Raw genomic sequence first — 124,776 nt, forward strand, 5'->3', positions numbered from 1 at the left:
CACTGAGCTGAGGTCCAGCAGGTGTGCAGTAAATGCAGCCAAACCAGCCAGCTCCAGAGGTCAATAATGGGGAAAAAAGTGGAGGCAATGAGATTTTGGGGTAATGCAGGAGGACTCGTTCCCTCCAGGGACTTGCTCCAGCTGACCTGGGTACATCCTCACAGGCAGGGATCAAAACACTGACCAGAACCCATGGAGAACAGCAGAGCCGGGCAGATGACAGCCCCATCACCGAACAGTGACTAATCGATGAGGAAAGCGGTGCTGCCGGCCGGGTGCGGCGTGAGCCAGCCCGGAGGAATGCGAGGCAGACAAACAGCGAGAGGGAAGGGCCGTGCCCAGGTATGGGGTGGGCGCCGCCAGCACCCAGCAAAGTGCTTCCAGCTGCAAAGCTGGGGCCACGCACCAGGATGTGCTTCCAGCTGGCGACGGGGACGTGGTGGGGGACTCTCCCCAAATGACATTTATGGGGGTCTTTCGAGCGGGGTTGGGCGAAGGCTGGGAGGGGAGCTGGTACAGGAGCGCTGCTGGTGCCCCAGGCAGTGACGAGATGGGCTGCGGTGGCAGCCGTGTCCCCTCGAGCTGTGTCTCCCCCCACGCCGTGTCCCTCCCCAGCCGTGTCCCTCCCCAGCCGTGTCTCCAGCGCTCAGCTCAGACCCCGTCCCAGCACACCCAGCAGCTTCCTCACTCCCACTTCAGCTTCGAGGGGGTTTTGGCAATGCAGGTGTGTAACACTAAGCCCAGCTGCAGCCATGCTAGACCTGGCATTAGACAAAGAACAGTAAAACCCCATTAACGGCACCTCCCGCCCCTCCCACGCGGTTGCTGGGGGGGTCTGGGGACTGCAGCCCCGGGACAGGCAGATGCAGGGGAGAGCGGCGGCCTGTGCCCCGGCCCCCCAGCACAGCCTGATCCATCTCCTGCCTTGGCTTCTGCTTGCGTGGGCTCACAACGCTCGTTCCCCGCCTGAACGGCTGAATAAAGCCCAGCAACAATGGGCCATCGATTATCCCATTATATTTCCATCGGGCCTGACTTCCAGCCGCTCCCGGAGGGGCAGGGGCTCGGCGGGGCTGGGTGCATCAGCCCGTCGCTCGGTTCTGCTCTCCAGAGCCCTGAGCCCCCCGTGCCGGACACCCCGGTAGCGCCGGCTCCACACCAGCGGCTGCCCCTTCCCCAGCAGAGCCCGTGTATGGGAGTGATGCACCTGCAAGGGCAATGGCCCCTGTTTCAGGGACCCCCCAATCTCTGGAGGGCTCTTGGGGCCCATCCCACCTCTGGCAAGCTTGGGGCTGGCTCCAGCCCCTCACATGAGCCTGGGCGCTGCCTTGTCTCTGCTCCCCACTTCTTGCAGGGCTGTATCCCTCCCAGGTCCCTCTCCTCCCCCTGGGCAGCCCTGGCAGAAGCACCACCAGCCTCTTCCTCTCACGTGTGCTGCCCGTGGAGCCCAAGGAGAAGCCAAGCGCCAGGGGCCCGTGGGCGCCCCCTCCCCTCCCATCCCATCCCGTCCCGTTCTGTGCAGGGGAACAGCCCCAAGAGCACCAGATCTCTGGCGGCTGCTTCTTCCTGTGTCACCAATATCAGCCCTGCTTGTTCTGAGTATTTTTATTACCCAAACTGCTGACGAGTGATTTTTCAAGGACAGCAAGGTCAGCACCTGCAGACCCTCCCCAGTGCCCGCGGTGCCCGCGCTCCCGGCGGGCTTGGCTCGGTGCTGCGCCGCACTGTGTGACACCGTCAGCACCGAGTGCCGCGGATCAGCCTGCGGCGGCCGCGGTGGGAAGGGCTGGCTCGGGCCGTGGTCGTGGGCTGGTCCTGGTGACCCGGGCAGCGCCGCGTGGGGTGGCAGCCCAGGAGGGCCCCGGTCTGCCCCACACGTGGACCCCGGACGGTCGCCCGCTCCCCGTGTGCTGCTCCTGCTCACGGCGGGAGCTCCGAGGCGGCGCAGGGGAGCGGTGACGGTGACGCTGCTGTGTCTGCTCAGGGATGCTTCGCCTGCAAATCTCCTACCTGCGTCAGCAGCTGAATTCCCTGGTCTCATTCCCCGCTCTGGCAGCTCCTTTAACCCTTTCGTCCCGGCAGCTGTGCTGTGAGAGGCACCGCCGAGCACACGAGTCACCGGGGGCACTGCCGGTGCCTGGTGTCACGGTGGCTGTGCTGTGACCGTCTGGCTGTGGTGGCCAGACCTGACCCTGTTCCCACGTGTCTGCAGGAGGGGACGCAGCATTTTCCAGCTTGGTGAAGCCGTTCTGCACCCTTCTCGGTGTCCCCAGCTCTCCTGCAACCTGTGCCTGGAGTCCCTTCCCAGCCACAGCTGCACCGCGTCCCCGTGCACCCCTTGGCCAGCAGAGCTGGGCCTGGGCTCTGCCGTGGTGGGGGCTGCTCTGGGGGCCGGGGCTGCTGTGGGCAGGGACACACTCGCCCCGCTGGCCCCGATCCCCGGGGAGAGCCGGCGGCACCTTCCCAGCGCCCGCGGCTGCGGTGCCGGCATGGGGCAGATCTCCCACCTTGGCAGAGGGCCCGCAGGCCGGCTGCTGTTTGGGCTGTTTCCAGGGTTTCCAGTCACCGCTGGAAGTTTTTCAGTGCTCACCCTCCCATGCCATGTGTGGGAATTTGGTTCCTATAGCCCACACCTGTCTGCCGGAGCCGATTTCTGCTGGGCAGCCCCTGGGGCGGGTCCCCCCGCTCCCGGCACAGCGGTACCAAAGTGCTCCCCAGCTCCGTCTGCAGCACAGGCTCTGCTGGCGCCGAGGGCTCGTGGCCACGCAGCGGGCTGGGGTCGCTCTGCTGGGGTGTTTGACGAGTCCCCACAACGCCCGGGCTGTGGCAGGGACCCCCACACGTCCCCTCAGCCGGGGGGCGAGGGCGGCTGGTGCTCCCGCAGGCTGCTGGGCTTGGGGACGGCGGCCGCCTGCCAGCGCCTGTGCCACCGCCAGGGTTAGTCAAGCACCAGACGCGGACAGAAGCAGCTGAACTTGTTTGTGGTTCACGAAAGACAAACCCACGCCAAACAAAATGGAAAATGGCAGGAAGAATCTTTATGCTGCTGCTCCTCCGGTCCGTTCTGCCACCGCGCCGCACGCAGCTGGAGCTTCGGCACGGGCCGGACCCGCAGCCGGCTCAGTTTGGAAGGACCTGGAGTGCCCGGGCACGGTGGAGGGGTGGGGGTGGCTGGAGAACATCTTCCACTCAGCAAAAAGCACCACTAGGAGTGCCAGCTGACTCAGGGCCCTTCTGCTGGGTTCCCTGAGCGGTCACCGTGCTCGCTGCGGTGTTTTCGGAGCACGCCTGCCCTGGGTGTCACAGACCGCAGGACACACGGACACCCCGCATGTCCAGCCAGGCTGGATGGCCCAGGGACTTTAACAGGTGGCTGCATTTTGACTGTGCTTGTTTTCCTGCTTTTTGTACACTGCACTGGCAGTGGCTCTGTTTATTGAGGTGCAGCCTGCTGACCAGCAGAGAGCGAGCCTGCAAGGGAAACAGAGGAAAAGCCCAACCCCTCTGCCAGCCCGTTCCCGTGGGACCGGCTGGCGCTTTGTTTCACAGGTGAGCTGCAGAACAGCAGTTTAGTCACAGCAGCTTGGAGACAGCGATGGGTTGGAGAAAACCACCGAAGCCATGAGGGTGGGCAGGGATCTCCGCATCAGCTGCGTTTCCTTTCTCAGTTTCAAGCACAACGTTTGTTTTAACCACCCCAGGGCTGAGGCACAAGGGTGGCGAGGGATGTCACCGCTGGTCCCGGCCGCTGTCCCCGCTCTGACGCGGCAGCTCTGCACGTCGCCTGCAGCAGGTGACCCAGCCGAGAGCTCGCTGCGGTCCAGCATCCCGCCCCAGAACCAAACCAGCCTGCTGGGTTCATTACCGAGACTCGCTTCATGACACCATCACCCAAGTATTTCTCACCAAACCTGGCAGCGCCCAACGCGCAGCGCTCTGCGCCTGCCCGGCGATCGCGCTCTTACACAACCGCGCTGGAGACGCCTCTCCAGACCACGGGATCTGCAGGTGGGTCTTTGAACGGCAAACGGTGCCCAGCTCACTGGCGGGTGGTGGAGGACACCAGAGTTCAACAGCTGAGGCATCACGTCACCTCTGAGCACTGCAGTTTCCAGACTACTGCATTGAAATTGCCTAGAAATTGCTTTTTGAAGGCAGAAACCCTATGAAAAGCGAGGAAGAACCCGATTCCCTGGCTCAACAGCTCAGAGGATCATCCTTGCACCTTGCTCGGCTTCCTCCTGCCCCAGCAGGGACCAGCAGCGCAGCGGCCAGGAGCAGCGGTGATGGCACCAGGAGCGGCAGCGATGGCACCAGGAGCGGCAGCGATGGCACCAGGAGCGGCAGCAACGGCACCAGGAGTGGTGGCGATGGCACCAGGAGCGGCAGCGATGGCACCAGGAGCGGCGGCGATGGCACCAGGAGTGGCAGCGATGGCACCAGGAGCGGTGGTGATGGCGGCGGTGGCACCGGCTGTGGCGCGGGCAGAACACAAGCTTGGAAAAGATCCTGGGTTTTAAACAAAACCACAGTCTGGGGAGGAGGGAAGTGAACCGGGAGCTGATGCAGCCACCGCGGGGGCAGCGGGACACGGCACAAAGCCCAGCTCAGCAGCAGGCCTGGCCCAAAGGGAGGCAGAGCTCAGCTCTGTGACCTGGAGTGGTTTTGAACTGAAGGAGCCCAAACCTTCAAAGCAGAACTGTTCTTCAAAGCCCTTTCTAAGCTCGAACTAAGAGAGAGTTGCCTTTCACAACTGGAAGAAGAAATGAACTCCATTCAAAGAGCAGCAATTTTTGGGTACTTGGATGATGTTGAAGCACTTGGCTGAAGCACAGATTGCAATAAAATCAGCCGCAAAAATATTTAAGGAGCTTCCTCTAAATTTGCAGCCTCACAGTTAGAGCAACCTGGTTCTGGAGCAGCCTCTGGAGAGGGGAACGGGGAGACCCGGCAGCTTTGGGGTGCGATCGGTCTGGGGAGGGCTGAGCTCACCACGGAGCTCCCCCAGCCTCGGCTCCTCTTCTCAGGTGGTGCCTTTTGCTTCTGTTTAAATGAGGGATAAAGGGCGTGCGGAGCCATCCCCAAAATGCTGAGCACAGGCCGGGCAGGGCTGGGATGTGACCATGAACTACAGCCGGCCAGACTGGTCTGGTTTTATGACCCAAGCGGAGACCTGGGGATTAACCAGCCAGCCCACGGGGGACAAGCCAAGCGGGGTTTTAAGTTCTTTGGTGCCTGTAATAACTCAGGTGAGTCTCTTTGTTCTGGTGAACGGTAGCGTTCCTTGGGCAGACACGTCCCTCGGACGCAACAGCCCGCCAGCCGTGTCCTGACACAGCCCGGCCGCGCGGCCCAGCTGCCCCGGGTCACAAACGCCACCGTCCCCGGCGCAGGGGACTCGGCAGCAGTGCGGCCGCTGTGTGGCCAGCGCTCAAATCCAGGGACAAACGAAGCCACTTCATGGATCCAGCTGCCTCCTCCATCCCGGGACGATGCGGGACAGAGCTCCCTGCTGCCCCAGGGACACTGAGGGGACACGGAGGGGACATGGAGGGGACACGGGAGGTGCCGGGCTGCGTGGGGCACTCTGGGCTCCTCGGCTTCCCAGATGCTGCCGATCGGGTTCCGCGCTGGGATTATGAAGCAGCGAGGACTCAGTTTTCTTCTTTCCCTGCTCCCCTTCCCCCCGGCACCAGGAGGCAAAAGGATGTGTCAGCTCAGGGCTGAGTCTAAAGAGGCTTATGCTGACTATTTACCTTTGCAAGGGTCTATTTTTGGCTGCTCAGCTGCAGCTAATTCAATGAACAGGGCAGCGATTCAGCAGAGAAGCCACATGAGGGTCATTGTTTCTAGGATGCACTTCTCTGCCCTGCAGGGACCACGAGCCCTGATTCTTTCTTGTTCCTCCCTTTCTTACAGATGGCAAAGAGTGTCACAAAGGAAAAGGGGATCCTGGGGACAGGTCAGAAGGACTTTGGCAACCTGGTGCTCTGTCCAGCACTTGCCTTGTTGCCTTTCACTACAGAGCGATCCCGAGGCTGCTCCTGACCCGGCCGCAGCCGCTGCCGAGGGCTCCAGGGCGGCTCCACACACCCTCCTGTCCCGCACCTCCCACCCAGAACAAGCTCGGAAGCTTGGGGATGTCCAGTGTGAATTCACCAGTGGCATCAGGGTTAATGGACAGGAAGCAAGTCACCCGGGACGTGACTGCTGCTGGTTCTCGGGGACCAGGTGGGTGATCGGCTCTGACTCTACCTCCCCAACCATTGCAAAGTGGGTTCAGCGGGTGAGGGGCTCGGGGGGCTCCCCGTGCTGAGCACAAGGGCCGCGGCTGCAGGGAGACACCCGGCACGTCCTGCTGGACCCGACGTGCTGAGCACCGCTTCAAACACAACAAACGGCCTTCCCGCGTGCTGGAGAACTGCGGAGTCCTTAACTAAACAGATCCTGAGCCATTTCCACATTGCTGAGTGACATTTTAATAGTGGAAAAATAATGCTAAAAATTATCTACTTCATCTCTTCCCATTGTCTTCTCCTGGCTGGGAACGGCTGCTGCAGCGAGACCAGCTCCGATCCGCTGGTCACTGTGTGCGGTGCCCCAGCCCGGGCTGCCCGTCCCCTGCATGGGTGCCGGAGCTGCGCTGGTGCTGGAGCTGTGCTGGTGCTGGAGCTGCGCTGGTGCTGGAGCTGCGCTGGTGCTGGAGCTGCGCTGGTGCTGGAGCTGTGCTGGAGCTGCGCTGGTGCTGGAGCTGCGCCGTGGGGGGACTGTGGCCTTGCAGCAACGCCCGGCTGGCACCGGGCAGGTGGCAGCGCCGGCTCCTGCTGTCCCACAGGGCGCTGGCTCCTGCCCGCTGCCACCGAGCTGCTGGGCGGGAAGATGCTTCTGGCATTTACCAAAGTGTGTTTTTTCTGACCCTAGCTCAGCCACCGTCACTTAGAGCTTGCATCGGGATGAACACATTGAGAGCTGCTGCATGTCCCCAGGCTGAAGTCAGTGGAACCTGGGGCCAGAAACGCAGACCCAGCACCCAACGCGCCTCCTCGTGTGGCTGCAAAGAGCGGCTCAACCTGCAGGGACGGCGTCCGGCCAAGCGCTGTCCCCTGGCCATACAGTACAGCACCCAGACCGTACAGCAATGTACCACGCAAACGCCTCACACAGACTTTTATTGTTCACTGAAAGCACGCAAACCCCTCTGCACCGCAGAGCTGGCAGCCGCCCTCGAACCTCCGAACTGCCGCACGCGCCCGCAGCCCCGGGGCCGCGGAGCCGGGCTGGTCCGGAGCCACGCGGGACGGCAGGAGGATTCACCACCGCTCACGCCCAGGGGAAGGTTTTCATCCGCTGAATTAAAGGCACACAGATCAGGAGCCAAACCGTCCTTGTGCCGCGCAGCAGCCGGTCTTTGGTGCGGTGCCTGCACGGGGTGTTTTCCCCCATCCGGGGCAGGGTGCGCTCGGCCGGCGCTGGTTCCGCACGGCGCATCCCCGTGGCAGCCTCGACCTGCGGGCACTGGGCATGGGCTCCATTTCGGGTGCGGGGGAGGCCTCGCAGAAAGATTTTCAGCCAAATCTGCGGATCTGGTGCTGGTACGGCGGCAGCACCAGGACAGAGGGGCCGCCACGTGCGCTGCTGAAAGGACAAAGAACCCTGCAAAGTGCGCGTGGGCGCAGGACGGGGCCGTGCAGGAGCGGTGCCGCGGCCGGACGGGGGGAGCAGGACGAGCGGGCCGGGCTGCGAGACTCGCACGCCGGGCGTGGGACAGCAGAGCCGGCACAGCCCCCCCACCTCATCTCCTTCTCCACTCCTACAAGGAAACTATTCCCCGGCTCTGTTTGGCACAAACGCTGGCTCAGGACGCACCTTTGGATGCCACTGCATTTGGTAAGGACATTCGGCAACACGGCTGTGCTCAAGGCCCCAGCTCCACTTCCCGTTGGCGAATTTTGTAGAAGACGAGAGGAGAAACAAGCTGTCCTTTCAACAATACCTCAAGGGAAACCTTCCCTGGAGACAGAGCTCAGCAAAAATGTCTGCGACAAACCCCGCTCCATTTTCACTTTGGGATGGGGAAGGGTGCGCTACTGACCCCGCCTGAAGAGCGCGACGCCCACGTGTGCCACAGCCCACGGCAACGGCCGGCCGGACCGCGAGTGTTCCGCAACCGAGAGCAGCCAAAGGAAACACACCGGGAAACACACCGGGAACAACAGATTTCCATGAACAAATGTCTAAAGTCTACGGTTGTCAGCATAAAGAAAACAGCTTTGCTGTAATGTCATGAAGAAGTAAACTTGGAAAGGTGTCCAGGAAAGGCCCTGGCTGCAGGAAAGCAGCGCGTAAAGACCCTGGGCTGCACTTCGTATGAATGCAAAATAATCATGGCAGCCAGTGCACCACGTAGAAAACGAAAAGGCGAGAGACGAGACCTTTGGGTGACCAGTTCTTCCTCGCCAACCAAGTAGACACTTCCCTGCGATCCCAATAGTCTGCAGTGTTATTTTTGGCAGATTATCATTAAAATGGTTGTTATGGCTTTAGAGAGAAGCCTCTGAGCTGCAGGTTTGGCTGAAGCAGAAGGTGCACGTGGTGCGCGCTGGCGGGGGGACGTCGCAGAGCTCTGCCCCGGCGCTGCTGGTTGTCCTTGGCTCCCCACCCTGTCCCCACTCCTCACCAGCAGCTAACGAAGTTCTGGTTGCTAACCCGTCCAATCCCAGAGGTGGAATAAAAAGTCCTTGTTAAGACCTAGAAAAGCTTCATATTTCTAACAAAATCAAATCCAAATGCATGCAAACGCTGCTCCTGGTTCGATGCATTTTGTTCTGGTTCCACCACCAGCGCACTGGAATTTGCTTTCCCCGTAGAGGAATTTCATTCCTCGTCCATTCTCCACCATTCAGTCTTCTCAGAAGTCTTGACAAGCTATCCCTCCATTTTTGTCTTGAGCATTTTTTCCTATGCACATCCTTCCTGCCCTTCCCTCTTCCGCCGTCACACCCTGTTCCTCCACAGCTATTTTCGGAAAGCAAAGACGTCCCGTGTTTTCAAGCCTCTCTTGCCTTCGCTTCCTGGCTGAGGAGCAGCCGGTTCCGCCAGCCCCCCGTAGGGGCAGCTCTCGGACTCGGGGTGCTGGCCAGAGCACTCCACGGCGGGGATGAAGCCGCTGTCCCACATGCCGGTCCCGCACAGCTTGCACAGGTCGTGCAGGCTGCAGGGGATGCGGGGCAGGAGGTGGAACTGGTACAGCAGACTCCGCGCCTGGAGGGGAGACAGAGACAGCGTCAGCCGCTCCTCCGCAGGGCCGGACACGGAGAGCAGGGGACGGACACGGAGACAACAGCTGTGTCTGCATTCCCCTGAGCGTGCAGTGTGATCCCACCCACCCCGCTGCCTCCCGAGCTCTACAGCCACCTCTTGTTTCTGCAAAACTTGTTTCCAGGCCAACAGCAGCATCCTGGCCCCAGGCTCCGGACACGCGGGGATGCAGGAGGTGCGGAAGATGGAGCATCGGTCCCTGATTTTCTCAACGCTCTGAGCCATGTCTCGGACCTGAAGCTCAGCCCACATCAGCACACAGGCATTTACCTTCCTGAGTACCAGCTCTCCGTTCATGTGCATGGCCAGGTTGCCGAAATGCAGCAGCATCTGGTCCGTGGCCAGCTGCTGTTCAATGACGTCGTCCCCATAGATCACCACGATGGCCACGCAGATGAAGAGGTGGAAATAGTCAGTCTGCAAGGAGAAAGCAGGGGCTGGAGCACAGCGGGTGGGGGCGCAGGTCCGCCCCAGCCTCCCGCCCTCCACGAGCGTGTCCCCAGGGACACCCTTTGCTCCTTCCAGATTGCCTGGTGGTCACGGAGCGTGAGCTGCTGGTGAATTCTGACCCACAGCTGAGCCCACATCTCTCCCCTTTGCAGCGCGGCAGCAAGGTTTGCACCACAGCCTGCAAACAGACTAGTGATTCTTGGGAAGGCATTTTCCAGCTGTGTAAGAGAAGTCGGAACTTCAGAATGGACTGTTCAGTACTTTCTGAAAAAAGCTCCTTTTGAAGCCCAGACATCCTCAAGAAGGAGAGGCAGGCCTCCATCCTCTTGCTGCACAGATAAACCTCTTCGATAATTACAGATTATTACTTATTTTGGACACTTTGCTCCTGAGAGCCCTTATGGAAATTCTGCAGCACTCGCGGGGACGGGGGGGTCGGGACAGGCCGCGCGCTGCCATCGCCCCCTCTCCCACCTGGTAGTGAGCCCAGCACGCCTCCCACATGCGCAGCGCCTCGGCCTCTGGGAATTCACGTTTGAAGCAGAGGAGGATCCAGCGGTGACAGAAAAGCATCTGCAGGCCGTCCTCTCCCAAGCAGGAAAGGTGCTGGTAGAAGCGCGGGTGCATGAGCCGCAGCAGCTCTCGCAGGTACATCTGGAAAAGACGCGCTGGGCTGAGCCGCCCGGGCACAGGGACGTGTCCCCCGCACCCCCCCGGCTCCGCAGAGCTGCCCACAGCTCTCTCCTCTCGCTACAGGCTCCGGATTTGCGGTGTTTGCTCCAGCGCGCCTGGACCCGCCGTCACAGCCAGAGCCCACAGACCGCGGCTGCTGTTCCACCAGGCAGGGCTGGGGGTGGAAGGAAAAATCCCATGGCAGCTACATTGTGAAAGAAAGAAAGAAAGGGAGAGATCCAGCCTGAGGAAAGTGGCTAGAACCTTAAAAACCAGAGAAGATAAAGGACACAGCTATTTCTGGCCACATTTCATTTGGGCAGAGGCTGAGCAATGTGGAGGCCTGACACAGGCACTCTGGGGGGCACGAGCCTGCACCTCAGCCACCAGCACCTCGCCAGCAGCCTCCCGTGGGCCTCACCACAGTGTCACCACTCTCAATTGTCACTGTGATCCAGGCAGGATTGTTCAGGTTTCGAACGCATTTTTCAGGATCTTATCCAGAAAACAACTGACATTCATGTTAAAACCTAAAAAGTTCCCATTTTTAAGCGAGCTCACCTCATTTTAAGAAACTCTGTGAGATCTATAAGGCTTTTCATTTGGAGATAATTTGAAAAATCTATTAAAAATACCAAGACCTTAAAAAGAATCCACAAAGAAGAGGGCTGCAGCTCAGTCAGCTCCTCTGCCTCGTTCACACCAAGTGCCCCAGAATCGGGACAAAAACGAAGCAGCGAATCTTCACTGCTGAGAGAAGAGCAAAGAAAAGCAAGCCCTGGATCGGCACCCTTCACCACAGCCAAGGTGACTTTACTCTGACAATGTATTGGCTATAGTGCCTCTGGAGGGCCCAAATCCCCCAGGATCAATTTGATCCCCCAGGTATTTGGTGGCCTTGGAGTGTGACTCGTGCTGGAAGCCCAGGTCACAGCTCTGGCGTTCTCTGCTCTGATGGGCGGGGAGCAGCTCCCGCCAGCGCTGCGGGGCTCAGCATCGGCCTCACCAGCTGCTTCTCCATGTCCTCGTCCCGGGGTGAGCTGAAGAAGATCGTGTTCTGCATCAGTCCTACGAAGCACCAGAAAGTATCCGACTCGTCTAGGATCTCTGCCAGGAGCGGGGCGACCAGGTCGGACATGCCCTGGGAGTATCCGATCGCTGGGTTAAATACTGCATAGTTCAGCAGGATCCTCCTGGGGAAGAGAAGCCGGTGGGAGGCGAGACCCGGAGGGGCACGTCCAGCCCGGCGCAGCCCCGGCCCCGCCGCCCCGCCTCCCACCGCACACGCTGAGACCGGCCGGGTGTTCCCGCATCGCGCGGCACCGGTCACCGTCCGCACGGAGCCGAGCTGGAGACACAAACAGACCCTCACCTCATAGTCTCCACATTCGGGTTGTCCTCCCCTCGAAAGAACTGGTTGCTGCGGTCAGTCCTCACCACGTCCTTATCTACTGTGAACTGCACGTTACGCCAGAACTCCTTCTGCTCGTCTGGAGTCATCGAAAGCCTGAAAATCGAGCAGCAACAGGAGTACATTGCCAAGAGAGGAATACAACTGCCACAGGAACAAAAAGCCTTATTTCAGCCTGAGTTTGCAGAGAAAAGCTATTCCTGTACGGAGTTTTCTCATCACCTGAAAAACAGACCAGCAGGTCTGTCCAGAGCAGCAGTTTTTCTGTCCAAGCGGATTACAAGGAGCCTCCTGGGTTGATGTGTTTTCTGTGATAAACTGCCCTTCGGAAGCAGTTGGACTCTGTTCCCCACCGCTCCTTGAGGGTCGCACGCCAGGACCCACCACGCTGATGTGTCTCCCAACTAATGATACTGCTGTCCCTCTCCAGCGTGACTGGACCCACAACTGGTATACAACACACAGCTCTTGCAGTAGTAACTTCCTTGAATGAGATATCCCATCTTCTCCCCTACTGTTATATCCAGATATATTTATAAAGGAATATAAGCCCATTTCCACCTCCAGTGTTCTAAGCCAAGCACGCTATGCTGTAGCCTTGCGTATGAAATAAGCTTCCCCACGTGGTACTAACAAGCCTGTTTCAAGACGCCAAGTACGACAGTATTTGAGCTCCATGGTACGAGCTGTGCCTCTTCCACCCCTCCAGCATCCCGCTCACCTCTCTGCTCCAACCAGCCCCTCCGGGAAGGAGGAGGCACAGACGCGGCCGTCGCCAGCGCCATCGCTGCCGCGTCAGGCCCAAGGAGAGCGGGGCAGGGAGGATGAGGTCGCTCCGGTACCTTTTCTCCTGGATCTCGAAGTATTCCTTCCTCTTCCGCAGCCTCAGGGCCTCCCTCTCCTCTGAGGTGGACTCGTAGCTGTAGTAGCGCAGCAGAAAGGGCCACACCTCCCCGCGGATGGAAATATCAATCCCGCCAAAGAAAATGGCCTGGAAGAAGGAGCAAAAGTTATGGCTGGTACAGTTTTAACATTCCCAAAAACAGCAACAAGAAGCTGCCCGCTACTATGCTTTGGTGGCTTTGCAGTTCTTTCCTGACAAGTGACGCCTTGATTCAAGCTCCTGCAATTTGCACATGTTTAGAGGGAAAGTGCTGGCCTTCTATTCCCAGACCAGACACAAATCGGGCTCATTTCAATGTCAATAACCCCCCCTGGAGAGGCTCTATGATTAACGTGTCGTTCTCATGTCACGGCTTAATCCCCAATCTTGGAGACACTGCATTTCACTGCAAACTTCTCTCCCAGGACCTGCACCCAGCGCTCCCCCACAAGCCCCGCATTATTTCATACAGCACTCGCCGTTTTTCCTTCTTTGATTTGCTCACACTGCATTTTGCAGACACATCTAGCACTTGGCTTTACTAATTGCACCGGGCAGCAGGAGCCGGGCGGCTCGTCCTCCTTGGGCAGGGAGATGCTCAAGCGTGGCAGCCCCAGCCGCAGCCCCAGCCGAGCGCTCTGCGCCCGTCTGTACGCTCCCAAACGCCCAGTTCTTACCCCCAGCACCAAAGCGAACTCCTGCAGCCCCCTGGGCTCAGGGGCAGGACAGAAGGCCGGCCACGAGCAGGCAGCGCTCACCTTCTGCAGCTTGTACTCCTCCTCCACCTGGCCACTGTGGTTGAGGTGCCGGAGCCAGCCCGACACGTCCAGCCGCTTGTGCGCGTTCTCCTCCGGGTGGGTCTCCGAGGACGGCAGCTTGGGCCGGCGGATGGAGAACTGCATACACGTTTTCTCGTCGGCGAGCTGCTCAACGGGGGAAAACACACAAAACACCGGAGGCAGCGGCCGGAGGCAGCAGCGGAGTGTGAAACGCAGCAATGTGCAGAGCAGGGAAGCCTTTCTGCGTGCTTCGCGGGGGATTAAGCACCGAGGCGCTGCACTTGGGGAGGGTTTTTTTAAATCCCAACCATTACAATAGCAAGAGTGATTAGAATAATTAAAAATCTGAGTACCACAAAACAGCTTCATCTTAAAAAAAAATGGTTTCCACTCCTCCCCCCGTCTTATCCCTGACCTGAAACTGAATTAATGCTGCTTACAGCAAAACTTCACCCTGCCAGGAATGCCTGCAATAAATTACATATGATTGGCCATATACAAAGGGATTGCTGTTAGGCGAGCGGGGAACCGCGCTGCCAGGCTCTCTGAGGGCACTCATGATCCCGGTGCAAGACTGCAGCTGACATTTAATTTAAAAATCAAAGGTTGTTCAATGCAAAAAGTGAGCCCATGCGACCATAATAAGAAAAGCAGCAGGGGGCTCTGTGGAAGGATGGAAATTTAAAAATCACTGTTTCTAATAAGCACATACAGTATCTTAAACAGATAATTAAAGAGCTCTTATCACATTTGTATGTAGATTGAACAAAATATGGCAAGATGCCTTGTCAAAACATTTTCCGGTGCAGTGTGTTACGCTTCACAAAATGGATGAAAGGCTCCGACGGGATTTCAGACCCACGGCCGCAGATTCCCAGCCTGAAGGACCGCGCCGACCCGGCAGAACCACCACGGCGAGGCCCCCGGGCCGTCCCCGCGCAGGCAGACCGGGAACACGAGGGTAACACAGCACAAGAGAGACCTCGTGTCCGGCTCGCGGTTGTGTCCTACGCGACACCAACGCAGCGCAGCCTTCTGCCTGCCGTGGTGACACGAACTCACCGCTCCACTTCCCCAACACGCTTCCCTGCCTAAAAACATCCGGTGTGAAACGTCGCTGGCAAACCCCCCTGTGCCGCGCGGAGCGCGCGCGGGTACCTGGTCCTTGAGGCGCGTCTCCGTGCAGTACTTCCACTGCTGGAACACCTCGGACAGCTTGTCCAGGCCACCGTGGTGAAAATGGAAGATCTTGTACTGGCTCTCCCGGCTCGCGACGACCAGCTGTCCGCAGGTGCAGGCCTCGTCGCTGCGGGTGAACAGCGGGAACAGGCTGCCATGTGCCATGGCCGCCGCGACAGCCAGGGCCGGCGCGGGGGGCGTCGAGGCGGGAGAGGGGAAAGGCCATCGCAAAGACGTGCAGCACCAAGTAACCCCCCAGAACAGGGCACAGCAGTAATTCTACAGCTCTGGGATTTATGGGTCCCTTCCAACTTATATTCTATGACTCTATGCCGTGGCCAGTGAGCATTTTCCCCAAGGTCCACAGCCTGCAGAAACCATCTGCCCCAGCGCCCGGCACACACTGACCCAGGGCACACACACGTGTCACACACAACAATATGTCACCTGAAGAAGAGGCGAAGGGATCTCATTTGTCCCAGGTCCACTCTGAAGACACCACAGACCTGCTCGAGGGCGAAGACTCGCTGCTGCTCGTCCCACCTGGCGCCGGGCGCCTGCGCGCGGTTCTCCGGGAGCGCGGCGCCGGCGTCCAGGCTGGAGGCAGAGCTGGTGGAGCAGGTCAGGCCATTGGCACACGAGTCCCTGCAGACACGAGCGGGGAGAAAGCAGCGCCAGCCGTCAGCAGAGAGCTCCGCAGTGACCGCAACAACCGCAGCCGCTCCGCGTTCAAAACCCTTTGTCAGAGCCCTGAAACTGGAACTCAGCGCAGGCCTAAGGAGTCAACTGACAGCCCACAGAAGAGACTAAACTATTTTATTGAAATTAATTCCCTACTGTCCCAACGAATTATCCTGATTTTTGGTCTGTTGCTAAATTGCACACAGAACCGGCGAGAGCAAAAACCATTGCTCAAAACGCTGACTTTTGTGGAGGCCAAATGAAGCAGCGCAACGTGGGAAGAGCGCGGGCGGCCCCGAGGAGCCGCTGCTTTGGGCCCTCGGCGTGGGACCCCGCGAACCGCGACATGTGCGGGACCGGCGACCCCTCGGGATGGAAAAGGCCAGGCCGTTGGAACGCAGGGCTGCAGGAGCCCCGGGCCAGGCAGGCAGCTCCGGCAGCTCCAGAACTCCCAAAGGAACAGACTTCTCGTCCTGCAGCTCGAGCAGCCTCCTCAGCTGCTCCGCGCCCGCCGGGACAGCGAGTGCGTTCACGGGGCTGCACGGGCTGCGGACTCAACTGGCAGATTCCTTTGGGACCAGTAAGATCCGAAGATATTTCCCCTGAACTCGAGTTTCCCGTTATGCCTCTGCAAGTGGACCTGACAACCAGGACTCACGTGTATGAACTTCAGACAAATGGTTTCCGTTTGCAAACTCGAAACTTCGGGGAGTTGAGGAGTGGGAATTACACGAGCTCTTTAACCCACCGCAAGGTAGAGAAGGTGAACCCAAGTGTTTTCCAGCACGCTCGGAGCCCAGTGCAGCCCAGATAGTGATCTTAAAGAGTAAACTGAGTTTAGATGAAAAACCCACATGCCTGCCACCAGCCCTGATCCCAAAAGAAAAATATCACTGCTTTGAGAATTAAGCAAATCTGAAACTGTGACCCCTTGATTCTTAAAAAGGCCAATACATGTGAACAATCTCAGCGCAAGCTCTGAATGGGTTCCGCTGTGAAATCAGCGTTTGCAAAACAAGGCAAGTAGCAGGTATAAAGACAGCCCCCTGCAATGCCACTTTATGCAATGTTTTCTAATCCGCTTATCTAACAATGTAGGCACTGAACGCTGAAAATCACACACTCAGCATGCATCTGCAGCACAGCACATCAGTATGCTCGCCGAGCCCCCTCCGCAGGGACAAGCCCTATTTGCAGCACCTCCTCGTGGTTCAGGTCACTGCATTCCAATGGACAGGTCTCCGGACATCCCGGTTAGTTGTGGGTTAAACTTTTAACCGAGCCCCCGCGAGCCGCCCAGCTCAACCGTAGGACTCAAAGCCTTGGTGCCCACACACATGGGAAACAGACCCCCAGGCCCCCTTCTCCAGTTCTGCAGTGTTGTGTACTGGTTTACTTTCAGCTAAAAGTACTTCACTGCTCTGCTCATGCAGTTCTGCTGCTCCAGTGTTTGGAAAGAGTATTAAAGCAAAGCTCACATTTGGCCTTTGTGAAAGATCAAGCGTCACTTTCTAATGAAGATACAGAATATAACACTTTCTAAAACATTCAGTATCTCATGCTAGTGCAGAAGTAAGAGGAGTCCCAGCACAAGACACTTGCGCTGGACTGCTTGCCATAGGGGGCTGGTATTTATGGAGCAACACTTCACAACAGCCACGGCTGGTTACTCAGGATTTTCCTGGAAGAGATGACTCAAAGCAGCTCCAAGACCAAGCAGAGGCAACCCCTGCTCTCGGACTCGTGCAGGGATGGGCTGGTCGGTGCGATGGGCTGGCTGTGCGGCCGCCGTCCCGCGGTTCCGTGGCACTGAGCCCGACGCGCCCGCTCCTCGGGAGCAGCATCTCAAGGGCCCGAGCACCGTCCCAAGGGCCCGAGCACCGTCCCAAGGGCCCGAGCACCGTCCAAAGGACCCGAGCACCATCTCAAGGGCCCGAGCACCGTCCGAAGGGCCCGAGCACCATCCCAAGGGCCCAAGCCCCGTCCCAAGGGCCCGAGCACCATCTCAAGGGCCCGAGCACGGCCCAAAGCTGCTGCCAGCGCTCTGTTTTCTGGAAACACTTCCTCAAGACCAAAGTTTGCCGTTCACATTTGGCCAGCGCTGCCAGGCTCGCAGACGCGGGCAGCCTGCGCGGAGCGAGCTGAAGCACGGCGTGCAAGCGGATTTACCCTCTCTGGACAGCAAAAAGCAGCGAGTGTCAGCACGGAGCCTGCGAGTGCGCAGCCCCGGGAGTTCCAGTGCTCCCATTGGGGCAGAAGATGGAACCTGAAAGAGACATCTGTGCAGCCCATGGCCTCTGGAACGGCTGATGAACACTCATGTCACACAGAGCATCCCTCATACAGCGCTGCATGCTTGGGCACTGCGGAAATCAAGAAAAACCACCTCACTGAGCTTAAAATTACTTTTTCCTGTATGTATTGATCGAAAAAAAAAGGAAAAGATTCTAATATTTTGGACTAGTTTTAAAAATAATTTAAATATTGAGATCATTCTGTGCTTAAGTAACAACAAGTAGTATGATCGATGCTGGTTTTGTGGATTTTTGGTAGTCCTCTAAATATGCACACAAGATGCACAGACGCAAGGGAAGAATTCTCTAACTTACCATCGAAGTCAGCCCATTACATGTGTCAGATGGGGATTCATGCCCTGCAGGAGCTGGGAGCCCGAGCACTGCAGGGAAATAGCTGAGGAACGTTCCAGAGAGACTCTGGGTTGTGGGATCCAGGAAAAGCAAAGCGCCGGGGGCACCCAGCTCTGCTCAGCCAAACGAGCACAAGTGCCACGGTCCACGGGAATAAAAGCGAAAACCAAGGACTGAGCAAAACCTGGGGCAGGAATCCCACAGACGTGCTCACGATGCCACTTGAGCCTTTTCCCCTTCCTGAAGTCCCACTGCTCTTTTGTCTCAAAATACATCTTGCTCTTGCTGGGGAGCAAGCCCGGGGGATGTGTCTTCTCCAGCCCACAGCCCCCGGCTCTGCCCCTGGAGCTCCTGAGCTACCGCTTGGACAAGGCACTTCCACACACCTACAGCACAAAGAAGCCAAACCCAGGTATTGTTTCTGTTTGAGAGCCAGGGCAGAGACTTGCAGCAATTACACGGCAAGATTATTTCAGCAGCCAAGACCTAATAACTCATTTTACGACATGATGTGACAAATGTAATTGCTGTGGCAGGTACCCGAGCGGCCAGCGGTGCCCAGAGAGCCCCGGCCGACCCCGGCGCCGCACACCAGGCACCCCCGCTCCCAGCAGCTGCTCCCGCGCGCGCCTCGCGAAGCATCGTTTACGGACAATAAGTATCATCATAATGTATGAGCATCCATGTAATGGGAATTACATGGCCCTTTTCCTCCCCAGGGGCTGGCGTTCCTCTGCTCCGCCGCTGCTCCCCACAGGCACTGACCTTCTGGGTCCCGCGTCTTTCCAGCAAGGTGAAACAGCTCATGGCGGCATCAGCTGCCTCAACGGCTGACAGATATAGCTTCAAATAAATAACCCACCAGCACAAGTTCAAAGCTACCCCGAAATGCCTAAAAATTTAGTGTAGTGACTGTACAAAGTGAGGCGACATCGGGCGGCCGGAACGCAAATCTATTGTTGTGACAAAAAAAAGTGTCCTTGACAACATACATACATTATGAATTGTGAAACACGCTGACTTCAGTAACATATAAAAGATGTGCAGAAGAAAACAGATTGGTAATTTGGGATTTTAAAAAGTGCTGAAATATTTCCGGTTGCTCCGAGCGGCGCTGCAGGGAAGGACGGAAGGACAGAGGGACACCCGCGGGCCCGCACCGGCTTCCCGGGCGACAGGAAGCGCTGTGGTCGCACCAGCTCCTCCCGTCCGACCAGCACAGACCAGTAACCGGGGTAAGAATCACGTTACGTTCACCCTTTGGCTGAAAATATTTGGAACTTGAAGTTCCTCTGCTGCAGAGAACCCCAAAAGAACCACCTTACACTGCCCCTGGTGAACAGGGACAAAGGTGTTAGATGGTCTGGGTGAAAGCCGAACCAGAATCCGTGACATTAAACGTGAAACAGCCTCATGTGGAAGCGAATCTACACGTCTGCAAACACGCATGGAAACCAATCCAACAATCCTTGCTGTTTGTAAGGAAAGCCTGTGAAAAACTGCCCAGGACGTTACAGTACAAAGTACACGGATGTCAACGTGGACTTTCCAAAAGCTCGTTCCACAGGCTTTCCATTGATCTGTTTGCTTTCAAAACATAAATTTCCCCACGTTGAACTGCACTAAATGCTGTTTAGTAGCTAATTAACTTTCTGTGCTGAAAACCTCCTGTAATTGCACTTGTTTCACCTTTCCGAGCCCGCGTCCCCCGGGGAGCCGGAGCTGTCCTGCGGCATTTGTTCTGCTCGTTTCTGTCTCGCGGGCACAGTCCGTCCTGACACCAGCTGCCAATCACGGCTCCGGGGTCACTGGAGACCAAATTAGGAGCACTCTGCCTCTGACAAACTTGCTTTGCTTAGCTCACCGTAAAGGGAAAATAAATGCTTATGAGAAATAATTGTACCCTTTCATGCTCGGCGCCAGGAAGCAGATCCAACAGCGCTTCTAGAAGTCCGTGTATTATTGTTAGTCACCCTTCTCATTGTTAATGTTATTAACAACATTCAAAGAACAAGCTGTTTACACCTCCGCAGTGCTGGGATCCCTCCCGGCACAGGACAGGAGCAGCAGGGCCGCGGTTACGGCGCTTCTGTGTCCACCCTCCGACCTTGGGCTGTACCAGCAAGTTCACGGCCAGGGACGGGGCCCTGGACCCACGGCAGCTCCGCCAACACACGCCTGGCCAATAAAACAGTTGAACACAACGGAACGAGCGACTCGAGGAAACCCGATTATGCAGCTTTGCATTCTGATAGGCATAATTGGTTTGTCCTTGAGAAATAAAGATCAAAACGATTTGCTGTGCTTCAGGGGCTCCAGCGACCCGCAGCGCCCAGCCCGCCCTGCCGAGCTCACGCAGCACCGGGCGGCAGCGCGCGGCTCCAGCGCCCCAGATCCCGCAGAACGTGCCGCCGCCACCGGGCTGTGTCGCTCCATGCTCGTTCCTCCAAGTCCAAGCTCATTCCTCCGGGTCCTCGTGGCCCAAGAGATCTGGGGGGCGTTAGAAAAACAGCCCCGCTCACCTCCAAAGGGTTCCCCAACTGCTGTGAACTAAACCAAAGGAAAGCAAAATAAACCGAGAATACTTGAGGCCATTATTTTGAATGTAAATGGGACGGGGAAAAAAAAATCAGAAGTTTGTAGGGAATTAATGTGCGTTTTGATGTGTTTTACCCAACCCAAGCCCGGCCGCGAGTCCCTCAGTTCAGCGCCCAGCGATGTGTTCTTCGGGGCCGGAGCTGCAGGCCGGTGGGGCCGCGCGGGTCACAGCCCCCCCAGGCTTTTCGCTGGCACCTCTTGTCGCAGGGGGCAGCGGGGGCAGAACGAGCTGTTCGACGCTTCTGAATCAAACACACAGAGCTCCCGAGAAGCCAAACACAACAAATCATTTAGAGCCGAGTGTACGCTGCTCAATGATGCAAATGTTACCTTCGTCTTAAGGAAGGAAAATATTCCAAAAGCTGAATGGCAGGTTTTTGCAGGCCATACAGAGAAGGGGCACTTCATGCCCAGGCTTCAGCTCATTAATAAATCAATCGAAATGCAACACTTAAAGAAAAAAATTCCTTAGATGGAAAAAGTGATTTCTCAGCAAAGCTTGGAAAAGAATGTTTGCTTTTCAGCCGATTCCAGCCTGGAAAAGGGGACCTTTCTTACCACTGTTTATTTTATATTTCAAATCAATGGATTATTTTGCCTTTTTCTTTCAGTGCTATCCATGCAAAAATAAAATTCTAGACTAATTATGCTAATTACAATCAAGCCTTCAAAACCCTGGTCGCTTGAAACCCCTGAAGATTACCTTTGTTCTTATATTCTTGGCTCTCAGCAATGAATTGGGAATTTCAGGGGGACTTTTTCGTGACAGCCCAAGGGAAGCGAGGCCCGGGCGGCGCTGGAGCCACCGCCGCCCCGCGGGAATGGCACTGCTCGCAGACAATGCGGCTCCCGGGGGACGGCTCGCTCGAGCGGGGAGGAGAGGGAGCGCAGAGCTGCCCCAGAGCGGCTTTCAGAGTTATTGTAAATGCCTAATGCTGTTATAATTGCAAGGACCGAGCCAAGACGACAGGGACTATGCAGATTTATTTGCATATACTGTTGCACTTTGAGAGGGGACATGCTCTTTATTTTGATCCAGTTAACGCGATTCTTCCCTCACAAAGCTGTGGATACCTGCCAGCCACCATTTATCTCCACTCTTCATTGGGATTTCTGGGCGTTACAATCGTATAAATAAGTAACAGAAGAAAGGCAAGAATATCCCGGGGAAAAGCGCTTTATTGCTCTGGCTCCCAGGGAACGCGGCCACGGGCGGGTCGGAGCCGCTCCGCCACCAACGCCGCCGCCTCCGGCAGTTAAGCCGGGCTCTAACACCGGCCTCTGAGCCGGGCCCAGCGGAGCCCCGCGCTCCCTCGGAAATTCTGTCTTTCTCTCGGACGAGCCCAGGCTGTAATTTTCTGTGAGTAATTCAGACACCAGCGAAGGACACCGGGACAGAGCCCCCCGCCCGGCCGCACGGCGGCACTGCCCCAGGGCAACGCGCTCCGCGGGGCGGCTCTGCCGGGGGGCGGCGGGCCGGGGGCGGCGGGCCGGGGGGCGGCTCTGCCGAGGGGCGGCGGGCCGGGGGGCGGCTCTGCCGGGGGGCGGCGGGCCGGGGGCGGCCGGGCCCAGCTCTGCCCCCGGCCCGAGCGGGAGGGCGGGCGGGGGGACCCGGGGCGGCCCCGGGAGCGCGCGGCCCCGCCGCTGGGCACAGCCCGCCCCCTGGCGGCCGCGCCGCGCCTCCGCCCGGCCCCGCTCCGTCCCGGTTCCGCGGGAGTTCAGCGCGTCCCGCAGAACGGGGCTCCCCCCGCAGAGCCGGGGCTCCCCCCGCAGAGCCGGGGCTGCCCCCGCCGCCGTCCCCTCCTCGGGCACCACCCGCGCTGCTCCCCCGGGCTCCCGGCGCGGCGGCCCCGCCAGCTCCCGCGAGCTGTCACCGCGCTCCCTCTCAGCAACCTGGCAGCGAACCAGCGGAGGGAAAAAACAAACCTGCTGTAATTAATGTTCTTGCTGCTCAAATATTTATATAAAGCAAGATAGAGCCGTATGCCTCCGCAATCTCTTGGATCTGTCCAATCTTCCCAGCTTTGCAGCCGGTAACAACGTTAAGGGGTGACACGGCAGCGCCGGCGGCAAACGCCCCGCGCCAGCTCCCCGTCCCGGCACAGCACCCCAAGTGCTTCCTTGGACGGCGGGTACACCGACCCCTCCGCTCCAAGAGATGGGGTAAATACCCTCCTTCTGCTGGAAGATGGTTTGGGGGGATGTTTCTTCCCGGGCACAGGTTTGGGGGCAAGTGGAATCAGGTGCTTCCATGTCTTATATCATAAATCATACTAGTTCAGGCAAGGCCCTGCGGAACTGGAGCCCGAACCACAGCGGGGCCCCCCATGCGCTCCTCCCCAAGGCTGAAATCATCCAAAGGAAGACAGCATGACACAAGATGCTGCAAGAAGTTACAGGAGATTTCGAAGTCTGTGACCAATTCCCCTGGTTCTAGGAATATAATCACTTCTGTTCCAACAGCAATGAATTCCCAGCCTCTTGCTGACTCCAGAGCTCGTGCCAGATCACACTAATTTCAGCTCATTTCCCCCCTAATTTTGCCTCCTGTTTATCCTGCAGAGGGCTGAACAGCGCTGAGCCGTCCAGGTGAGCTGCCAAAACAACATGATGCAACACGGCCCGCGCTGTTGCACCCGCTCCCGTCCCCTGCGCCTCCGCGCCCTCCGGAGACCGTCACTGACTGATGAGCTCCCTGCGACGAGGCTCAACAACAGGATGTGCAACACGTCTCTAAAAATTGCATCAACCGCGACCCCAGCGGAGTTTTCCTTGCGCTGTGTGCTTTGCCGGGACTGCAATAGTTCTGTTATGTGAACTCATGTCTGCTGAAGAACATGAGAACTGTACCATCCTTTAGCTCCATTATGAAATGTTTCATTATTTTTATTTCTGGCTGCTAAAATGATCACCTTCTTATTAAAGATGTTACCTTCTTATCAAAGATGTTTCCTTCTTGCACCGATACCCGGGACCACACTGGTCACGTTGCTCCTGCCTGTCCCTTAAAGCCAGCGCGTCTGTTCCGTCCCCTGCGGGACCGTTTGCGCGGCTCCAGCCTCTGGCCAGATGTTGCCTCAAGCTCCACTCGTATGATTCCGCCACCGAGGCTTCTTGGTCCAAATTCTCACTGTATGGACCAACGTCCCAGGCTGAAGTTAGTGAAGGAACCAATGCCAGCGTTTATTCGTCCTCTGGCATTTTTGTATGGCGTTCGTCAGGTAACAGAGCTGCAGTTAATTACCGAAGTGAAAAGCCTTTAGCAGCCCTACCAGCCACTGCCAGGGAAAGCTCCTGTTAACCTGGCACAGAATAAAACAACCCCAAACAAACCCCACTTACAGAGCACTAAGTGCTTCCGCAGCTGATGGGTATAGATCTGATGTCACAGTCAGTTAAAATAACTTCAGAAGCATCAGTTGAAAGACATTATATAGGTGTCAGATGCTATTTGGTTGCCAGCGGGTAACAAAAGGCTTTTAGTTTCACTTTACTGATGGGGAAAATGGAAGCGGAGTAATTTAGCAGGGCGGCAGCAAGCCAAAGCCGGGCTTAGAGTACAGCTGTCCTGAATTAGTGCCCTTCAGACCACAGGGCAAATGTTTCCTGACAGACAGCAAACAACAGTGACAGGGGACGAAAAGAACAGAACGGGACAATTTCATTTCCAGCGTCCCTCCCTTCCTACAGAAACGCAGTCAATGCCAAAGCCTCTATCGCCACAGATGCTCCCCACGTGGTTCCTCCCCGCGGGAACCGGCGCTGTGAGCAGCAAGAGGTCCCCGCAGTCAACAAGGACACCAAAGCCAAGAGGGCAAAGCCACCTTTCCACGAGAGACCAGCCGCTATGCAGAAGTGCCGGGCTGGTCTGAAAAGAGAAGCGAGAATGTGTGCGCTGGTGCGGGGACACTCCCAGAGCCGAGCAGTTGTGTGGACGGGCAAGCACGGATCGCCGCGTGGGACCTCCAGCAGCCTCGCCACCGAGGAGCAAAACCAAAAACCATAAAACAATGGATACATTTTTATTTCCTTATGTTCTACAAGATGAGCTGTTGACTTAAAACGACCGACTGGTTGTGCAACTCAGACGCTTCCAAGCCCGTCTCCCTCCGCTGCCCGTCCTGGGCTGCACGCAGCGGCACCGACGGCGGGTCCCTCCCGCCCCCGGCCCGGCCGCCTCCTGGGGACGCGCCACGAGGGGGACGGGACCCGGGACTCCCGGCCATAGGGGTATTTTGGCAAGCAGCTCGCCGAGCCCCTGATCCCATCGACCCGAGTCCACACGTACTCCCCGTTCTTCCACAACGTCACTGTTTCCCGTTTCTGACCATACGGAACCGCAAGGGCAGCAAGCTGGCCGCGCTGGAACCCCTGCGACGCGCTGCTGTGGCTCCTGCGGCAGCCCTGGGGAGCACAGAGCTGTCCTCACAACGGCTCCAGCGCACGGGCAACGCAGAGCTGTCCTCACAACGGCTCCAGCGCACGGGCAGCGCAGAGCTGTCCTCACAACGGCTCCAGCGCACGGGCAGCGCAGAGCTGTCCTCACAACGGCTCCAGCGCACGGGGAGTGCAGAGCTGTCCTCACAACGGCTCCCAGCACACAGGAAGCGCAGAGCTGTCCTCACAACGGCTCCAGCGCAGAGGGAAATAACCAGAACCATGCGTTCCGCGGTGCGGGGAGGAGGCGCTGACCGGAGGGCAGGGAGGGAAGAGCCCAAACAATCTGCCAGCAGCGCAGACTTTGTTCACACTCCAATTCTGGCTCAGATGGGAACCAGCCAGCAGAAAAAAAACCAACAAACGTTCAGAAATGAGGAAGCTGTTCTCATGCTTGTAGTGACTTCTGCAACAGCACCTCCCACCCCCAAATGCTGGGATGAACGCGGGAAGACTTTTGCAAAGTATTCTATGCAAAACCTCTGACACAAACAGTTTGTAGGATCCTGCAGATATCACGCGAGGAGGCTCTATGGGGAAGAACAAGTTGGCATAAAAAATGGACACATGGGATAAAAGCCCTTCAAGTCTGAGGTCCCAAACAATGAAAGGTCTGTTTTATTAATCTGCTGCAAATTAGGAGTGCAGCACACACTGTACGAGGCTTCGAGACTGGTGCCACCGGAGTTAAACAGCCTGCCAGGCCCAGGAGCAGCGCTCGCAAAGCCAGGCCCAGCGTCGCTGGGACCGCCAGCAAAGCCGGCAGAGGGCTTGCTCAAGCTGGGCTGCGGAACAGCAGGGAAACATCGCAGGAATTCAGAAACACGGTAGTGAAGATGCAACAACCGGTATTTCCTTCCTTCCCTGGCACTATCAGCAGCTCAGAGCCCAAGTGTTGCAAAACAGTTAAACCACAAAGCTGCTGGCCCACTTGCAGAGCCCCAAACACGTTCATTAGGAATGATGTTTTTATAACGAAAAGGCCTCTCTCTAAAACTTTTTCAAGGTATGTTTCATTATATTTCTGTAGTTTCCAAAGCTGTCTACATTCCTATTAAAAGTTCTCAGAAAAGACTGTCAGACATCATATTTAGAAAGCTAAAAGGGACACTGTTGAACTGACGCTGAACACAATCTGGAAACCAAAGGCCCATCCTGGGCAGCTGCGCAATGTCCTTGTGCAACCAGAGGAGAGATGCAGTGGGACGGGATGGGACGGTCTCAGCCTCCCCCAGGCCGAACAAACCAAGTGACCGTAGCCGCTCCTCGTACGGCTTCCTCTCCAAACCCTTCACCAGCTCCGCAGCCTCTTCTGGACACGCTGCTCACAGTGCCACGGGGGGAACGTCTGTGGCGACAGCGGCTTTGTCATGGGATGGGATGGGATGGGATGGGATGGGATGGAACAGCCACGCTGGCCTGGCCGAGGGGCTGCTCAAAGCTCTGCCCACGCGGCCGCTGCTCTGCCCTCTCCCGTCCCACCTTGTCTGAGAACACTGCACTGAAATGTTTTAAAATATCCAGAGAGAGCTGAATCAGTGCGAATACTTCTTTTGTAAACCTTAGTCTTACTGGCATTCTCTGGGCTTGAGATGAGCCCATAAAAAAAGAAGTAAAATCTCCTGAAATACCAAGTCTTACTGCAGTCTGTGCATCACGGACATGCACAAAGCACAACCCGTTTTTCCTAACGTCAGGCGTAGCTGAGCCATATCCTTAAGACCAGCCCATGGTGCTTGATGAGCACAGCACCCCTGTCCTGCCCCATGGGAGCGAGTGACCCAGCGCACGGAGCAGAAAGCCAGGGACACCGCGAATCCACAGAGAGCGATGCAGGTACCCCGGTCTCCATCGCTCCGCCAAGGCGCCCTCCTTCCCCCGGCACTGCCATCGACATTGGTACTAAATCTCCAGGTTGGATACGCAATTGTTAATATTTCTGTGTTTTAAGTGGGACCCCGCTCTGAGCACCAGCAAAACCAGCTGATCCAAGCAGACTTCACGTCCCCAGGTGGGGGCAGAGGGGACCCGCGGCTCGGGGACGCCAGACACACTTTGCTGTGCTCTCCACAAGGAGTAACTGGCACAGCTCCTCAGAGCCAACGACACCAACCAGGGACCTTTTAAATCTAGTCATGCTGCTTCCAGGGCTCACGACAGCTCACCTGGAAGACTAAATACAACAGGCCTGAAGGTTTGGGGCCAGGGTTCACTGAGCAGAAGCAGGACTGGCCAGCAAACAATTTCCTGTAAGATATACAGGTGTCTGAAGCAAGACAGGATTTTCAGCTCAATGCCACTGTGATGCTTCCCAATTTCCTTGAGCATCTCCAAGTTCAGTAACCAGCACCCCCAGTTATTCGCCCAGTGACTAGAGCAGAGGCTGCACTCACCTGCCTTCATTATCCAGAAACACGGAGCTGCTGCTCTTCCCGAGGGCTTCGCTAATGGGGGAGAGGCAGAAGGGGGAAGAGAAGGCATCGGAATCGGAGTCCAGGGTGCTGTCCCTGCTCACGTCGTCGGCAGACAGCTCCAGGGAGCCCTCGTCCTCCCCCGGCTCCGGCCGGCAGTCCAGAGCGTCCTCCGGCCCCTCCGCCGACAGCTCCGACCTGTTCTGCTCCTCCTGGGAGCTGATTGTCGAGAGGATCCCTGAGTCGCTGCGGGCGGGCTGGGGGGAGCGCCGGGGGCCGTCTGCCGCGGGGCAGCCCTGCGGCAGCGTCTCCCCTTCCCAGGAGGGCGAGCTGACGTACGCCGCGTCTTTCACGGGCTGTGACGCGGCCGGGATGTCTTGTCCCTTCTGCTCGGGGGGGGAGGGCTGGCGGCCGGAGCCCTGAGCGTGGCGCCCGCGCTTGCGGGGAGCTTTGCGCACCGGGGAGCTCTCGGGGGTGACGTAGCGCAGGGCTTCTTCATCCTGCCGCTGAATGCGGGAGTTGGGCACCCAGGCCAGGATGAGCGTGGCTCCGAGCAGCTCGTCCTTCTCCATGTACAAGCACAAATAGCCTTCGGGAGAGCAAAGGAGCAACCGGTTACGACACAGATTTATTCTCAGGAGACTGCATGAGCCTCAAACTTGCCCTTCCCCGTCTCGCTCTGCTTCGCCACCACTACACATGGGCAAAACAAACACATTTACCAGGAGAGGATTCTGCAAAATGAATTGTGGAGTGCTCAACATCATTCAGTATTTATAATTTCAAATCTGCATATGGCATTTGAATAGTGTAAAACTCCCTCTGGCCTGAGCGGACACAGAAAGGACATGCAAATACTTCAGCTTCCTGGATGGATTACTAACCAGGAGTAAATTCTGAAATATGCTGCCACATGAAAAACTTCTATTGTTTGTTAGTTAAACAGTTTCAAGTGCCAGCTACACATTTCTTTCTCAAGAATATTTACCTTAGTGTAGCTAAAGGGCTGCAATTCTCATACAAAGCCAAGAGAAAAGCAAGTGTTGTGCACACATGGAGGGGAGCGTGGGTCACGTCCACACAGCACCGAGGTTTGTGAAGCTGCGCCAGTGGCCACAGCTCTTTGATGAAAACATGAAAGAGCGCAGTAACAGATGAGAATAAAGGGACAGGGCAGTATTTATCTTCATTTACTCCAGTGCACGCAACCACAATCAGGTTTTCTTTCTTTTCCCTGTACCGATGGTGGTTGAGGCAACTCTAGCAATGGCAGTTACAAGGTGACACTTGGCTCTCCCAAACAACACACGTATTTGAAAGAGCAATGGAAGTTCATGTTCTCAAACAACAAATGTCTATCTTCTGGCAATACAAAGGGACTTAGCTAGACCAGAAGAGAGATATCATCAATTTTCCCACTAAAAGAAGAGCTGATGGATCAGTCTGTGGTGGTTTTCCTTAGTCCCGCCCTCCACCGGCCCCTCTTCATTCCATACAGCCCAAGCCGTAGAATCTGATCCAAAGGGACACCCCAGCAGAGAGAAAAGGAGCGAGCGGTGTCTGCGACACCCCGTCACCTGGGTGATGCTCCCCGGCGGGCGGCAGCAGCGCGGGGGGGTGCACGCACACATTGTTCTTGGAGTAGAGGATCTCCCCGTCCAGCGCGGGGGGCGAGCTGCCGGGGGCCAGGGTCAGCAGGTCGGAAGCTTTTGAAGAGGCGCGTCGGAGGAGTCGCCCCAGAGACATCGCCGAGGAAGTGTGTCCATTATCTGTCAGCTTTAATCAGGAGCCAAATTCAGAAGAGCTGCCAAGCAGGAGGAGAGGACAGTGTTAGAAGAGCACTAGAGCAGCGCACGGCCCTCCCCAGCTGAGGGGGAAGAGCTCAGCAGCTCCCACATCCCACACCCACCCCGCAGCTCCAGCGAGAGCCCCCACGCGCTCTGGATCCGTAACGGCACCTCTGCATTTCAAAGACGCTGAGGTACAGGATCCCAGGACATTTTTCTCTGCAACAAGGAAATACAAAGGCAGCAAAACCCCCACATTTTAATAGTAGCTGTGGGGAGGAAACAGAAAAGTAATCCTTGTCACTGAAATTGCCCATTAAGGGAATAGCTCAGCGATGCAGAGCTGCCTGATGTATCGCTGTCCTGGGATGTCAAAGAGAGTCAGAGCGGAGCCGGGAGGATTCCTTCGGCACAGAAAACTGCTGAGACCCTGACATTAAACAAGGAGCTGCTGCTTCATCCGCAGTAACCACTGATCTTCAAAAAAACCCGCTCTACCCGCGCCGCCCGCTGGGCAGCAGCCCAAGCACGGCAGCTCCTGTTCTGCCAAAAGCACACGGGGACAGGACACGTCTTTTGTTCCTCCGTATTTACACGCCCTTGCTTGCAGCGAGCAGGCCGGCCTGACCTGGCACGCAGCACACGCACCGCGGAGCCGGCTCAGGGACAGCACGGAGGGCCCAGCGCGGTGCGTTCCTGGCGCCCATCCCGCACCGTGGAGCCGGCTCGGGGACCGCACGGAGCGCCCAGCGCGGCGCGTTCCCGGCGCCCATCCCGCAGAGCGGAGCGCGCGGCGGGGACAGCACGGAGCGCCCAGCGCGGCGCGTTCCTGGCGCCCGTCCCGCAGAGCGGAGCGCGCGGCGGGGCAGGAACCCAGCGCCAAGCAGACGGGCCCGACTCGTACTGTGGGGGCACCGCATGCGGGAAACACCGAGAGGCCTAAGCAAGCACCGCGAAACATCGGAGAGCTCCGATCTCCTCAAACGCAGTTTAGCGGTGTCTGCAGGCAGAGGGCAGACAGAAACCGGCGCTTCCCAAGAGCGGAGAGAAACCTGCTGTCCTGCTTCTGACAGATTGGTACATACACAAGACTGCCTATGAGACTGCCAAGGAGCTGACAGAGCCTTCATTAAAGGACAAGCTATTGGTTTAACTGGCAATCGCTAGATTTGCCAGCTTGAATCACAGCACAAGCCGTTTCTGCGTTTCAGTCTGTGCTGGAACTCGATGGAGAGGCCTCAGCCCTGCTATGGGCTGTGCCCAACACGGCTTTAGGGGAAGAGAATTCCTCTGCAAGCCCTTCGCACCCAGGTCTCCTTCTAGCACCAAACACAGCACCTATCTTCACATCTCAGCCCCAAAAAACAAACACTAATGGAGCCATAAGTTCATTCCTGTCTGGATCGTCAAAAGCCCGGTACTGTTTCAGGCTCTGGGTGACATCTTGGAGAAAGTCACATTTAAAGAGCAAGTCACCTTTCCTGTCATTGCACCCTGCAAGAACACAGTGACCTCTGCTGCGATCCTCCTCCCTGTCCCCAAGCTCCAGCACAGCGTTTCACCGCGGCGCTGCAGGAGCGCGAAGCGGCGACATGGAGCCACCTCTACGGCAGCAGAGCCCCTGGGCCCCGGCGCCCGCGGGAGCGACCCCGGCGCCCGCGGGAGGGACCCCGGCGCCCGCGGGCTGCTGAGCTGTGCCCGACACCGGCCGGAGGGGGGATGGCCGGGCTGCAGCAGCTTTTCCTCAGAACTCCAAAACCCTGAACCTGCACACGCAAAGGGGGACGGTGGCACCGAGTGGCTGTTGAGCAGCGATTGCTTCCTCAGCCAACAGCAGTGAGCCTTCCCCGCCGAGGACAGCAGACGGGGATGCGCGTATTGAACAAGAGCTGGCGTGCTGTCCCACCGCAGCTCCGCGGGGCTCTCAGGAACGCGGGCGAGGTGCGGGGCTTCTCTGCCAACAGAGGCAGCGTTTAATTAGCTTTTAGCTAGCACAGAAAGAACAAAGCAACAGGTGAAACATCAAAAGCTGCTCCCTGGAAAGCAGGAGGAATTTAAAGGGAAATATCACTTTGATGGTGCAGAACACCTGCTGCCGCCGCGCCGCTGTGCAGGTGGACGGCGCTGCAGGGACGCACGCGTGAAACAGCAGCCAAGGGAGGAGGTGAGGAATACCACGTCCTGCCAGCACAGAAACGCGGTCTGTTGCATTTGTCTTGCGGAAGAACTATGCATCAGAAATCAGGGTTCACTACGACGCAGCAAACAAACAGCCACATATACTGGAATATATAAAAATCATCGGCAAGCCTCAAATGGGTTTCACTGTTACCACAGGCTGGGGAATTCTGTGTAGCTTTGTCTGCAGCATTAAAGAACAGATGCAAATTACTGGACAGTTTCAGTGAGAGGACAAGAGTGATCTGGGGAAAGGAAAGAGATTGCCAAGAGAAAGTCTTCACACGTGTGATCGCCGCTGCCAGAAGGAAGAGCTCGTGCGCAGGACCGGAGCAGCAGCAGGGCCACGGGCCGGGGGAGGACCAGCCGGGCCGGCCCTTCAGCAGGTACCGGAACAGGCGCCGGAGCGGCCGCTGCCATCGCCAGGGGTTCAGAAACAGGCAGTCGGGCCTGGCTGGGAGCAGACGATGGACTGGAGCTCTGAGGGTCATCCAGCCTACTCATACCACCCAAACCCCCCGAAACGCAGCTTGTGACTGTGCCGCTCCCTCCCAGAATAGAGTCGTCCATGCAACGCAAAGCCATGAACAACAAAAGGAGCAGGTCTGCAGGGTTTGCTCTGTTCTCAACCCTGTTCTGCGCAGTCCCGGCCGCCGGGACAGGGAGGCATCGCTGCTGCCCCCCGCGCGGGCTCCGGAGGGCACGCCGAACCGCCCCACAGCTAAGGCAGCGTGAAATTAGCACCATTCAAAAAACCCTGTATTTTTCATATTAATTTTCTATTTATCCCTGATCTGAAGGGCTTCTTTTCAATGTGGCAGAGACAACCCAGCTCTCCAGAAGCTGAAGCACTGAATTAGCTGATAAGCTCTCAGTGAGTGCCAGTATTTATTAAGCACACATACATTTTCTTCTCTCACACATCAACTGTCGCCACTGAAAATCTTTGCCACAGCTACCGAGCGTGTCCGCGCAGCCCCTGGCTGCTCTCCAGTCCACGCCAGCGCCTCTCGGCTACACGAGGCTCAGAAACGCGCCGGGGAGCCAACTCCTGCGCTCCCCCAGGAGCCTCCGCACGGAGCCCGGCCAGTTCCAGCCAGCGGCATCTCAGATAACCCCGGCCGCTCGCTTCCCTTCCAAACGCCCGTCCCCTTCTCACCAACCCGTAAACAACTGAATCCTGTTTGGCTTGGCAGATCGTGCCCTCACCTTGGCAGGCGCTGCTGGACCAAATGGCGCTGCCTCCGGTCGCTCAGATCCCCGTGTTCCGCGGGAGGGAGCCCAGGCCCCGGCACACACGACACCGGGCGGCTTGGGAACACACAGGGCAACGAGGCGCCTCTCACAGATCAGCTGAGCCCACAGAGGCGTCCGACAGCTTTGGGGAGGGCTGCAGGTGACCAGTGACACCACGGGGCACTCAGAGCCCGGCACTGGGCCTTGGGGCTCCAGGGGAAAATTTGCTGTGCAAGAGTTTAACCGCTTTACAAGCAAAATAAGCTAAGCTACAGGGCTCTTGGTGCGAAACGCGAGACCTACGGCATGTCTAGGCACAGAGGAGAAACAAGAGCTGTCAAACATCGGCACCAAATTTAAGCATGAAACGCCTTAAGTATGAAAAAAGCAACAGACTTTCTTCTATTTTGCTGTTAATGACTCAAATCTGATTCTACGTATTCCCAGAGTCACAGCACTGGGGAGGTCTGGACGCTGCAGGAGTCCCTGTGTCCTCCTCCCCCGGGGAAGAGCAAGTGCCGGGTTTGCAGCGCTGGGAGCTCCAGCACCGGGACGCAGAGCGATGGAGACGGAGGACAGGAGCCCGGCTCGCAGGACGCGCAGCTCTTCCAGTCCTGTGCTGGGATCCGCTGGGCCCCTTCAGCTGGGCACTCACTTGACCTACACTCCTCTAGGTACACGTGAGAAACCTGGTAACCAACAGCCTTCCTTTTGTGCTACAGCAGCTCTGCGTTAGGGGGAAAATAAAAAGCGCTTTCAGAACGACCAGCTATTAGCTGGAGCTGTTGAAGATGAACTAGCCAAACCAAGGAAAAGAGTTTACCGTAGGGAGCCATTCTGAAGTCTTCCCATTCCATGGGGAGAATTATGTAGGTCACCAAAAGCCTTTCATCACTGACCCACCCGTGTGGCAGCGGCACAGGAACCAGGAGCCACCGCAACGCTGAAACCCCAACACCCGCACAGCTCCAGCGCCCAGCCGCACAGCTCCAGCGCCAGCTGGGGAACAGATTTCACCCAGACGCATCTCAGCTGAGAAGGTAAAAGAGGGACAGCAGACTAAATACTGCAGGTTTGTGACTCAGAGATAAAAAGGGGAATGAAATGCTGCTCCCGGCCACACCTGCTTAGGCATGAAAAGCAAACAAAACGCTTCCCACCCCTCAGCACTAGAAGTCACATCGCAACACACACTTTGGTGCCGAGAATTTATTTGTGCCATATGTCGCTCCATCCCAAGATTATACATCATTTCATGTTACCGAACTGCAGTGCTCGTGCGGTAGGTAACGCTTTCACGGCTTTTTATTTCCAGCGTGCTGTAGCTGTGGCCTGATAACACTCCCAGTACCAGATCCCCAAATAGCAGCAGTTAAAAAATCCCAGGAGCCTGGTTTCACAGCTGAACTGATGAACTAACGGCAAAGCCTTTTCCGAATACAACAGACAGCAGATTACTTCCTATTTAGAGTAGCGACCAAGAACATAACACCTTTGCAAAGCAAGCTACCAGTCCAAGAGCAGCAAACACGGGCGGCCCTCGGAGGGGAAGACGCAGAGTTATTTTACAGTGTCAGCAACACAGCGAGCAATACATCAACGCAGAACCCTGCCCCGAGCGCCCCAAGGCCACACATCAAATAATCGCCGGGGATCCCGACCATCCATCTTCACGTCTCCGCTCACAACACAACTCGGCAAACTACGAGGTAGATATTGGGGTGATTTGAGAAACCACCTTCCCCAAAGTGAGGAAAATCCTGAAATACCCCACGCGGCACCAGACCAGCAGAGCACGGAGTTTCACAATGACTTCTCCGAGCCGGCCCCGCACCGACCGCGCGGGGCTCCGGGGGCACCGGCAGCGCCGCGCCCGCCCCCGGCCCCTCCGGGCAGCGGCGGGAGGGAAGACAAAGAGCGGGATACAAACATGGACGCGGCACCGGGAGGAAGAACCGGGGACCTCAGCCCCGAACCCGTGTGACAGTCACGCGAGTGACCCGTGGACGCGGGTGGGCTGGGACAGCCGCTGCCGCCCACCGCAGCCCCGAGCACGGCCCCGGCCCGGCCGCACGGAGCCGGCGGTACCGCTCAACACGCCCCGCGCGGCCCCGCCGCTTTTACCGGCAACGACGAGCCCGGGGAAACTTCTGGCAGCTCCCGCGGCTGGACGGCCCGACCCGGCCCCGGGCGGGACACGAACCGGTGACCCCCGCGCCCCCACCGGGCCCTGCGCGGGACCGCCGCTCCGCTCCGCCCGGGGGCGTGTCCCTCCGGCGGACCCGCCCACCCCGCCCGCGTGACCCGGGGGAGCCCGGCAACCTCCTCAGGCGGGGCCGCCTCCGCGAAGGACGGGCAAAGAGGGGTTCCCCCAGCACGCCGTGCCCCGCCCGGCTCCCGCCGCCGGTACCTGCTGCCCAGCACCGGGGCCATGGCGGTCGAGACGCCGCGGGCCTCGCCCGGGCCCGGCGGGCAGCGGCGGGCTGAGGTAGAGTGGCCCGAGGTAGCGCGGCTCGAGCGGCCCCCCTCACGGGCTGAGGTGGTGCGGCCCGAGTACCCCCTCGCGGGCTGAGGTGGTGCGGCCCGCAGCGCTCACGTGACCTGGTGTTGACGCGTCGCCTGGCAACGGGAAGATGGTGCGGCCGGCGGCGGGTGAGTGCGGGGCTGGGCCGCGGCCCGGAACCGCCCGGGATGGGCTCCCGGTACCGCCCCCGGTACCGCCCGGCCTCCCCGGGCCGCGTGTGCCCGTGCCCAGCCCCACGGCGGGGCCGGCCTGCAGCCGGCGGGGCGAGGGGCCCGGGACGGGGCGCGGGGCCGCTCGGCCACTCACTCGCTCGCTCTCTCTCCCGCGGGCCGCTCCGGTGCAGGCAGAGCCCAACCGCAGCCCCAGCACCATGGAGGAGGCCCCCGGTGCCGCAGCAGAGGGATCTGGAGTGGAATTCGGCTCCGCTGAGCAGAATATAGTCCGAGTTCCGTCACGTCTGGCTATGGAGGTGATTGATTTGGAATGCTCACAGGGCAGCGTGTTCCCATCTGTTCCTTACACAGTGGACACAGTTTCAATAGGCAGAAGTGAAACAAGCGAGCAGTTATTGCAGAAAGTAAATTTAGTTGCAGTCCTGTGTATCAGCAACAATTTGGTGTTTCTCACTCAGCTCTTAGCACGTTTCTGCTGTAGACACTTCAAAAAGGACGTTATCCCCATTTCCCTCATGCACATATTCGGGCTCTTTTTTTGAGGTTTGCTGGTGATAAGTTTTCTTCTGCAGTTGGTATTTGAATTTGGCAAATGATGATATGACATAAACCAGTGTCTCTCTAAAAAGAAAGAAAGAATAATTTGGCTACTTGTAGTGCAAGCTGGAAGACTTTCTTTAATAAATTCCCAAAGGCCTTTTTAAATAGACGTGAGCTAGAAACACTTGTGAAATTTAAAGTGGTATGTAGAATTTCTGTCAGGATCTTTACTATCTTAATGTTGCCTGGGTGACTGTTTTTGTGAATGAGACTGAACTCCTAAATTAAACCTTCTGTGCCCTGTGACAAAAAGCCGTTGTTGCAGTACCGCAGCATTACCATGGAACAAAGTACCCAGCCCGCTGTGATGCTGCTGTTGTGCTTTTCCCTGGGTTGTGTGCCAGGCGGCAGAGATGGAGAGCGGGAGGGGCAATGAAGAGCCTGTTCCTCCGGAGTGCCGGGGAGAGACGTTTCCCCCAGCAGAAGCAGGACGTGCTGGAGCTACGGAGCCGTTCGTTAGTTCTGCACAAGTGAGACCCTATGATAATATATATGATCTTATTCACAGAATGCATGACCCATAGTTGTAACTTCAGATTCTCCTGGTGCAGTTTTATTGCTGCAAGCACAAACCAATCGGAATTGGAGCAGAGAGAAGTTAATTGGGCAAGCACAAACTATGCAAAACCTCTGACAGAACTGGAGATGTTCCCGTGTTGAGCTATGCATGTGTAAAGTTTTATTTTATTGGGAGTGACACAGCTTTGCCAGTTTATCTGTATGCTGGTTTTAGAACAAGGCCCTCCTGTTGATTCTTGGTCTGCATTGTTCATGTCTCATGATGACAAAAATAAGCAGATTTTTAGGGGCAAATAGAGTTAGAATTGAAAAGCTGTTTCAAGTAATGGATTTTATGTTTCAGGAAAAATCTCCTGAGACTTTCTCGGACAAAGTGGAATTAGACAGTTGTCCTCCTGAGCTGGGTGCCATGGAGCAGGCAGCAGCAGACAGAGGAAGCGCCATCTGTGCGGCTGAGGAACCTGAAACAAGCGGAAGAAGTGAAGAAACTGTAGAAGAAACAGAACTGGTTGTCTTGGATCCAGAACATGTGAGGAGTCCTCAAATCTTGTCGTTCTTGTTTGCAGACTTGCTATTTTTCTTTGTATAAAATGTGTGAGGTAAATTGCAAGCAGTGGCTTAGCTGTATGCTAAAACTACATGTTTAGAAATGGCTTTTGCAAAAGAATAGTAACTCCAGAACATGTCAACTCCCTCAATATTACCTCAAAGTTCCGGAGTGAGTGATGTAGTGGGCAAGTCTGATACTCTTCAGTACTCCTGAAAGAGAAGTACGTGCAGCAAGAGCCAGCAGACGGGTCCTCAGATCCTCTTCCAATATGTTTCTGACTTGCAAATATTCTCCACAGTCATTTTCTGATATCAACAAATTCCTACTATATAATTCTTCTCACTTGTTGCAGTGAGTGTAGCTAAAATAAGAATGCAAGTGCCTATGGCTGAAAACATTGACGTTTTATTTAATAGTGGGAGGAGCAGTAAGGTTTCTTCATGATTTATTTACACAAGTATGTTAAAGTTTATCAACATCATACTTCTTTACAGCCTCTGATGAGAAGATTCCAGGCTGCCCTGAAGGATTACCTCACTAAGCAGATGGAAGAAGTGAACCTGGATCTCCGTGAGCTGGTATGCGGCATTCTTTCCTTGCCTTCCGCAGCAGCCCATCCCTGTGCACGCTGCCAGCGATGTCCTGCTGTGTTTGCAGAGGACAGCCGCCAAGCGGGGCAGCGCGCAGAGGGAGGAGCTGGGGGTGGTTCTGTACGGCGCGCAGCAGCAGCTGGCGCAGCTGCAGACGGACCTGCACCAGAGCCACGAGCGCTGCGCCCGGGCGGCCGCGGCGCGGCGGCGCCTGGAGGAGGAGCTGGAGGGCGTCAGGCTCACCTACAAGAAAACGCGGCAGGACACAGATGATGAACGCAAGAAAGGTGACTGAGGCAGTGCTTGCAGTATTTCCCAATTCTAGTACTATGTGGAGAAGTGAATTAGAATCGAGTCAAGCATTGGATTGAAAAATACAGTAAAATTAATCAGGAATAATGCACTCATTGGAAAGCTTGACAGATATTCCTGGTTGACATAATTTCACTGTTTGAAGTGCAGCTTACAAACATTCCTCTCTGTAAATAATTTTCCTCCTGCCTCCCCAGTTTCTGCGATGCAGACGCAGGTTGAAAAGCTGGCCTTGCATCTCTTCTACGCGCAGAACATGGACGAGGAGATGCGTCATAATATCTTACTGATGAAACTGTCGGCAAGGAAGGCCGAGGCGGAGAAGGCCCAGGCTGAGGTGGAAAAGAAAAAACAGGTATCCAGTAAAACCGTTGTCTTTAAAGTAAATAAACAAATACAGATGAGAGTTGGTGGTGAGGCCTGGAGGATGTGGAAGGTGCGTGGGGATGTTTTTTCCCAATAAGTGAAATATACCCACATGCTTTTCTGAAACTGAGAAGCATCCACACCCCCAAGCTGGTGGCACATACTGCCCAAAGGTTTTGGCCAAGCCTTGTAACAGAGATCCCTCTTCACTCGAGCAAAGGGGGTGTGGGGACAGAAAGTTATTTAGTGAAGAAGGATCATATGTTCGAGTCTCGAGAAATAATCTGAGTCAGAACGAGTTTCACAATGAAAAGCCAACTTTGGAGACGGAGCCGCTTTTGTGCTGGAGCTCCCTCTGCTGCCTTCTGCCCGCAGCAGGACGTGCTTGTTAACCAGGAGCTGCAGCCAGGGAAATCAAATGCATTTAGGTAATTTTTAACAAAAGATTTAAAACCATGAAGTATTAAGATTGCCAGCTGCTGGAGGGGTGGCGCAAATAATCCACGCTGACAGGGACAAATGCTGCTTCCGATCTGACATATTAACTACTGCAAATGTAATAATAAGAAATCAGCAAAGAAGGTCTCATTCTCTTGAATGTTGTCATGTTGAGGAGTCACTTGTGTATGGATGGAAGGGTTTCAATAAGAATCAAATCTAATCCAGTTTCTAATTTAATCCTTTTTCTAGCCTATGTTGTTCTTGTAGAGTATAGTTGATTAAGACTGAGATTGTATTGCTCATCCTGGTCTTTGGCGTGACTCTTTAGGATCTTCTAGTAGACCTCTTAACAAGAAGAGCCTACGAGCTCCAAGAGCAGATTGCCCTGGTTGAAGCTCAGTGTGTGGCCCAGGCAGAGGACACAAAAGTAACTCGGCAGGCGGTCAGTGAGGTAGGAGGCTGCTTTTTTTGCTTCTGGTTAACATTTCCCTCTGAAGGACTGACCGCTTTGGCTCATGCTCACTGGTGGGTACAGTCTAGGCCACAGTTGTGCAGTTTGTTCCTGTTTGCAGGAATTAAGACTGTTTTTTTCTTTAAGAATTGCCTGCAAATAATTTCGTCCCCCTCCTTCTCAGCACTTTTTTTCAGACTTATGCTCTGTGGTCTGGTGTGACAATAAACATATTAATTGAAGCTGTTCCTGCCCAGCATATTATGAACAGAAGACAGAATATTGCATTGTAACATCAGTTTGGTTTTACAGCCTGGTGTAGATTCATCCTGGCTCCCAATTCTCTCTTCCTCAGGCATGTATGGAGATGCAGGCTATTAACGTGGAGAAAAAGCGACTGATGAACAACTGGAGCAGCAGCTTGGTTGGAATGAAGCAAAGGGACGAGGCCTATATTGCCACCCAGGAGCTGCTGAGGTGTGAGATGGGAAGGCAGCCCCGGGAGAGAGCTCAGAGGGTTTGCACAGGAGGGTTCCAGAGGGGGCAGCGTGGCTTTCGGCATGTTTATTACTCGATGTGCAGCATACGTCAGGCAGAACAAGTTTGCTGCTCTAAAGCACATAATAAGGTTAAAGGATAAGAAGCACCATTCTTTGTTACTATTTTCTTTATCCAAACCACACCTCTCCCCTGAAATGCGTGGGGTTTTAAAAGCTGTTTAGAGTTATTCTCTTCATATTTTATTCCTTTAAAAGAGTTCCTTCACCTTTGCAACATCTCCCAATGCAAAGACCTAGGCAGCACGAAGGATTTCTCTGTTGCTTTCGGTCAGGATTTTGTGATGCCTTTAGAAATCTTCAGGAGAACCTTCCTATTGTTGCCAAAGGAAGTTTTTGTTTGGTGCGCAGTCTTAAAGCTTGACGGATTCCCTGAGAACACACAGTGTGCTTTTGTACGGTGGCATCCTGGGAAGAATGGGGGGCGGGGACAGGGCTGAAAGAAGGAATTAATTTCCCTACATACATTTCCTTTTAAATCTTAATGTCTCCATCCATCTTGTGATGACTCTGCACTGTCACAGCAGACTGGCCTTTACAAAGATCTTCCTTCACATTTGAAAAGAAGGATTTGTAGATGACCGTTAAGCACGTGAATCAATCCCTGTGATGATTTTCCATCCTATTTGCCTCTCCAGCAAGTACAGAGATGAGCTGAAGACCCTAGAAATGGACATCAATGGCTGTAGAAAGTCAATCAGGAAGGAGGAGGAGAAGAACGAGCTGCTTGTCACCATGCTGAGCCGTTCACAGAACAATGCCAAGACGAGCACGAAGCTGATTGCCCGGTGCCTCTCAAGGCAGGAGGCCCTGAAGGTTGAATTGAGCACCTACACCCGTGTTCTCCATGAGACAGAGCAGGCTCTCAGCAGGACCAAGATGGTGAGAGGAGTCACGGGGAAGAAGAATCCTTTGGAACTGCACACAGGTGTTTACTCCCCTTTCCCAAACAGCTGTACTGATCCTCTCTCTATCTTCCCTACCATTTAGGATCAAGCTACTCGTCTGCGTGAGTTGCTGTTCATCCGCAAGGATATAGAGAGAGCAATGGATGCCAAAGAGCTGCTGGAGAATGAAATCATGGAGAAGGTTCAGGAACAGATGATGTCCAGCAAAGCCGCAAACCACTTCTCGCAGCTGGCTGCAAAACTTCGCAGGAGAAGAGCGGATCTGGTATGGTGTCTGTTCCGCCGGCAGGGGAAGGAGCCAGGCTGCGCCTTCTCTCTGGTTTGTCCGTCTGCAGTTGAGGGTCTGCTGAGTCTGCAACTCCAGTTTAGTTCTTCAGTGATCTTATTGCAGGCGTCTGGTTTATATGAGGGACTTGGGGCCAAAAAGGCCTGACACGTAGCATACTATTCTTTACTTAAAAAAAAAGTGGCAAAATGATGAATTCTGGGCTTATTTACTGTAAAGTATTAACAGTTCTTACGTTCTGGAGGAAGACAGTGGCTATGTGGTAGCTCTGTACTCCACGTTAGACTAACGTATCTCAGTACTACCTCACGGAAGGTGGTACGGGCGTGCTCTGCTCTCAGTTTCTAAGTACGGAACGGTCAGACCAGTCCCCAGGTTCTTCATGGCATGACAAGCTCTTCTCTTTGGGAGTGTATAACTGGTGCAGATAGAAAAACGAGGAGATTCAGCCTAGTATCGACCGCTCCTTAGTGCTTTTCAGAGCCTTATGGCAGAGGTAAATCCTGCTGTCTCCTGTCACCAGAGGGAGAAGCAAAGGTCCAGAGAGGCTAAGTAGCTTGTTTATGGCTTGTGGGGCAGACCTGGGGGTAGAATCTAAAGCCCCTGATTCCTGTGCTTTGATGAGTGGGTATTACAAATCACTGAGTTGCTGCTGGTGTCACTCATCTGCTTTCTGTCTGTTTATTTCCAAGGAGCTGGAGTTTTGCAAGGTTGAGAATGATATCGCCCAGGTTGTTCTGAATGCAACTCATACCACCGGCAGGCTGACAATTCTGCAAAAAACGCTTGGTGAGCTGGACAAGGAAATAAAAACCGTCCATGATCTGATCAGCCGCAGTGAGAGCGAGATTGCAAAGTGCCATCTCCTGAGTGAGAACAAGCAGGCGGTCATGATCCAGTGCAACAAGAGGCTGGAGATGCTTCTTTCCCAGCTGGGGGTATGCACCTTTACATTTCAGTCCCAAACTTGACGTAATTCTTAGTGGTGGTGACTGCAGATGCTCATGATAAATGTAACTGCACAAGTGCTGGATAGTTAAAACCTTCAGACGTCAGTATTGCAATTTAAAAGCTGCACTAGTTACTGTAGATGTTTGTGTTTGTCAGACAGTTGTTAATGCACGTGAAGAGGAGCTGGCAGTCGGGAGTTGTGAAACGCGGGTGTGCCTAGCACAGGTTCTGCAGGGAGTTGTCTCCCCCTGATGAAATGTTCAATGACCTCAATACTCCAGGAGTAAATAGGGTCTCATTATAAAATAGGCAGAGACCGACCCGGGGAGAATGGAACAGGCAGAGTGACTTACGGCACCTGGTGGTTGGTGCCACCGGATGGTTCCCAGATCGGTCCCTAACGCGGTGGGCTGTAAGGCCTTCGTGGATACCCACGCGGAATGAGGACTGTGACACCCCCTGCACAGACTCTGCAGTGCCCAGATGTACCTGTTGTGAGACCTCAGGAGACCCTTTTGCCACGGAGCCTGAGAAAGTTTGGGGCTTCTGTTGCATTTGTTCCCGGAAGGTCAGGAATGCTTAGTCTCATTCAGCCCATGGGAAATAGAGGCAGAAGGCAACTAGCTGACAAAATAACAGTATTGTTGGAGTGTTTAGTAGGTGTCTCAGCAGCTGGACTGGCCTTCTGCCATGATGCTTGAAAAACGTGCTCCAGCAGCTTCCGCCTGACTCATCCCAAACCTTGTCCGCATGCAGGGGAAAGAACTGGGACCCCTGGAGATTGAGATCAACAAGCTGACCAAGGAGATAGACGAATGTAATTCTGAGCTGCTGATGCTGCAGAAGTACTGGCTCAATCTGCAGAAAGAGCTGGTGAAGTTAACGCAGGAACGGGAAGAGCAATTAGCCTCTTTGGACTTGTTGAAGAAGCGGCTTACAATAATGCAGCAGAAGAAAGTGCGCACTGAAAGTAAGTAATTCCCTAATTCTTACTTAAAACGTTCATCCGTGAATGGACAAAAAAGGAGCGAAGGCTCACAGACAGGTAGCGCCTGCCCTTCGCCGGAGAACGCCCTCGGGGCTGTGCGCCTGAGCAACAACACAAGCGAGGCCAGTGCTGCTCTCGGGGCTGCCAGCCAGGCACCTCCTGCGGGTTTGCATTTGTTATTTCCTATAATGATCGACTCTGCCGTCTTAACTGACACAGTCGATCCCTTAGTGATCACGCCATGTGCTGCACTTCATAATTAAAGTTTGCAAGTAGTTGGTGGGTAAATGATAGTTCTTTCCTTGGCCAAAACCACCTCCTTTCCACAATAGCCTCCTTTAAAGCCTTATTCGATATTTGGAGTTGTGGAAGGATGGCTGGGTACGCGGGACACGGCGGCTCCCGTGCGGTGCTGCCCGTGTGCCACACGGCCTGAGCTCAGCCCGGCTCCTGGGAACTCGAGACTTTCTTCTGTTCGCCTCTAGATGAAATTCAGCAGGAAACAAAGGAACAGAAAGACCTGGAACGTCACATGAGGCACATGTCAAATGACTTGATAAAGTTGAATGTGCTGATCCACAAGAACAGCAACAGCTTTGAGGAGCTGCAAAGCGGCAACATTATCACAGAGAACGAGTTCCTACGCTCTCTCAAGGTACAGAGGCTGGACATCTCATTTCCAGGTCTCAACCTCCCCTGCAGCTCGGAGGCAAATAGCGATCCTGTAAATCTTCCTCAGTCTGACGATGTTGTATTGATTTGCGCTTCTCAAACCTAGGCAGCAGAAAAAGAATCGCTCGAGCTGCAGGAGAAGCACAGTCAACTGAGTGAGGAGAAGGAAAGGCTCCTCAACAGCCTGCTGGAAGCAGAGTAGGTACCAGAGAGATTCTCGCTTTGTGCCACAGCCTTCGGACTTGAATATGTGCCCATGTTACCTTTCTGCTCCAGGCAGCAAACTCGCTGTTGCTCTCAGTCTTTCCCTTTCTGTCGTTGAAGGCACCAAATCATGCTGTGGGAGAAAAAGATCCAGCTGACAAAGGAGATGCGTGCGGCGATGGATTCTGAGGCAGGAGAAGGCGAAATCCAGGCCATGAGAAGAGAGATTCACAGGATGCAAGTAAGTCACTGGGAAAGAAGACTGAGGAGGGGAAGCTGCACACAACGTATTGGGCTTTGGAGTTGCTGAAACATAAGGCAGGAGAAGAGAAACGGGCTGCAGAAGTGGCGCCTTCGAGGCCGTGGCAGTGCTGGGCATCTGCAGATCGAGTGAAATACCCCCAGCACACACGCACCGTGCGTTCCCTGTGCCTGCTGCGGAACTGGCTGCAGCAGAATCCAGAGCTACCCGAGAAATCTGTTTAAAATGTATTATGTCTGCCACCTTGTTTTGTGATCCAAATGTATAAGCAAAGAAATGTTGATTGCTAAATGTTGCATCATCTTAACCATGGGTCAGGGAAATCTTCTGTCTTCTGGCGAAGCAACTTCTCCCTTCATTCTCGGGTTACTTCTGTTCTTCTGCTTTTGCTGTTGCCCGTGAGTTCCAGTGCAGCATTTTGAAGATTACGTTGGACAAGTAGCTAGTCCAGCCCCCTGCCTTCCACGTCCACACAGGGCACCGGGGTTGGGACTGGAGCAAACCGGGCCAGGGCTCACGTGTATGTGGTTCATGTTGATGGGGAGTGTCACACAGAATACTTTGGTTAGATGCCATTCATAACCATTCATTATTTTCAGCCTGTTTTGTATGTTGACGAACGGCAGGTCCGCTATGGCCAGCTGATGAAGCAGCAGGAGAAGGTGATTCGTGATATGGAGGCGTCTGTTTCTCGTAGAGAGACCATAGCGATTCGTGGAGAGGCTCAGAACAAAATGGACAAGAAACGCATCTCCAAGAGCGACTTCCACCGCAAGAAACAGGAGCTGAGAAAGAAGATCAGCGAAACCCAGCAGGTGAGTAAGTGCAGCAGGGCTGCGAGCGTTCGCGGAGCCGTGTCTGCCTCATCGTCTGTTGTGTCAGGACACAGGCCCTGCGCCTGCACACGTGCAACATTGCACAGGGGACACGCTTTGGAAAAATAATAGTTAAACAAAAAGGTTCAGGGAAGCTGGGAGTGCAGTTGAACTAAAGAACCGGAATCTGCCATTTTCTTCTCTTCCATTTCCCAGAACACTGAAGACTGCAACAGAGCCATCGTGGAGCTGGAGAGCGCCCACGCGGCGCTCAGCGCCCTCCTGCTGGCCAAGCAGCAAGAGCTGTGCAGGCTGCAGGCGGAGTCCGACGGGCTCGACTGGGACACAGAATGTCTTCGGAACACGAAGCGATGGGTGAGCGCGTCTCCTCCCCGCAGCAGGCGAGCGGTGCAGCCTGTGCTGGCCAGGCCTGCCTCGTGCGCGTGGTGTTTCCCTGACCTGTGGAACTGTGTGACGTGGGGATGCTGTTTTGCTGTTAGAATGGGGGCTTCAGAGCAGCATCCTTCGTAAGGAGCCCTTCCCTCTCACACCGCGACGGTTACAGTCCCTGTGACACGAATCCTGTTTTTTCTGTGCTCAGTCTGCTGTCGCAGCAATTTCCGTTGTTCCTTTTCTCAGAACCTTTTGGAGATTGTGGCCTACCAGTCCCGCCAGAAGCACCTGCAGGCGCTGAAGGAGGGGAAGTACAGTCCCCTGTGCCGCACGGAACAGGCCTGGAGGGGCGAGCAGCAGAAGCTGCAGGACCGGCTCCGCACCATTGACACCATTGTCCAGCGGGTCCAGCAGGAGCATCCTCAGCACCACAGGGCTCTGCAGTGGCTCCGACAGTGCCTGGGCTCCAGGCTCAGCTCGCAGGAAGCCTGAGAGGCACAGAAAAATACATATATAAAATTACTATATAAAATACATACATATATATATATATTCTTGTTCTGCTGGAGACTGCGGGCCTTGCCCATGAATAAATATTTAAAGATAAGCGGTGTCATATTTGTTAAACATTTAGGATTGCAACTTTTTGGTGTTAGTTTCTGCTGGTGTTCACAGCCCCGTTCCCGCGCTGCGCCGGCCGCGGGGGGGCGGGGCTGGCGCAGCCTTGACCTTGAGGCCGGCGCGGCTTGTGCGCGAGCTCCGGCCGCAGAACGCTCCGCGGGGCGGCTCCGCGCCGGGGGGGGCGCCGCTCGGTGCCGCGGCGAGTCCCGCCCCGCGGGCGGGGTGACGTGACCGGGCCCGCCGCGCCTGCTGGGAGCCCGGGCCGGGGGGGCCATGCCGGGGCCGGGGTCAGGGCGGGGAGCGGGGCCGGGGGTCGCTGCGGCCGCCGCGCTGCTGGCGCTGCTGGTCCCCGCCGCGGCGCGCAGCCCCGGGCCCGCCGCCTGCGACCTGCCCCCGGGCGGCCGCTTCGACTGCGGCCCCGAGCGGCTGCTGGCGCGGGCGGGCTGCGAGGCGCGGGGCTGCTGCTACGCGCCCGCCGGCCCCGGCCCGCCCTGGTGCTTCTTCCCGCGCGGGTACCGCAGCTACCGGGCGGAGAACCTGACGGCCACCGCCACCGGCTTCACCGCCCGGCTCCGCCGCGTCGCCGCCAGCTTCCTGCCGGGGGACGTGGGCATCCTCCGGCTGGACGTGGCGCTGGAGACCCCCACCCGCCTGCGCTTCTCGGTGCGGCCCGGCCCCCGCCCCGGCCCCGGCGCCCCGGGCCGGCGCCGCCGACCGGCCGTCTCTGCCCCCGCAGCTGCGGGACCCGGCCCGGCAGCGCTACGAGGTGCCCCTGGCCACGCCGCGGGTGAGCGGCCGAGCCGCCGCCACGCTCTACGGGCTGCGGATCAACCCGGACCCCTTCGGCATCGTCGTTTACCGGCAGCGCGGCGGCCGCGTCCTGTAAGTGCCCGGAGAAGGGACCCGGTCTGAGGGACCTGGCACCGGCCCCGGTGCCGTGCGGGAGGGCAGCCGGGGCAGCGGGGGACACGGGTGACCGCAGCAGGGTGGCAGGCAGCGCCTGCGGGGCTTTGCTTTGGCCCCTCTGCAGTTCGGTGGCTGAGAAGGGGAATTGAATCCCGGAGCTTGGCTGAAACCTGGTTTTGTTTCACACGGGGACAAGTATCCGTGTGTCCCCGCAGGACTGGTGGCCCTGCTCCCGGTGCCTCGTCCTCCCGGCTGCTGGGCACTGTCGGGGCTGTTGCTGGAGCCTCCCTTTCTGTCTGGCAGGCTGAACACCACCGTCGCACCGCTCTTCTTCGCAGACCAGTTCCTGCAGATCTCCACCTCCTTGCCCTCCTGTTTCATTTCTGGGCTGGGGGAGCACCTGACGCCGCTGGTCCTCAACATGACGTGGACCAGGATCACCCTCTGGAATCGGGACGTGGCACCTGTGGTACGGAGTGGGGCTGAGGGAAGGGAGATGCTCGTCTGCACTGCAAGGACAGCCCCACTGCCTCTGATGTCTTGTTCGGGGCTGGCGAAGGCTGTTTGTGCCAGCTGAGCTCTGGGACCTGGCTCCAGCCCCGGGCAAGCCCGTGGGGCTGTTGTCCCCAGGTTGGGCTCTGTGTCCCCTGGAGCTCTGCTCAGTGCCGCTCAGGAGCTGTTCTCCACCCGGTGATCCAGGGCTCTTGCTCAGGGCAGAGCTCTGCTGTCTGGGGTGGTGTCTGGGCCCGCAAGCCCAGGGTTTGCTCCCCGAGCTGTGATGGTGCTTTGGGCCGGTGGGGGGGGGTGGGTGCTGTGTCAGGGTCTCCGGCGGAGCCTCCCCAGCACCGCACTGTGCTCTGCTCCAGCCCCACGTCAACCTCTACGGCTCCCACCCTTTCTACCTGGGGATGGAGGACGGCGGTTTGGCCCACGGTGTCTTTCTGCTGAACAGCAACGCGATGGGTGAGTCCTGTGAAGGCGCCGGGCGCGGGCCTGGCCCCCGTCCCCATCCTCAGCTTGTTCCGCCGGCGCTTGTGCTTCCCCAGACGTGCTCCTGCAGCCCAGCCCGGCCCTGACCTGGCGCACGACGGGCGGGATCCTGGACTTCTACGTGTTCCTGGGCCCCGACCCCAAGAGCGTGGTGCGGCAGTACCTGGACGTCGTCGGTAGGGCGGGTGGCGGGCGGGGAGGGTGCTGGCGGGATGGCTTTGCCGCGATGCCGCCGGTGGCGCGGCGGAGCGGGGCTGCGGGGAGCGCGGTGCTGGGCTGTCCCTGCGCCCGCCTGGCCACCACCCGCCCTCCCGCTTCCAGGGTTCCCCTTCATGCCCCCGTACTGGGGCCTGGGCTTCCACCTCTGCCGCTGGGGCTACTCCTCCACTGATGTCACCCGGCAGGTCGTGGCCAACATGACGGCCGCCCGCTTCCCGCTGGTGGGTCTCGGCTGCTCCCGGAGCCTCTGCCCAGAAATGGGCTGCTGGGGACCCCCGTGGCTCGGGGGCCCGGCAGGGGCGTGCGGGGGTCCCTGCTGCTCCCGAGCGCCGGTGCTGCTGTCCGCAGGACGTGCAGTGGAACGACCTGGATTACATGGATGCCAAGAGAGATTTCACCTTCAGCAAGACAAGCTTTAGGGACTACCCGGAGATGGTGCGGGACTTCCACCAGCGCGGCCTGAGGTACATCATGATCGTGGTGAGTGACCCCACTGCGCCGGCGTGCCTGGCTGCCCCACGGATGGTGATGGAGGGGGGGGTGTTCCCTGCCCCGGCTGGTGAACCCCCGGCTCTGTGCCCCACAGGATCCCGGGATCAGCAGTTCGGGGCCTCCCGGCACCTACAGGCCATACGACGAGGGACTGAGGCGAGGGGTGTTCATCCGAAATGCCACGGGGCAGCCTCTGATCGGGAAGGTGCGTGTGGGGAGCAGCCCCGGTCCCGTGCGAGGGAGCTCGAGTGGGGCCGCACGAGCTGGCAGGAGACGCCCGGGAATGGGCACGGTGGCAAACGGGTGGCACGGGCGGCTGTGGGTGCAGCGGGGCTGGGTGCAGCGGGGCTGGGTGCAGCGGGGCTGGGGACAGCGGGGCTGGGTGCAGCGGGGCTGGGTGCAGCGGGGCTGGGTGCAGCGGGGCTGGGTGCAGCAGGGCTGGGGACAGCGGCACTTTGCCCGTTGCTGCCGCCCTCCTGCAGGTCTGGCCGGGCCCAACAGCCTTCCCGGACTTCACCAACCCGGAGACTCACGAGTGGTGGCACGACATGGTGAAGGACTTCCATGACCAAGTGCCCTTCGATGGCATGTGGATTGTGAGTGGCTCGGCAGAGCTGCCAGCTGCAGCTCCCCAGCTCCTGCCCTGGTTCTCTGCTGGTTCCTGGCACGGCAGTGAGAGCATCTCGTCCTTTCCCCCGCTTCCCTCCGCAGGACATGAACGAGCCATCGAACTTTGTGGAGGGCTCCCAGGACGGCTGCCCCAACAGCAGCCTGGAGCAGCCGCCCTACGTGCCAGGTGTGGGGAGCGGGTACCAGGCTGTGCCCACGCTGGGGGGAGCCCCGGCGGAGCCAGGGGATGCTCCGGACCTGGCCGGGCGGGCTCTGAACTCGCCCTTGTCACCACCTCCCGTGCAGGTGTGTTCGGGGGCCGGCTCCGGGCCGGGACCATCTGTGCGTCCAGCCAGCAGTACCTGTCCTCCCACTACAACCTGCACAGCCTGTACGGGCTGACCGAGGCCATCGCCTCTCACGAGTAAGCCCGGGGCTCCTGCCGCGGCCGCTGCTGTCCCGGAGGGCGCACATCCCACGGGATGCCAGAGCTGGGAGAGAGAGCTCTCCCCACGCTGTGCCGTGGGCGTCATTCGGTGGGCGGGTGAGGGTTTGGTGCTGCAGCCTGCTGGAGGGGGCTGGAGCTGGTGCAGTGCGGCTGTGCCGGCTCCAGGGCTGGGAGATTGTGTCCCAAGCACTGTCCTGTGTCACCTGCCCTATGGGCGAGACGGCTCTGGGTGTCCGCCGGGGGGTGCCAGCCTGTGCCGCTGCGGCGCTGCCGGCGCAGTCTGAGCTGCCCGTGCTGCCCGCAGCGCGCTGCTGAGGGTCCGGGGCACGCGGCCCTTTGTCATTTCGCGCTCCACGTTCGCTGGGCACGGGCGCTACGCGGGGCACTGGACAGGGGACGTCGGCAGCGACTGGGAGCAGCTCTATTACTCCATTCCAGGTAGGCTGCGGGGTGCTGGAGCCACATCTGCCCCCGCTTCCCCCCTGCACTGTGGGCTCTGTTCCCCCGGCGCCATGGAGCCCTGCTGCCCTCTGCACCCCCTCCGCAGAGATCCTGCTCTTCAACCTCTTCGGGGTGCCACTGGTGGGTGCCGACATCTGCGGCTTCGTGGGTGACACGTCCGAGGAGCTGTGTGTGCGCTGGACCCAGCTGGGCGCCTTCTACCCCTTCATGAGGAACCACAACGCCCACGGCGCCCGGGTGAGCGCCGGGAGCTGCCGGGGTGCGGGCGGGCAGGGGTGGGTGCTCCGGGCGGTGCGGGGGCTGCCGTGCCTGCGGGGAGAGCCGTTACCGTGGGTGCTGGGCTCATGCTGGAAGGGCTCCATCCCACATCGCCAAAAGGCGCCCACCGTTCCTCCCCGCGCGGTCCGAGCATCCCTCTCCGGCCTCTCCGCTGCAGCCGCAGGAGCCGTACGTCTTCAGCCCGGCTGCCCAGGTCGCCATGCGCAACGCCCTGCGCCTCCGCTACTCCCTCCTGCCCTTCCTCTACACCCTGTTCCACCGCGCTCACGCTGCCGGGGACACGGTGGCGCGGCCCCTCTTCCTCGAGTGAGTGCTCCGGGCGCGGGACGCGCCGGGCGCGGTGGGACGTGGGCGTGGGGTCTCCTGGTGCTGCACTGTCCCCGCTGTCCCCCCCAGGTTCCCCGAGGACCCCAACACCTGGGCCGTGGACCGGCAGCTGCTGTGGGGCGGGGGGCTGCTCGTCACCCCCGTGCTGGAGGCCGGACGGACCAAAGTCAGCGGCTACTTCCCGGCGGGGACGTGGTACAGCCTCGCGGGGGTGCGTGTCCCTGCCGCGGGGCTCTGGGATTGCTGCACGGGCGCTTTGCCGTGGGACCCCACGTGTGTTCCTGCCCCCACGGCTGGTGCCAGCCCCCCAGGGCAGCACTCAGGACTTGTGCCTTGCCCGCCTTTGTTCGAGGGCTGCGGCGCTGGGCTGGGACCCTCTTGGGCACGCAGTGCCCTGCACCTGCTCCTCTCTGTGGTTATTTAGGACTCCACCATCCACAGCAAAGGGCAGTGGATCCTCTTGCCAGCTCCCCTGGACACCATTAACGTCCACGTCCGTGCAGGGCACATCCTGCCCCTGCAGGTGAGGCCACCCGTGCCGCGGTGACACCGCGGTGATGCGGCAGTGACCTGCCTGGCCAGCCCTGCGACGTGTGGCAGGACGGAGGCTGCAGTGCGGTCACTGGATGCTCGGGCAGCACCTGGAGCTGTGCCTGACCCCCCGCCCCAGGAACCCGCGTTCAGCACCGCCCAGTCCCGCGGGAAGGGGATGGCCTTGGTGGTGGCGCTGACACCGGACGGCTTTGCCAGGGGAGACCTGTTCTGGGACGACGGGGAGAGCTGGCAGAGCTTTGAGAAGGGGGACTACACCGAGATCCTCTTCCTGGCCACGCACGTGAGCAGGGGGTGCTGGCGGGGGCATTGGGACATGGGGCACGTCCTGGTGGTCGCGGGCAGCACCATGCCCTGGTGCAGCCAGATGTGTTGTGACAAATCTGCCGGGCTGAGCCGCGGCCCTGCAGCAGCTGCTCTGAGCCTTGGTGACAGCTCTGTGAGGTGGGGGGTCCCATGGGGGCTGCACCTCTGCAAGAGCCCCTCCAGACAGGGAGAGGCTGCCCCAGGGAGCTGGGTGCTCCCCCTGCCCCGCTGCGGGGCTCGGCAGCCCCGTCCCTCTGATAAACGGCTCTGTCACTCTGGTGCCAGCAGAGCTCCCGGCCCGGGCGCTCGGTGCCCCACGCGTTGGAAGCCCTGGGTGTGTGGGGTGGCCGGGACCCGGGGTGACGTCCCCCCTGTCCCGCAGGGCGCCGTGCTGAGCCAGCTCCTGCGGGCGGGCACCCACCTCGACGGGGTCCTGCTGGAGGCCGTGACCGTGCTGGGGGTCCCCAGCCCTCCCCGGCAGGTCCTGGCCAACGGTGCCCTCGTGAGCGACTTCTCCTACCGCAGCGACACCCAGGCGAGTGCTTTGCGAGCACCCCGGGGGGCAGGACCCCCCGCTCCGTCCTGGCCGCTTCTCATGTGCCGACCCTTCCTTTCCCCTCAGGTGCTGAGAGTCCCCGTGTCGCTGCCCATGTGGGAGCAGTTTGTGATCGCGTGGTCCTGACCGACGCCGACCCGCCGTGCTGGGCAGGGAGGCCCGTCCGTCCTGTTCTTCGTAAGACCAGAGCCCACACGGCTCTTCCCACCCGCGGTGGCTCCTGGGCTGTGTTTTCTCTTCGTGCTGACAGGAGTGAACTGGAGATGTGTGCACTGGACTTTCATCAGGGGCGCTTGAACAGCCCCCGGGACAGGGAAACCCTCATCTCCTTCAAAATGAGGAAAGACAGACCCAAGTGCCTTGTGAGACAGCAAACCCATTAATGGGAGGAACTGGTAACCTGACGGGGGGCTGCGGGGAGTCTGCTGGCTGTGATTTTGGGGAGGGGGATCTGCACAGGGGGCGAGGGAGCAGAGCTATGAATAAAGTCGCTGTGTGCTGGGAGCGCCTCAGGGACTCTGGGCACTTTGTACGTTTGGTAAGTCACACCGTGCCCCTGCCGCCTGCCCGCTGGTACCGCTGGCCCGTTCCCCGGGGCGGGCAGCCCCCGAGCGGGCAGGGCTGCGCGGGGCCGCGGCGCCGGGGGCCGGCGGGGACGCGCTGAGCTCCGTGTGAAAACGGAGACCTCTCCTCCAGAGGCTTTATTGAGGAGCAGCGCGGCCCTGCGCCCCGCTGGCCGAGGACAAAGGCACGAGGATCCTGAATGCGCCAGGGCCAGGCGGTGTGAGCGCTGGGGTGGCGCAGGGAGAGCGGCTGGCAGCGCGTGGCTGTCCCGCGGCGCAGGGGGACAGCGGCACAGGTGACGATGCTCACAGCTCGTTGTGCAGTGGCCGGCACTGGGGGCTGAGTTTGTTCTCCAGGACAGCGTCGGGGGCGCACACCCAGGGGTCCCCCGTGTCCCACTGCCACTTCAAGAGCTGCGCGCGGAGCAGCTGGAAGACGGTGCCGTAGCGGGGGTCGGCAGCCAGGTTCTGGCTCTCGGTGGGGTCGCGGCTGCAGTCGAAGAGCTCCCAGCGGTCCCTGTAGTAGTACTGGTGCAGGCTCTTGTTCCAGTGGGTCGGCTGCCCGGCCCTGGTGCGGTTGAGCAGGTCTTGGAAAGTGGGCGAGACGTAGAAGTCCTGGTCGATGGGAAAGGGCATCTTGTAGTTGAGGTTGTGAATGAGGCGGAACTGCTGGTGCTGGACGGCTCGCATGGGGTAGTACATGGTGACCTCGTGGTGGCTCTGGCTGCTGAAGGCGGTGGCCCAGGGCTGCTCCGACTCCAGCGCTGGCAGGAGGGACTTGCCGGTGAGCTGCACCGGCTTCGTGCCAAAGATGCTGTAAGATGGGTAGGGGATGGAGAACCAGTCCAAAATGGTCGGCGTCAGATCTGGAAGGGAAAAGAAGGGTGAGAGGAGGGGCTGGTGCCCATGGGAGGAAATTCGACCTCTGAGAGGGGCAGAAACTTCCCCCGGGTCTGCAAGGGCTGCGGGTGCTCCTGGGATGAGCTGCGGGGCTGAGCCCTGGGGTGACATCCCTGGGGGACTCTGCTGCTCCATCCTCCCTCCTCGCTGTTCCCAGGACTGGCTGTGCCGACACCAAGGGCTGCAGCTGTCCCCCTGCTCCCTGGGGGACGGGCTCTCACCCAGGAGGCTGGCGAAGGCCCGGCTGACCTGTCCCCAGCGCCCCGTGTGCTCGGGGGACGAGACCAGCAGGGGCTCGGCAGTGCCCGACCGGTAGAGGTTGGTCCTGCCGCTGGGGAAGGGGATGCCGTTGTCGGAGGTGTAGATGACCAGCGTGCTGTTGTGGAAGCCGGCGTGCCGCAGCTCCTCCAGGACCAGCCCGATCCCTGCGGACAGACAGGCAGAGCTGGGGGCACGAGGGGCCGCAGCGCTCGCTGGCACCAGCCTGGCCCCCGCGCCTCCTACCTTGGTCCATGCGCCCGATGGTCGTGTACTGGGCGGCCAGGTCTGCCCGGGCAGCCGGTGTGTCCGGAACGAAGTGGGGGACCTGGGCGGGGAAAGGGAGACGGGCACGTGGCAGCCGTGGGAAGGAGGTGGCGGGTACGGCATGGTGGCCTTCGCCAGCTCTCGCCCATAACGCCGATGGCAGTGACCGAGGCAGGGGACAGCCTGGAGCCACCCACACTCCGGCAGAGGCTGCTGGCGCCTGCCGCCCCCATACGACCCCGCGCAGCCCCATATGGCCCCACACAGCCCCATATGGCCCCACACAGCCCCATACAGCTCCACACTGCCCCATATTGCCCCACAGGCTCCCACCTGCACTTGCTCTGGGTGGTAGAGCTGTGGCTTCCAGTCAGGGATCCAGCCCATGCCACTCTCTCCGTTGCCGAATTTCTCACAAAAGGCCCCGTATTGGGGCTGGGAGTGCCCGCAGCGGTGGGGGTCGTGGAAGGCGACGTAGAGGAAGAAAGGCCTGGAGATGGAAGGGTGGAGATGGTGCAGCCCAGCGCTGCCCACACCCCTGAGACCTTCCCTGGGTGAGCCGGGCTCGGTGGGAGGACCCCACCTCATCTGGGCTTTTGGGCACGGGGTAACCCAGAGACAGGTGTCCCTTCCTACTTGTGACTGACTGAGACACGGAGACACGTCTTCAGGGAGGGTGGTTTCCCCGCCGCAGAGCTCAGGCTCCCTGGCCAGACCCCCTCTCCTCCCCGGGCCCCTCGCGGCCGCCCCAGGGCCGCAGGGTCTGTCTCACCTCTCGTCCTGGCTCTGCAGGAACCGCCGCACGAGCGCTCTGATTCGAGTGATGTTTCTCCCAACCTGCAAGACCGAGCTGTTCTCTTCTGTGTAGGCGAAGTCGAAGGGGTAGACAGCCTCGGGCCCAACATGCTTCTTCCCGATGATCCCTGCGGGAACGCAGCCGGGTGTGCCAGGAGCAGGGGCGCGCGGGGGACGCTGGCAGCTGCTGTCTCCTCCCGGGGGTGCTGCCGTTCGGCTGCTCCAGCACCGGCTGCGCTCAGCAAACACTGCTGGGAATGGAAGATGCTGCCGGCTTCCCCAGTCAGCTCTGCTGGTTGCAGAGGCACTTCCACCTCTGCTCAGAAAACGGGACCCACCGGAGACAGCACTGCCCCAGCTCACGGGCGAGGGGAAGCACTAGAGCAGCTGAGAGGTCTGAGTGGAAGTTCGGGTCAAGCGTGAGCTTTGTGTGAACCTGGGCACCAGGAAAGAGCGGGATGAGGAACAGGAGTGAAAGTGGGTGTAAGGAGGATGGGGGGGAGCAGTGGTGGGAGAAAGCAAAGTGAAATCTGGTGTGAGCACAGAGCACGGGCACGGGTCCGGTCGGTGCTGTTCAGCTGGCAGGCAGGTTACCTGCCAGGGTCTCTCACCCCGGGGGTTTGGTGCACAGAGTGGGGTGTTTTCCCTGCTCTGGGCTCCCTACCTGTCCGGACGTGTGCCTGGCGGAGCAGCCGGGGCAGGCTCCGCACGCTGTCGAAGGAGTTGAAGTGGTGCACGTCCTGGTGCAGCCCGTACATCCCATTCTGGTGCTGCAGGCGGGGACACACAACGTGGTGGGGCGATGCCTGCCCACCGGGCCCCCAAGCAAGCCCAGCTGTGCAGGAGTGTGTGTGCACGGGCAGCAGGTCCCAGGGAGGGGGCAGAGAGTGGGCATGGGGGGATTGCCAGGTCCTGTGATGATGCTGTCAGCGTGGCCATCGCACACCAGCAGCCCCCAGCCGGTGCGTGCGGGTGCCCCTACCTGCGGTAAGCCGGTCAGGATGCTGGCGCGGCTCGGGGAGCAGCTGCTGACGGAGGTGAAGGCGTTTTGGAAGATCACGCTGCGCCGAGCCAGCGCATCCAGGTTGGGTGTCTGGATGGCTGAGTTGTTGTAGGCGCCACTCTCAAAACCGCCATCGTCCGCTGCAGCGGGAGGGGTGCGGGGTGAGCCCTGCAGCACCGGGCCCGACCCCGGCATGGCCCGAACCGTGCGGGGGGGCAAAGCCCAGGGGACGCTAGTGACGCCAGGAGCATCCCTGGGCTGAGGATGCTCCGGGCTGGGGCCGGCGCTGCGGTGACCGTCCCAGCAGAGGGGATGCGGCGAGACCCCCGGGGCCGTCCCCCCCGCGCCCGCGGGACGCCCCGAGCGCCGAGCCCGGGACAGGGGGACCCGCCGCGGGGCCGGTCCCGGGGCTGGGGGCGGCGGGCGCGGACCCGTGACCGGTCCCGGGTCCCCTCCGCGCCGGCGGCCGCACTCACCCAGGAGGAGCAGCACGTTGCGGGCCGGGGCCGCGGCTCCGATGGTCCGGAGTGCGCCCAGCAGCAGCGCCAGCGCCCAGGGCCGCATGGCACCGGCAGCGGCACCGGCAGCGGCAGCGGCGATGGCACCGGCAGCGGCACCGGCAATGGCACCGGCACCGGCGGTGCTCGGCAGCTCCTCCGGCCGCCCCGGCTCCTCCTCTGTCCCGGTCACATGAGGCAGCCCCGGCTGCTCAGATCCGGCCCGGGCGGAGCCACCGGATGCGCCGGGAGCCGCCGGCCCCGGGCAGGGAACGGGGTCGCCCCGGGGACTCCCGCGCAGCCCCGGCGGAGCCGCCCCGGCCCGCCTGGCCCCGGGCCGCTCTGCCCGCGGCCCCTCTTGTCCCCCGGCGAGCGGGGAGCTCCGGCCCCCGCGGCGTGCGCGGGAGAGCGGCGGGAGGCACCGGGCGGCACCGGGCTGGGGCGGCTGCCCGGCCATGGCGGCGCCGGGTCCCCGGCGGGGCTGCCCGTGGCCGGCGCTGCGGCCGGCGCTGCCCGTCCTGCGCTGGCTGCCGCGCTACTCGCTGGGCTGGCTGCAGCTGGACCTGATGGCCGGGCTGAGCGTGGGACTCACGGTGGTGCCGCAGGCGCTGGCGTACGCCGAGCTGGCCGGGCTGCCGCTGCAGGTGGGTGGCACTGCCCCGCGCCGCGGGGACGGCGACACCCGCTCCCCGGCCGGTGCGCTGGGCAGGGCGGGCAGGGCTGGGTGGCCGGCGGCCGAGGGCTCATCCTGTGCGCTCACCCATTTTCCGTGTCATCCATTTCCCGGATCGCCCATTTTGCGGGGCAGGGCGCTGCAGACGCTGTGTGTTTGCGAAGGGCTGGCTGCGGGCTCTGGAAGGACCCGAGGGCAGCCCAGCCCTCCTCATCCTGGGGCTGTTCCAGCCTTTCCCAGCTCCCAGTGTTGTGCCAGTGCTCCCTTTGTTCCCGTGCAGTACGGCCTGTATTCTTCCTTCATGGGCTGCTTTGTCTACTGCATCCTGGGCACCGCCAAGGACGTGACGCTGGGTCCCACAGCCATCATGTCACTGCTTGTCTCCTCTTACGCGTTCCACGAGCCTGTCTATGCCATCCTGCTCGCCTTCCTCTCCGGCTGCATCCAGCTGGCCATGGGGCTTCTGCACCTCGGTGAGATGCTCTTGCCATGCGTGGTTGCATTTTTAGGATCTCGCTGTACATACTGTACTTCTTGCCCCCTTCCTCTGTGCTCTTTGAGACACTGGGGTTGTCCTGCTAACACCCGTGACAGCTCTGTGCATGCAAACAGGCTGTGATCCCCACGGGGGCCAGCAACGTGCTTACTGCCACCTGTCCCACGCAGGTTTCCTTCTGGACTTCATTTCCTGCCCAGTCATTAAAGGGTTTACGTCAGCTGCTTCCATCACCATTAGCTTCAACCAGGTCAAGGTAGGGTCGGCGGGTTTGCTCTGGACGCCTCGCCTGCTCTGTCCTGCAGCCGCTGTGCTGGGGACCTGCGACATTTAGCACTGGGCTGGGCAACGTGCCTGGAGCCAGAGGAAGGAGCCGCAGAGGGGCACAGGTCCTGCCAGCGGTTCTGGTGGGTCCCCGAGCGCTCTGCCCTGAGCAGACCGAGCTGAACGCACCCTCTACCTGTGACCAGCTGGTGGCGTTTGGGACACCAGTAAAATCAGAACATTTGATTTGGTGACTTGTGGGAGGTGCTGGTTGACTCTTGAACACGGTGGGTTTGCAGCTCCACTGCTCCCGGGCTGGTCTCGCAGGAGCCTGAGGTTCTCTGACTCTTCTGGGGCTGCAACACTTCCTTTGTGGTTAACCAAAATCAGAGACTCGGGGAGACGGTGTCAGGCTGCGCGAGGAGCCAGCGGCTGGTGTTGGCTAATGGCTGTGGTCACGGCGGGCGCTGCCGCCAAGGCTCGGGGCCGTGGTGCTGCTCCCGGTGTGGGGCAGGGGGGGACAGGGCTGCACCGGCCAGGCTGGGGCCCCAAACCAACCTCCTCCCGGGAGCCACGCAGCCGCGTGTGCAGGACTCGGGTGGGAGCTCTCCCAGCAGCAGCGCCGACACCAACCCGTCAGCGTGGGTTGTGCCGGGCTTTCACCGGGCTTTGTGTTCCGCACAGAACATCCTGGGGCTGCACGGGATCCCTCGGCAGTTTTTCCTGCAGGTGTATGAGACACTGCGGAGGATCGGGGAGACCAGGTCAGCACCGGCCCTGTGCCGGCCCTGCTTCAGCCCTCTGCCGCTGCGCGGGCTCGGGCTCTGCTGCTTCGCTGCTCCCCATGCCTTTGGTCACACCTTGGACCAATTTCTTGGTCCCTGCCCAGCGCTGTAAAGCAAGTGCTTGGTCTGAGCTGTTTGCATTTGAGCTGGAAATTGGAAGGTGAGGGATCATGTGGTGCTGCCCCTGGGAGGTGATGTGTTTTGTGGGTGGTGCGGAGGCGCTGGCAGCGTCCCTGCCAGCGATGCGTCTCCCTGCAGAGCCGCGGGATGTGCCCGGGCACACGCTCTTCCTCCTGGGGGCTTTGCGGTAGCTGTCCCTGTGCCCCGCCGCGTGTTTGCGCTGGCACTGACGCGTGTGTCGCAGGGCTGGGGACGCCGTGCTGGGGCTGGCCTGCCTGGCCGCGCTGGCAGGGCTCCGGGCGATGAAGAGCCGCCTGCCCCGCGCTGCCCGCGCGGAGCCACTGGCTGCCAGGGTCAGCTACCTGATCGTCTGGACCTGCACCACGGGTGTGTTGGCCACCCCCTGCCCTCTCCTGCAGCCATCCCTCCTGGGGACCCGTCTCTTCTGGGCAAGGAGGAGACAGCCCAAAAGGGGTAAGGCCCAGGTTGGCAGGAGCCGAGACCTGGAGGTGGGTCGGGAAGGTCCAGGTGCCAAGGATGGTCTTGCTGCTGGGCATGTCCCTTCCTGAGGCCTGGAAGACCTCAGCAGCCCGGGTACCCGCCTCCTGCGTCCCTCCCGCCGCCCTGGGCTCCAGGCAGGTGTTCACGGCGGTTGTCTCCACTGCAGCACGCAACGCCCTCGTGGTCCTGTTTGCGGGCCTGGTGGCTTACGCCTTCCAGGTGATGGGCTCCCAGCCATTCACGCTCACCGGCAGCATCCCCCGGGGCCTCCCCGCCTTCCGGCTGCCGTGCTTCTCCATGGCTGCGCCCAACGGCACCGTCCCCTTCTGGAGCATGGTGGAGGTGGGTGCCAGGCTGCCCGGCGGCGCTGGGCTCCCCGCAGGCTGCCGGCTCCTTACTCCTGTGTTCGCTGGCTCCCGGCACAGCGGGACGAGGCTCTGCCATGGGGCCACCCTTGTCCCTCAGTGGCACCGCTCACCGTGTCCTTCCCTCCCAGGACATGGGGGCCGGGCTGGCCGTGGTCCCACTCATGGGCCTGCTGGAGACCGTCGCGATTGCCAAGGCTTTTGGTACGGCTGTGCTGGGATCCCGCACCTGTGTGCTCAGAGGGGTCCCTGGGGGGGTTCTGGGTGCTGGGGACATTGCTGTTCCCATGGGGACAGTGGCAGGGACTGGGCTGCCTGTGCTGAGCGTGGTTCACGGTGTGGGCTGGCAGGAGGGGCCCCAGGGGGCTGCCGACCCCTCCCCTGGCCGGGCAGCTGCCCCCGACGGAGGGTCCTGCATTGTGCATGGCTGGAGTTCACACAGGGGCTGAGCGTTGTCTGGGGCCGCTCGGGGGGTGCAGGGATAGGAGTGCTGGGATGGGGCTGCTGGGTTGGAGGGTGCTGGGATAGGGGGTGCTGGGGTGGCACTGCTGGCCCTGCTCTGTGCACGTGGCAGGCTGTGCCCGCGGGATGCTCTGCGTGATGCCACTCGTCTCCTTTCAGCCTCGCAGAACGATTACAAGATTGACCCCAGCCAGGAGCTGCTGGCGCTGGGTAAGAGGCCGCTTGGAGCAGGGTGGGGGGTCCAGCCTGAGCCCCTGGGCTACCAGAGATGCCCGTCCCAGCACTACCGCGTCTTCCTGAACTTTGGCCTTTCTCCTCTTGTGTGCTGCTCCCCAGCCTTTCTCACGGTTTAGCCACTTCCCAAGCAGCCTGAGCCCAGCGCACGTGGCTGGACGGGCTCCGCTCCAGCCCCAGGTGCCAGCCCGGGGATGGAGGAGGTGACGACAGGGGCACAGACCGATCTCACAGCCCTGTCAGTGCCTCCCATAGCTGCTGCATCCCCGGCCCCTCTCCTTCCCCACTGCAGGCTTCGCCAACGTGCTGGGCTCCTTCGTCTCGTCGTATCCCATCACGGGCAGCTTCGGCCGGTGGGTAGTGGGGGGAGCAGGGCCTCGGTGTTGTGGTTTAACCCCAGCTGGCAACTAAGCCCCACAAAGCCACCAGCTCACTGCTGCCGGTGGGATGGGGAGAGAACCAGTAGAGTGAAAGTGAGAAAACTTGTGCGTTGAGATAAAGACAGTTTAATAGGTGAAGCAAAAGCTGCACACACAAGCAAAGCAAAACAAGGGATTCATTCACTGTTTCCCATGGGCAGGGAGGTGTTCAGCCACCCCCGGGAAGGATGAGCTCTGTCCTGTTTAGCGGTTACTTGGGAAGACAAGGCTCTCACTCCAAACATCCCCTCCTTCCTTCTTTTTCCCCCAAAATATATACTGAGCATGATGCTGTATGATAGGGAATATCCCCTTGGCCAGCTGGGTCAGCTGTCCTGGCTGTGCCCCCGCAGCTTCTTGTGCCCTGCCAGCCTTCTGAAAAGTCCTTGACTTGGTATAAACATTGTTTGGCCACAACCAAAACACCCCCGTGTTATCAGCATTCTTCTCCTAGTTAATCAAACACACAGCTCTATACCCGCTACTAGAAGAAAATGAGCTATCCCAGCCCAAACCATTGCATTTCAGGACAGCAGTGAACGCGCAATCAGGCGTCTGCACCCCCGCGGGAGGGCTCGTCACAGGTAGAGCCCCCACCCCGCTCTGCAGGCTCCAGCACCCGCTCCCTGGGCTCCCCAGGCGCGGGGGCCGTGGCTCAGGCGCCCCCGTCTCCGCAGGCGCCCTGGTGCTGCTCTCGCTGGCGTACCTCACCTCGCTCTTCTACTACATCCCCAAAGCGGCGCTGGCCGCCGTCATCATCTCAGCCGTGGTGCCCATGTTTGACGCTGGGATCTTCAGGACGCTCTGGAGGGTTAAGAGTGAGGGCACGAGCTGGGGGCGGCCGATCCCCCGACGCAGCGCAGCTCTGCCCGCAGAGCACATTGTCCTTGGGGCCCTGTGGGACGAGGACAAGGTGCAGCTGAGCCTGAGCCAACTCTCTTGCAGGGCTGGACCTTGTGCCCCTCTGTGTGACGTTCCTGCTCTGCTTCTGGGAGGTCCAGTACGGCATCGTGGCCGGGGTGCTGGTCTCGGGGATTCTCCTGCTCTACTCCATGGCCAGGCCCCCGGTACAGGTGGGCTTCACACCTCACCTGCGATGCACGGGACAGCTGGGGTCACCAGGGAGCTGGGAGAGGCTCCTGAGGACTGCGGGGCGCTTGGGTGCACGCTGCTTCTGACCTGCTCGCACCCTGCCCCGTGTCCCCGGCCTGCCAGCCGCGCAGGGACTATCCCAGGAGCTGAGAGCATCGCTGTCCCTGCCCCGCTGACACGTGGGGTGTGTGCAGATCGGGACCCTCCCTGAGGGATGGGCGCTCCCACGTGTCCCCCACCGGCAGGACAGTGCTTTGCTTTGTCCCCAGCTCGGCCAGGTTACAGCCCCAAGCTCCCCGTGACTCGTTCTCCTCCTCTGGGGTCTTGCGCAGGTGCTGGAGGGGGACGTGCTCCTGGTGCAGCCGGGGAGCAGCCTGCACTTCCCAGCCATCGAGCACCTCCGGGACATCATCTGCAGCCGTGCCCTGGCAGGTACTGTTACAGAAATGTTCTTGAGCCTCGGTTTCCCGTAGCATGGGCTCAGATGTCTGGGGTGACCCAGCTGTACCCCGGTGCCCACCTGGATCCCTGCTGGAGGTGGCAAGTGCTGGCCAGGCCTGGCAGCTGCGGGTGCAAGCGGGGCCAGCACAGCTGCTGCAGCGGGGCCAGCCCTGGCGCTGGTCATTTCTGGGCTAGTCAGGGATGTGACCATGTGCTCTTCTTCCAGCAGCATCTCCACCACACTCCATCATCCTGGACTGTTGCCACATCAGCAGCATCGATTACACGGTGGTGGTGGGGCTGGCAGAGCTGCTGCAGGAGCTGCGCAAGCGCGGGCTCTCGCTGGCCTTCTGCAGCCTGCAGGTTCGTGGGACACGGCCTCGGCAGCACCGCACGGGTCCTGCCCCGGGGGAGGCTGAGCCCCGCTGCCCGCCCCGCGCTGCCGCCTGCCGCCAGGATGCTGCTGCTTCTGCTCGGGTGGCACCTTCATCTCTGAGAGGTGGAGGCTGCAGCGTCTGAGTGCAGCTGCAGGACGTGGGGCAGCGGGGAAGGGCTGCATCCCCTGCCCGCGCTGGCTGGGGGGTCACAGCCCTGGAAGGAAGGGAAGGGGCAGCAGCAGGATCCCCCAGACCCGGTTTCTCTGCCCTCAGGAGCCTGTTCTCCAAGTCCTGCTGTCTGCAGACCTAGAAGGGTTCCAGCACTTCCCCAGCCCGGAGGAGGCAGGTGAGGCTCTGGGCCACCCCAGGCTGCTCTGGAAGATGAGCTGGGTGTCTGAGCTTTGGCAGCCCCCAAGTGCAGGGTGGGGGCTGCAGGGTCCTGGCTCCTGGTGAGCGAGCAGGAGCCCCTCTGGAGAGCAGGAGCAGGTTTAACCCTCATGCTTCTCCCCTCCCCTGGCTCAGAGCGGTGTGGGGCAGCGGAGCCGGGGGTCGGCGGGGCAGCCCCCTTCACCAGCACTGATGAGAGCTCACTGCTGCCCGCGGGGCTCATCCAGTGAGGGAGGAGCTGCCTGGGATCTCCTCTGGGACACATCACCTCGCCGGCTTCTCCTCCGGTTGCACCGGGGCTGTACGGCGGCTGTGACACCCTGGTGACATCCAACCAACACCCTGCGCTGGAGCCACCTGCCCCTGTCCTGCCTCCTTGGCGGCTGCTGGGCTGCCCATCGGGGCTGGGACGTCCCCATGTCCCAGGGGAGGGCAGAGCAGCGCCAGCCCAACCTCAGCCAGGGGTCCCCTGGGCCCACCGCGGCTCCCCAGCCCCGCCGGAGCTCTGGCACCTCATGGCCGCTGCGGCCAGTGACAGGCAGGCTGTGGAAGGGCTTGGTGGGGCAAAACCGTTCCCTACCATGGTCGTCAGGAAAAAGCCATCCCTCCTCCAGGCCATCCCCAGCCTCGAAGGTGCTGTCTTTTTTAAATCAGATATTTTAATTCTGGAGACTTTTCTTATTGTGGGACACAGAGAGCAGACTCTCATCACAGCGAGTTTCCAGCGCTCCCCTCCCAGTCCAAGAGCAACTGCAGCTCTCAGCCTTGGGCTCCTGGGAGATGAACACCACCAGTGATTTCACTCCTTACCAATCCCTCCTGATGTGTGGGGTTTTCTGCCAAATGCTGTTCCCCCGTGGGCGCAGCCCCTCGCCTGACTCCTGCCAGGCCCCCGAGGGGACAGTCACCCTGACACCAGCCCGTGCCTCGCTGTGAAATGGGTGCAAAAGCAATAGGGGCGGGGGGGGGCAGGGTTCAGGAGAAAGCAGTTTTCCTGAACTGCCCTTGGCCGCCAGCCCGGTCAGGAGGGTTTAATAAAGCAGCGATTGCAAACGAGTCAGTGTGATTGCTGCCTTCCTTCAGGGAAAGCTTTTTCATTTTGCGTGGGTAGACAAAATTCATCTCCAATTTCTGGGCGCTGCTGAGCAAACCAAGGAAAAGAAAGTGAAACCAGGCTCAGCCCAAAGGCGGCTCCAGCACAGCCCCTCCTGCCGCGGGCTCTGTGAGCGCAGCAGAGCTGCACGGGAGCCGCAGAGCCGCCAGGGCCGCCGGGTCCTGCTGCTGGAGGAGCGTTTGTTCTGCAGAGGGGCAGCGCAGGGCAGCGGGTTCCTTGCCGCACCAGCAGCAGAGGAGCACTTGTAGAACTGCGGGGTACCTGTACCCTCTGTCCTGGACACGGAGCGAGCAGCGCAGCGGATTCGCGCCGTTTCCCGTCCCGTCGAGCGGCAGCCGCCGCAGCCCGCGCTCCGGGGCTGTGCTGGGAGAGCAGCTCCGTGCGCCCGGAGGGGAGCTCCGCGGGCAGCCCAGGTAACCCCGGACGCTGGGAGCAGCACGAGTGGGAAAAGAGTGGGGTACGGGGTGAAAAGGGCCGGTCGTGTGTAAACAGCGTGTGTGCTCGGACCCGTGTGTGCGGCTGGTGAGGATGGGCTCTGCTGGGAGCCCACCTCCAGCCCAGTCCCAGCTGCATCTGGGGAGGGGTTGACATCTGTGTCCCCACCTTCAGGCTGTTGGATTCAGCCCGATATATTTTCCTCCAACACGCTTGCCCTCGCACCGGTGAAGCCCCGAGCCCCCTGCGCAGCCCGTTCACCGCCACTTGCTGCCGGTGCTGTCGCAGCAGCTCAGACACCAGAGGGGACCACGGTGCGATCGGTTGCGGCCCGAGGGACGTTTCCCACAGCCGGGGGGGGGTTTGATACGTCTCCACCCACCCCCCACCAGGAACACCGAACGAGGGGTTTTGCTGGAGCTCCGGGTTCGGGGCGGAGCGGAGGCGCTGGGGACAGCGGGATTGGCCGGGGGGCGGAGGCGGTGACATCCCAGAAACGAAACTTGGCTCGGCGGAAAAGCGAAACTTCCCCGGGCGGGCGGCGGCGGCACGGGCTGCAGGTGCCGGTCCGCGGCGCGCTCCCCGGCCCGTCGGTGAGTCCCGTTGCGGGGGCCGATGGGTGGCGGGACGGGGCAGCGGCACCAGGCCTGGGCTTGCGGGCGACTCCGGTGCGGGCGGCGCGGGGGGGCTCAGCCTGCCGGGCCCGGGCAGGGTGGTGCGCTGCGGGCTCCGCTGCAGCCCCCGGTGCGCCCGGACCCTCCCGGTGCGCCCGGACCCTCCCGGTGCGCCCGGACCCTCCCGGTGCGCCCCGATCCTCCCGGTGCGCCCCGATCCTCCCGGTGCGCCCCGATCCTCCCGGTGAGCCCGGACCCTCCCGGTGCGCCCGGACCCTCCCGGTGCGCCCGGACCCTCCCGGTGCGCCCCGATCCTCCCGGTGCGCCCCGATCCTCCCGGTGCGCCCGGCCAACCCTGGGCACTCCCTTCCTCTCTCCTGCTAGTGCACCCGGGACACCCCTATCCCTTGTTCACCCCGGTCCTCCACCCCGGCCATACCAGGTGTCCCCGGTGCCCCGGCCCCCCCCCCGCGCAGACTGGGGAGTCTGCCCCCGGCCCTCAGCTAACGGGCCTCATTTGCATTTCTCCGCCCCCTCGCCACGGTATTGGCCCATCCATCCAGCTCATTTGCATATTTACCCGGAAGAGGGGGAAGTTGCCGCCAATCAGCGGGCAGTGAGCGGGGCTCATTTGCATATAGACGCTGCCCAAGGGTCAGCCCCGCCCAGGGCGGGGCAGGTGAGGGTTAGGGCTGCTGGGCCCGCCCGGCGCGGCCCCGGGGAGCGGCGCTGCTGACCCGGCCGAGCGGCGGGAGCGGCGCCCTGCGGAGCCCGGGCCGCCGGCGGCGGGGAGCGGGGAGCGTGGAGCGGGGCCTGCCCGAGCCCAACGTGCGGCGGGGTTATGGCTCGGCCCGGGCCCGCTGGGCCGCGCTGCCCGCCTTGTGCCCCGCCGGCTCCGGTGCGTTCCCAAACGTGTTTAATTTTAAACGGCCTCTGTGCGGAGTGAAGTAGAAGTTTTATTTGTTTATTGTTTCGAGGCGGTTGTGGTTTCCCTCCAGCCTGTGGCTATTGGCTCCGGCTGCTGCAGCCCCGGGGCCGAGCACCTGGCGCATCGCGCTGTGTCGTGGAAATAAAACCGGAGCCGGGGGGGCGGTTTAGTGACACGGGTTCATGGCTTCGCATTAACGTTTGTATTTCTGTTTCTGCCCCAGCCTTTTCTCTCCCTCCGTGGTTCCGACAAGCTGACCGCAGGGTTTGCGGCTGGGAAACATGGAGTGCCACGTGTGTCACTGTGTTTCTGGGGACGGGTCTCCCGGTTCCTGCAGCGCGTGCGGCGCCCGGCTGGGTCCTGCCGCCGGCCCCGGGGACCAGCGGGCAGGTAGGAGCCGGGGGGCTGGGGACACCGCGCGGGGCTGGTTCTTGTGCTGGCCCCGGCGCTCGCGTGCTCTGGGCTGCTCTGCTCCGGCAGCTCCTTCTGTGCTGCCCTCGTCTCAAACTCTCCGTGCCTTTCGGAGTTTTCTCCCTTTGCAGTGACCGATGGGGGATGGCGGGAGAAGCGAGCCCGTCGCTGGCGCCTCCCACGCACATTCTCCACGCTCAGATCTCCCGTGTTGAGCTGGTTTCTGTTTTGCCATTGAACTGGTGCCATTTTTATGGAATGCTGTATTGCAAAGACCCACTAAGTCTTTCTTGAACCAGAATTTCCTTCTTCAGCTTATTGTTAGGTTTAGCATTCACTCTCTGAGTTTGACAATACACTGATTCTGCTTCTGTGGACAGTAACACAATTAATGCCGTTACATGGGGAAAAAAATCCTAATCCTGTGTGTCCAATTGATGCTTTTGGTCAGCAGCAGCCCCTGCTTGCTCACCACCAGCTGAGACCCGTTTGCTGTCCCGCCTCTGTAGTTTAACAGGGAACCTTTCCTCCACTGCAGGAAGAGAGGCGAAGCCCACCCCAGAGCCTGCAGGAGATGTGGGGGGAGAGGGTTCCCGCCCCGAAACAGAGGAGGAGGAGGGATGGTCGCTGGTGGAGGAAGCAAATGCTCTGCTCAGTACCTCCACGGTCCCACCTGGATGCGCTGCAGGTGAACCTGCTTCTGCCAACACCCAGGAGGATGAGGGAGCGTCGCTGATGGAGGAAGCAAATGCTCTGCTCAGTACCTCTGTGGTCCCACCTGGATGCACTGCAGGTGAACCTGCTTCTGCTGGCACCCGGGAGGATGAGGGAGCGTCGCTGATGGAGGAAGCAAATGCTCTGCTCAGCACCTCCGCGGTCCCACCTGGATGCGCTGCAGGTGAACCTGCTTCTGCCGGCACCCGGGAGGATGAGGGAGCGTCGCTGGCGGAGGGGGAGGCAGCTCCCGGCGGTGCCTCAGGGCCCGCAGCCCAGCCTGTGGCCGGCGATTCCGCAGAGAAGGCGCGGAAGAGGGTAAGGCTCTTCGGTGCTGGAATAGCTTGGAACTCGTTGCTCTCTCGTTTGTAAAGCAACGAGGCTGGGCTGCATCACCCTGAATCCTGTTGGCCGGCATGCGGGTGCTGCTGTGTGTGTTCCTGGGCAAACCGGAGCTATTGGTGTGCAGGTTTGGCTGGGACAGGGTTATTTTTCTCCGGAGTAGCCGGTGTGGGCCGTTGTTTTGGATGTGTGGAAGCGGTGTTGATAGCGCAGGGATGGTTTTGTCACTGCTGAGCAGCTCACACAGACTCAAGGCCTTTTCTGCTCCTCGCCCCCCTGCCAGCGAGTGGGGTGCAGGAGCAGCTGGGAGGGGCCCAGCAGGGACAGCTGTGACCAAAGGGGCACCCAGACCATGTGCTGTCATGCCCAGCAATTAAACTGGGGGTGCTCAGTTGTGGGGGGCACTGCGCGGGGGCCAGCTGGGTTTCAGTTGGTTGGTGGTGAGCAATTGTTCTCATTTGCATCACTTGTCTTTTTGTCTCTTTGTTATTTACCTTCTCATTACATTATTACATGTTATATTTTCATTGTATTATTATTTTTGTTATTTTTTTCAATTCTTAATCTGTTCTTATGTTAACCCATTGGTTTTCTCGCTCTTACCCTTCCAATTCTCGTTCCCCATCCTGCTGCGGGGGAGTGAACGAGCGGCTGTGTGATGCTTAGTTGCTGGCTGGGGTTAAACCACAACGATTTCCTTATGTTACGTGTTGCATGTGTGGGGAGCGGATGTGCCAGCGGTCCAGCTGCCCTAAGGGCGCCTGTGTGGTGGGGGAAACAGCAGAGTTCAGCTGGGTAACGTGGCCACTGCTGTGAGCGAGCGCCGTGCCCGCGCTGCTCTGGGCTCCTGCGGAAAGCCTTGACTATAGAAAATACAGAGTTCTGCAGAGGTACTTGCATTTCACCCGCTGTAGAAGATGGTCGCTGGTCTTGTCCCTTCTCTTCCTGATCGTTCTCCAGTAACCCAGTGTAGGAGGAGGATGTTGGTAGTAGCTGCAATGGACGAGGTGGCAAAAAACTTATCTTCAACAGTTAATAAACAGATGTTGTTTTGTCCCCTTTTTTTTTTCCATAGAAAAAGAAGCGGAATAAAGCAAAGAAGGGTCCTTCCAGCTCCCAGGAGCAGGACTCTCTGCCTCCCCTAAGCGCAGCGCCAGCTCAGACTGCAGAATTGCCTGATACATGTGTTACTCCCCAAGAAATCCAAACGCTGGGCAGCGAAGCAGCCGCAGCGGGTGCTGCTGTACCTGCTGGTGGCAGTGGAGGGGACGGGCCGTTGGGTCCCTTGGCAAAGGAAGCGGCTGCGGGGGGCAGTCACAGCAGCACGGATGTGACCCCCCCAAAGAGCAGCGCGGCCGACACCGCTGCCCCGTCTCCCGAGCCCGCGGCTGCGAAGGAGAAGGTGGGGGCTGGGAGTGCCCCGGAGCGCGGAGAAAGGGCCAGCGGGGCCGGGAAAGGACGCGGCGGTGGCCCTGGCGCTGCCCAGGTTCCGGACACCGCGCCGGGCTCCCAGGCCTCGGGCAGCGGCCAGAAACCGGCCCCAACGGGGGAGGGAGACCAAGCTGCTCCTGGGCCGTCCCCTGGCGCCGGAGCACCTCAGAGGGACCCCGCAGCCGCCGCTGGGCCGTCCCCTGGCGCCGGAGCACCTCAGAGGGACCCCGCAGCCGCCTCTGGGCCGTCCCCTGGCGCCGGAGCACCTCAGAGGGACCCCGCAGCCGCCTCTGCTCAGCACCCGCGCCCGGACGCCGAGGGGCCGCCCGCCGTCAAAGGCTCGCAGGCTGGGAAGGGTAAAGACAGCGCCACCCAGAAAGTGACGTCTTCCCCTTCCAAGGTAAGTGTGTGAGCGAATGCTGAGGGTTTGGTTGAGCTGGGCGAAGTTTCCCTTTGTAACTGGGATTCTTTTGTGCTGCCAGTGAAGCTGGAGCCCACGGGGCTGGGGATGGGAGGGGAAAGCAGAACGCTGCGGTTTTGCTCTCCCGTGGGTCAGCTCCAGCGCGGCTCCCCGAGCGCTCGGGTGCACCGGGAGCTGTGGGTGGGTCTCTTCTCCAGCCAGCTGTTCCAGCTGTGCTCTCTGAGCTCTGGATCCTCTCTGGTGAGGAGATCTTCATGTTCTGTGGGTGTCCGTGCTCCACTCATGGACGGGCCTTGTTAAGCTGTAAATTGCTGTAGATTCTTTCATTTTCTTTATGCTGCGTCCTCTGGGGACCTGTGGCTTATTGACCTGACCTCTCGCCGATGTGTGTGGGCTGGATCCCTCCTGCAATCCATCCACTAGCTTCTCAGCCAGTAGCTTCCCTCAGGAGGGACTGGGATTTCCAGAAGCGTGAAGCTGTCTGGGCGTCCACCCTCATCTGAGCAGATGTTGGGTGTTTCTGTGGACGTTGTACTTCAGGGTCTCCTGTTTAATTGAACGTTGTTTGTCATCCTGTCGCAGAATGACACAAAGGAGAAAAAGAAGACCCAAGGTGAGAAAGTGCACACAGCACCGGAGAAGGCAAGTCAGAGCAAGGGGCCTGAGGCTGCGGGGAAGAGCAGCGCGTCAGCCGCGACAGACAGCGGCAAGAGCAAAAAGCAACAGAAGAACCAGAAACCTGGGGATAAGGCGAAAGAAAGGTGAGAAGAGCCCTGCTGCTCCCCAGCATTCCGGGGTTGGTGTCAGGAGGACCGGAGGACAGGGGCTTGACCGCTGACCCACCGCACGTGCCCGGAGTGTTTCGTGCTGCCCTTAGGAGCCCAGTTTTCAGTTTCGCACTGAGCTTTGCGCTGGGCCCGCGGTGCAGAATCAGTGCGAGGAACCGCTGACGGAGCTCATGGGTTCTGCGTCCAGCAAACAAGCAGCTCAAATCTTATTGGTTCTTTTTAACGATGAAAGAAAAAAAGGTAAAAATTAGGATTATTTTCATTTTCCTTCTAATTGTTTCTCGTAGTCCTGCGAACCGAAGTGACGATGTTACCGTATATTTCCATGCAATATTGTCCAAAGATTTCAAGCTAAACCCCGAGATCCACAAAGTGTTCATCAAAGCTGGAGGCGTTTCTCGCTGCACAGACTGGAAGGACAACGTTTGTGAGCTGAGCTGCACCAAGTACGTACTCGAGTCACGCGGAGCCTGGAGAACGGGCTGCGCTGCGGTACTTCGCGTGGTACCTGAGGCTGTAGCTCTATGTCCATAGCTGGGAATTGCTGCAAAGGGTTTTCCTAGTGGAGGTAGCGATTCTAAAGTTTCCATTGTGAAAGAGTAATCGCCATGCCTATTAAAAATGGAGTGATGTGTGGATATATAAGCATATAGATCTGCTGACATGTCCTTTTGCTGTGTTATGTGTTTCTTAGGAATCTAGGAGAACATGGATACCTCATTGAAGGAACTGCAACTCTTGCAAAAGAAAATATCAATAAAGTCATTCCTTACAAATATTGGGTTTCCTGTGCTCAAGGGAATTATGAATTTATTTACAAGGATCCAGTATCAAGTAAATATGTGAATCGCTGCTTGTACATAAGAGGCGACTTGCTCAACAGCAGAGGTGAGTTTTCCTGCCCGGTCCGTGCGTTGGGAGGGGCGGTGGGTTTTGGTGGGGGGTCTCCAGCGGCACCCGAACTGGCATCGTTGTGAGTCAGCCCCGTGTGTGGGAGGCGCAGGGTGTTCCTGCGCACGGCTGTTCAAGGGAAGGCACCTGCACGTGTGTCTGTTTCTCAAATGATTGTTTTCTGTGTTCTCGTCTGTGTTTTTTCTAGAATGGCATCAGTATGATGATATTGTGTGTGCAAAGCCTTCTACATTTGAAAACTTCAAAAGCCTTTGGGGTGTGTTTTCTCCTCAAACCAAAAACATCGTGAAAGGGAAGAAAATAGCTGCAAATATTATGTTAGAAAATATATTCAGCATTCTTGGGACCTGGAGCCCCAACAACCTGAGAAACTTCCTGTTCCAGCTGAGACAGTTTTATGTGGTTACGGCTGAGCCGGTGGTGCATGACGGCTGCATGGTGCTGTGGGCAGAGCTCAACTTTGGCATACAGGAGGTAATCTGTTTGCTTTTTACAGATACGAGAGGAGAGATGTTCAGTTACTAAACACAGGCTTCCTTTTTGCCGTTGACCTTGTGGGGTAATCTTGCTTTTCCAGTGCAGAAGTGTGGGTGTGACAGAGCCAGCGGGGCTGGTTTTGGGGTGGCGGGCGCCGCCTGCCTTGGGAAGCTCGGTCGCACCTCTGCAATGACGTGCGGTTTTGAGCATCCCGCGCTGGGCAGCAGCAGAGCGGTGATGTGGAGACTTCCTACCCACAATCATAGAGTTGTCTTGGTTGGAAAAGACCTTTAAGATACTGTATTTGGATATTAATTTCCTAATCCTGGCCCTTTAGTTTTGCTGCCAGTCACCGTGTCACCAACTTCTCTGCACTCAACTTGGACTCAAACCCGAGCTCCTCCTGGCCCAGTGCTAGGCTGTGGTGCAGATGGGGCTTCTGGAGTCCTGAATTTCTTACCTGCCGTCATTGTGAGATGTGGCAGAGATGTCACATTGTCTTTTTTGGGGCTCCAGACTGGTGTCGGGGCTGCTCGTTTCTAACTCCATAGCTCCCTGCTCCTGGTGGGAGAGGCCACAAGATGGCAGAGCCGCCCAGCTCGGCAGAGCCCGCCGAGCTCCGTGTCACGCTGGTTTTCCAAAGGGTGATTTTGGTATCACCAAGCACCACAGTCCTGGGGACGCCCTGGTCGGGGGTTCAGAGTAGCTTTGGGGGCTGCGGGTAAGGACAGGAATCTCTCTCCCTTCACCGAGCCCTGGGAGGCCGGGGGCTGTTTGTGGGGCGCGGCTGTGGCGTGCGATGGTGACCGCGCGCGGCGCTGGCCGAGCGACTGCTCCGCTCGCCGCTCCCCTTGAGACCTGCCCCGGTCCCTTGGTGCTCCCCAGCTCCGCGGTGGGGTCTGGTGACACGGAGAGGGGCCCCAAGCAGCCATGGGAACCAGGACACCACGGCTGATGTGCTGCTGGGGGGCAGTACCGTGTGCGTTTAGATCCCGGTGGTGCCGTGGGGTGTTCGGGGCTAGCGGGTGTCCTTGCTGCAGCTGGCAGAGGAAAAAGACTTGTTGGGCACTAATGCTGTGGTTGCTTTGTGTTGTCCCTTTGTTATCCCAGGTGAATGATTTGCTGCTAAACTACATGAGGAAAATAGCGGCTCCTTTCCTTGCACCGGAAGGTACAAAAGCATCGCAGGAGAACATGATAATGAAAAGTAAACTAGCCCTGGGACTCACCATTCTCACAGTATTTCATTACCTCAATCTGCCACCACATAAAAATGATCTGGCTGGCCTGTGTGGCCTCTTGTGCTTGGATAAGGTGTCACAACAAACCATGTGGGATGAAATTCATCGTATCAAAGAGGATTTTGGAGCATTGGCTTGGTATGTGTGGTACTGAGTGCTTATGAGGTGGCTGGCTGGGCCGGTTGTGCTGCGGCGCAGCGGCCTGTGCTCCGGCACGGGGCATCCAGCGCTCTGCTGGCGGGGTCAGGGAAAGGCCAGTCTTTGGGGTCTTTGGGGGTGTCTGTCCCAACCTCCTGCCCAAAGCAGAGCTGACCGGGAAGGGCTGCCGTGCAGTCCTGATGAACTCAGCGATGAGGTTGCACGGCCTCACCGGGGCCTCCGGCAGTCACGTACCTCGCTGCATGTGAACAATGCTTTACTTTTGTCCAAGCAGGACTTTGCTTATTGTGACTTGTTACTGTTGCCAGAGCAATAGATTGAGTTAAAACTACTGGCTTTTCTTTATATATAAAAATCTTATTTGTTATCCTTTTCCATCAAGCAGCTTCTGGCTTCCCTGTTTGCCGCTCACACTTACCAACTCCAGTGACCTGTTCACTCCTTTAAATTAAAAGGCCACATTTGGGTTCCTTTTGTCTACTCTCTTGTGCATCGTTACACTTTTTCCTCGGAGTACTGCGTATTAGACCGTTATCTAACCGCTTTTCTGGCACTTTGTCCAGTTCTTCCACACAGCTGCAGCTATTGCATTGCCCTGTGGAGACCTTTGCAGCGCTCCAGGCCGAGCAGGGAGGCCGGAGCTGTGCCTGGCCCAGGGCGCTGGCGCCGGCCCCGGGCCCAGCTCAGGGCTCACCTGGAAGCTGCAGATAAAGAGCTGACCCTTCGTAGTGCTGTGTTAGCAGGGTTTGTGCAGAGAGATTCAGGGGATGCTACAGCTTTGAGTCTTAGTGCTGTGTTAGTAGGGTTTGTGCAGAGAGATTCAGGTGAGGTTACAGCTTTGAGTCTTACACTTTTACCATATTATATCCTTCAGTGAAGACAAGATTGAGCTAAAATAATTACCAGAAGTTGTCTGAAGGTGCATAGCAAGGTGCAGATGTAGCCTCTGAAAAGCGATGCTTTTATTGTGTGTGTTTGGGTCTGTGTTTCAGCCTGACGTTTCAGCTGATGAACCTGTGCCAGAGGTGCATCGATGAGCAGGTGGGGCGCTGGCTGTGGGTCGTTCCCCTCCTGCACTGCCTGGCTCCGGCGCAGCACCACTGCTTCCCTGCGGAGGAGGACACCTGGGCCGGCCTGGAAGGGCTTTCGTTCGCTGAGACAAGGAAGCAGCACCATCCGTGAGTTTTCCAGGATCACCGGTTATAGCAAGTGTCTTAACGTTGTAGTTGGTGGTGGTCACATTTATCTTTCTTTTTTTTATTTCATCCCCCTAACTCTCTTCTTTTCACAAATAAGAAACACAGCGTGTTGGTGGTGGATATTTGGGGTATGTGAACACAGACCATGCTGGTTGCTCAGAGACCGTGGTGCATGGCAAAGCTGTGCAGGGTGTTACCTTTCAGACACAAACAGTCCTTAACTCCGCAAGCCGTGGAGCAGCTTGCGTGGTTGGTCGTGCCCGGTGTGGGTTCAAGCAGCTCACGACCTGCGTTGTGCAGAATCTGAGCCAGACCTGGAGTTGGTTTTCCTTGGGTGCTTCTGCTCAGTAGTTTGGCTCTGCTGCTGTGATCGCTGCGTCTTGGGCCTTCGACTGATCTGCAGCTGTAAATGGCAGAAGCACAGGAGTGAGAATGAGGGTCCTCGGTGGGCTGAACAAGCTCCAGGCCTTTTGTGCCTTGAAAACTTGAAGACTTTGTGTTGTCTTCCCTGCAGGGAGAGCCTCCTGCAGCTCATGAAAGAAAAGAAATACTTGATGGAATTCGATACGACTCTGGTCAAGTCCTGGTTCTGCGTGCTGCCCCTGGAGAGCCTGCCCGAATTCATCACAGAGTTCTCCAGTGACTTCTTGGTTACTCTCCAGGGTGTTTTTTACAGATTAGAGAGCGCTGGCCTCTCGCAGGACGGCGCCAAGGTTTGTGTTCCGACGCTTTCCCGGCTGACGGCCGGCGCTGGGCCGGCGGGTGCTTGGTGGCGGGTCAGGGCACAGAGAGCTGAACATTGAGCTCAAAGGAAGAAGAGTCGCTCTGACGTAGGAGACTCCTCAGAGGAGATGAGAGGGGGAAACTGCAGTACAAATGCTGCTGGCGTTTGTGATAGAAGGGTCTGCTTGTCCGGGTTTGCTCTTAGTCATTGATGGCAAAGACTTGAACCCCGAGATGCTCAGAAGGCTGCCTGGGGTTATGTTTTGGGGGTTTGGGTGAGGGGCTGCTGGTTTGGGACGTTTTCCTGCCTGTTGCGAACACACTCGTGGCTGTGTCAGCACAGCAGGAGCCAGACATTGCAACTAATAATAACAAACTTTGAATCCCTAGATGGTAAGAATGCAGGTTTTGTTTGTACAAATCATAGCCACCTATATGTTGGCCCTGTATCCAGTAAATAATTTTTGCAATTTGATGATTATTTGTAAAAGCACTGGAGTAGGCATGGAAGAACAGTGAATTTTGTCTTTCACAGCATCCTCTCAACTAATGAGAAAGCAGGCTGTAAAACCCCTTCCACAGTGTAATATGGCTGTTTTTTCATTCGTAGGTAGTGGAGGATCTTCTGAAGACACTGCTGCGCGCCTTGGATGAGAACCAGGCCAGGTAACTGCAGTGCTGTGTGCTGTGCGAGCATCGTCCTGTTCAGCGACACCCTGCCCGCGCTGGGGCTACATCGCAGCTTCACCCGCGCGTGGAAACCCGTGCGAATAAAAGAGTCCTGAATTTCCATCCCTCTGTCAGGCAGCCACGCTTCTCTAAAGCCACCTGAGGGAGGGCTGAGGGTTGCGGCACGGTATTGGATTTGTGGGGATTTTTGTTTAGGGGAATCCATTCCTGCTCTGTGTCCCCGTCCTCAGGGATCTGGCCGCTGGCTCCGGGCCATCCTGCCTGACGTGCTGCCTGCAGCTGCACCGGAGGGCCTGCGGCGCCGTGAAGAGCACAAGGGCGTTCGCCATTCCTGCCGCCTCCGCCGCGCTGGTGGCGAAGGTTGCCGGGCTGCAGCCCGCGGCTGTGAGTACCGGGGAGCAACGCATCTCAAGTGTTGCAAAAATGGTGCAACAGGCTGGTTTGAGGTCATATCCATTCTCAATTTGGAAAACTTAGTGCTCTAAGTTGAGGTTGTGGTGCTTTCAAAAAGTATGGAATCATGGAGTGGTTTTGATTTTCTTATTGAAAATAAAAGGTTAGATGCCTACACTGGCCATCGTGGGTTCTGACTTGCTGGAATAAGCGTTCTTAGCACACGCTGGTTGTAAGCATTGGTTTTCCCAGCCGCCCTCTGGCCTTTATTCGGGTGGTGCTGGGTCTCTGCTGGGCGTGCTGGTGCTTGGGATGCAGTTAGGCCTTCTTTTTCGGAAATATTGGTTTCAATCAGTCATATGTCGCTCTCCTGTTTGAACTGTGGTGTGTGTTTGTGTGTGTGTTTTTCTCCTTCTGTGTGTGCAGCAGGTTCCAAGTGATGCTGTGCAAGAAGTTCCAATGGCAGAAGTATTTGCTGAGGCTCTGAGAGACGTTCGAACCTGGTTCAGAAATGCTTTAAACCAGAAATTAGTGAAAGAATATGAGGACCATGTGGCATTCTCTATTTTTTCTGAACCTCAGGTTTGTCACCTTCTAATAATATGAATAAAAAGTGTTTTACCATATCTTAACCGTATAGCCTTGAGTCTAGCGGCTCTGTGCTGGGAGCTGCGATGAGGGGCTGCGGAGGCTGGGGTGGGACAGGCGTCCGGGCTCCAGGCTCAGGAGCCGCTTTGTCATAAACACTGTTGGGCTGAAAAGCGAAGGGCTTGGTTTGGGCTCGCTTTGCTTCTCCTCTTTCTCGGCTGTTCCACGAGGCGTTGCCGGATGAGGAGCTGCCCCTGATGGTGGAGCTGGAGCTGTGTGTCCTGCTGGCTCTCTGTCCCTCTGGCCGTCCTCACAGCCCAGCTGCTCCCAGCGCTCCTGGGACAGGCCCCAGCATCAAGGGGGAGATGGCTCATCCGCAGCTCTCCTTGAGCAACGGGGACATTCTGATACCGTTTGGGTGTAGGAGCTGCCTTTTGCAGCTCTGGGACTGCTCTTCCTTCTGGATGGACACATCTGGGAGGCGTGCAGGACTGTCCGAGCAGTGGGGGTCTCTTGTCCACATAGCTCTTTTAATTTGCACATTCAGTTGTTCAATCTCAGCACCTGCAGTGTTTCGGTTTGTTTGCTCCCTGCAGGCCTGGGATGAGCTCATGAAGATCAGCTTTCCAGACGAGCAGTTCACGAAGAGGTGGAAGGCGACGCTGCTGGCCGATCTGGCGAGGAGAATTCAGGAGGTGGGGGGACCACGGGCCAACTTCAGAGCAGACGCTCTTTGCTGTGCTTGGGGAAGAGTTCTAGAGCCTGAACGGGCACGTGAGAACGCTGGCTCCGGTCCTAAAAATTGCCGTTGCTGTGATAAACCGTGTTGTGGAGGCTCCAAGACGTCACCGTACGGTGCTGTGCTCCTGGGGCGCTGCTCCGCAGTGACCGCGGTCCCGCTGCTTTAAGGGAAACTGCGCGTTTTGAGCAATTACCGCCCTGTCGTTGTTCCGAGCGGTGGGTGGAGAGCGAGCGGGTGGAGAGCGAGGACGCGGAGGAGCCAAGCTGCTGCTCGTCTGTTGCGATTCATCGTGCAGACGTTGTGTTGTCCAGGCTCCCAACACACACACTGTGGAGGTCCCTTCTAAACTGAACTTGTGTATCTCCTCATCTCCTTTCCACATCAGTTGCAAAATTCTTTAAGCCATTGATTTTTCATGGCGTAAATGGGAAACAAGTATTTCCTGGTGGAAGTAATCACACATTTCAGGTGGGAAGATTCTCCAAGCATGTGTTTAATCTCTTTTCCAGGCCCGATAGATGGGCTGACACTTGGCTCCCCTGGGGAACTTACATTTTTCATCTTAGGTCCTTTTATTGTCTTACCAGCAGCACTTCTTCATGCTTGCACAACAAGGACTTTGGCAACTTTAAGATAAGGAATCTCCCTTTTGCCCTGTAGGAGACTCCAGTTAACCAGATCTTGGTGTACTGCTGCCAGCACTACCGGTTAGTGCAACTCGACTCTTCCACCGAGGAGTGTTTCCGGAGCTGTGCCATGGAGGCTGTAGCCGTGGCTTGCCAGGTATTGTATTTTCCCTCGGGGCAGGAAAAGTCAGATTGCCGGTTGCGCAGAAAAGCTGTTGCATGGTACAGGGCTGTGCGTTGTGGTGCAAGGAGGGCTGTGCGTTCAGTCCCTTGCTGCTCGAGTTGCTGTGGGTTGTTTAAGTTTGTTAAACCGACCAGAAAAAATATTGACAAGGAATCAGGAAATGAGAATCCACTGATAAAAGGGTCCATGAAAACCACTTGTAATGCTTTTGCCCTCGTGGCTGCGGGTGTCGGCCGTGTCGCGTGGCTTTTTTGGGATGCGCCTGAGCGCTGGGGGTGAGAGCCCTTGGCACCAGCGCCCGATCCCGAACGCTGACGTGTTCCTCCCCCCGTCCCGTGTGCCTGTGCAGACCCAGAGCAACCTCCTGGAGAAGGTATCTGCCTACAACATGGTCCAGTTCAGCCAGCTCGTGTCGGCTATCATTGTCAAGTCCTGGCCGATGGAGGACGGGCAGTTGAAGGATGATTTTGATGAGATTTTGCACCACGTGCTTACGTGGCCGGACATCAAACGTATCTTCAGCTTTAACGGTATGATGTTCAGTTACATTTATAGGAGTCAATGAAAAGATGTTCTCTGCCTTGTCGCTCCTACTTTGCAGAGCAGGAAACAAATATATATAAATTGTCCTGCTCTTGTTTTATTCTGTCTCAAAGCTCAAGGTGTTCAGGCTGGTTCTGGAGAGGAGGCAGCTGGCATTCCTCTCCTGCCAACCCACTGCAGCCCATTCAGGATTTGCTCTGGGCTGCTGAACCTGCAGACCGAGTGGATTTACAGAACATAACTTATCTCTCTGAGAAGTTCTAATATGCTGTTGCTACACAAAAATGCAGAAGTGTTTGCTGTGTGAAGGGATGCAAATGGCGTGCGTTTGTTCCACGGGTGTTGGATATGGGCTTTCCATGGGAAGGTTCCAGAACTGCTTTCCTGAGATCCTGGCCACTTATGTTCAGAGAAACACGAGGGGTTGGAGGGTGGTGGGATGAGCTCCCGGGCTTTGGGGCAGGGATTCAAAGGGGAGATGGAAGGACTCTGTCATGATGCGGAGCAGATCCTGGTTCTGCCTGGGTTTTGTGAAGGGGGCTGCTTTGTTTCTGGAACAGGAACAAACACGAAGCTCCTGCAAGCGCTTACGGAGGAGGCGAGGAGCGTCATGGCCGCGGCAGACTCCGTGTTCGTGAGCGTCACCCATGACATCCAGAAAGGGCAGATCCGTGTGAAACATCTGGAGGAGGTTTTCCAGCACGAGCAGCAGTTCATCTGCATCTGGGAGATAAGTAAGAGCCATTCAGAGGCGGCATTGTTGGTTTATGGCATCATTGTAGTGATGGATGGCCTGCTCTGTTAGCCTCCTTCAGTGATCAGTAATGCTAATTAGGTGCGTCAGCAATTAGCTGTGCTGCCCTTGTCTCTGTCGCGTCCATGGCCAGTTTGTGGTGGCTGTTCACCAAGGGGTCTGGCTGCACATCCAGACCTGGCGGGGGACGGGGTGCGGGGGCATCTGCGCTGTGACCACAGACGGGTTTTCTTTCAGAGCACCAGCAGCTGGGACCTGCAGAGCGGGAGCTGCTCCTGGGACAGCTGCGAGAGCTGCTGCGGAGGAGGCGGCAAGAAGTGACACTGCTCAGGAAAGAGCAAAAAGCAATAGGAACCTTCCTGAGCATGTGTAGGAAGGTGCAGGCATCTGTGCAAGGTGGGGCTCTGGGGCAGCAAGTGAAACTGGCCACTGCAGAAAGCCTTGTTTGCTTTGAAAATGGCCAGGCTTTGTAAACGGGTTTTATTCTAAACCACAGCAAGGCTGAGGAGGGGTGGGGGGAGTAAACCTGGAGCGTTTAAAGGATCAAATGAGTGCTTCTGCACCATAGATATTTGTAGGTTCCTCGTGCCCAGCAGCACTCTGCAGCTTGGTGGATTAGATGAAGTGGACACAGGCGAGACACCTGACCCATCTCTGACCCATCTCTCTGTTTTAAAGTGGATGTAGGTGAAGTGGAATCTCAGCACTCACAAGATCTTGGTTCAAAAAGACTAAATGCAGTTGTGGACGTGGAGAGGAGACCCCCACGTACCTACTACAGCTTGAGCCCCGCGCTGAAAGAATGTGCCCAGAAAATGCACGGTCTGAAGGACAGCCTGGTGTTCCTGCGCTTCTGGGAGGAAGCGGCACAGAGGGCAGGAGAGGAGCGTGGGGGCTCGGAAGAGGAGTTTGGGAGCCTGGGAGAGGAGGCAGAGGATGATGATGTTTCCGTATTGGACCTCGATAACGTTTTCAGCCGTCTAATCTCCCCTTGCTTTGTGAGCTATGAACTGCTGTATGACGAGCTCAGATCTGGAAGTCTCACACTTTCTGCAGTTGATCGAATTTTTCAGGAATTCACAAATCATCCTGAAGATATCAAAACTGAGCTAAATATCATGTGTAAGCTTAGGCCTGAAGAAGACAGAGACTGGGTTGATCAGCGTGTTCAGCAGATCCAGCAGTACCATGAAATGCATTTAACTTTTGATGCTGCGAAGATCATTGCCAGTGTCAAAGAGAGTTTAAACCTCTCTGGAGACTTCAGTGTCCTGGAACACTTGTTGGACATAGTGAGTATCCATTGAGCTCTGTACTGTCGGGGCGCTGGCTGGAAGGCTTGGGTAAATCCGAACACTCACACATCTCTCCCAGTCTGCCAAGAGCCATGCCCTGTCCCAAAATGCCTATTTGGGATAAAAATGAAGTGTTCAAAGTGCTTTTGTGTAATCTTTCTTAAAAGAGAGAAGTGGTACCTTCTGCTTGGGGTGTGGCTTTGCAGAGGACTCTCCTTGCTGGACAACAGGTTGTATTTCGCATTTCCAGACCGAATGTTTGTTTGCACCTCTTGCTTTGTAGACAGCAAAGCTTGAATCGTACAAGATGCAGAAGCTGGACTCCATCAGCCCCGAGCTGGTGCGCGCCAAGAGGCTGCTGGAGGGGATCACGGTGCCGCGCCGGGGCTGCCTCCGGGAGCTGGCGCAGCAGAGGGACTTCGTCAGCTGGGTCAGGGAGGCGCTGCAAGGTGCGTGCTGCTCCGCACGCCCGCTCTGTGCGGACAGAAGGGATGGCTGTAAACCCTGTCCCTGACCGGCAGAAGGGGTGCTGTGTCCCTGCCCCACCTGCTCTCCGCTTCATGCATTCACAGCTCCTGCTGTTCGTAGTTACAAGCACCTCGTGAGGGTTTCAGTGCTGTGAAATAGCCCATTTAAACATAGACTAGTTTGGGTTGAAGGGACCTTCAAAGCTCATCTTGTCCAGCCCGGTTATGTCAGAGAACAGAGGCAGCAGTGGTGGGATTAGCTGTGTGTCTGCCAGCGCGGTTGTCTCACGCACCCTTTGTACAGCTTCTGTCCTGGCAATGCGGAGAAAAGCCGTGGCCAAGGATGTCACCGGTGCGGATGAATCGCCCGGTAAAGCTGCTGGCGGGATGGGCGGAGGGATGTTGCACAGATGCTGTTCGAAGGCATTCTTTCTGCATTTGCTGTAAAAGGTGGTGATGTGGAATTGCGTTGAAGCCGCATCACGTGTTGTTCATTCGCGTGCTTATCTCATTTAAGATATGAATGAGCTGAAGGTATTTGTGGACTTGGCGTCCATCTCTGCGGGGGAGAACGACATGGACGTGGACCGTGTGGCCTGTTTCCATGACACTGTGCACGGCTACTCGTCCCTGCTCTACGAGCTCAGGCGGGAGTCGGGGTTCGAGGACTTCATGCGCTGCCTGAAGAAGCTGTGGCGAGTCCTGGACAGCGACGAGAACCTGCCCAAGAAACTGGTGAGCTCCGCGGGAGCGGGTCCTCTGCCGCCTCTTGTGTTGCTGCTCTGCAGGAGTGGCTGGAAGATTGAGTGCAAGGGGCAGGTTGCACTGGTGTGGGGACATCACCGCAGCTCTTGTTATTGCAAGAAAAACTCTTGTTTCTGTGGCACAAAAGTTCACTGCGGCAGCGGTGGCTGGTACAGCACGGGTTGCTGCAGAGCACTGCTGGCGCTTGAGGGTGTGATGTGGTGTAGCTTTGCCCTTGCAAGAGTTTGGAGGATGATGCAGGAGAGGGAAGGCAGGTGGCTGGGAACTCCATTTACTCTTTGCAGCAGGGCATGTTTCTATAGCGAGAGGCGCTGAAGCACGTGGGCTCTGCTCGGCCTCCCGTGGTGTTGGTAGAGAGCAGCTGTGCAGAAGGATCAGCCCGCGGCCAGCACTCGTTCCTTCTTCCTTCCCCATCTGAAACTCGTGCCAGCCCAAGCTGGGTGTCCCGAGCACGGGTGTAATCCTGGAAAGAAGCGCCCGGTCAGAGTGACGCCGCAGCGCCGTGTCTTCTGTTCCCATAGCGCGCGTCGGCTCAGCAGCTGGCGTGGCTGCGGACGGTGAAGGAGAGCCACGGCTCGGTGGAGCTGTCCTCGCTCTCGCTGGCGGCTGCCATCAACAGCAGAGGAGTCTACGTTCTCAGAGCCCCGGCCGATGGCGGGAAGGTGAGGCTTTCCTCCCGCAGACGGCACTGCTGGCGTGTCGGTGACCGTCGGGAACGTGCTGGAGCTGTTCTCCCGCTCTGCACAATTCCTTTCTGGGAGGTGCTGCCTCCTAAGTGCTCCCCTTCCCGGGCGCAGCGCCGCCCGAGGAGCTGGAGCCCCGGTGCACATCAGCAATAATGACTTGTTTTCTGGCAGGTTTCCTTGGACACTGTCCTGCGCTTCACCCTCCCGGGGAGCTCCGGGGATAACGAGGCGTCATGGAAATACTCTCTCGCAGAGCTCCGTGAACTGCAGAACAAACTGATGCTCATGTCAGCAAAGGGAGAGCAAGGCTTGGAGGTGGAGAAGTTCTCCGAGGTCAGATTTCAAACCCAGCGGGTTACTGATGCTGAGGCTGGGGGTGGATTTTGCCTTGAATATCAGCTGTTAAGCCTGTGGTTCACAGCTGGGTTGCTGGGGGTGAACGGTAGCGGGTCGGCACGTGTTCCTGGCTCTGTGCTCCCCACCGAGGTGGAACCGAGCTGGACACTGGGCAGCGGGTGGGACCCTCAGCCTCTGGCCGCACTGGGGGGCTGCTCTGCGTTTGTAGGGAGGGGGGATTCCTCGCTGCCTTCCTGGGGATGCTGCTGTTAAAAAGCCACCGTCTTTTGTTGCAGCGCAAGGCCTGACACACCTGGCTGGGGCCAAAGCCTTTGTTTTGATTGAAAGTCTTTCCTGTGGTTTCATGACCGGGACTTGTCTTGGTAGATCAGCTTAGGTTTTTTATCTCTCCTCTATCCCCACACAGATATTTTCCAATGTCCAAAGACTTGCACAAGCCTTTATAGACCTTTATTCAGCTGGGAACATGCTCTTCCGCTCCTGGCTCGCTCATGTGTACTGTTCACCCAAACGACAATCCTGTGTGCTCATAGACTTCTCTTTGGGACCGATCCCAGTGCTGGAAGGGCAGGGAGATGCGGCAGCTGTGCTCCCGGGCCTCTGCAAGACGATGGAGAGTTTCCTGGAGAGCTGGAAAAGCTTCATGTATGAAAAACGATTCCAGCATTTCTACCTGAACTACTACACGGCTGAGCAGCTGGTGTATCTGTGCACACAGCTGGGGCAGGGGACACCCAGCCAGGATGCCCTGATGATGCTTTCGTTCCTAAAACACAACTGCACTGAGCAGGACGTCCTCAGAGCCGCCGGGACCGCGGTGCCTCCCGGCTCCAGGAAGGCTGTTCCTGACTTTGAAGTGATGCTGGACGGCGAGAAGGACCTGAGCGTGTGGCTGCAGTGCATCTGGGAGTGCTACATGAGCAACATGGGCTCCTTCCTCCCCGGCTGCCTGGACGTGGACACGCTGGGCGGGTGGCTGGAGAGCCTGGCCGGCGCGGACAGCGAGCGCGTCACACGGAACTTTCCCCGGGACCTCCTGTGCGTGGGGCAGCCCAACCTCATCACGTGCCCTCGCTCCGAGGTGCTCACGGCGGCTCTGGCTATTTACATGAACAGCCCCCAGCAGCCCCTGCCCACTTTCGATGAAGTTCTGCTGTGCACCCCGCAGACCAGTGCTGAGCAGGTGGGGCTCTTCCTCAGGAGGTGCCTCATTCCCTGCGGGGCAGGAGGGAGGATTTACAGCATGCTGTACGCAGACGAGCTGAGCTACGACGTCAGCTGCCGAGCGGAGGAGCTGTTCCAGCACCTGCAGCGCTACAACAGCGCCTACCGCCTCGTCATTCTGTGTAACTGCGAGAGGGAGCACAGCTACATCCCGTCCGTCTTCAGCCAGTACAAAGTGCACATGATCCCGCAGAGGCCGCTGGCCGAAATCCAGCGGTACCTCCAGCACCACTACAGAGTCGCTCGGCCTTCGAGTTCCGCTGCCTCTGTGTTCAAGGACAACATGAGTGTTGGGATCGTGTCCTCCAAAAGAGCCGGTGTGGGTAAGATGTCACCCGCGACGTGGGGTCTGCTGAGTGTTAAAAACCAGAGCGGGGTTCACCTTGTTGGGTTTTCTGCCCAAGTCATAAGCATCTGGGCAAAAAGAGTGATCTGGGTGATAGTGGCTGAGGTGAGGCGAAAGCTGGGAGGACATTCTGTCCCGAGAGAGGCATCTCTAGAGATGGTTCATCTTGTTAAGCTGACACTCGTCTCCTCCTACTGACTTACAGAAGGAATGCAAACCAGACAGCTAATGCTGGGTAAGATGAATCTGACCTCCTGAGGGTAAAATACGCCTGCAGGAAAATACATGTGAGGTGGCCAAGGGTTGTAAGGTCTGCCTGCTCTTCTTGCATAGGAAATGGTTGTTGGCTCTCTCTTAATGCAAGAAACTGGAGGGTATTAAGTGAAACTGCTTGGCAGGCTGAAAAGCAAACAGAAGAAGGTGGTTATTCAAACAGTGCTTCATTAAATTGTGGAACCCAGAGCTTTACACAGGCTTAAAAAGTGATTAGATACAGTCATGAGAGAAACATCCATCAGGGCTATAAAGCACAAAGGTGTTACCTCTGGCACTGGGGCTCCTGAGCTGCAAATCACGGAGAAACTCCTGGGGAAGGGCTGCTGTGTGTCAGCTGTGTGCCCAGCCCGCTCCGAGCTGCTGTCCCATCGTCTCCTGTGTGAACTTCCACTGGCAAAATGAATTTCTGCAGGAGAAGATGGGAAACTTGAGGGTGCTTTTGTCTCTCACAACAGCTGGGTTTTTTGCCCTCCATGGTCTGGCTTTAGAGACAGCCACATAATCAAATAGATCCAAGTCCTAATGGAGCGAAGGCTTTGGGCGGCCGCCTGAGCAGCCAGCACAGCCGCGGCTCCGGTTCCAGGCAGCGGCTCCGGTTCCAGGTGGCAGCTCCGGTTCCAGGCGGTGGCTCCAAGCAGCACCCCCATTGTCCTGCTGGGCGTCTCTTAGAACATTTGGAGGTCTTGGAGGAGTAGGGTGCTTAGCATTTGATTTTCTTCATTCAATTGTGACCTTAATGTGATGTGTTTTATATTGATGGCTTTTTTTTATGATACCAGGGAAATCTCTGTATGTGAAGAGGCTACATGAAAAGCTGCAAGCAGAGCAGCCTGACTGTACGGAACTTCTGAAAACCATCAGACTCATTGAACCAGAAATAGATGAAGATGAAGTGCTAAAATCTCTTCTGCCTTTTCTGAAGAGAGAGCACCAGACAAAGCCCATGATATTCCATTTTGATATCACCTCTTCAGTAAGTACATCCTCCAGTGGGTGCCTTGTCCTAAAGTTCTGTGTGGATCCTTGCACAAATTATTTCTTTAAAGCTTTTTTTTCTTAGCAAGCCATTTCCCTGGGACATGTTTTCTAGTTACTGTGTAAGTAACATGAAGAACTCTTTACTATCAAGGTGCTTGAGCTCTGGAACAGGTTGCCCAGAGAAGCTGGAGTCTCCAGCCTTGCAGCCATGACAAACCTGCCTGGCCGTGGCCTTGGGCAGCCTGGTCTAGCTGAGCTGAGCCCGCCTTGAGCGGGGCTTGGACGAGATCTCTGGAGATCCCGGCCGCCCCCAGCTCTTCCAGCGCTCTGGGGAGCCATGACGAGTAAATGCACTTGCCTCTTCTCTTGTGGCAGGTACAAAGCGGAATTCCAGAGTTTCTGTTCAAGCTGTTGGTTTTGCAGTATCTGACAGATAATAACGGAAAGATGTGGCTGCGACAGAAGTGCCATTTGTATATCATTGAAATCCTTGAGGTATCACCAGTGCCAAAGAAAACAGCAAGACATGTACGTACACAACAGTTCTTTGAACTCGTGTTTGTATGTAAGCGCAGATGGGTCTCGAGGCTGTAACTACACACAGGGCAGGGGGTCCCGCCCGTCGTAGCGTGCGCTGGGCAGCCCTTACAAAGCCGTGTCGCTGGTGTCGGACCGAGTGACATGAGAACCAGACGGTAAGTGATACCTGCTGTGATTTCTTGTGTTGGTGGTTTCTGAAGGCCTGTTAGTCCAAACCTCACTGGCCCCACTGTAACGTTTATAGGAAACAACAATGCAAAATCTAATTTTCCTTGTGTTGCTTTGCATGTGTGAAAGTACTAGAATATTTCTATACAGCTATAAGAACAGAGTGTAGAAGTGACAGGGATAGGTGACAGTTTCTTGGGCTCAGTTTTCTTTGAGGTAGCGCTGAGAAGAGGCTGGGGTGACAACAGACAGGACGGAGACTCTAGTGGGAAATGGGATGAGTTGTTTTGATTCACTTCAGGTGGAAGAAGTGCTGCATGGGGGAACAAGTGTCACGGTTGTATAGGTTATCCGCTGTTACTTAGTTGGGTCTGTGACTTTAGGCAAGAATACTGCTAAGAACGGATTAAATAAACTAGAGATTAGGGCTACACCTTTGTGATGACAAACTTTCTTTTCATCTATTCCAGATGTCAGCAAGCCAGAAGTTTAATTTCTTTGATGTGTTCCCGAAAGTAACGTGCAAGTCTCCCAAGGAAGTGCTAGAAATGGAGACGCTTGGGCGCCGGGCTGGGGACGGTCCGGACCCGGGGATGGACGGGGAGGAGTTCTGCAGCGAGGCTTTCCAGAGGCCCTTCCAGTACCTGAGGAGGTTCGACCAGGGCTGCGACCTGGACACGTTCTGTTACGAGGAGTGCGCGGTGGAAGGGAGCCCGGCCGAGTGTCTGCAGCAGCTCCTGCTGCACTGCGGGGTCGCCGACCCCTCCTGGGCAGAGCTCCGGAACTTCACCTGGTTTCTCAATGTCCAGCTGAGAGACTGTGAAGCTTCGGTCTTCTGCAACCCCGACTTCATCCAGGACACTTTGAAAGGTTTCAAGAACTTTGTTGTCACCTTCATGATTTTAATGGCGAGGGATTTTGCAACACCTTCCCTCAACATTTCCGATCAAAGTTCGGGAAGGCAGTCGTCCAACCTGGAAGACGTTGCAGAAGAAGATCTCCTTCCTTTCCGCGTTCGGAAAAAGTGGGAGTCTGAGCCTCACCCTTATTTGTTTTTCAATGACGATCGCGTGTCCATGACGTTCATTGGTTTTCACCTTCAGCCTAATAGCAGTGGTGGTGTCGATGCTGTTCATCCTTTAAATCACAAAATTATCAAGGGAAATGTCATGACATCGCAGTTGTACCAAGGCTTGTTACTCCAGAGAGTTCCCTTCAATGTTCAGTTTGATGAGCTGCCTCGTCACGAGAAGCTAGAAAAGCTTTGCATGGTTTTGGGAATCCCTTGGGTCATAGACCCTGACGAGACGTACGAGCTCACAACAGACAACATGCTCAAGATCTTGGCTATTGAGATGCGGTTCAGGTGCAACATCCCGGTTGTCATCATGGGAGAAACAGGCTGTGGGAAAACCAGGCTTATAAAGTTCCTGTGCAAGTTACGCAGCAGCTGCGCAGAGGTGGAGAACATGAAGCTTGTGAAAGTCCACGGGGGTACGACCGCGGAGATGATCTATGCCAGGATCAAAGAAGCAGAAGCCCTTGCCAGAGCCAATAAGGAGCAGCACGGGTTGGACACTGTCCTCTTTTTCGATGAAGCCAACACAACAGAGGCTGTGAGCAGCATCAAGGAGGTTCTGTGTGACCACACGGCCCAGGGGCAGCCGTTGGCCTCTGGCTCTGGCCTGCAGATCATAGCAGCCTGCAACCCGTATCGGAAGCACACGCCAAAGATGATTCAGCGCTTGGAGTCAGCTGGGTTGGGCTACCGCGTCAAAGCCGACGAGACGAAGGAGAAGCTTGGCTCTATTCCACTGAGACAGCTCGTGTACCGGGTCCACGCGCTCCCACCCAGCATGATCCCGTTAGTGTGGGATTTTGGGCAGCTGAACAACTTAACCGAGAAGATGTACATCCAGCAGATAGTGCAGAGGGCGACGGCGCAGGTCCCGATGCAGCGGGCTGAGGCCGAGGCCGTGACAGAGGTGCTTTTTGCTTCCCAGCGGTACATGCGGCAGCGGGACGACGAGTGCCGCTTCGTGAGCCTGCGGGACGTGGAGCGCTGCGTGGAGGTGCTCAAGTGGTTCCACAAGCACAGTGAACTGCTGCTGGCGGAGCTGGAGAAGTTCCTGGCCGAGAAGAGGGCTCCGAAGAGCCCTGCCGAGAGGAACGCCGTGTTCTGGGCCTTGGTGCTGGCCGTGGGCGTCTGCTACCACGCGTCCTTGGAGAAGAAGGAGGCGTATCGGAGCGTGATCAGCCGGGTCCTGCCAAAGCCTTATGATACCCAGAAAAAGATTTTGGAGGAAATCTCCCTGATGCAGGACTTGTTCCTGAGCGGTGTGCACCTCCGAGACACCATAGCGAGAAACCTGGCCCTGAAGGAAAATGTCTTCATGATGGTCATCTGCATTGAGTTGAAAATCCCTCTCTTTCTTGTTGGGAAGCCCGGGAGCTCCAAATCCCTTGCGAAAACCATTGTGGCTGATGCTATGCAGGGCCAGGCTGCTCCTTCGGACCTGTTCAAGGACCTGAAGCAGATCCATCTGGTGTCGTTCCAGTGCAGCCCTCTCTCCACGCCGGAGGGGATCATCGGCACGTTCAAGCACTGCTCTCGCTTCCAGGAGGGGAAGAACTTGGACGAGTATGTCTCGGTGGTGGTTCTGGATGAGATTGGGCTGGCAGAAGACTCTCCCAAAATGCCCTTGAAGACTTTGCACCCGCTGTTGGAAGACGGCTGCATAGATGACGTCCCTGTTCCTCACAAAAAGGTTGGCTTCATTGGGATTTCCAACTGGGCTTTGGACCCCGCTAAAATGAATCGCGGCATCTTTGTCTCCCGTGGTGACCCCAGCAAGGAAGAGCTCATTAAAAGCGCGGAGGGGATCTGCTGCTCGGCACGAGGGGCTTTGCAGAAGGTCGAGCAGTATTTTTGCCACTTTGCAGATGCATACGAAAATATTTGCAAAGCCCAGGACAGGGAGTTCTTTGGTTTGCGGGACTACTACAGCCTCATAAAGATGTTTTTTGCCTTAGCTAAGAGTTCCAAAAGTGATCCGACACCTCAAGAAATAGCTGAGGTCGTTCTTCGTAACTTTGGCGGCAAAGATGATGTCAATGCCTTGGAAATATTCACCTCCCAGTTACCAGAGAAAGGAGCAATACGTGCTTGTGACATCAGTAGAATTGAGCTGATACGCCAAAACATTAACAGCGATGGCCAGGATGGCGATTGCAGGTACCTGCTTGTTTTGACTGAGAACTACGCCGCGCTGCAGATCCTCCAGCAGGCTTTCTTCACGGCCCGGCAGCAGCCTGAAATTATCTTTGGCTCCAGTTTCCCTAAGGACCAAGAGTATACCCAGATATGCAGGAACATCAACAGAGTGAAGGTCTGCATGGAAACCGGCCAAATGGTTGTGCTCCTCAACTTGCAGAACCTTTATGAAAGCCTCTATGATGCCCTCAATCAATACTACGTGTACCTTGCTGGCCAGAAGTATGTGGATTTGGGGCTGGGCACCCACCGGGTGAAGTGCCGCGTGCACCCGAAGTTCCGTTTGATAGTCATCGAGGAGAAAGACGTGGTCTATAAGCACTTTCCCATCCCGCTGATCAACAGGCTGGAAAAGCACTACCTGGACATCAGCACTGTGCTGGACAAGAGCCAAAGAGAAACCGTCAAGGAGCTGCAGAAGTGGGTGCAGGAGTTCACTGCAGCCAATACAGAAGAGCACTTCATCAGCCAGCAGCAGTACAGCCCTTCGGACGTCTTTGTGGGCTACCACCCCAACGCCTGCGCCTCGGTGGTCCTGCAGACCACGGAGAGGCTGAGAGGCGCGTGTCCCGCGGCGGAGCTGGCGTCCCGCGTGAGGAGCGGCGCGCGGCTGGCCCTGCTGGACTGCGCCACCCCCGACGCCGTCGTCCGCCACTGCCACTCGGTGGGCTCCTTCACGGCCGACGCTCTGGCCAGGGTTTACTTCAAGCAGCAGCAGCACACGTCGTTCGCCGACTTCCTCCGAGCTCAGGTCCACGCTGCCTCTGGGAACCAAACGGTCTTTACAGAGGTGAGTATCCTGCAGCGTCCTCTCCAGCCCTCCCAACCCGCACCGAGGGTTTTGGTTTCTGCCACTGGGGCTGTGTTATCGCTGCACCCGGAGAACCTGGCGGCCACCTTGCGCTTGCCCACGTGTGCGGAGGCAGGTGTTTGAGCAGCGGTGCTGTTGCATCATGGAGAATCGAATACCTCACTACACGTGAAGCGGTATTTGATGCTTCATGGCAATGGGTTTTAAGTGAGTTTGGGGAGCTGGTGCATGTCTTCACTTGAACAGTAGTTCTACCTCCATGGGCACAGCCAGCAAAACAGGCTCCTGGCTGCAGAAAAGGTTGTCAGGAGCCTTGGAACCCTCATTTCTTTGTGTCTGCCTCTGGTCTTAAAGATACTAAAGATTTTAACCCAGCTAAGCCACAGACAACCAGAGATCTCGTGGGCCTTTAATGCAATAGCTCTGTTTTACTTCTGCCTGCTACCAAAACTGAAGAACTTCAGCTGAGATGGGCTGGAGAATTTCCCCCTCTCCTGCCTGGGATCAATGCGGGGGGACAGCGGGGGGTCCACGGGACACGGGGGGCTCACCAGGGGCAGGGGGGTTCTCAAGGCCTTGCTGCACTGCCCCATCTGTGGCAGCACCAAGAGTCGTTGTGTCCAGCTACCCAGCAGTGGCCCGGGTTGGTCTAACAGCCCGTGTTGAACCTTTTCCTACTAGTAGGGCAAAACTGTGGATTTTTTGGGGTGCTCCGCAGCAAGTTAGCGGTAACGGGGAGGACAGACCAGTGTCTGCCTTTTTGCGGCATTCCCGGGCACAGCACGATCTCCATGTCGCGCTGCCAGGTCACCACCTTCTCGCGGCTCCTGACCAGCGCGGACGCCGCTTGCCTGGAGAGGGAGGTGCAGGGCAGAGCGCAGAGGCCGCAGATCCTGTTCCTGCAGCGCTTCGACACCGAGCTCTCCTTCCTGAAGCACGTCCGGTGAGTCGGGGCTGCGCCGTCCGCTCCGCGCGGGCTGTCGGCCGGGGGGCCGCGTGGGCAGGACAGCGCGAGGAACGTGACGTATGTATTTTTCTGTACCCCAGCTGCAAGTCACACGAGTGTTTCCCACCCTCTTCACCAATCTTCCTTTATTTTCCCACAACAGTCTCTAATGTTTTGGTTTTTATGTAGTGACTTCTTTGAAATGTCCTTTCCCTCTTTAGAGACTTCCTTGGTGCCACCTCAGGAAATAAAGTCCTTATAATCCAGACAGACTTTGAAGATGGCTCCCAAAACGCGCAGCTCGTGGCCTCAGCCAGGTGAGTGAAGCGTGAAGTGGCTCCAGCTGCATGTTCCGCTCGGCTGCCCCGTCTGTGCATGGGGAGAAGCTGCTCTCACCCAGGAAAGACTTGCGGCTTCCACTTCTATCTCTGTTTGATCTGTCAATGGCATTTCCTCTTTGTAGATACACGGTTGTTAATGAGCTCAACAAGGTGGACCTGGGAGAAGTCTCTGTCTTTGTTTACTTCATTATGAAGCTTTCCCGGGTGGAAGGAGGAACGTCCTACGTGGGATTCCATGGAGGTGGGTCTGGCCTCCTCGCTCCCTAAGTGGCTTCAGGCAAACAGAGCAATGTTTCTCTTGTTCACCTTCCTTTTTAATAACTAAAACCTGGAATCGGTGTGTCCTGTGGGTTGTCAGAGCAGCTTCCCCACCCATGGGCATTGCCCTGGGGGTCAGGACCTCTGAGTCGCGGTCTCCTCTGTGAGAGCCCACGGACACCTGAGCGTGCTGCTCAGCCTGTGAGCAGCAGGCGGACCCCATGGGTGCTCTGGCGTGTTGTCCTCCAGCAGACACCCGGCGCGTGTCCTGCTGTGCGCTGGGCTCCGAGCCCCACGCCCGTTGGTCAGGGCAGCGTGTGTTGGCGTGTTCAACAGGAGCTGCTGCTTTCCCTTTCCACATCAAGAATGACAGAACGTGAACTGCTGCCCCAGAGCTGCTGGGGGAGAACTCTTGGGAAGCTGTTCCAGAAGAGCATGCTGCAGGCATGGCAGGAAATTTTGTTCCTCTGCCCTTAGGCCTGTGGCAGTCAGTGCATATAGACGATCTCCGCAGATCCAAAGACATGGTGTCGGACATGACAGCGCTGCAGAACCTCACCATCAGCCAGATGTTCTGTGAGCACTCAGCTAAAACCAAAGGTGAGCTGTGTGCTGGTGTGGGGACGGGAAGAGGGGGATGCACCCCCAGACCTGGTGCTAGTGGAGCTTTTGCCTGGTACAACGTATCTATTGACTCTCCTTGCTCAGCATCTGTTTTTCGTAGGGGGGTCACAACATGACTGCCCTGGCAGCTGCAGCTGTTTATTGAGCTGCAGCGCAGCTTCTCATGCAGGTGATAATGGATCCCTGACAGATGTTCTGCTGCTCTGGGATGCTGTTGCTAAATGAACCCTTATCTGACTGATGCAGAAGGGTATTGCTTCTTTCTATCAACAATTCTACACTTCGGTTGCAGCTCTGCCTGTGAGTGGTGAAGAACGGGAGGAAAACAAGGAGGTTCAAACACGGGAGCCCCAAGCAGAGCACTGTGAGGTCAGTTCGGGACACGTTTGTTGGCTTCTCAGCTGTCAGTACAGCTCTCTGCCCTTTGTCACCCATCGGTGCCCTTTGCATCCTCATTCACTTGAAATCCCTCAGGAACTGTATTTGCATCACGAACCTTAATGATCACACACAAATTTCTCCCCCTGCTGCCCAGTCAAAATTGCCATCACTGAAGAAGTAAACCGTTCTAAGGACCCTCCGATTCCCTCGTCACTTCATACTCCTAATTTGTAAAAATCGGTTTTAAAAGCTCTGTTGTCTTTCTGCACCCCGAGGCTGAGGTGTCTGTGTGGCGCCGGCGCTCCGGCTGTGAGCGCCCGGTGCGCTGGAGCCGTGCCGAGCAGCGCCCGGTGCGCTGGAGCCGTGCCGAGCAGCGCCCGGTGCGCTGGAGCCGTGCTGAGCAGCTCCCTTGCCCTGCGTGGCTCGGGGCAACCGCGTGTGGCTTCTGCCCTTCGCGCCTCAGCATCTCCAGGGAGGGGCACGTTCCATGGTCATAGTCACCATTTCCGCTTCCCGAGCTGCCAGGTGTTCCCTCGCAGGAGCCTGGGTACGGACGCTGTGTTACGTGCCGATTTGAAAGGGTCACAGCAGGTGCATCGTGTGCTTGAGAGCAAAAGAACTTGGATTTGCAGCCTGAGATGAGGAAAACTGGGAGCTGGGGTGCAGGGGCACAGGCCCTTTCTAGAGAGCACTACAATCGTTTTGAGAGGGATGTGTTGGGGGAAAAGGGTAAAACTGAAGAGGAATGAACTGTTTTTCATGCTGTTCCTGGGAAGGGTGAAATCCTGGACACCACTGTTCTCCTGAGGACCTGTGTACAAAGCGCTGTGGGGGTGCTGCGGGACCAAAATGAAGATCTTAGTCGAAGCACAAGGCGAATTAAGATTCTCCTTGGCCTCCTGTCCAAAGAGAATGACCTGAAAGGTACGTGCTCCCTGCTGCAGCAGGTGCTGCCCTGGGCACCCGGGGGACCAGGAACACGTGGACCTTCACTCAGCGGTGCCCCAGAGCTCAGAGCTCCGTGCTGTGGTGTTCACAAGGGGATCCCCCGGGTGGTTTCCCCAGAGCGTGTGTCTGTGCCTGGGCTGTGGCTCCTTTGGCTGCCGGGCTTGTCCTGGAGCTCAGGCTGGGCCTTTGCTCCGGCTGTTCTAGCTCTGGTGGCTCTGGTGGTGGTGGTGTTGGTTTTGGGTTGGTTGGTTGGTTTGTTTGTTTCCCCAATTGGCTGATTATTGAAACAATTGTAAAATGTTGTTATTGGTGTGATACTTGGATTTGGATCCAACGCCAACAGAAAAAGCAAGTTCATTGTTGTTTTGTAGCCTCTTTCCTGAAGATAACAAAGGCTCGTCTCTCTAACCTCTTGAAGAAGCAAGAAGAAAATTCCCTTCACCCGAAAAACTGGGTGCTTCGGGAGGCTTCCAACCTCAGTGCTCTGCAGGAGGCCGGTACCTTCAGGTGAGCACAGCAGCCGCATCCTGTCACCCGCAGGCTCCCCGCGCAAACGGCAACTGTGCAGAGATGGCGGTTCTGCACAACCGGATCTGCCGTGCCAGGCTGGGCTGTGCTGGGTCCCTCCGGTGGCACTTCTGTCTGTCCTGGCTCCTGAGGGTGGGCTGTGCAGGGCAGGAACGCACACGTGCTTTGGGTGGAACAGCGGGATTACAGGCGAGCCACCGGTCACAGGTGTAGCGGTTTCTGTTGTGGTGTTTAGCCCCTTAAAGGCAGGACTGGGGGACTTTCTCCCATGCAAATGTCAGCAAATTGCAGGGCCGCCACCTCCTGGTTTGATGTTGTTGCTCACTGCCCCTCTGGGTTTCTCGGTCTCTCTCTGTCCAAGGCACACCCTGTGGAAGCGAGTCCAGAACGTGATCACTCCATTCCTGGCTCTCCTGGTTGCTGTCATAGACAGAAACGGCAACCTGGAGCTGCTGGCCAGGCCGCCGGCCGAGTGGGTGACGGACCTGTGGATGTTCATCTTCAGTGACACGAAGCTCCTGCCTGTCCCTGCCGCTGCGGGAGCGAGCAGGTGGGCCCCGCAGAGAGCGGCGCCGGGACCGGGCCAGCGCTGCTCGCACATCCACACGGGGGGTGAACGCTGCGGGTCGCTCCCCGCGCTGTGCCCGAGGCCGCGGGGCTCTCGGTGTCTGCACGAGTCCGTCCTCCCGTCCCCGGCGCTGCCGGGCTTTGCTCTCTGCCTCCCGTGTTCAGCTGCTTCCCCGGCCCCACGTGTCCTGCGCTGCAGCCCTTGGGCCAGGCAGCACTTACTGAGTCCCGATGCTGCACAGCTGGCAGGCTGAGCTGTATTAATGAGCCCTTCAGTTCTTTTCCCCTCCCTCCTCCCTCTCCAGGTCTAACTTCTTGCTTTCTGCAGCTTCCTGCCTCTGTCTGAATGTGTTTTCCAGACAAAAGCCCGGTGTGTTAATGACCTTTTGATCTCCTAGCTCTCAGCCAGAGATCATTCTGGTGCAGAACAACATGACGGTGTCTGCTGATGCTGGGAATGCGATGCCCTTCAGCTGGAGGATAAAGGAGTACTTGGACGAGCTGTGGCTGGAAGCTCAATACATCCAGAACACGGAAGGTGAGAGCCTGGTGTGAGCATCTCCATCCATCTGCCCTGTAAACTCTGCTTTGTCGCTACCAAACCTCCACCTTTCTGCAACCCCGGAGTCACCTTGATTCCCTCTGTGCTCACGTGAGCCAGCAGAGCTTTGTGCAGCTGGCTTTTCTTTGTGCTTCCCGCGATTTGTCTTTCACATATTCTGCGCCCTTGTATTCAAAATGCCGTGGAAACGCCAAGAGTGAGTTTCTGTAAATACAACACTGGCGCTTGGGCTGAGAAGTCCTGGCCTCAAATCCCTTGTTAATGCTTTGCACGAGGGGAGTGCTGCGTGCATAGGTGGTTAATCAGGTGTCGTCTCTTTGGGACAGAAGCTGTGTCCAACCCGGCCTCCCCCGGTGTTCAGTTTTCTCTGCATTCTCATTTTGCAGACCAAGCGGAGAAGTTTGTGGATATCTTCCAGAAAACCGCCCTGGGAAAATTTATCTCTGCTCTGACTGAGGAAGACAAGGACGTGCTCTTCCAGCGCTATATCACCGACTTTATTGTCCTGAGCATCGGGGTGTCCTCCGTGCAGGAGCTGCAGGTCAGCGAGTGGGAGCCCCTGGTGCGGGGGAGAGCAGGGCGGCCGGGACCCTGCCCCGTGTCAGCCCGGCCTTTGCAGCCCCGGTCCTGCTCTGACACAGAACAGCGAGGCCGCTACAAAGCAGCTGCGTTTGGCAATGGTGCTGAAATTGCTGAGACCTTACTCAGAAAAGTCCTTTCATAGGAGCTCCTGTAAAAACTGACACATCATTTAAGGCTATCTTGTAAAGTACCAATTCTCTCCTTACAGAGAATTTTGCCGGGATTTCCAGTACAAGATTAATTCCAAAAATTCTTTAACTTTTTTCTGAACTTGTAGTGTCTGCAGCTTGCATTCTTATCCTGCATCGAGGAATGGAAGGCAACATCTCTCAGAAGAGAGGAGACGGTCCCGTCCTTGCCATGGGTCCACCTGGGATACAATCAGTTCAAGAGCCGCCTGCAGAACTTCTCCAGGATCATGGCTGTGCACCCTGGGGTGCTCACGTACCTTCTGGAGCAGCAGCCCCACGGAGCGCGGCCGGCAGAGATGGTAGAGTGGCCCACGGGCGCCGGGCGACCCTCAGCGCTGAGTTACTGACAGTGATTCAGCAACAGTAAAGCGGGAGGCGCGAGCTCCGTCAGGATGCTCACTGTTAGGAACAGGCTGCTGTGTCATCACTGTTACTAGCAGGATTTAAAATAATTTGCCCTGCTTTTGCATCAGTTAATAGGATGTGCTAATGACCTGAGCCATGAGCATGAGAATTCCAGAGCTTAAGATGCTCAAGTCATTCAGTTGAATGCGTTAGAGCAAACCAGATCGAGAGCCCGCGGTGCACAGATAATTCTGAGATGCCACTGTTGTGTTTATGCTCCCACCCTGTGTGTGTCCAGGTTCTGGATGTGTTTGCTGCGATGGCGTGTGCTGAGGAGCTGCAGGATCAAGTGCAGACAGTGCACCCCGAGGTCTGGCTGCGGAGAGTGAAGAAACTTCGTATGCCCATTGAATTCCTTTGTAAAGAGAAGGACGTACAGAGAAGCGGGAGTCAGTGCCATCAGGCGCTCAGACAGCTCGAGTACGTACCACAGACGTGTTCACAGTCCTGGCCTTTGCCTCGCCGTTGGTAAGAACATGACCGCAGGCTGGAAACTGCTCCGGTGCTGCTTTTTTCAGACAAAGGCTTTGCAAACCGTTCCAGGTTCCTGCTGGGCTCAGTCACATACCAAGAGCCAAGAACCAGACGTGTTTTCTCATCTCATGTAGATTGTCCCTCTAAACCTGGCAGTATCATCCAGTGCATTCCAGCTGGGTTCAGGGGCTCCTTAAACCTCTCCTGAAGTTCCTGTTAACCAGCAATGTCTCCCCACTTCATCCCATGTAAGACCGGGAGAGATGGGGAGCTTCTCTGCATCTGAGATGGAGTCTTGTGTCTTGGAAGGCGAGTGCAGAGCGCTGTCCCAGTTTCTCACAGACCTTGTTTAGCTGAAGGGAAGAAAGTGTGGTTAACTGTGATTATTATATCTTTAAAATCATTTCGTTGCTATAGGAGTTAGGGGTGTGCGAAGGTCTGTGCAGTGCTCCCGGTTCGCTGCAGCGCTGTTACAGGACCGGCCCCCGTGCCAGAACCCCCCCGTGCCAGAACCCCCCCGTGCCAGAACCCCCCCGTGCCAGAACCCCCTGTGCCAGGTGCTGCTTTGTGGTTTGTCCTTGGCAAGAAGCCGGGGCTGAAAACCAGAGGGCAGAGGCAGGAGGTGCATGAGAGGGGCACAAGGGGTGGAGTGGTGACCATGAAAAGCAGCGAGATCCTTGGACTGACCTGCTACTGCGTTTCCGTTCGTGCTCTCAGCTCGTAGTTGTGGTGTTTGAAACGGCGCTTTCCCTCCCGCAGAGTCTGCTGGAACCGGGTGTTCGCCATGTCTCTGTTTGTAGAACACGTGTTATTAGGCATCGACACTCTGATGCCAGAACTTGAGAACTTAGTGAAAAACTATACTTTGCTTCTTGCCAAGGTAAGCAAAGGTGGGATTTCACCTCTTCCCCGTTTGCTCCTGCTGATGATGTGAATTTCAGTCTCGGGTCTTAGAGCTGAGTCACACAGCTTTGTCCCTTTCCTCCGCAGTGTTTTCAGCACGATTCAGACATGAAGACCCATCCGACTTTTGTTGCAGTGATGAAAGTGCTGTGCCGGTGCAAGGATGAAGTCAGCAGCCGGCTCTACAGGTACTGACGCCGAGACAAGCCCAGGGGCCGGCTGGATGCTGCCGGTGGGGCCAGCGTGTTTCTGGGCATCAGGCGGTGCTGTGTACAGTGTAACGAAAACCAGACAAAGGGCAGTAACTTCCATTTTGTTTCCATAAGATAAGCAGTTAGCCAGCAGGTCTTACTCTGTCTCCTCTTGGTTGCAGACGAACATGTCAGTAAAGGCTTTTGGTAAGACAACACGGAGCCGTTGTGTTCAGTGCCGTTTCTGCATCACAGGTACGGCCTGGAGCCGTGTCCCATCTGCCTGGGGGAGCCGAGGGACCCCGTCTGCCTGCCGTGCTGCCACGTGTTCTGCCACAAGTGCATCAGGACGTGGCTGGTCCCCGCGCAGATGCACTGTCCGTACTGCAGGGTGGCCATGGCCGACGCTGACCTGGAGGTCTCTGTGGAGCTCAGGTATCCCACCCTGACCAAGGGGAGGTGTCGCAGCGGGCTGAGCTCAGGTATCCCACCCTGGCCAAGGGGACGTGTCGCAGCGGGCTGAGCTCAGGTATCCCACCCTGACCAAGGGGACGTGTCGCAGCGGGCTGGCTGTATGAGATTCTTATTTGCGACTCTGTCAACACGAGCAGAACGGGTGGAGGGAACTCTGCTCTGTGCTTGCTGGAGCTGGAACAGGTCCTGTCCATTTTTGCTTTGCTTCAAAAGAAGGGAAGATGTTGCCTTGGCCCCATGTAACTGTGGTTACAAAACCCTGTGAAGCTAAAGCACTGTCAGGGCTGGAGGGGACAAGAAACCTCCTGGTCCCCTTGGGTTATTTTCTGAAAGGTTAGCGAAAATCTCACTAGAAGTGACTGGCACCCTGTTGCTGTTTGTGATCTTAGTTGCTGGTATGATACAGCCTGTGCAGACACGACCGCTGAAGTGTGGCCCAAATGCCTCTTGGAAAGCTGGAAAAGTCTCTCACCTTGGTGACTTCTGGCTGTGTTTGCTTTGCTTCATCCATTATTTAAGTGCTTCTGTATTTGAACATTGTCTTAATGCTTTTTACCCTTCCCCTAGAGATGCCTTAGCAAGAAACGCCCTGTTCCGGCAGAGATGCAATAAGTTCTTCATAGACGTGGTCACCACCATGTGCTTCAAGGACAACGAGCCCCCCGAGGCAGAGGTGACCCAGGAGCTCCTGAACCTGCTGTTTGTTCACAGGAACCTCCTGAAAGGCTCAGGTGAGCTCCCTTGCCCCGGCGCTCGGGTCACGGAGCTGACTCTCTTGCTGCTTTCTCTCACCTGCCAAACTTGTCTGTTTCTTATCTCCACAGATCACCCTGCTATCTACACTAAATTTCTGTCCCCATTTAACGATGAAGTGGATGAAACTCCCGTCATCCGCTCAGTGATGCTGAAGCTCCTCTTGAAGTACAGGTGAGCACAGTCACGCAACCGAGGGATGTTACACTGGGGGCGGCTCAGCTTTGGTTTTCATGACATTATGAAACCAGCCTGATTGTTCTTGCTTCTGTGCTACTCATTGTATTTGAATTATTACGGGTGAAATTCATCCCATTCCTTTGCATTAGTTGTGCAACTTGGCTGGCTTGGATGTGGCTTGTGCTGCAGGATGTGACCAGGCCATGCCCAGGTTTACCTGGCTGTTATTGACCTAAAGCTGTGCTGAACGTGGTTGTTTTCCCATCCTCCAGATGGATCCAGAGTGACCCCACCTGTCCCAGGGACAGAACTAGTAGTTTGGTCATGATTTAGAACATAAGTAGCTGTCAGTACTGCAGCTGTGGTGAGGGGGTGTTTCTCTCTTCTGTAGCTTCAATGAAGTGAAAAATGATGTGCAACGCTACCTGTCCCGGGTGGAGCACAACGAGATTCTAGAGCAGAATGACAAAAAAGAGCTCTACTTGCTTTTCGTCAACTGCTTGGAGGTAAGATCTGGGCAATGAAACTGTTGCAGGAATCAAAAGTCAAGAATAGGAGTTCTTCAGCAATTCTAGGCAAGTTTCATGTGCGCATAGCTCGCTGCCCAACTGGAGAGCCCAAAAGGAAGCTCCGATCAGAGCCTCCCCAGGGCCACCGGCCCTGCTCGTGCGTCTGCAGCGCTACAGCGGCTCTTTCTTGGTGTGGGTGCGCTGGTGGCACTCGCGCTGCAGCCGGAGCGCAGCCAGCAGGGGGGTCTCTGCAGTCAGTCCGCTGAGCTGCCGCCTTGTTCTCACAGGCACTTCACTGTTTGCAAAGCCCTAGATTATTATGCTGTTTGGATTGTTCGCTTTCCTCCCCTGGCATAACTTTTAATGCTTTGGACAACTTTTAACAAACTTGACAGCAGGGTAGAGGTTTCGTTTCTTATAGTTTTCATTAAAATGGTGACTTTGTAGATAAGATCAAAATTTGTGTTCTTTGAAAGGGAAGGACAGGTAGAGCTTGGCCTCTTGGGGCACACAAGCCAGCGTGCCCATCGCTCTCTTGCTCAGCCGTATGCTTGGGAAACGTGGCGGGGAGCTGGGGTGCTTGGACACCTCAAGTACCAGTGCACAGGACATCGGATTTATGTGGCTGTGCCTCTTCTTTAGGATTCCATCTGTGAAAAGTCTGAGGGCACCCTTGGATATGAGCATCTGGACCGTGTGCCCAGGGACAGGGGCTTTCCAGAGAACTATCTCCCCAAGAACAGCCGAGAGGCTCCTCGGGAATCATCCGTTGAGTATCTGCAGGCGGTGGCCAAGGTTCGCCTGTACCTGAGTAAGGCTGCAGAGCTGCTCTTCGACTTGCACGAGGGCACAGGTGAGTCCAATTATTCTGCTGTCGAAGGGAAATTCTGTGCACAGGGCAAAGTCACCATGGGAGGCGGCTGGGCAGTCGGTGCTCCCCTGCTGTGCCGGAGCTTGTTCTGGTGCGTGGGCTTTTCCTTTTCCCTTTCGTTAGAGGTGTCAGCCGTCATTCGTCCCCTCGCCCCTGTATTAACGGTGCTCTGTAACTGCAGTAGTGGCAAGGCTGGGGCAGTGACCCCTCGGGCAGTGACATCGCAGTTGTGCCTTTGGGAGGAGATTTACTTTGTCCTCCAGATGCCAGCAGGGAAATCTTATTTAGAACCAACTAAATTGAATGGGAATGAATAAATGAACAAAGCATAAATGATGCTTCAGATACATGACCGCTGTGAGACTTAGTGTTTTATACCAATGTGAGCTCTGCTCAGCTAAAAGGGGTGAAGAAATACTTCCAAAAAAATAAGTAAAAAGTTTTGAGCTGATTTGCTCACCCGATAAAGAGGAACAGTGTGTGGAGAGTCTCAAGTACTTATGCAGTCCGTGAAGCATCAAAGTGTGGTAACATAACTGATTCCAAGGGACCTGAGTGCCCAGCCCTCGCGTTGGGGCTGTCGCGCTGGTGAGATGCGCCCGGAGGGGTCTGAATCCTGGCTGAGGCAACACTGAGCGTTTCTTCCCCTCCAGAGCAAGACCAGGTGGAGGAGCAGCAGCGTTACCTGGCGAACGTGAGGGCGTTCTGCAGCCTCTCCAGGAACGACTGGCATCGCGTTTACCTGGTCCGGAGGATCGCCAGTCAGTATGGGATGGAGTTTGCTCAGAAACTTGTCACCAACACCCAGTTTAACTGGGTGTTCCCAGCGGAAATTCTGGAGCAGGTAACGGAGAGCGGTCTCCTCTGAGATGGCTCCGCTCCCCTCTTCACCCTGTGCTGCTTTGGGCCGTTTGTCCTGCTGTGTGGCTCTGGGGGGCTCACTGTGCTGGAGCTGCGGGTGGCGGAGGCGCCGCGCGCCGGGCCTGCCCGCTGCCTCCGCAAAGGCTGAAATGCCGCAGTTCTCGGGGGCAGAGGAGATTCTGCCCTGTCCGAAGGCCGCTCGGTGTGCGGTGCTCACCGTGGGCTTTTCCCTTGGCAGGTACAGAGCAGCCAGTCTAATCACATCGATCGTTACCTGGCGTGCGGTGAGAATTACCGAGCGCTGCGTGACGCTGTGGGCCAAGCCATGATCGAGTGTGAGACTGAGGCCCTCCTAGAGGCGGAGAAGGTGGGTTCCGTTCTCCTCGCCGTACCCGGTGCGGGTTCTGGACGGTCAGTGTTCAACCTGGTGTTGCTGTTGACAGTGTCTGTTCCAGGGGACACGCCTGGGCTGCCGTGGCGTGGAAGTTGCTGTGGCTCATCCCAGCAGACACACCTGTGCTTTGCTTTCTCACTGTGTTCTAGCGTGTGTAACTCTGAGGGTACCTCTGGTTGCTCATCTTGCTGTTCTCCCCTTGTGCTGCATCGCAGCGGTTTGTTTTACGCTGAGCAGTACAGGCACCTTGCCGCCAGCTGGCCGGTGCTCAAAGAGGCTTTGTGCCCCTCCCAATCAAACAGGTGCTTTCTGTGGAATTTCAACCTTTTTCCAATTTGTATTTTGTGTATGAAAATCTTCAGGAAGAAGTTTGTGAACAATGCACCTTCGAATGTTTCAGTACTATTTGTTATGCTCTGGTTGGGATTGTTTTTCCCACTTGGTTGTTGCTTCGATTGGAAGGAAGGCGTGTGTGTGTTGCTGCCCAGTGACAGCGCAGTTCTGACTGGGCGTTAGAAGAACAAAATACTTGAGAGGTTCCTGGTGTAAACCCCTCAATCAGCAAAAGTGCTCTCAGTTACTCATTTATGGCTCGACCAGCCATTTCTGTGCTATCCCCTGTCATTTATGGGGAGAGCTTTACCACAGACCTGCTAACGCCTGTATACCCAGCAACAGCTGAGAGCTTGTCACAGCTGAGCTGGGACACCTGCGGCCTCCTGTGCTCATGGGTGGTTGCGTTGCAGGCGCCCGGCAGCTCCCCGGCCGCGCGGTCCGTCCACCTGCTCCTGGCTGTTTTCAGAGAGGTCACCGCCCTGTACGGAGCTCCTGACTCAAACCTTCATCCCAAACAGCAGGTAAGACGCTTCACTTCGGAAGCTTGTGACAAACATGCTTCATTGATAAGGATGAATGACATTTAAATCATGGGTGGAAGAGCCTTTTGTTCTTTAGCCCCAAATACAGTTATGTACTGATCAAAGCAGACTGGAAATGTTTTCAAAGCGGGGCAACGCAGCATAGGAAGCAGCTGATAGTCCCCTTCAGCTTGGTGGACAATATCATGCTGGGTCCATTTCTTTTATATGTGTGCTTTCAGCAAACAGAAGCGATGATGAAGTTCATCCAGAACTCCCAAGTCCTGGATTCTCCAGACCTGCGGACCTTTGCAGCCTCTCTTGTGCTGAACACGCTGCCGCGTCTGCCCGTGGCTCCCGGCAGCTCCGGCCGGGACGGGGCGCTGCTCGAGGCGGCCGTTCACGCCGCGGCCGTGCTGCTGTGCGGGCACAGCCCCGTCCTGCGGCCCCTGAGGAACCTGGCGCTCCGCCCGCGCTCCATGCAGGTGACGGTCCCCTCGGCGGGCAGTGCCGCGTGTTGCCAGTTCTTTCATCTCTCTGCTGGATCCTCTGTAGTCTAACCTGTCTCAGCATCAAACGCACCAGCTTATTGTTGTAGCTGTGAATTGCTGATGCGTGGTTATTTCAGTGTTGTTGGGATTAATTAGCACAATGACAAGCTCTGGGTTGGTGCCTTTTCAAGGTACCTCTGCATCCCGAGCGGTATCGGGCAAATATGTCTGCGGGTGTTTGAGTGAGTCTGGAAGCAGCTGGCAGGTCCTGGCTGGGGACCCGTGTGCGTGGGGACAGCGGCTCGTGGGGCCGGGCTGGGGCACCTGCTGCTCTGCTCCCACTGTCCACAGCGCGGGGACACCACGGGGGACGTCAGGCCACCCAGAGCAGTCCCGTTCACCGTGTCTTGGGAGCGCACACGCAAGGCTTAACAATATTAACAGTTAAGGGTAGATTTTCAAAGGCAGAACTTGAAAACGTGCATGTCTGTCATCTGCATGACTTCTGCTGTTAGAATAAGGAAACAGCGAGCAACTGCTACAGGAAGTAACTGATTTATATGCTCATTTTTCACCTTTTTCCTCCTTAGCGCTCTTTTCTGCCTACGATGCCAGAAGATATAACGGCTCAGGCGAGGGCCTGGCAGGGGCTGGCCGCCCTGCGCTGGTACGGTAAGTGCTCCTGACCGCTGTGAGAGAACGGAAGGGACGCCCTTGGGTTTTGAATGAAATGGTTCCTACGGGTGTCTCCTCCTTGTTCCTCAAGGGGAGAAGATGAACAATTCCGTGGCTTCCTCTGTGGGTCTGTCGTTCCTTTGGGCTTCGGGACTGTCAGTGCTTTGGATTAGTGTTTTCCCTTCTCTAAGATGATGGTCCCTGTGAAAGCAAATAACAGGGGCTTTATAAATGTCTGTCTTGTAATTCTGTCCGGTTTTTCTCTTTCTTTGTAGTGTGTCCGAATGGCCACCCCTGCACCGTGGGAGAGGTAAGAGTTTGAGATTAGTTGGTTTGTAAGCAGGTGATATTTTCAACAATAAAACGTTTTGGTTTATTTACTGATATTTATGTTCTGTTGCACAGCAGTTCATTTTCTAAATTCTCTACATTACTAATCATTTTACCACTGTAATGTAAAACTCAGAACAGCTCTACCACAGCGTATACTGTAAATGTAGGAAACAAGAGGCAGAGGTTCTTCTCCCAGTGTACAGCAGTTTCCAAATCAACCGTTACAGTCTGAGCTGTTGTTTCCTCCTTTCTCCGCTGGAGCGGCTCTCACTCCGCTGTCCTCCCTTTGCGTTCCGCAGTGCGGCCGCCCCGTGGAGACGAGCCGCTGCCTGGACTGCGGCGCCGACGTCGGGGGGATGCACCACAGGGCGCTGCCCGGCTTCCGGGAGTTCTGGTATGCTTTGGTTCATTCACCTTTTCAGCGCTAAACGATCTAGTACTTTCCTGTCATGCTTTCAGGGCAAATAAATACTATATATATGCTTTCCAACAGCAATAACGTAGACAGAACCCAAACTGGCCACATACTTGGAGATGTGCGACAGAGAAGAGCAATGGGAGTGTCTGACCGGGCCATGTCCCCCGTTGTCTTCATGCTGATACGCCTGCTCACACATCTGGCAATGCTGCTGGGAGCCACAAGACATCCTCAGGTATCTTCCAGTCGTGGTTCAGGTGGCCACAAGAAGCGTAGTGAGGCCTTTGTGGGGTGCTGCTCCTCTCCATCGCGCTGCCAGGTGACTGGGGCAGCCCCTCGAGAGGCGAGACCCAACACGAGTGGTTCTGGTTCCTGGATGCGCCTGCATGCACACACGTACCTGCCTTTAGTTGTTCACGCGCTCAGAATTCCATAGGCTGGGACTTGCCGGGAAGGCTGTAGCTCTGCCTTTGTTGGATGGGGCGTTACTGGCTCTGCTCATTCTTCCATTTTGCTTCTCTAGTCATTGCAAAATATGATCAAGCCTGTGGTGAGTGACCCGGTGAGTTTCCTGCAGCAGCATATTCAGGAGGACTTGGCACAGCTGACTAAGATTTTGGGGAAGAGTGTGGATGAGACCATCAACATCCTTCATCTCGTCCTCGGCAGCCTCCTCAAGGACCCCCAGCAGCACCCGGGCCAGTGTAAGGAGCCACCCGCTGTCCCATCTGCGTTTGGGGGCAGCAGCTCTTCAGCTGCTTTGCTAACAGACCATCTCCAACGGGCGGTGGATGTCCTGATGGGATCCAGAAGTTTGAGGCTTGTTTCTTACTGTAGGGAGTGAAGAATTTTTGGCTGTTTACTTTGGTCAAGTATGTGGGGTTTGCAAGGTTTGGTGCATAATTCTGAGAAGGAATCGTTGAATAAATAACGTCAGGACACACTGACAGAGCTTTCAGCTCACAAGCAGGGTACTGCAGCTGCTCCTGCTGTGTGTCGCCTACATGCTGTTCATGGTAGAATCTGGAGTTCAAGTTGACGTGAGTCATTGTGTCATAGCGGGTTTATATGTAACAGCCATGTTTTTAGTATGTGACAGCACAAATGGGTATTCCAAGCTCTGCTCTCTGGTCTGTCGTTGATTGTGGTCTGGCCTTGGAGAGCTTGTTTAACCTCTCTGGGGTTCGGGGTGACTTGTACAAACGTGCACGTCACTCGAGTGAATGGCTGCACTGGAGCTTCTGAAAACCCGCGATGGCTGTGTGCTGGTTTGGATGGGACTCCAGAGTAAGATACTCATTTAGATCCTCTGTAATTACCCTTGGCTCATCATGCTGACTTGCAAGGATGCCCCATCTGCAGGCTTAGGGAATCTGTCCTTTCATTTAACTGCAATATTGCAGGTGTAAGAGACTAAATATCCCTGTTGCAGGGCCAGTTGGGTTTGACGAAGTGCTCTCCACCAAGGAGATGAGGAACAAATGGGAAGAAGTTGTTGCAAACACAATTATTGTTCCTGAATTGGAGGTGAGAAATTTGCTGCATAAAATTTCAGTAGTTGGCAGTTCAAGGTTCATGTATTTGGAAATGTGACCGGCTGTAGCGTCCGTGCTGCACGTCACCCAGCTGTTCCAAAGCCGGGCCGCCGGGGACACAGCTGCAGCTCAGCGTTCACTTGTACGGGTCAGAGAACTTGGTTCTACCTGTGCAAATGAGTATCTGAGAGCAGAGCTGGGCTGTGATGGTTTTGTACGGCCAGAAAAGCAGAAATGTCTTAGCTCAGTTGGCAATATTGGTCCAAGCGAGCGCTGGTTGCCCCAAATGAATCCTGTCTGCCTTTTCCACCCGTATGCATCATCTCAAGAATGGAAGACCTGCCAGCTGGATGAGCCGGAGAACAAAGAACAACTTGATGGTACAACCAGCTGTCTTGCTGTGGGTGTTTAACAGTTCTTTCCTAGGAGTTCATTTTCTACTTTGACATATTTCTGTGGCAATTGGTCATCAAGCTGACTTTAGTGGAGGTTCAACAGAGCAAGACACCACCAATTCTGATATATATATATATATATATATTTATTTTTATATATATTTATATATATATATATATATTTTTTTTAATATATATATATTTATTTATTTTTATATATATGTGTGGTTTTTTTAAATGCAGGGTTTGGATAAAAAACTTCTGAAGCTAAATAGACAAATACAAGAGGATGAGAGAATTTCTTCCAATCCAGTAGTGAAGATAGTGTATGGCGACCCCGTCACGTTCCTGTCCCAGCTGCCCAGGGACAGTCACATACATCATTCCAAGATGTGGAGCTGCCGAAAGAGGATTTCAGTGGAGAACCTGGCCCACGTGGTCCAGCAGAAGAACGCCAGGGACGCCGTCCCGCTGCTCTGGAGGTTCCTGCAGAAGGTGGGTGAGGGGTGTAAGAATCGGCTCAGGAATCTGCCTGGAGGGGCCTCTGCAGTGGAGGCTCCAAGCCCTGCTCGCCAGGGCCACCAGGGACCAATCCGCTCTGCCGTTATACAGTGTCTTTATTCTCATAACCGTCTATAATCTTGAGAATTACACATGTAAAATATTTTTTCTTTTAAAACATTTCAAAAGTAATTCCATAAAAGCATTCAAAGCTGGTTTGTCCATCCTCCCTGACGGGCTGCCCTTCCTCCCTCAGGAAACAGAGCTGAGGCTGCTGAAGTTCCTACCGGAGATCCTGGCTCTGCAGAGGGACTTGGTGCGGCGGTTCCAGAACACCACTGACGTCAAGCCCTGCTCCATCAGAGCCTTCCTCAGCGAGCCCCTCTCGGGTGAGAAGGCTCTGCCCAAAGTGTAACTAGTGAGCTTCCTTTTAGCTCCCATCCAATGAACTGGAGACCTTAACCCTGGAAAAGTGTGGCAGCTCCTTCTGTTGTACTTAAGTACAATTAGATATGTTTTTAAGTACTTACAAAATTACTTAAAGGTTGTGCAGAATTGGACCAAGGATCCATCCAGCCTTGTAGCCTGGGCCTGTAGCAGACAATAATGGAAGAATTTAAACAAACAGAGCAAATGACTCAATTTGATAACATCAGAAAACGATTTAATGTCTGTTTAGTGTCTCTTGATCTGTTTGAGCAGTTGCCCAGAGTTCAGTGGTGTGCTTCGGAAATCCTTCTATGACGGCGTTTCGTGGTGTTGCCATGAAAGGCGTTTCAATGCTCGTCTTTCTGTTACGTGTCAGATGTGATGAGGGAGCTGCTCCAGAGGAGAGTGACGGTGTTCCTGTCGGTGTGGAACCGGCTGAGGAGCTCGCTGGACACACACGGTGAGTGTCCGTGCGCGCCAGGCCCTGCCGGGGCCGCTGCTCTGCTGCGCCGCTGCTCAGCCCGGCTGCGGCGCTGAGGCGTGTCCTCAACACCGACCTTGGCCATTAAAGATTTAGGATCTAGGTGCAAATGGAAGAGTTTTTGTTCCCCGCTTGCAGCGTTCTCACCTGAACAGAAAGTGCTATTTTCTTTGGTTATGTGCTTTCTCCTGACCTGGGGCAGCTCAGGAGACTTTGCTCCTTGCGGCTGCCCCTCGGCCACCTCGAGCAGCCTTCTCTGCCTTCTATTCCAGGGGAAATCAAGCTTCCTAAAGGCTACTGTGATGCGGACCTGACCCTGGACAGCCAGCTCGAGGTCCTGCTGCCGCGGCGCCGCGGGCTGGGTCTCTGCTCCACAGCCCTGGCCAGTTACCTCATCAGTCTGCACAACGACTTCATCCACTCGGTGAACAAACACAGCAAGGAGGATGACCAGTACGTTGCTATTCCAGCTGGGTGTTTGGGGGAGCTCTGTGTTACCTGCTACCACACAGTCAGCTTTCCCTGCTTCGCAAGGGCTGCTCGCTCCAGCTGGAGACTGTTTTCCTTCCGCAGGTACTTGATCAGTCCATCAGAAGTGGCCGACCTGCACTTGATCAGCTACGAGCCTGAGAGAGACCTGGTTCCTCTGATCCTGTCCAACTGCCAGTACAGCATGGAGAAGGGAGGGGAGACGCTGCAGGACTTTGATCTGGAGAAGATCCAGCAGCAAATTGTCAGCAAGTTCCTGCAGGGGAAGCCGCTCATCACGCTGACGGTAGGACGGGCAGCAGCGATTCCCGCAGGCAGCTGCTGGGCTGCGCTGGCGTCGCGCATCGCGGGGCACGCAGCGTTACCGGAGCTGTGCAGCCGTGGGCTTCTCTCCTGACAGGGCATACCCACCCTCGTATACAGGCACGATCGGAATTATGAACAGCTGTTTAACGATGTCCGGAACAAGATGGATCAGGTGGGTTTCTGCATTGGAAACGGGGCGAGCGTGTGGCCCCTGCCGTGCCGAGAGATGTGAGGTTGGTCGTGTCGCTTGCCTCGTACATCTGCAGGCTTGTCCGCTCATCCCTGGGCATGCCCTGAACGTGTGCACACTGGCCTTCTGTCGGTCAGCATTTACGAAGGCCAGGAATTCAGCCAAGCCTCTTCTATTTCCTAAACCTGGGCCTCTGCTGTCTCCCATGGCTTTAGCAGCTGCAGCAGCGGTAAGGAATGGCTCTAAACTAATATTAGCAATTGCTTGGACTTCCTGGCTTTCAGAGTGCTCTCCCCACTTCTGTGATGAACACGATCAGCGGGGAGCTGCAGTCTTACAGCGACGTGTGCGACGCTCTGTCCGTCACCGAGATCACCCTGGGCTTCCTGGCCATGGCTGGCGAGAACGCCGAAATGCCTCTGACGGACTACATTGAGAACGTGCTGCAGATGGGCGAGCAGACGAACCCTCACGTGCTGCGGGTGAGTCCTGAGAGCAGAGCGCTTATTCTGCAGGATAAAACCTGCACTGGTTTTACTAAATCCAGCCAGTCTGGTGTCCTTTTTGTGAACCAAAGAAATGGAGTATTGAAGGCAAAATGGGGAGGACGGGGAGAGAAGCCTCGGGCTTCTACACCGGTGTTGAAAGGGCTCAATGAACTCCCTGCGGAACGATGTGTGGTCAGGTTCCTAAATCCATCCCTCACTCTCTGTGTGTTCCCTCAGGCCCTCAGACGGTGCCACCTCAAGCACAACATCGCCCTGTGGCAGCTCCTCTCAACCCGCAAATCTGAGCAGCTTCTGTGCCTCAGAAGGGTAAGGAGCCGAGGACTCCGGTGCCTGCTGGGCTGTTCCCTCTTCTCCAAATGAAGTTGCTCAAGTGTGTGTGCTTGTTTTTCCCCCCTCACTGCATTTTCAGGATCCTTTTGCAGACATCAGTGCAGACTACAAAGCTGAGCTCAGTCCAGAGCTCGCCAGGCTCCTCAACACCTTCCTGGTGCACTCAAGGCTGGAAACCTTCCTGCAGGAGCTCCACGAGATGATCGTCCTGAAGCTGCGGCGTGTCCGAGCCGTGGATGAATTCAAACCCACATGGAGGTAACGGTTACGCACCCAAACCAGCCCCCAGCTCTTGTTAACTCCAGCTTCCCCGCCCCCAAAATCCACGCGCACTAACCATGAGCGCACTCAGCTTTCCACGTGTGCAGCAACCTCCTGGCTCTGGGCTCCTCACCTTCTCTATAAATCTGGCTCTTTAATGCAAATACACATATTGAAACCGGTGTGCTTACCAGTGCATTGCTGCCACACACAACACCCCCCGCTGTTTGTAGTTTGCTGCACACCACCTACTGCTCCCGCTCTTGCTCTTTGTTTTGCAGCCTGAAGGAAACGCTCATTCCCGACCTGGACGCAAAAGACTCGGAGTTGGCTCCGGAGCTGCAGGAGCTGTTCCCGGAGGAGATTCGGCTCTCTCACGCCGCTGCCACCTGGAGAGCGGCCGCTCTCTTCAAACGGGAGCGCAGGGACCGTTAGTGCCGCTCCAGTGCCAGGGCTCTCGCGTTCCTCCCCCCAGGGACAGTGAGCACCCCAAACACCGGGGCCAGTGACCTTCTGAAAGCTCAGGGTTTATTTTTGAGTGTGTTGGTGGTGGTTTGGGTGTTATTTTTGTTTTGTTTGGGGCTTTTTACTACATTTATAAGTTGATGCAAACATGAGATGCTCTCATGTATCGCAAAGATGGAGAAACAGGGGCAGCTGTCAGCTGGGTCTGAAACAAAACTAACCCTGAACCCTCCACTGCCAGCCCTGAAAATGAAGGACTTTTATAAAAAAGCATCATTCCTGTGTGCAGGGAAAGGTCGGGTTGGGGGTTTTTTCCGGACCCCCGTCTCTTGACCGTCACTGTCCCTTGATGCTCTGGTACCGCTGCAGAACCGGGACCAAACCGGATCAACCCCCCGCCCCCCTCAACCCGGTTTGCGGCAGAGCCGCCGCCGCTCCCCGGGCCGGCCCCGTTCCGCAATAAAGCTCGTTCCGCCGCCCGTTCCGCCGCCCGTTCCGCCGCCCGTTCTGCCGCTCCCGCCCCGCGCCGGAACGGCCGCGTCGCCGCGCGCTCCCGGGGGGGCCCCGCGCCCGCACGCGCTTCCGCCGCGCGCCATGGCGGAGCCGCCGCCGGACGCCACGCGCCGTCGCTGGGCACGGTAACGGGCGGGTGCGCGTGCGCGGGGCGGTGGCCATGGCAACCGCGCGTGGGGGGGGGTGGGCGCCATGGCAACCGCGCGCGGCGGCGGGGCGGGCCCGGCGGGGCTCCCCCCGCGCTCCCCCGGTACCGGGCCCGGCCCCGCCACCCCCGGCCCTCGGGAGGTCGAGCAGGGCGGGAGGGGAGTCGCGTCCCCGGCAGGGTTCCCGTTCCCCGGCGGTCGGGCGCCGCTGAGCCCGCGCTGCCGCAGGGAGCAGGCCCGGCTGCGCGCCGCCGTGCTGGCCCGGGACACCGAGCCGTGGCAGGAGGAGCCGAGCCTGGCGGGGCTGCGGAGAGTGGGAGGCGTGGACTTGTCCTACCCCAAGGGAGACGAGACCCGCGCCTGCGCCTCCCTGGTCGTGCTCAGCTTCCCGGAGCTGCAGGTACCGCGGGCGGGGGCGGGGCGGGCGCGGAGGGGGCGGCCGCCGTGCCGATAAAACGGGCCCGGGCAGGACCGCTCAGCAAAACGCTCGGCAATATTTTATTAACGGTTTTGCAAGACCGGGTGTCGTGCCTAAAGGTCGGCACACGGAATGGGGCAAAAAGTCCCCGCTTATACCCCCCCGAATCCCGGCCGCAGGTCCCCTCCCTGTTCCCAGCGGCCGGTCTGCGGGTTCACAGACCCCCGGCCCTGCCTCAGTTTCCCCGTCTCGTTCATCTGATTCTAACATCCCCTTCCCCTCATCGCTTTGTTCAAAATGCGGATTCCTGGCTCTGTGGCTGCCCTTCCCCCTACCTTAACTTTTTAAACTTTTAAATACAGTAACCAGTATGCATTCCAGGATTAGTTTGAAGAGGCTTTGTTTCACATTAAGGAGAAACAAGTTTGATGCTGGCTGTTGGGGTTTTTGTGAGCTGGGTTTCCCATCCTGCCCTGGTTCCTGACTCACCCTGCACGGACGGCTCTTGTCTTGCTCTTTGGGGCCGTCCCCCGCAGACAGAGCCCCTTTGATAACGCCCGAGCGGGTGAGCTCCGCAGCCCCGCTGGGCGCTCGAGCAGCCGCCTCGCTCAGGGACTTCGCTCCCTGCGGGGAAGGGCAGGCGGGTCCAGCCCCCGTCCGCAGCCCTTCATCCGCCCTGCTCTGAGCGACAGGACGACACAACCCAACGGCCTGGGCCGTGTGGAAGAGATCCAGGAGCAGAGTGTTCTAAAAAAGATGAGACAAGGGGACGTAAACCAGAGGAGATGCCTCTGAAACACGAACCGAGCAGCTGAGCCTGCAGGTCGCTGTGTGTCCTGCTCTGGCAGGTGCTGTACGAGGATTGCCGGATGGTGGCCGTGAGCACCCCGTACGTGGCCGGATTCTTGGCGTTCCGAGAGGTCCCTGTGCTGGTGGACGCCGTGCGGCGGCTGCAGCGGGAGGAGCCCGCGCTTCAGCCCCAGGTGGGCTGCGTTTGTGTCCGAGGTGGGATGCGCCGCTGAAGGGTGGAAGGGGCAGCACTGGGGTTGCGCTGGAGCATCTTTGCCTTTCCCCAGGCACTGGGGCGCCAAGGCAGGACGGCCAGGCCTGTCCTGGCAGCGGGAGCCCTGTTGTGCAGCGCGGGTCAGAGCGCTGCCAGCCCAGCTCCTGCTGCGGGACGCTGCCCTATAGAGCTGTGCGTGCACAGCGCTGCAGGAAGGCGCCTGTAGACAGAAGGAAAAGGGCTGAGACAGACTTCTCCCCCCTCACATGGCCAGCGTCGTTATTTCCTTATTGGAGTGGCTCTTGGTGCATAGGAAATAACATTTCTTGTTTGGCTTTTTCAGGTACTTCTTGTAGATGGGAATGGCCTGCTCCATCCCAGAGGTAGGACGTCACCGGAGCGCCCTGCTCTCCAGGGTCCCCCTGCTGCCACGTGAAATTCCCGTTCTCCGGTGTCCCGCAGTGACAGTGACTCGTTGTTGGCAGGATTTGGTGTGGCCTGTCACCTCGGAGTCCTGACGGGTCTGCCGTGCATCGGCGTGGCCAAGAACCTGCTACAGGTGGACGGCTTGGTGAAGGATGAGCTGCACAGAGAGCAGGTCAGGCCAGCCTGTGAATTTATTCCTGTTCTTTAACATCCCAAGAGAAATGAGGCAGCAGTACACAAGTACTTTCTAACTAACTGCCCTTGTGTGTGTTCATCCCTAGATTCGTTCCTTGCGGAGGGAGGGAGATACGTTCCCACTGACAGGCTCTTCGGGGACGGTCCTGGGCATGGTAAGTTTGGGAGTTTTCTGTTCTCTTGGCCATCATGTCTTCCAGCTTTGTGTAGTGGGAGCGCGGGAGGATGTTGTCTCTGGAGTGGGACTGGCTCAGTGGTGCTGGTTCAGGAAGGCTGAGAGTTACCACGTACAGAGCCACCGTCCCAGCTTCTGAAGGCAACCGGCTAGCTTATAATTCACCTAGCTTATAATGCACCTCTTAAGTATTTAATCTTTCTTGTTCCTGAACACCCAGGTCCTGCGCAGCTCCAAGAACAGCTCTAGGCCGCTTTATATCTCCGTGGGTCACAAGGTGTGCCTGGAGACGGCCGTGCGCGTGGTCAGGTCCTGCTGCAGGTACCGCATCCCGGAGCCCATCCGGCAGGTACGGCAGTGGAGGAGCCAGGGGGGGCCGGCGGTGCAGGGCTGCAGGTTTCACATGCAGTTTGTGGCTCATCTGCAACTGGCAGTTGCACAGCTGGCACCCTTCCTGCCGCCTGTTCTCCTCAGCCTGTTGCGGTGGTGTTTACATGGTAGTTACCTGGTTCTGCCTTTCTGCGCTCGTTCTTGTGACGCGGTGCCTGGGAGCACACACGGCCCGTGCTGCAGCCCCAGCCCGGCCGGTTCCTCGGCTCCTCCCTGCAGGCAGCTCTGTGATGCCCATGTTGCCCCACAGGAGCTGGCCGCGCAGTTTCGCTGGGCGCTGGGGGCCTGGCCCCCGCTGCGGTGCTGCTCCCCGGGCTCTCCCGCTGCTGCGCTCCGCAAGGCGCTGCAGGCTCGGCGCCGCAGCCAGTAGGTGACAGCACCAGATCACCCTCAGTGAGCACCAGCTGCCACCAAAGGCTCAGCTTCAGCCTAATTAAATCACAGCAGGGCTTGAGGAAGGGATCTGGAGGAGGGTAGGGCATAAAGCCTCTGGGACTCGCAGCCTGGCAGTGGGTGACCCTGCTGCCGGTGGCTCGGGCAGGGCGGTTGTTGGCCGGTTGGGGAGCAGGGCCCGCTCAGATGTCCCTCTTTGTGCCGCTGCCCTGAACACGCCGTTCGCGTTGCTGCATCTCCGTCCCTGGGGCGTCTGGCCACCTTTGCTCCGCGGCTCCTCGGAGCAGCCTCAGGTGCTCCTGCTGGGGCTGTTCCGCAGCCTCCGTGCACAGGAGCAGCTTGTTGGTGCTGCAGCGTTTGCTGAAAACAGAGTCTCGAGTCTGTGGTTATAAACCAGACAAAAATCTAACACCTTAGAACAAAACAAACCTTGAAGTGTCCACAGCAGAGCTGGCGTTTCTGATCCCAAAGCACTACCTGCCAGACGGGAGTAGGCTGATAGATATTCTTAGGTAATCTCTCCAGCCAGGGACAGATGCCTCCGCAGAGCTCTGAGCTCTGCAGTTTGGCGCGTTCAGAGCAAAGCAGAAAAGCAATCCCTCTGGAAACAAAAAGGTGTCTCGGAGCTTTTCATCACCCTCATTTCATTTCCAACTATCTCCAGTATTTTTCTGTGTTCTGAGACTCTGCCAGTTCTCTATCTACCACCTTTATTTAAAGCTACGGAGTGAATTGCTGTCACTTTTCTTACAGAGATTAAAAATCCAAAAGGGAGTGTGTTTACTGTAGGGGTGGACGGGTGGCAGGAGATAAGGACACTTCAGCCTTTCCTTGGGACTCCTCCCTGCCACAGTCCCTCTGCGTGGTGACTGTCACAGGCCTGGAAGCCTCAGCTCTGAGCACCTAAAGCTGGAGTTAGGAAGTAGGAGGCCGTGGAGAATCCTGCCATGAGTAACTGACTTGGCCTTTTTGCTGTGGGGTGTGAGCAGAACGAGCTTGCAGACCCAACAGGCGATGTGCCTGTGGCTTTCCCGGTGTGGTGAAGGGCTGCGGGTCGATGGCTGTGAGCTGGAGCTCGGGCAGCCTGGGAGCAGCTGCTGTCCCTCTCCGGGCTGTTGGTGGCTGGCGTAGGCAGCGCTGCGCTGCAGCGTCGTGCCGTGCGGCTGCAGGACCCTACGCCTCGTCCTGCCCCAGCGGCACAGCTGGCCGGGCTCCACGGGGCGTGTGAGCTCCCGGGCAGCACTCAGAAACGCCGCGGTTTGTGTGACCACAATGTGGTCACGCTGCTGAAGGAACTGTGGCTGTGCCACAGGCGAGAGAAATGATCTTTTGGAGAAAGCAGGAGGAGTTCTTTACCACCTACAATCAGTATTTACATTTCACTCAGTCCTTATTCCACGTGTAAACGCAAGGTTGAGCTGGGAGAATTTCGCTTGCGCCCAGCCAGTTAGTGAGATTTTGAGGTCATTTGGAGGTAGGCAGGAGCTGTCATCTCAGAACGATAAGCAAAGTGTTGCAGGTGAGTGGCGCTGGAGCGGCCCCAGGCCCTCCCGAGAGCAGCTGCCCTTGCCCACCTCTGGCACGGCTCAGAACCGCTCTCCAGCGCTCGCCCGCTCAGAGCCAGGATCCCCATGCACAGCAGCTTTTCACACGCTCCGGCCGACAAGGACCGTGCTGGGCGGGTTCCTCTGCTCCGGCGCCGTGGTTCCCGCTGGCTGCGCAGCAGCTCCGGCTCCAGCGGCACCGTGTGCCGCGGTCCCTGCTGCCTCGGGACAGCCTGGTGCTGCCCCAGCCCACCGGAAGGACAAATAGGCCTGTGCAGGGCTGTGAATTTCTGCAGGTGAAATATTAAATGCTTGCTCTCAGAACAGAGCTGAGCCACCGTCCCCCTCCTCCGCGGGACCAGCTCCTGCTGCTCCTGAAGCTGCGACTCCCTGCAGGTGCACATCCAAGCCGCTGTGTGCACAGGGCTCGCACCGCCCCTCGGAAAACGGGCAGAGCAACACTTCCAGACCCTAATGCCAGCACTAGTCCCCTCTGAAAATAGAAACAATCTGTGCGGATTATTACAGGACAGTTATCCATCTTATTGATTAGCCTCTCGGTTAATACGCAGGGTTAAGCTGTATCTCAGCACTGTGTTAGGAGTGAGGACCGGCCAGTAACTTGCCACCTAATCAAACGTTAGCTTGTGTTAGCAGCACAACCTGGGTAGGGGTTTTCTTCCCATAAAAAATAGTTTGTAGATGTAGCTCTTGCTACCTTGGTCTCCCAGTAGGGACTCTATTGAACAACCTCCTTCCCTTGTTATAAAATACATCACGTAATCTCTTATCCTGAAGAGTGATCAAAGTTATTTGTCAGTTCAGTTATGAAACTGTCCAATTATAGAGAGAAGGGAAAAAAAATCTCCCAAACAAACCACCCTTATGTAACCATTTTTCATTGTGGAGCTTGCAGAATTCCTCAGCGGCTGTGGAGCCGCGGCGGCGGAGCCTCCAGCGCGGGGTCTGGGTGGTGGGAGCGTCTGGAGGGGCGGGAGACACTGCAGAAGTAGAGCAGCGCTGAGCAGCAAACGCCTCAAGGACAGTCACCGGGGATGCGTTAACCCACTTTATTAGCACCATCATCATAGCGGGGAAGGTTTTCCAGCTGAGAAGGTCACATACTGCTTTGTGAGTGGAGAGAGACGCTGCCTTTGAGGTGGGGCACCGCAGCTGTTCTAAATGTCACGGCATAGCAGTGTTTTTGGGAAAGGAAGCTTCTAGAAGAGAAAAAACTTGGAGAAAATGTAAAAATCAAGTGCCAGATCTCAAAGTTGTCCAAGAGCCCAGGACCTGCTTGCTTGTGATAGCATCTGAGAGTCTTCTGCCCTGGGCAGCTGAACCATAACACTTCTGGGGTTCAAGAACACCCAGTAAGTGTCCAGCAACACTTTGGTAGCTCTCGGGGTGTCTGTCGGTGTTGTCCCTGCCCTGTCCTGCATTGCTGATACGAGGCAGCGATCGGGTTTTGCTGGTGAGCTCCGGACGGCTCGTCACAGAGCGAGGGCCAGCGGGGAAGGGACGGGATGCTCACGCGAGGATGGGTTTGATGAGCTTTGTGGTGGCTCCAAGCTCCGTTTCAAATGAGGAGGGCAGTAAACCGTGAATGTGGTGGAGTCTCAACGTTACTCCTTTGGATTTTGGTGCTGGAGCCCAGAGCACGGACCCGCCTGGCGTGTGAGCCGCTCTGGCGCCTTCCCTGGCAGCTCAGCCTTCGGGCTCGGCCGCAGGACGGGGAGGGTGTGCCAGCGGCCTTGCGGCGCTGCTGGGAGGCGACGGAGCCGAGGACGCGCTCGTGCCCGGGCTCTGCGTTCAGCGGTGTTTCACCGGCTTTGGCTGCGTGACTCCGCGGGCCGTGGGGCGCGCGGGCAGGGCAAGCCGGGCTCCTGCCTGGAGGAGGAGATGCAGCAGACGCGCGACGCTCCTCCATCTGGTGCTGCATCGCAGCTGCTGGAGCAGCGGAAGGAAGGGGATGGGTACGGAATGGGCAGTGCCAGCTCCTCATCCCACGCCCTCCTGGGCGCTCGGCTGCTGGATCCCCACGTTCCCCGCTCTTCACAGCTCTCTCCGCAGCCTTGTCCCCCTCAGTTTACAGTTCCCCGTGGAGGGCAGAGCCCCGTTTCTCAGCTGGTTAGTGACCAGAAAAGCTAATCCTTTGGGAACATCCCAGCGTCACAGCTGTAAAGAGCAGGGGTGACCCGTGGGAGTCCCTGTGCGCGTGGGCCCGGACACACTGGAGGTCGTTGCCGTGCAGTCCGTGGGGCAGTGAAGCGCTCCAGTGGTTCCCCACCTTTCGCGGGACGTGTGAGCCGCTGCGTGATGCTGAGTTGTCTCGCAGTGCTGCGGAGATCTGCCTTCACATCCGTGTGGTTATGGAGCTCCAATAACGTTCTGGGGGGCAGGGGACATACTGCTTTTGTGCACCAGTGCAGGCTGAGGATTGTGACAGCTCTGAGCAAAAGGGGTGAAGAAAATGCCAAGAAAAGGAAGAGTGGGAAAGTCCTGGGCTGAAACGCTCATTAGTTTGGGGCGTCTTAATCTGTGAGCGTTGTGCTGAAGCACAGGAGCTCCCCAGCACAAAGGGCAGGCGCCAGCCAGGCTGATCAATCCATTTTCACTCCTTTTCCTCCTTAATTCCAGGCTGATATTAGATCGAGGGAGTATATTCGGAAGCAGCTGTGCTCACCGCTGGAGGCCGCATCTTCTGGGCCACAGAGGTAGGTGTGTGGGCAGCCCCAGCAGCTCCTCTCCAGAGGGGATCTGCTCATGTAATGATCTTCAGTAATGGCATTAAGGGGACAGGCGGGGTAACAAGGTGAGCTCAAGTGACACCAGGACATATGCTGCCTCCAGAAAGGGTGATTTCTGGTGATTGTACCACGCTCCCTCACACGTTTCCCCCGCGGAGCGCTGTCCTGGGCTGGGGAAGGTCGCTGGGGATTTGGTCCGTTTCCGGCACCTGCGCTAAGCAGAGCACCAACGCCCACAGGTGTGACACGGGGCGGCCAGAAATACCCGCAGGGAGCGGTGGCCGCCCCGGAACGCACGGGGAGGGTCAGGCTCCTGCTCTTACATAACGGCAGCGCTGCTCTGCTCAGCTGCCCTGTGCTTCGGGCAGGGAGGGGGCTGCCTGTGCTGGGCCAGGCGGGCGGCCCCGTGCACAGCCAGCCTGGGGTCCCCTCTGTGCTGCGCGCCCACCTCTGGCAGCTCTGACACCTCCTGCCGAGGCGGGTGCTGGAGCTCACACAAACCGCCTGGTTTGGGGGCTGTGCAACAGAAAAACCGCACTTATTCCAGCCACGACGTGGATCTCAAAGTGTGCGTCTGTGCCCCTCATTCACCAAACGACAGTTATATTGGCTTCTTGCTTTCTACTTTTTACATCTGTGCCCCTCCCTGGTTTTTGTTCCCAGCAGTGACAAGGAGGTGGAAGCGGGTGATTAGTGCGACGGCAGGAGCAGCTGCGGGCTCCTCTTCGGCGGTGCCGGAGCGGCGCCCAGGACGGCGCCGGGGCTGCGGGGCAGGCGCCGCAGCTGCTCCTGCGGGATCATGTGTAGTGTACTGTTTCTCAGGGTTGATTTTTGAGCATTGTAAAAATATTTTTAAAAATATTGTAAAAATATTTTTAATTGTAAAAATATTACAAGTAAACTTGTAATTTTGTAAGAACTTCCTCGAGTACTCCAGCAATTGCGGGACATGATGTACAAAGAGCTGCCGAGGCGCTTGCCGTAGCTATAGACAGAGCCCGGAGCTGTCCGGTGGCTCCCAGCACCCCTCTGGCACAGACCTCCCTTCTCCTCGGGTCTGGAGGAGCGTCCGCCCGCTGCTCACAGCCGGTTCTCACACGCGCTCTGCACGTCCCCGGGGAACAGAAATCCCCCGGCTGGTCACCAGACGGGCCGGGGACGCCGCGTTTCAGGTGGGCGTCTGACTCACGAGGGAGAGGATGGAGCCAGCAGTCTGCTGGGGCTTTGGGAAGAGCCTGGGCGGTCCGAGCTCCGGTACCTGAGCAGCTCCGTGTCTGCCTGGCGCCGGTGGCCGCGTGCGGGTCACGGTCTGCGCTGGGCTCGGTGGGAACATGCTCTGCACGGTGCTCGGTGTCCTGTCCCCTCTGCGGTGACTGCGGCTGGGGCCCGCGATGCACAGCGGCTCTTCTGATGTAAGGTCACCTCAGGGGAAAGAATGTCCCGTCATGGAGAATGGAGAGGGAAGTCCTTCCTAACACACAAGTCAGTCAGGATGGCCAGATCCCAGGCTTGAGTTTTGCCGTCGGAGCGCACGGGGAGCACTCAGCTCCGTGCCAGACACCTGGAGCAAGAGCCGTCAGTGAAGCTTTGCTGGAAGAGCAGAGCACAGAACAATTTCTGTCCCTGAATTGAGACAGCGGGTCTCATCTGATTTACAGGGCTCAAGCTTTTCCTCCAAAGGTGGGGGTTCCTAGCGGCATTCAGCAGGCTATTCCTGACTGTTCCCAGAGAACAGGAGCAGATTCCACAGCCAGACTCTCACATGTTAATTTAAATAGACGTGGCTGTGTAAGATTCCAGCCTGAAGAGGAAAAAGGGTGTTTTCCTGGGGTTGGAGAGAGGTGCTCAGGGCCAGGACTCCTGTGGTCTGTTTTAAATGCTGCCAAGAGAAAACCATCGATTTTTGCTGATCGCCTTGGTCTGGGCTTTGCTGGCCTGGGCTTTGCTGGCCTGGGAGCAGCTGCCTGTGCTGGGGCACAGGACCAGCCCCAGCCCATCCCAATCGCCCGTCACACCCTCCCGCTCTGAGTGACCCATGGGTGCTGCAGCAGCTCGTTTGCTCAGCTGGGAGAGGAGGGTCTGCGGGGCAGCAGAGCAGCTCCTGCCCTGCTGGAGAAGGGCTTTCCTCAGCACACGGGGCTGCGGCTCCAGACCGGCTGCACAGGTGAGTGTCTGCGGTTTGAAGCTCTGCCGTGTCGGTGATGTTGTGCCCTGGCTGGCGTGTCCGTGAGCGGGCAGTGGAGGTTCTGCAGGGGCGGGTGAGCTGGGGGACACTGAGCCCGGTTTGCCCCAGGGCTGTGAGGCTGCTGCTGCCCCGGGGCTCTTCCCGCTGGGCTCTGGTGTGTGTGGGGCCCGTGGGTGCCCTGCAAGAGCTGGGGCTGGGGTGAGCCGGCCGGGCTGGGGTGGGCTTGGCTCAGTCACCTTTGCGGGTCGGCGGAGCGGGGGCTTCGCGCTCCTGGGTTTGCTGGGTACCTGTGCTGTGCGCGGCCGAGACCTGGGGGTGGTTAAACAAACAGACTAATCGCTGTGTTTGGCGTCTACTTGTGGCTCTCTGAACACAATAAGGGATTAACTTGGTCTTTATCTAATTGGCTTATAAACTAGGGAAGGGAAAATCGCTTTGTAATGCATGAAACCACCTCTTAATAGAAACTCGGAGAGGAGCCTGAGTGTCCTTCCTGAGTAAACTCATAACATCTCTTCCTTTTTAACTCTCTGTTTGCTGGAAGTTAGCTTTTCCAGATGTTAAGTATTTGTGCTCCTGTTCCCAACAATTTATCGCTGACTTATTAAACAGCCTTGCTGTTTGTTGTCACCAAGGATACCTTTCTCTTTCATGTTTCCACCTGTGGCTGTTCAGGAGTCTCTGAGTGGGTCTCACTGCTCGGTGATCCCTCAGTGCTGAGAAACTGGGAGGGAAGAGGATGGAGAGGTGGAGGAGGGAGATGGAGTCCTCTCTCGTGGCGACTGCGAGGGCTCTGCGAGCAGGAGGCTGTTGGGGCGGCTCTTCCCCTCTCCAGTGCGATGGTGCCGTGCTGTGTGCGTGAAGGGTGACTGTCTCGGTTACACTAACCCGCCAGCTCTGCTGCCGCGTCGTCCAGCGGTGCTGGGGCTGCGCTGGGCTGGGCTGCGGCACCAGCGTCCTCCAGCTCCGCTCCGGGCTGGGGGATTTGGCACCCGGCTTTGGGTTTCCTGGCTCGGCTGGGCAAAGGGGTTCCTGCCGGAGCTGTGTTGGGGTGCGGATGGTGCCCGACCCCTCCCGCGTGAGCGGCTGTGGGAGGGGGAGCTGCCTGGTCCGGGAACGCTTGGCTCTGCCTGGCTCGAGTGCAGCATCTGCGCGGGGGGCGCGTGGCCGGGCGGTTTGTGACCCTCGTGGTGAGCAGGGGGCGCGTGTCCCTCCCCGGGGACACTGTCATTAAAGCAGGACCCGTTCCTCGGCTTTGCAGGGGGGAGGCTGGAGGAATCGCCCCCCGCAGTGTGTGCTGGGAGCCCTGCTGGCTGCTGTGCCCCGGGCTCCTCAACAGACACAGCCTGTGCCGGCTTAATTGAACCAGGGCTGCCCCACGCGGAGCCTCCTCACTGCAGGCTTGGCTTCTGCAGGCTTGGCTTCTGCAGGCCAGGCTCAGCCCTGCGCCCTTACAGGCAGATCAAGGGCTGCTGAAGAGCCGCTCCTTGCAAACCTGAGCTGCTGTAAGGGAACAAACCTGCTCCCCTTCTGAGCCCGTATGGGTGCTGCCCTCCCAGACCGGAGCTGCTCAGCTGCCTCCTGAGAGCTCTTGTGGCCACTCGTTTTACAGCTTTATTTGCCCTCTGAGGATACAAAGGAGGTGGATGATTGGTGCCAGTCAAATGACAAATGATTTGCTCTGCTATGGATTCTCCAGGTCTGCTTTCTCTACCGTTTTTTGTGGACACCCAGAGGTCAGGAAGGAAGATCTCAGAACTGCCCTGCTTACCTGGGTGCCTTGGTAAGGGAGAGCAGATGCTTTAGGAAGTGTCCGTGTTTCTTTGGTTGTGGAGGGAGTTGAGATGAGCGACTCAGTCCCGGGTGGCGCAGGCTGGGTGAGATGAACCCCAGCGCCGTGTCTGCAGCTCGGGGCAGGCTGGACGCTGCTGCGCCCTTTGTGTCGCGAGGGCTGAGCTCTGGTGACCCACCTGGGGACACTCGTGCTGAGGACAGGGCAGGGGGTGTGCTGGGATATCCCCCCGCTCTGCTCCTCTTCCCTGCTGCCCTGCACTGCTCAGGCAGGTTCAGGGGGGACGATCTCCCCCTTGCTTCCCCAAAACCAGCTCCGTCTGTAGGCTGGTGGCACCAAACCACCCCAGGGCACTGGGGAGGCTGGGGAGCATCGCGGCTCCCTTGCAGTTTTCTTCTTGTGTCCTATCAGTGGTTCTTCTCAGCCGACCCTCGCTAACACTGATGCTGCCACCTCTTGCCAGGGCCCTGCCAGCCCCCTGTTTTAAGGCCATATTAATCAAAGCAAATGAGTGGATTTTCTCTTGACACCCACATTAATGGCAAATGAAATACTGATGAGCTGTGTCCCCGGGGCGGCGGAGCAGCTCGCGCAGGGCTCAGCCCGGGAGCGCAGACTCAGGCTCTGGTTTCGGGAGGCGGGGGCCGTGTCTGGGGCTGCGGGGCCGGGGGTGCCCACGCGTCACCCTGGGCGGGTGGGAGCGGAGACCCGATTCTCCTGCCCCAGAGCAGCCCCGGCCTGCTCCGCGTTGCCCATCCCGGCTCCCCGGCGAGGACGCGCTCTGTTTGCCTTCTGGAAGCCTGAGCAGCTTCAAAATACAAAATAAAGGCCATTAAATCAGCCTGTAATTAATTCTTGGTTTCGTTCCCAACTCAAGGGCTTGATGCAAAATGTTTCCTTAGGAACGTGCTTTTTCTTGCTTTTCTTGGACTGGCTGCTTGGCTTGTTGTCCCTCTGCCTGCAGCCCCCAGCTGTTCACACCGCGCTGCTGCTGCTTAGGAGATAGTGCATTGATTCTTTTTTAATGTTATATTTATTGCACGCTCCTGAGAACCTTGTGCACAGGCCCCGGTGAGCGGGGGCTCCCGCCGCGGCGGCTCCGCGAGGGACCAGCGGCTCCCGGCTCGTGTTTTGGCTGGAGCCGTTTCTCTGGAGTGGAAGCGGCTCCAGTTCCGCGTGGGGAGGGTGGGGTGAGCGGGTCCGAGGCCGCGCTGCACCCGCCATGGTGGGAATGGGAGCGAGGAGAGGTGGAGCCGCCAGCCAGAGCCGCTCCGTGTCAGCGCTTGAGAGGGAAATGTCCGTCGTCTTCACGAACAGCATCGTTGCCTGCTAATAAAATATCAAACACATTCTTAAGAGAGCGTTTAGGATCTGAAAGGCTGTGATAAACCTGGTAGCTTTGTAACTTGCTCAAAATTAAGGCAGGTAGCAATGGGGTTAAAGCTCTTTGATTAACACACAAACCTTGTTTGTAATAAGGACTGGGAGGGTTTGGGAAGCCCAGCTGACATATAACAAGGTTTCTCCAACAAATTCCTTAGCTATCAATTAATTTGCTGGGTAAATGTCACCGGTTTCTCTTTGTTTGCAGTAACTGGTATCCAATTAATTTGCCGTGGTTGTCGCTGGTGACTGACGCCCCCGTGGCCGCAGCAGCAGCGCCAGGGGGGTCCCAGTCCCCAGGACACCATGGCGGTTGCTCCGGGTGCGCCCTGTGAGCAGGGTC

At 57.4% G+C, this 124,776-nt stretch overlaps 7 protein-coding genes across 12 annotated transcripts; 5 read left to right on the forward strand and 2 right to left on the reverse strand.

The window, feature by feature from the left end:
* Positions 1-9,011: 9,011 nt before the first annotated feature.
* TBC1D16 (TBC1 domain family member 16) lies at positions 9,012-34,938 on the reverse strand. Of its 3 annotated transcripts, none has more exons than XM_082066748.1 (13): positions 34,793-34,938; positions 29,045-29,271; positions 27,450-28,056; positions 15,140-15,337; positions 14,672-14,819; positions 13,493-13,630; positions 12,694-12,842; positions 12,074-12,142; positions 11,813-11,947; positions 11,447-11,633; positions 10,243-10,422; positions 9,589-9,735; positions 9,012-9,261 (listed from the first exon to the last, which is right to left on the reverse strand). In XM_082066748.1, the coding sequence occupies exons 2-13, from the start codon at positions 29,211-29,213 to the stop codon at positions 9,016-9,018; spliced, it is 2,373 nt and encodes a 790-aa protein (XP_081922874.1). In that variant the 5' UTR covers positions 29,214-29,271; positions 34,793-34,938; the 3' UTR covers positions 9,012-9,015. The 3 variants fall into 3 exon arrangements, with proteins under 3 accessions (XP_081922874.1, XP_081922873.1, XP_081922875.1); XM_082066747.1 differs by having other exon boundaries at positions 13,493-13,657; XM_082066749.1 differs by lacking the exon at positions 12,074-12,142 and having other exon boundaries at positions 13,493-13,657; positions 34,793-34,937.
* A 73-nt stretch (positions 34,939-35,011) lies between these two features.
* CCDC40 (coiled-coil domain 40 molecular ruler complex subunit) lies at positions 35,012-45,834 on the forward strand. Of its 4 annotated transcripts, XM_082066744.1 has the most exons (19): positions 35,012-35,320; positions 35,536-35,661; positions 36,310-36,435; positions 36,828-37,013; positions 37,529-37,612; positions 37,692-37,911; positions 38,134-38,291; positions 39,072-39,194; positions 39,550-39,671; positions 40,390-40,633; positions 40,742-40,924; positions 41,638-41,883; positions 42,653-42,866; positions 43,370-43,539; positions 43,663-43,754; positions 43,881-44,001; positions 44,649-44,837; positions 45,054-45,212; positions 45,477-45,834. In XM_082066744.1, exons 2-19 carry the CDS (start codon positions 35,563-35,565, stop codon positions 45,720-45,722), a joined length of 2,982 nt encoding a protein of 993 aa, XP_081922870.1. In that variant the 5' UTR covers positions 35,012-35,320; positions 35,536-35,562; the 3' UTR covers positions 45,723-45,834. The 4 variants fall into 4 exon arrangements, with proteins under 4 accessions (XP_081922870.1, XP_081922869.1, XP_081922871.1 ...); XM_082066743.1 differs by having other exon boundaries at positions 35,012-35,661; XM_082066745.1 differs by lacking the exon at positions 35,536-35,661 and having other exon boundaries at positions 36,239-36,435.
* Positions 45,835-46,124: 290 nt separating this feature from the next.
* GAA (alpha glucosidase) lies at positions 46,125-52,422 on the forward strand (the record flags this gene model as incomplete). Its single annotated transcript, XM_082067322.1, has 19 exons — positions 46,125-46,514; positions 46,588-46,733; positions 47,061-47,226; positions 47,624-47,720; positions 47,804-47,923; positions 48,069-48,187; positions 48,315-48,446; positions 48,553-48,663; positions 48,941-49,054; positions 49,170-49,254; positions 49,374-49,491; positions 49,820-49,953; positions 50,063-50,214; positions 50,414-50,562; positions 50,653-50,794; positions 51,008-51,106; positions 51,254-51,418; positions 51,824-51,976; positions 52,064-52,422. 19 exons carry the CDS (start codon positions 46,125-46,127, stop codon positions 52,121-52,123), a joined length of 2,652 nt encoding a protein of 883 aa, XP_081923448.1. The 3' UTR covers positions 52,124-52,422.
* Positions 52,423-52,612: 190 nt separating this feature from the next.
* SGSH (N-sulfoglucosamine sulfohydrolase) lies at positions 52,613-56,453 on the reverse strand. Its single transcript, XM_082066825.1, has 8 exons — positions 56,260-56,453; positions 55,763-55,923; positions 55,445-55,550; positions 54,758-54,908; positions 54,319-54,475; positions 53,965-54,046; positions 53,682-53,885; positions 52,613-53,426 (listed from the first exon to the last, which is right to left on the reverse strand). The coding sequence occupies exons 1-8, from the start codon at positions 56,345-56,347 to the stop codon at positions 52,867-52,869; spliced, it is 1,509 nt and encodes a 502-aa protein (XP_081922951.1). The 5' UTR covers positions 56,348-56,453; the 3' UTR covers positions 52,613-52,866.
* A 67-nt stretch (positions 56,454-56,520) lies between these two features.
* Positions 56,521-63,853, forward strand: SLC26A11 (solute carrier family 26 member 11; the record flags this gene model as incomplete). Its single annotated transcript, XM_082067235.1, is given in 19 exon segments — positions 56,521-56,542; positions 56,545-56,594; positions 56,597-56,721; positions 56,723-56,924; positions 57,234-57,426; positions 57,620-57,705; positions 58,398-58,477; positions 58,863-59,005; positions 59,286-59,461; positions 59,616-59,688; positions 60,106-60,156; positions 60,473-60,533; positions 61,128-61,183; positions 61,277-61,417; positions 61,545-61,672; positions 62,024-62,123; positions 62,359-62,495; positions 62,783-62,855; positions 63,032-63,853. Coding segments are annotated over 19 exon segments (1,992 nt in total). The 3' UTR covers positions 63,127-63,853.
* A 1,039-nt stretch (positions 63,854-64,892) lies between these two features.
* RNF213 (ring finger protein 213) lies at positions 64,893-111,393 on the forward strand. The gene is made up of 67 exons (XM_082067425.1): positions 64,893-65,038; positions 66,211-66,377; positions 66,937-67,430; positions 68,530-69,285; positions 69,889-70,067; positions 70,382-70,540; positions 70,789-70,982; positions 71,194-71,480; positions 72,594-72,862; positions 73,876-74,061; positions 74,597-74,795; positions 75,416-75,471; positions 75,726-75,879; positions 76,318-76,470; positions 77,073-77,171; positions 77,879-78,001; positions 78,378-78,558; positions 79,132-79,305; positions 79,563-79,721; positions 80,004-80,617; positions 80,904-81,069; positions 81,605-81,822; positions 82,374-82,514; positions 82,710-82,871; positions 83,302-84,442; positions 85,521-85,714; positions 86,095-86,247; positions 86,898-90,491; positions 91,319-91,455; positions 91,680-91,775; positions 91,922-92,040; positions 92,535-92,657; positions 92,974-93,050; positions 93,839-93,986; positions 94,382-94,517; positions 94,900-95,088; positions 95,504-95,643; positions 96,054-96,208; positions 96,527-96,739; positions 97,084-97,265; positions 98,079-98,199; positions 98,310-98,410; positions 98,669-98,848; positions 99,455-99,618; positions 99,712-99,814; positions 100,212-100,326; positions 100,972-101,182; positions 101,854-102,044; positions 102,300-102,428; positions 103,202-103,312; positions 103,555-103,797; positions 104,394-104,475; positions 104,754-104,788; positions 105,111-105,205; positions 105,305-105,464; positions 105,753-105,933; positions 106,662-106,756; positions 107,403-107,654; positions 107,917-108,049; positions 108,466-108,549; positions 108,843-109,023; positions 109,144-109,345; positions 109,460-109,537; positions 109,840-110,037; positions 110,281-110,370; positions 110,474-110,652; positions 110,937-111,393. The coding sequence occupies exons 2-67, from the start codon at positions 66,269-66,271 to the stop codon at positions 111,088-111,090; spliced, it is 15,897 nt and encodes a 5,298-aa protein (XP_081923551.1). The 5' UTR covers positions 64,893-65,038; positions 66,211-66,268; the 3' UTR covers positions 111,091-111,393.
* A 134-nt stretch (positions 111,394-111,527) lies between these two features.
* Positions 111,528-119,894, forward strand: ENDOV (endonuclease V). The gene is made up of 9 exons (XM_082067426.1): positions 111,528-111,758; positions 112,008-112,179; positions 113,046-113,180; positions 113,544-113,583; positions 113,686-113,798; positions 113,908-113,976; positions 114,217-114,345; positions 118,964-119,040; positions 119,737-119,894. The coding sequence occupies exons 1-9, from the start codon at positions 111,715-111,717 to the stop codon at positions 119,765-119,767; spliced, it is 810 nt and encodes a 269-aa protein (XP_081923552.1). The 5' UTR covers positions 111,528-111,714; the 3' UTR covers positions 119,768-119,894.
* Positions 119,895-124,776: the final 4,882 nt, after the last annotated feature.

The sequence above is a fragment of the Streptopelia decaocto genome (assembly GCF_964273445.1).
Source record: "Streptopelia decaocto genome assembly, chromosome: 16".
In the NCBI taxonomy this organism is placed as follows: domain Eukaryota; kingdom Metazoa; phylum Chordata; class Aves; order Columbiformes; family Columbidae; genus Streptopelia; species Streptopelia decaocto.

Excerpts from the sequence above, each read along its gene's own strand:
- TBC1D16 (XM_082066747.1), bottom strand. The coding sequence starts at position 29,213 with ATGTCTCTGGGGCGACTCCTCCGACGCGCCTCTTCAAAAGCTTCCGAC. Across the intron at positions 28,057-29,044 it reads CGCCGGGGAGCATCACCCAG|GCTATTTGTGCTTGTACATG; the intron begins GTGACGGGGTGT and ends GCTCTCCCGAAG. Across the intron at positions 12,843-13,492 it reads AGGAGTACAAGCTGCAGAAG|GCCATTTTCTTTGGCGGGAT; the intron begins GTGAGCGCTGCC and ends TCCTTCTTCCAG.
- CCDC40 (XM_082066743.1), top strand. The coding sequence starts at position 35,302 with ATGGTGCGGCCGGCGGCGGGTGAGTGCGGGGCTGGGCCGCGGCCCGGA. Across the intron at positions 43,755-43,880 it reads AACAGCCTGCTGGAAGCAGA|GCACCAAATCATGCTGTGGG; the intron begins GTAGGTACCAGA and ends CTGTCGTTGAAG. Across the intron at positions 45,213-45,476 it reads TTCGGAACACGAAGCGATGG|AACCTTTTGGAGATTGTGGC; the intron begins GTGAGCGCGTCT and ends TCCTTTTCTCAG.
- SGSH (XM_082066825.1), bottom strand. The coding sequence starts at position 56,347 with ATGCGGCCCTGGGCGCTGGCGCTGCTGCTGGGCGCACTCCGGACCATC. Across the intron at positions 54,047-54,318 it reads ACCACCCAGAGCAAGTGCAG|GTCCCCCACTTCGTTCCGGA; the intron begins GTGGGAGCCTGT and ends TTCCCCGCCCAG. Across the intron at positions 53,427-53,681 it reads GGCCTTCGCCAGCCTCCTGG|ATCTGACGCCGACCATTTTG; the intron begins GTGAGAGCCCGT and ends TTTCCCTTCCAG.
- RNF213 (XM_082067425.1), top strand. The coding sequence starts at position 66,269 with ATGGAGTGCCACGTGTGTCACTGTGTTTCTGGGGACGGGTCTCCCGGT. Across the intron at positions 80,618-80,903 it reads TGGAACACTTGTTGGACATA|ACAGCAAAGCTTGAATCGTA; the intron begins GTGAGTATCCAT and ends CTTGCTTTGTAG. Across the intron at positions 86,248-86,897 it reads CAAAGAAAACAGCAAGACAT|ATGTCAGCAAGCCAGAAGTT; the intron begins GTACGTACACAA and ends CATCTATTCCAG.
- ENDOV (XM_082067426.1), top strand. The coding sequence starts at position 111,715 with ATGGCGGAGCCGCCGCCGGACGCCACGCGCCGTCGCTGGGCACG. Across the intron at positions 113,799-113,907 it reads ATGAGCTGCACAGAGAGCAG|ATTCGTTCCTTGCGGAGGGA; the intron begins GTCAGGCCAGCC and ends GTTCATCCCTAG. Across the intron at positions 119,041-119,736 it reads GCATCTTCTGGGCCACAGAG|CAGTGACAAGGAGGTGGAAG; the intron begins GTAGGTGTGTGG and ends TTTTGTTCCCAG.